The sequence below is a fragment of the Hippichthys cyanospilos genome, chromosome 19, assembly GCF_059441005.1.
Source record: "Hippichthys cyanospilos isolate Australia breed blue-spotted pipefish chromosome 19, RoL_Hcya_1.0, whole genome shotgun sequence".
Taxonomy (NCBI): domain Eukaryota; kingdom Metazoa; phylum Chordata; class Actinopteri; order Syngnathiformes; family Syngnathidae; genus Hippichthys; species Hippichthys cyanospilos.
The window spans coordinates 6,956,998-7,064,130 of record NC_142387.1 but is presented as its reverse complement, the minus strand read 5'-3'; the positions used below and the strand labels follow the sequence as shown (position 1 = coordinate 7,064,130).

The 107,133-nt window shown below is 37.7% G+C and overlaps 4 protein-coding genes across 9 annotated transcripts; 3 read left to right on the top strand and 1 right to left on the bottom strand.

Annotated features, from left to right (window-relative positions):
- Nucleotides 1–12,715: 12,715 nt before the first annotated feature.
- On the bottom strand, nucleotides 12,716–23,154 carry mtpap (mitochondrial poly(A) polymerase). Its single transcript, XM_088402481.1, has 9 exons — nucleotides 23,004–23,154; nucleotides 22,485–22,651; nucleotides 22,181–22,408; nucleotides 21,862–22,086; nucleotides 21,436–21,647; nucleotides 19,064–19,290; nucleotides 16,823–16,915; nucleotides 16,640–16,713; nucleotides 12,716–13,334 (listed from the first exon to the last, which is right to left on the bottom strand). Exons 1-9 carry the CDS (start codon nucleotides 23,152–23,154, stop codon nucleotides 13,008–13,010), a joined length of 1,704 nt encoding a protein of 567 aa, XP_088258607.1. The 3' UTR covers nucleotides 12,716–13,007.
- Nucleotides 23,155–23,578: 424 nt separating this feature from the next.
- Nucleotides 23,579–29,541, top strand: map3k8 (mitogen-activated protein kinase kinase kinase 8). Of its 2 annotated transcripts, none has more exons than XM_088402483.1 (8): nucleotides 23,579–23,671; nucleotides 24,123–24,510; nucleotides 24,638–24,808; nucleotides 26,021–26,282; nucleotides 27,480–27,586; nucleotides 28,060–28,212; nucleotides 28,551–28,797; nucleotides 28,885–29,541. In XM_088402483.1, exons 2-8 carry the CDS (start codon nucleotides 24,169–24,171, stop codon nucleotides 29,007–29,009), a joined length of 1,407 nt encoding a protein of 468 aa, XP_088258609.1. In that variant the 5' UTR covers nucleotides 23,579–23,671; nucleotides 24,123–24,168; the 3' UTR covers nucleotides 29,010–29,541. The 2 variants fall into 2 exon arrangements, with proteins under 2 accessions (XP_088258609.1, XP_088258610.1); XM_088402484.1 differs by having other exon boundaries at nucleotides 23,582–23,671; nucleotides 24,142–24,510.
- A 581-nt stretch (nucleotides 29,542–30,122) lies between these two features.
- On the top strand, nucleotides 30,123–60,624 carry arhgap29a (Rho GTPase activating protein 29a). 3 transcript variants are annotated; one of them, XM_088402446.1, is made up of 23 exons: nucleotides 30,123–30,346; nucleotides 31,134–31,517; nucleotides 43,703–43,846; nucleotides 46,921–47,017; nucleotides 47,114–47,186; nucleotides 48,157–48,217; nucleotides 48,583–48,723; nucleotides 50,260–50,324; nucleotides 50,404–50,514; nucleotides 50,614–50,694; nucleotides 51,531–51,713; nucleotides 51,800–51,937; nucleotides 52,037–52,206; nucleotides 53,145–53,269; nucleotides 53,425–53,538; nucleotides 53,784–53,876; nucleotides 53,958–54,121; nucleotides 54,667–54,855; nucleotides 55,390–55,527; nucleotides 55,666–55,901; nucleotides 56,985–57,300; nucleotides 57,398–57,515; nucleotides 59,025–60,624. In XM_088402446.1, exons 2-23 carry the CDS (start codon nucleotides 31,229–31,231, stop codon nucleotides 59,912–59,914), a joined length of 3,936 nt encoding a protein of 1,311 aa, XP_088258572.1. In that variant the 5' UTR covers nucleotides 30,123–30,346; nucleotides 31,134–31,228; the 3' UTR covers nucleotides 59,915–60,624. The 3 variants fall into 3 exon arrangements, with proteins under 3 accessions (XP_088258572.1, XP_088258571.1, XP_088258573.1); XM_088402445.1 differs by having other exon boundaries at nucleotides 48,565–48,723; XM_088402447.1 differs by lacking the exons at nucleotides 30,123–30,346; nucleotides 31,134–31,517; nucleotides 43,703–43,846 and adding an exon at nucleotides 45,880–46,144 and having other exon boundaries at nucleotides 48,565–48,723.
- Nucleotides 60,625–62,169: 1,545 nt separating this feature from the next.
- abca4a (ATP binding cassette subfamily A member 4a) lies at nucleotides 62,170–94,139 on the top strand. 3 transcript variants are annotated; one of them, XM_088402442.1, is made up of 51 exons: nucleotides 62,170–62,301; nucleotides 62,379–62,491; nucleotides 62,598–62,691; nucleotides 62,761–62,902; nucleotides 62,996–63,135; nucleotides 66,323–66,450; nucleotides 66,640–66,837; nucleotides 69,109–69,198; nucleotides 69,616–69,850; nucleotides 70,177–70,316; nucleotides 72,661–72,777; nucleotides 74,455–74,652; nucleotides 77,386–77,591; nucleotides 77,667–77,843; nucleotides 77,924–78,146; nucleotides 79,352–79,573; nucleotides 79,671–79,875; nucleotides 79,957–80,034; nucleotides 80,389–80,559; nucleotides 80,812–80,989; nucleotides 81,091–81,222; nucleotides 81,682–81,821; nucleotides 81,920–82,057; nucleotides 82,187–82,383; nucleotides 82,491–82,593; nucleotides 83,158–83,363; nucleotides 83,492–83,546; nucleotides 83,634–83,714; nucleotides 84,073–84,239; nucleotides 84,330–84,454; nucleotides 84,588–84,686; nucleotides 84,899–85,088; nucleotides 85,154–85,248; nucleotides 85,335–85,367; nucleotides 85,489–85,594; nucleotides 85,844–85,918; nucleotides 85,984–86,153; nucleotides 86,236–86,413; nucleotides 86,503–86,618; nucleotides 87,740–87,887; nucleotides 87,958–88,081; nucleotides 88,302–88,431; nucleotides 88,572–88,692; nucleotides 89,537–89,599; nucleotides 89,684–89,790; nucleotides 90,013–90,154; nucleotides 91,265–91,399; nucleotides 91,479–91,582; nucleotides 91,645–91,737; nucleotides 91,931–92,180; nucleotides 93,283–94,139. In XM_088402442.1, exons 2-51 carry the CDS (start codon nucleotides 62,426–62,428, stop codon nucleotides 93,400–93,402), a joined length of 6,951 nt encoding a protein of 2,316 aa, XP_088258568.1. In that variant the 5' UTR covers nucleotides 62,170–62,301; nucleotides 62,379–62,425; the 3' UTR covers nucleotides 93,403–94,139. The 3 variants fall into 3 exon arrangements, with proteins under 3 accessions (XP_088258568.1, XP_088258569.1, XP_088258570.1); XM_088402443.1 differs by lacking the exon at nucleotides 83,634–83,714; XM_088402444.1 differs by lacking the exons at nucleotides 62,170–62,301; nucleotides 62,379–62,491; nucleotides 62,598–62,691; nucleotides 62,761–62,902 and having other exon boundaries at nucleotides 66,729–66,837.
- Nucleotides 94,140–107,133: the final 12,994 nt, after the last annotated feature.

Genomic DNA, 107,133 nt, shown 5'->3' with positions numbered 1-107,133 from the left:
CAAACGTTTTCGAAATTAGGGGTGGAAATAGAGATAATAAACAAAGATAATTAAGATTTGCATTATTAATCTGATCTGCAGTCCATCCTCACGGTTTATAGGATTTTTCAGTTTCAGCATTTCATTATTATTGCCCATCAAGGCAAAAAAACAAAAAAAAACAAAACAGAAGTGGGCACCACATTTACCTTCCTTAAGACATCTAACAGCCTGTTATTTCAATCCCCGTAATACCCCCATCTTGTCTTTGCCTCGAGGGATCCTACCGAAGGCAAGAATGGAAAAATTCCACTGAGGTAAGATACATTTACCTCTTTTTTTAAATTGAAGGCATGTGTGGAATTTATACCAGTTCTTTGACAAAGACAGAAGTGGAAGGTATGGATGGGAATGTTGGACGGGAGTCCCAGAAAGAAACTTCCCCAGTTCCTCTCACACCTCATTTTCTCCACCTTCCCTTGATCCTTTTGAGGACAAGGTAAATAAAAGGATTGTCGAGGTTGAAGTCTGGTTGGACATACCTCAAATGCCGACTTAATCGAAAGAAAACAATCTTGGCCATATCCACATGCTGAGAGTCGGAAGAGAATTGAAACCTGCTGTTGTGAGTGTGGAGGCCCATTTGTGTTACCTTCATGAATGCTTCTGGACATTGCAAAGGAAGCCACACCCTGCTACTGACTCAGAGTAAATGGGAAAAAATTGAATGAATCTGACTACAAAAACACAAAATTCCATTACGTGAGTGTTGTAGTTATCGAGATCGGTCAAAAGACATTTTTGTTAGTCTGTGTTGGCTTAGAATCGAAGGCATTTTTGCTTGTTTCAGTTTAAGATAGGGCGAACTATGAGTTTTTGATCAAGACCGGTGCAGACCACTACTACTGCTGTTGTGATCAGTATGAAATTGCTTAATTTGTAGAGTTGAAACAAAAAATTGGCTTTGATTCCATATCTGGTTTATTGTACTTTTTCAAAAACACCATCCATTCATTTATTATCTTAAATTCCTTTCCTCACAAGTGTCATGTTTCTATCCCGCTAATTTCTGGCAGCTGACGGGGTACACCTTTGATTGCCAGCCAATTGCAGGGCACAAAAAGACAAACATTCACAGTCATAAATACACATAGCAGTTTGGTTTAGTTGAAAAAGTCATGACAAAAAAGTTCTAGCCATTTTATTCTGTTTTGGGGAGGATTTTTCTGTGACATTCGCAGTATTGGTCTTGATTTCATAAGGTTTTAGTTTTGTCTCGGACTGGACTCCTAAAAGTCTTGATCCGGTCTCGGTCTTGATCACCAAAAGTCCAAGTTTAGTCTAGGTCTTGATATTCTCCTGATGATGTCTTGGTCTCGATTGGGATGTTCTTGACTGCAACACAACCTTACGATATTTGCAGTAAGCATCTATTGTTGTTAGATTTTGTCTGTATGCTCTTTCATGTCCACCAAAACAGCTGAAACAGTGAGAACAATTTCTTTGGTTCTGTTAAAGAGATCAAAACAGAATTTACATACCTCATAGTAAGGCATGAAATTACCGTTTTAAGTCACCAAATATACCCAGAAAAATGTGGAAAATTTTGCTTGAGGTTTTGGAAGAAGTAAATATGTTCCTCTTTATGTATCCAACTTTCTCCATGCTATGAGTAACCTACTTATATTCAAGCTGCCTATCTACCTCCACATCAGCTGAACGCATACAAACCTGACACATGCACAAACGATTGGGCCTTTTGCAGAGCCACAACACAGTTCTTGTTCCATAGCATTTGAAGCTGGATATTTGCAGAGGATGGCCTCTGTCCAGGAAGGAGGTTACAACTTCATGCTGCTTTCAGCCTTCCACCACATGGCCACTGCGCACCATCATTCCAGACAGAACTATCGTGTTACCATAATGAATCCTTTTTCGAGTAAAGACCCATCTCACTCAGGCCCCTCAATCCCCTTGCACCCGTCTCATCTCTCTACTTCCTCTTGCCACTTTATCAATTTTTCTCGCAGCCTCCTGTGCTAACAAAATATCAAAACAAACCAACATTCGCAAAATAGGTAACATTACTTGTCGTTTTTATTTCAGTCTGCTGATGGTGTACCCATTCATGGGATGAGCATACAAGGCTAGAAGATTTTAGCCATGGAAACTAAACGGTGCTGAGAGCCAAGGACTGAAATGAACAATAACACGCTAGTTAATATGCTTGTTTGACACGGAATCCTCGGGGATCTTGACCATCTTAACCTTTCTTGGTGTGACCTATTGACTTTGCTCAAGGGGTTTATGCGAGGGTGACTCCAAATTGATTGCTACTATCAAAGCCCAGCAGCAGCATGAAGTGAAATGAGAATGTGGTGGCTTTACGTCTATTTAAAAGGGTTTAATGAAATTGCACTGAGCACATAAAGCATGGAGAGAGTGGCAGGATGATTCATTGCGTGATCTTGGAGCATGAGCTTGAAAAAGTGGTATTGAATGAGGTTAGCGAGATACTGTCATTCATCCTCCCAAAAGCTTGAGTGGCAGATATCTGTGCTAAGAATTATGACTTAATTCTTATGAAATTGCAGTTTTAATCTGGTTACATTAAAAACGTATCATCATAATTATCCATGGGTCATAATTTTACACATTTGTTGTCATTTTAGGTTCAATGCAAATGAATCATAAAGCGTATACAAAACTAACTACAATATACTGGCTGCAAAATATAACACACTATTGATGTCATTTGATGAAAGTTGCAGAAATACTTAACGGCGGGCTGTTTTATCTTGGATTTTCAGTTTCCTACTTGTGACTGTTGCCAAGGAATGAGCTTCCACTCAAAACCTGGCTTCTCTAATACTTTTTCCACAGGCATGAGTGGAATCTGAATGTAGGAGATGTTCTGGAGATTATTTTTTGAGCATTTAAGGTGACTCATATTTATTAGAGCCAGAGGATACAGTATATGGAATGCACCATTGGGAAGTTTTCTATTTGGGCCATTTGTATCCACCAGACAGTAACATATCAACGTTATGGCTTATTGAATAGATTATAACAAAAGAAACAAATTCTGTTAATACTTTTAATGTACATTCTATTAAAATGACTTCATCCTTGACCCATCAAACAGAAACAGACCTCAGCACATCTGATACTAAAGAGCAAAGTACCGTGCAGCGAGACGTAATGGGCCATGGAACAATGTAATATTACACAGAGAATCATTTCTCCACACAGTAACTTTTTAACAGTTTTTCATTTTTTATCTCATTAGGCCATGTTTCAAATGGTTACAAAGTGACTGTCTGGCTGGTGAGAAAAATGGTTTTGTGTACAGTGGTCTTCTCGCTTTGATGCATGGCAGAGAAAAAGTATGGCTCTTTGTAGGAACTTTTGTCTTAACGCTTCAGTGAGAAAACGGATTAGGAGGTCTTTGCATGCTGTGAATTTACTTTGCAAGTTGTTTTTCATTTGCCAAGTTCAAAGTGCTCGGGCAAGAGAAGGCTAGACTCAAAAACATATTGGTCGATTGCAAGGTGAGAGAAGCTTTTTAGGCTGCGGTTTGTTGTCTTTTATGGGGGAAATCGTTTGTGATTCAGGCGATGCAAGTGGATCATTTTACTTTGAAGTATATTGAGAATACATATCAAATCGTCGTTTATTCTAGAGTTAGATTTTTTTTTAGATAAAAAATACAATACAATATTGAACCGGATCAATGAATTCCACTTTCAAACCATGCTTGAATAGTTTGTCACCCCACGTATCAAAAACCATATTGAGTCATCCTTTGCGCAGAGTTGCAGACCCTTATTGTCTTCTCAACCAATTTCAATCACTTTAGACAGGCATCTACGAACATTATAGACTGGTTTTGATTATTACAATTCGGGGAGTGAATGGAATAAGAATTTCATTGTATGATATATAAATACTATACATATGACAATAAAACTCTTGAATCTCTTGAATCTTGAATCTCTAACATTCCAACTTTTGATCGTGCGAGATGGTCTGAAACAATAACCTGAATCAAATCAAATAGGTGAAAAACATTCAATTTAACCAAACATGCCTGTAGTTCCGCATCCATCCAAATGCCTCCACTGATAACATGTCCAGGCCAAATTGAACATTTTTACTACTAAGCTATGACCTAGAAATGTGTACATAAGAAGTAGAACTCCTAATGGTAGGATCAACTCTGATTTTCTCCACATTGATCTGGGTTACTGAAGATGAGCCAACACACAAAAAACATCACTAATGTTCTGTGGGATTAAAAAAAAGGCATATGCCATTAGAAAGATTTAAAATGCACCAGAGACCCATAAAAACACTACATGAAAGTGTTTTAATAATGGAAATAATCTTTGCTGTCTTTACAGATTTTTCACAGTCAGTCCAACTCGATGATTATGTGTGCCTGAAATTTGCTTGCATTCCTCGAGAGAAATTAAACTATACATAAAGCAGTGAAAGGAAAATAAGTTGGGTCAATCAATCTGTTGTAAACCACCGTGTGTATCACCCTATCCAGCAGTCACACTCCCATGTCAGTGGGTGGCAACAGATGCTCACTAATGAGCTGGAAGCCTCTGATCCATTGGGCCTCACCACATTCCAGCGCCTCTAATAAGACCATGTCCCGCTTTGCAAGTTGATCGCAGCTTCATTAACCACAATATGAACCGGCACAGGAAGCCGACGTGGTTGTATTTACTGGGATTTTATTGCATAAGAAGAACCCAGGACCATTTTTAATTGGAAACAACGAAGTAAGGTGCAAGGTGGTGGTGACGGGGTTAATCTTCATCTCTGCTTGAATTTGAGGAAATCAGAGATGGAAGCGAAGATGGAGATGAATAAAAATGTGCCAAAAAAAAAAAATAGAGCAACACTCAAGGGGATCAACATAGGTTTGTTCTCTTTCTCTCACTCTCACACTGCTAACCTAAATTCTGCTGTTGTAATCTGGAGGGCACTGGCTGGTTAAGGTTCAAAGTTGATTCAAACAGGATATCAGCGTTTTCAGAGTAAATTGGGTTGATATATAAAGCATCTCCATTCTTGGATTGGGGTTTCTATTTGTCCTGCATCTTTGTGTAGACCTTTTGTGCCATGGTGCAAAAAGGAGCTATGAGATCAGCACTGGCAATTTTAGCTTTAGAGATAAATAGGACTAGTAGGCCTATTTTACTGTGATCGCAGGCATTTCCCACAGCCGCTGCAATGACAGACAAGCACTACAGTGCTTTTGGCCTATTTTCTGAGCTTTCTTGAACAAACGCGTGACTCCCCTCTGGCGATGCTCCCGTATTTGGGTGAATCCATGCGACATCGTGGGGTGCGACCGAACATCCAATCGACGGTGTGTGACAGCAGAGGAGCTCGGAGCGATGAGCTCCCGACACAGAGCTGCCTTTTAGGATCCCACCCTCAGATACAAATTGTCCTCAAGCCAGCCCACCAACGTCTGCACTTTTTGTTGAAACATCGAAATGTTCTGGGAACTCAAGGGGTGGGGTTGAACAGTGTTTGATACTACCGCATCAATTCGAATCTTTGTAATGTTCTACAAAAATAAACAGGCCTCAAGACACTCGGTTGCATTAAAGTCAGTAAGAGGGTTGAGAATTCCTTCATTGTTTCTTGTCTACCACTCCTCCACAGCTGGATGCTAAGCATAAAAACAGGGAGTGGGTCTCATTTTACTTTATTGGATCTCTATATGCACAGATCTCCAATTTGTACCAATCGGAAAACAGTGTGGAGGACAAAACCCTCCAGTATTTTTGGAATTCACTCACCACCTACAAGTGACATCTGAAATTAATTGTGTGTGGAGGAGTGGAGGGTGGGGTATTTTCCAGAAATGGGAATAGTGTGGAGGTTGCAGTCTATATTGCGTGAGCAATCTCTCAGAAGGAAAACAATCTTTTACAGTTGGAGGAGAATGAATTACTTTGGCTTTGATTGGAAAAATAATGGAAAAACGAGGAGCCCTTAGTTTGTGATTATAAAAACAGAGCCCTTTGAATGGTATCTGAATGATTTCCTGGAATTGAATATCATTATGTGTGAATGGACTGGAGCCAAAAAGAACACAAACAGAAAAGAAGAAGGTGCTGGAAAGTTGTTGTAGGGTAATGGTACTTACATTAACCTACTGGCATTTGACACTGTTTGTTAATTTAATTCTTCATGCAGTAGAAAGCAGATTTTTGTTAAAAACGACATTCTGGAAGTGCAATTTTTTTTAAAATCAGGTATATTTTCAAGAAAAGGGTGGAGAATATAACATAATTCAAAAAATCCCAAATTAATCAACCTAATCTAAAAATAAGTGGGTAAAAAAATAAATATCCCAATTATTGATTCAAACTTGATTCAAATTTTTTCCTAACAGACAATTTTGGAGGTTGTCTTTTGAGGTTGTCTTGTACAAAATTATCCGTTTTTAGAAATTTGGGTCAAATGGATCCACATATTGGGTCATTCTTTTTTATTTTTTTTTTCAAACCTAACTTTTTAGACTGAAATAATAGTTTTAGCCCGACTACATTCAACTTGAAGGATTTCCAAGGGGTACTTGATATTATAAATAAAACAAACAAACATGCAAAAATCGTTTAAAAACAATTACTGATTTATTTAAATCTCTACTATGATCCCAACGGAGAACACTTTATGTTGAACATTTTTCTGTGGACAAATATATTTTTATAATTATTTCTTATTGAGAAAAGGTCCGACACTTTATGTTTATTATTGTTTGCGGACAAATATCGATTAATAATTAAGTGAATGCTTTACTTTTGTGAGCAGATCTGTACTGTAAACCCAAAAGATTACACTTAAAGGGGTATTCATCTGAAAACGTATTTCACAGGGGGTACATCACTAAAAAAAGGTTGAGAACCAATGTTCCAGCACATTGAATCACAATGGTCATTTCCATCTACACCCCCAACAAAACCAAATCTTATATGCTATTTGTTTGTGTAAGAGTGAGTGTCATCTACTCTCTACTCCATGGCATTTCTAGCAGAAAGCGCCACTGGCCACAAACATAAAAATGGTATGCTTTTAGCACTCAACTTTGGTGGCAATCTGCAGTCTATCGAGTGCTATTCTCACCTAGTTAAAATTTAATACAAGAAGTTTATTGTTCACAAACTTATACCAGCTCCTATATTGCCTGTCATGGAGATATCTCGTAATTAGGTCCACATTGTAAAATTAGCAGCTTTACGTTGGAAGCATGTAGCCGTGCATCCCCGAAACATGAAATAATGAAATCACAGAACCGGAACCCCATTCTGCAAGCTTTTTTTGGGCAATACGAGGCCAGTACAGTACTGTTTTTTATTTAATGACCTTAAAAGCATGAATCTCCAAAGAACACCTCCTTTCAGAGAGTGAGCGTGAATATGAACTAAGCTTGTGGTTGGGAATAAGCACGCCGACACAAGTGCATATCTCCTCAGCTAGGTCTGTCCAGCCAAGCGAGCCAAGCCTGGAGATGACATGTGGGCTCTCACTCAGCTGATAACTCCGAGTGCTGCTGCCTGTAGATTAGGCTCTTATAGGGAAGGGACAAGAAATCTGGCTCATGAGGATGAGGGAGGGAATGGGGGATGTTTAGTGATCACCACCACCCCTTTTCCAGCACATTATTTACCCGCCCTCCACACATATGTATGTGTGCTATCTTTGGAGGAGCCTTATCTACTGTTCTTTAATGGGGCACCTGACATTCTGGACGGGAATAACGTTTAAAGATTACCTCCACAAAAGACATCATGAAAGGCATTGAAAGGACAGGCAAATCTGACATATTCATATTATATAATACATCAGCGTACACATATACCAAGCAGCCACAGCATTATGACCACCACACAATATAACAATAAGAAAGCTCAATCAAATATTCTTCCTTTATAGAGTTAATGGTTACTTTGAATTGACAGGGTCTCATTCACTGCCATTGATGGCAATAGATGTAAAAAAAAAAAAAAAAAGATCTGATAGTGAGTTGATTCAAGAATATGTCAGCATGTCCGCCTCAAAGTGCAGAGATTGTGGGTTCGCTTCTAATTCCAGCCTTCCTGTGCATACTGTCCCCATGCCCATGTGGGTTTTCGATGGGTATTCCACTTTCCTCCCACATTTTCAAAAACATGCATGGTAGGTATATATTAAATGTATTTGGGAGTGCAAATGGTTGTTTGTGTATTTGCCCTGTGATTGGCTAGCCACCAACTCAGGAAGGAGCCCGCCTACTGCCTGAAGACAGCAGTAATAGGCTCCATCCCGCCCTCGACCCTAGCTCGGATTAGCGGCCAAGACAATAGACGGATGCGTGGTTCTTATTGGAGATGTATTGTAGAATTTACAAGTTAGAGTAAATTTGCTATTCTCTACCGGCAAGCTATTATTGGAAAACGTTAAATATAAAACATATGTTTTAGTCTTGTCTGCATTTTAAATTAGTCTATTCAACAAGTAACATTAGCTAACCGTATGAAATATTAAGCAGAAACATGGTTTGGTTCCTCTGCTATGCATAATTAACTATGACTTAATTTAATTATTAATAATGAAATATTAGTCAGATGTGTACTGATTGCAGCAAGATCTCGAGTCAGACATTTTAGAAACGGTGTCATTAAAGTTTGAACAAGCGATGTACCGAAATCACAATGGTTAGCAGAAAAATAAAACCGAAGATGACAAATGCTCAAACTTAAGTATGTATTTTATTTGGCATGCTCTTAGTCCTGGTATACAGGTGGAAGTTCAGCAAGTGCTTTTATTTTTTTTTCTCAACCCACTGAAAGGCCTTACAGTAGTTTCCTACCAAACAATGCTCCTCACCTTCTCTTGTGTGCTCGAGTGAAATTCAGACAGGCGCTTGCTGGTTTTTACATCATCACAACATTCGTTTTCAGCTAAATCTCGGTTTTAATTGTCTTTTGGCATAAAAATGAAACTGCATTTATATTCCACATTTCAGGCGAAAAATTGCAGAAAAATCGACACATCCCTGGTTTTAACACAATCTGTTCTAGCAAGCAGGGGGAACTCAGATTTCTTCAATTAACCATCAAAAATGAATCTAGCTTTACTAGGTATTATTTATTACAGGTTGTGGCCTTTGAGAAATAACAGAAATAACCTACATAGTCCAAGATTCACAGTCACAGCCATAGACTACACATGCAATTTTGACCATTCTTAACAAGTCACTAAAGAGAACAACATTCAAATGAGGTCTGCTTTTGTGAGACTTTCGAGGCATGACTTTCTTGACAGTTACTGGTGAACTCTATACAGTATAATATTGTTTCAGGATGTTATACTGACAGAAAAAGGGGTCCTGTTAATAATTTGGTGTATTCTGCATGCTGACTTTGTCTCAATTAACCAGTCAGTTTTGGTACTGAGGGTGTCACCTAAGTTATAAAAGTTATGTCAGGCTTCAATCAGCTAATCATAACATTCATCCTGCACAAAGAACAATGTTGAGAGAGTATGCATTTCCCTTCACTCAAACATTGCTGCATGTCAATTTCTCCAAGTGGGATGTCAAGTTACATACATCGAGACTTCGGGTCTAATTCAACTTTCAATAACATACAGTACATTTTTCATCCAGGACATATCAGTGCTACACTGGTTCCTAGAAGTCTGGGTCCCCATCAGGCTCTACCAGAGGAAGCTGGGCTAAGGACCTCTTACCATGTTGCTGGGACAATTAGTGGAACTGCTAGGGGAAATGCTCTAGAGATTATTTCGCTACGGCTTTGTGGAGTCAGTGGAGGCAAAGGGAAGCAGTGGCGGGGGTAGCGAGGTGATCAAATGTCTTGATAAAACAAGTTATGAAACTGCTTGTTGATAAGGTCGCCATATCAAACACCCAAACATTAGAGTCCCCCATCATACACTACAAAAAGTACTGTATGTTAAGTTCTCAATGATGGTTTTTTTTTTCCAAATTAGCTCAGATTTTTGAGATAGCCTTCAAAATTTTTTTACCCCTTTTATGTTTTGAACGAACGAGATGAACATTCCTTCTGTTCAAAGCGGAGTGTAATGTGCCCCTTTTTTTTACACGTTTACATGAGTAATTGGTTCCTCTGTGCCATGTAGAAGAAAAAAATGGTGGCTTACTAATGGCCTGCTTAGATGTTTTGAATGCACCTACTCATAAAATCTCAAATTCACCAAAAAACCCAGGGGGGTTAGTTCCATAATTATGTCCAACATCCTATTAGTGTACCTTTAGTGTAACTTTTGAAACATATCACAGAGAATGTGTTTGTTTCGGTATTATCCAGCGAAAATGTGATAGAAAAACATTTTCAGAAAAACTGTATTAACTGTTTTAAGTAATGCAATGTCACACAAATGTAAAAATATGTTAGCCACTGAGTAAAACTAATACGCAGTAGGACTACTCACCCTTTGTGACAGAGATCTACTACTGTTTGAATAAAGTAGGCTTGGCAGTCAACTTGTTGAATCACTCCTAATGTTTTAGCCTGTCATAAAAGTGGAAAGAACATTAACGAGGCTTGCGTAAAACTTAAATAAAACAAATTACAAACTCATTATAAACACTTGTGTGCCTGGGTGGGTCCACACATTAAGAATAAACATAGCACAATTATAAAGTAAATTTGAACAAACAGCCATAATTAATTTTAGTTCGAAAAATAATCATAAGAATATTTTCTTGATTGCCGCTTTGAACCATCTATGACATCGCAAAACATCAATGATGCTATATGATTGAGGCTGCTCAAATTTTGAGGTGCAGCACATTGGGTCAGAGTGTCAAAGGCCACCACAATACTAGAAAGCATTTTCTAAAACAGCCAATTCCAAAGCAGAAAATTCATAGAGTTGACATGGAGCCCCCTCCAAATGAACCCCACATCACCCAGCAGTGCCATTTCATCAAATTCTCCCGAGGTGTTGATTTTCCACATGCAATGCTTCACTAACCGCAGCATTTCATAATTGCTCTGCTGCTCTACCAGCACTGGGCCCATCAGTCAGAAAGTCACTCATGGAAATAAACAAACTCTGCAAACATCAAAGAATATTCAGAGAGGGAAGAGATGACGGAGACAGATAGCTGGGCAGACTTCTTGTGGTGAAAAAAAAAAGACGGATAGGAATAGTGAGTCAAGTTCAAAGCTGGGGGGAGGGTGGCACAAATGGGCTCGCGCCACCCGAGGGACATTGTCTGCCATCTGTGCTGTGGTCTTGTTGTGCTGTATGGCAAAGGCTGTACGGGTGGTATAGGAAGGTTGTTAAATGTCTATCCTATCACCCTGTGACCTTGCAAAGCAAATGAGTGGAAAAACAGCTGTTGGCTGCATGCACATCATCATGCCATCGGCCTAAAACATTCACAGGATGCATCCCAACACCCTTAGGCCTCCGCTTGTTCTTCTAGCTCAAATTCTAAGGTTATGCAACAAAAAATGGGACATTAACATATCTACTTTAGAATTATTGTATGTTTCGTCTAGCTTTGGGTTTATCATATTTTTATTATTTTTATTTCATTGATTTATTACAATATACACTCCTGAGACCCGGCCTATATATTTGTGTCAACTCGTGTGTTCATTTTGGCTCAGAAAGACAGCAAAGCTAATTGCATCTCACTCAATCACAAGAGACATCATTGAAAGGCCAGGATGTCCTCTACTGAGCACACTCAGGTAGCTTGAATGACTCAAAAGAGAAAAAAAAGTCCACTAAAGTGGACACAAATTAATAAACTGGGTCCTTCAGGATGATATAGTATATTGTGTTGATAAGCAGCCCTAATATACATATGAATCTAATTATGTCGTGTATATATATATATATATATATATATATATATATATATATATATATATATATATATATTCCACTTACAATGTTTGCCCCAGATAATAGTTGCAAAAATCACAGTAAAAAAACAAAAAAAAACATGACGGAAACATTTGCTAACATCATTATGTCATCGCATTAGGTCATGTGCTCTTACATAATTATATTCAAATATTTTCAGCATCTGCTGTCATTGTGTTTTTCTTCTTATGATGCTTGTTCAGACATCCAAAAATGTTCAAAACATTAATTTATATGCTTATGAAATTCAAAGTTTTTACCGTGGCACAAAGGATGGAATAACAAAATTAGATTTTCACATTTTGAAAAAAAATGTTAGGAACATTTAAAATGTTTATCTTATTGCGCAGCAATAATATGATACAAGTATTATACAGTAAGCAGTATATACTACATCTTTGCATCTTTTTTTTATGTGAGGCACTTTGATGCACTTAGTTATTTTTTTCTGTTTTAGACTAACCTGAACCTTGTATAAATGCTGTAAAAAAATAAATAGCTAACAATCGTTGAAAGTTTATTTATATTGCTTTTTCTTTTGTCAATTAAAAAAAAGTTTTAGGTATACATACCATTTTATAAATAATGATCATATTTATAGTTTGCGCGGTGAGTGGCTTTGCAAAATATAATTGAGAAGCACTGTTGCAAACACAAAGTTGTTGTATAGTGAGTGCACTATAAATCACATGTTCCTTCAGTATGATGAACAAACATCTTTGCCTGCTCCTGTTGCTGGTTGACTGACTTACAAATGCTAAATTATATACAGTAATGTATTTACCATTCCATATCATAGTTGTTCAAATTTGTAGTCCGCAGCTTTATTACAATATTTGCATGATGATTCTTGAACAAAGCTATACATTAAATGAACATTTTGAAACATTTTGCTTCTACAGAATAGTGAGTTCAGCTTATCAGACTTGCCTTGCCCATGGTTCCAGACACCTCTATGGATTTTTAAAGTCTCAGTACCACCCTCCAGTGCTCATGTCAAGAACTACATCCCACAAAAGGTATTTCTTCCTTATTGTGGCTGGGACGTGTCCTTGAGTCATATCATTATTTTCCAAGGATGTCAGGAGTCCTTAGGTCTTTGGCTGATTTTTATTTTTCAGGGATTCTAGCAAGCTCTTGATCCGCGCACTAGCAGGCTCCCTTTTCCTCTTCTTTCCATTTTTGACCCCCACAACCTGTGAGGGTAGAAGGAGGGTGGCTAGTCCCCAGGGAGTGGGGTTGCGGCCCCCTTTGGGTGAAATGGTGTCGCTCTGGTGGAGCAGCCAGGCGCTCTCCTGACATAAAGCCACAAATCGTTCGAGTTGTGTGCCGTTGACGTTCTTGCTGACATTCAGGGCTGTTTCAAACGGGTTCTGGATGTGCAGCGAGGATGCCTCGGGTTTGTTCTGCTCTTTGCCCTGGAGATAGGGAGGGAGGGAGGGAGGGAGGGAAGGGCTGGCGGGTTAAAATATGTTGGTGATCACTGCTGCATGTACTGTATGTAATGGTCCATCTATCTCATTGGTCATGCTTTTTGCCTCCTTACAGCAGTATCTGGGGCACATAGGGGCCAAATGGACCAACTCTCCCCAGGATAGCGAAAGGAAGAAATAAATATGGACATGGCTTTAGAGGACACCGACACTCAGAAGGAAATATGAAATTTGCACAACATGTGTTAGAAACTGATTCAAACATGGACTGAGGCTTTCGTCTATAGGTTCCGCCCATCAAACAAATCATCCATATGAGGTGAGGGGGAAGTCAGACAGGCATAGCCGTTTGTCAAAGGAGAGGAGCCAACCAGAAAATTGTGGCACGGTAAAGCTGATTTACAGCTGTTCCTCCAGCAGTGAAAGCCTAGAGGGGCAGGTCACGGCCATCTTCTACCTGCAAAGCTTACTCGGTTGTGTCAAAAGTCTCATTTTGTATGACCACGGGGTCCTCCTTCATCTTCATCATAAATTTATTAAAACGCAAAGCATGGGTAAAGTCCCTGTGTCTTGTACAGTGCAGTATAATGCACCGCCCGCATGACACTAATGCATGGTCATGGGTAAACGGAGAATAAATGAAAGACACAAGGTCATACAGAAACAAATCAGCGGTGATCATTTTTCACATAATGTCAATTGAAAACAGATACGCAAAGCTTTTGGATTCAATTACAAGAAGCACCATCACTGTTCAAAAAGGTTTTACACAGATATAAAATATAAAACAAGCCATATAAAAGTGGTTCATTAAATGACTGACTTTGATTGCGTTTTAAGCCCATTTTTCACTGCATGGAACCTATTTAATCAGCTAGTCATCCTTTTTCGTTGTTTGAAAACACGTATGGCAAGATAGGTGACATGAACAAGGTGTTCTTGTGTCTGATTTATTAAACTTTTGAATTATCTTTCTAGTGGTATCTCCAGGCGTATTTTATTTAATGTAGCAACTGCAGAAGATAGATCATGTAAGATCACTTGTTTTACTACTGGCTTGTTTGTTGTACGATTGTACCACTAATCACAAGGCACATCGGTATAAAACTTAACAAAATGAAATTCCAAATATTTATCTCTTAATTTGAAAAGAAACGTTAAATATTCATCTGAGCATCAAAAAGCATTACATAAGATTTGCTGATACTTGCAGAAACTGTTAAAATCTTACATCTTAAGTGCCTTCACGTACCCCCCAGGGATACGTGTACCCCCATTTGGGAATTGCTGACACAAACAACTCAGTAAGTATGATATTAAAAATGAAAACTTTTGAGGATTCATGGCTAGCCGAGCTAGCTCGCCTGCCTTGTTGCTGCGCCTGTAGTAGTGTTCAATGATTTCAACATTGATGTTTTCTTGCAATTCTTGAGCTCCTGTTTTATTTATTATTAAAAATTGCACACATGCGCAAAAAAACTCCAATTCCTCTCCATTGATGTGATTGTTTAACATTTCAAATGACAGCCAACAAGCTCCAGTATGTCCCAATAGTGAACTGTGAACCAGACACTACAGGGGCATTAAGATTTTGTACAAATGCCATAAACCAAAGAAGGCTGAGCTGAGGCAAGCAGGAATAATACACGGTTTTACAAAAAAAAAAAAAAAAGCGTCTTAGTGTACCATGGTTTTGGCTGGGTAAAGAAAGTTAAGATTGCAGGCCTAACAAAACACAAATACTTTGTCGTTGTTGTCGTTAGCATTAAAAACAGTGCTGGCTTGTTTCCAATTTACAATTTACGCTACGCCAAAACGCCAGCTATTGTCATAGTGTGACCCCGTTGACAGATGAAGCGATTCGTCAATGCCAGTAAAAACACAACCTCCTTGGTGGAGGTAAATAATGCTTTGCAGCCTGATAGAGTCCCTAAATTTGATCTCGGCTCAAGGGCATCGGATCTCGCAGGGCCAGCATCAATCAGACAAGACAAGGGCAGCTGTCATCTGGGTAGGCCTCCATGCAAGCGGGCTGCCTTCACTATCAACAGATCTCGATAGAATCGAGCACCAGGGATGTAATGAAGGGATTCCGAGTGAAGATTTCTGGGTTGAGCTAGATTCTTAACACGAGGAGAACCTATTACTTATTTAATTTATAAATACGGTGAGAGATATTTTTCATCTTGTTTTTTTTAGCACGACAGATTTTTTTTTCTTTAATTCTACAAATAAATAGCACTGCGGTTTATTGTGAGCATATTTGCCTCACAGTCGAGAGGTGCTGGCTTTGATTTTTCTCATGCGTCAAATTTGCATGCTCTCCCTGTGCTTGCATTGATATTCTTCAGGTATGGCATTTTCCCATATTCCAAAATAAGGCATGCTAGGTTAACTCCGGGATTTTTCTATTATATAACTGACAATGATAGTTTTAAATTTTCACCATCAGCCCAGTAAAAATGGATCTTTGACATCTATAGCCATCAATGGTAGTGAATGAGTTAACTGAAGACTAATTTGTCCAAAGGTGAGCGAAATTGGTTGCTTTGGAAAAAGTGATGCTCAGTTAATATAAAAGTTAATATAAAATTTAATATAAAAGTTAATATAAAAGACAAAAACTGGATAATCACGGTTCAAATTTGCGGATTTTTCATTATCATTAATTTGATGCCATCCGGTGACATCGTGATGCCAAAATAAAAAGCATTTGATTAAGGAGAGGAACTTCATTTTGGGAAAAATTTTTATAATACATTTTTACTCTTAAAAATATTATCCAGTTTTTGGCTTCAGTCTAAACAGCAACATTTGCACTGGTGTTTACACATTTTCTACTCTTCTGTGTACATTTTACTTAACAATTTTAAGTTTGTTTGGACTGGGATGTAATATAGTCTTTTACAGAAAAATGTACTCTATGAAATTTACTGTGTAGATAATCACAGTAGGGTATTTTCTTTTTTTATTTTACTTTTAATATTTTTAGGGAGGTATCAATCATTCACAGAATTTTGCGGTTTGAACGAATTGGTCACCATTCTTCACAAAGAGAAGCGATCTGCCGTATATTAAAATTTAAATGGCATTAATTCTTTACATGTTTTCCAGCTTTTGCATACTTTTTTGTCATTAAACTTGCTGCAAACCAGCATTACAGTTGTCACGTTTGTGCTCCAGGCCGTGCATATGTCACAGTTACCAAACTTTAGACTTAAGTGTTTGAGGCAGCAAATGATAATTAATATTTTGTCAAGCTTCGATGGCAGCACATAAGACATACATACCTTTCTGATATTGATGGACTTCTTCGTGAATGCAAATGAGGCATAGAACTCAAAGAATTCACATAGCAGCTTCTCTAAAACAAAGAGGAAAAAAAGTCACGTTAGCATAGGGTGCATTCTGAAAAAACTATATCAACTATCAACTATATCCATGCAACCCGGCCTTTGGGCTCACGCACTCACCGAGTGTTTCTGTGTTGCTCTGGAGTTGGATCCTGTCGAAGTCGCTGACAAATGTACAGTCGTTCCCCTCGATCACGCTCTTGTCCTCGGGACCTTGTGGGATGAAAGAGGGGACACAAGGTAAATGGCCGTCTTTAAATGCCTTTGACGGTTATAAATTAGGCACAGACGGATGGGGTTGATGCTTGTGAGGAAAAAAATATATAAGAGGGCATGGATCACACCCTTTTGGACTGTCCGGTGATGCCCTTGTTAGCAGTCACCTTCACCATGATGCGGCTGATGCTGCGTCGGTATGTGTTCATGCAAGTGTATCCAAAGGAAGCTGGGTCATCGACCTTCCCAGAGAGTGATGGGCCTTTTATTGTCCTGTAAGCACTCTGTGTGATAGAGATTCTGCTAAACGGGGTAAAGGCAGTGAAGCAGGTGGTGCTGGTGGTGGCGACAGTGGTGGTGTGGGGGCTGGGAGGGGGTGGTTTTGGTCTGATTGCTTTTGGAGGGCAATTATCAAGCAGCCAAGGTGAGAGAGAGGAAGAAATAAGAAGAAGGTTCAGTTGACACAGAGGTGGTGCAATATTAGTCAAACGTGCACGTTGGTAACAATGAAATTTTGTCGATTATGCTTACAAATACTCTGTTTCACATTGTTTTACAGTCACATTTTCAAATGGGAAAGATCATTGGTTTGAGGCATAGTTTTTGTTTGCATTGTGTATGTAATAGATAACTATCAGAATTAAAGGGGAAGTCAGATCAAACATTTTCTTTTCAATATTCTTTGCGGCGGGAGGCTCAGTGAAGGATGGTTAGCACGTCCGCTTCACCGTCCAGAGTCCCGAGATTCAGGTAATGAAAAAAATCAAGGCTCAGTTTGCAAACAACAAAAGAAAACATACAGAAAAGAGGTGAGCCATGGTTGGTTACTAGGAATCGTGGTATCAATGTAAGACTATAGGAAGTGGCCTAACCTTTTAAAGTTCACAAATGGAATAGTCATCACAACATCGTGCTTAAGAGTAATGATGCTGCATTAGACATATCATTGTCAAGAACATTTTTGACTTGACTTCCCATTTAAAAATTAAGCATTTTGAGGGGAGTTGTAGGTAATCCCAATGATAAGCATTCTACTGTATACTGCTGGAAAATTATTCATTTTATCTTTATTTTAAAGTAGATTGAGACTAATTATTTTTGGACTGTTAATCCATTTAAAAATGTGTACAAGTAACAAATATTTAAACATTTCTTACAGTGTAAAATAGTAGTAGTAGAATTCCAACCAAACAGTTAATGCACATTTAGTATAAATGGTAGTAATTATTCATTCACAAGTACTTTTTTATTTTTTTTTTTACACAAAATGTTAAGTGTGAAACAAGATGTGGAGATTTTTTGATGCGGTGATAATAAATAGGGTGATTGAGGAAACTCACAGACACAGCGCATAAGAGGGGATGCATTTGGTGAATGTGCTCTTCCTCTCAGAATGAATGAGGTTGTTAATGCTATACTGCATCTGGATTTGACAGTCTGGATAAGGTCTGTGTTTGTCTGCATTTATTATTCTGAAGATGATGTCTTAAAAATGTGTTAGGACCTTTTTTTCTCCCCTTTTCAGCACAAGGAACATTGTTTTAGAAATGTGTAAGCAATGTCATGCTAGTTTGGGATTTAAAAAAAAATCAATAATAAAGTTGGAAATGCAGAAAAAAACTAAACTAAAACACTATTATTTTTTAAATGAGTCATTGTCATTGTAGACAATGAGGACAGGGGTTGTAAGTCCATATTTTGTTCATTTCAAGGGCGCAATTATCCATTTAGTCAACTAATAGAAACGTGATCAATAAATTATATGGCGACAAGGAAAGTGAAGCCACGACAAGCATTTAAAACACACCACCTTGGAGAAATGATTTGTTTAACATTTTTGACTGTAGCAAGACAATAAATACCGATGTCAATCAACAATTAAACAATGCCACACCTCTGTCAAAGCTTAATCATTTGTCAAAAACCATAGCGGATGCCCCGCTTTTTATATGTTGCCACTTTCAAAAGAGGGGGAAAAAAAACAAACAAAAAAGAAAAAAAACAAAAAAAAAAACTGCATCTATATGAAACCTCTCTTGAGATATTTGATGACATGCGCCAGCCAACATTTCAATTTCAAAATTGAAATCCATATTTAAATGTTTCCTGCAGAAATTTTTTCTTTCAGCTAGGAAAGGAATTTACCTGCAAGGTCACGTAGGTGATCCAGGGTGGGGATGATAGAGGGGCTTCTACCTTGTAGGAAGAACAACACCATGACAGTGAGGGAAAAGTTGGTGAGCCAGGCCCCAGGGATGCTGCTGGTCACTCCGTGTGCTCGGGCCCAACATCGCACAGCGAACACTAGGTGACGCACCCGAGGGTCCAGTTGGCCATAAAGGTAAAGCAGCTCGGAGCTCTTCATCGCCACCCTGTGGACAAACGGAAGCATGACCAAATGCAATGAGAATGTAAACGTTCACTGTAAACGCTGCATTCTGAGTGAGTTTTTTGCAACAAAGCGCATTAAATACAAAGTAAGAAGTACTTTGAATGTTAAGCCAACATTCAATCCATCCATTTTCTACAACGTTTGTCCTCACATGAGTACTCTAAAATAATTTATGTAATTAAGCATAAGGAGGACCTGAGCAAAGATTTGACCTTTTGACTATAAGGAAGACATATGATAATATTAGATATGTTAAACTATACAGTTAATCAATTATTCATACCCTCCTCCGTCACAATTTGAGCTAAAAGGGAATTTGCATTCATACCATTCCTAAATAGTACAGGTATAACCAATGACCTATTGTAGTTGACATTAGAAGTCATCAGAATCTTTTGGAATAATTGAGAATACTGCACCCATATAATGAAGGACCTGAAAGTTTTGTATTTAAATAAAGTAGGAAAAATAATGACTTGTAGTTCTTCTCGTCAATGTGATACCAATTAACCATAAGATACTATTAAAAAAATACCAATAATAAAATGAAATAGTTCCTAGATATTACTTTTGGGGGACTTTTTTGTATATAAAGTGACTAGAGCTACTATTTTTACAAGCTAAGAGGCAAAGGTATCTTTAAAAAAATTAAAAGACAAGAACAAACATGAATGTGTGTTAATAAAATATGTTATTTGATGGAATCGTGATAAAATTGAAAAGGTGTGACTCCATTGCTATGTTTGAAAAGAGATTAAAAAGTATAATAATACAAAGACACATCAAACAAAATATTCAATCCTTCATTAAATGGTAAATGGACTTTCCCTTACATAGTGCTTTTCTACCTTGGGTACTCAAAGCGCTTTACACTAACTAGTCATTTACCTACTGATGACGTAGCATCAGGAGCAACTGGTGTTCAGTATCTTGCTCAAGGACACTTGGTCTTGATGGTTGGGGGATCGAACCCACAGCCTCTCAGCAGGGAGACGACCACTCGATCACCAAGCCATGCCGCTCCATTCATTCATTCATCCTTCTTTTTTCATAAACATATAAATCGTACTCAACTATTATGTACTGTTTTTTTTTCTTCTAGTTTTATTTATTCTGATGGAATTTGTGTACAAATATTCAATAAATAAATACATAAAAGTATATATCTTTTCCATAAATAATAATCTTATATAATATGATGCTCAAAAAAGGGTACCCGTATCCCTAAGTGTACAGTATGTGAAGGCACTTCAGGGGTATCTAAGATGTTAACAAGGTTTTTGTAGGTATCAGCACAATCTAATTAACTGCTTTCCAATGCCGTGATGACAACAGTACATTTTTCAAATTAAGAAAAAAATAATTGGAACCTGAAGCAACTTCTTGCTTAATTGTATCATACTTACTCCTTTGCAAAACGTTATATGCCTTTAATTTGTTATGGTTTATTTGGCTATGCATTGTCATTGGTGCCGCAATTTTCCAGAAGGTTATCTAACTTTTGAGTTGCTGAAAAAATACAACTAGCAATACCACAACAAATGTAGTTTAAAAAATGGTTGTGGGCACCTAGATATACTGTATGTACAAATAATTTGCACAGGGTACATAATTGAAAAATAATTTAGAAACACTGGTCCAAATCACTACACACCAGTCTTTTTTGGTCATAATAACTTAAATGTGTTATACCTTTCTGGAACTCTTTTCTTCCTGTTGAGACATTGACTTGCATGAGCATAGTCACCACAGCACAAACAGGAAATTGCAATGGCCCAAAATTATTTGAGCAAGAGTTGAGAAAAGTCCCACGCTCACCCCTTGCTCTTTTAATCCACCCACAGCAGGCGACTAACACGTCCCTCCTAAGAAACTACACATCCGCTTTCTCGGTTTTAGCTTACATGTACTTGTTTGCGTGGGCATTAAACATGTGTCACATAAAGAGTGTGATGTTAACGATCTAATGAGTGAATGGAAAGATAAACACAAACGTAATTTCAGTTACGTAAGCACTGGATGACCCCCCTTCACTACCTCCTTTTATGGTGGTTAGACTATCACAGAAAGATATCTAAACTATGAATGCGGGGGCTGCTTCTGAAAAATGGAAGAGGTAGAATACCTGTTGTTGGCAGTGAGGTCACATTGAAAACCAGATGGCTGATGGGCGAAACGGACCAAGGGGCATCGGGCATTCAAAATTTTCTGCACACCAACACAGCCAGGCCCGAACTGGTCCACGCATTCACCAATGACAGACAGGATGCTCTGCGTCACTCCGCGTTCTGAAGTGGACCGTTTCATTTGGTACTCCAAGACCAAACCGGATTTGGGCTACACAATAAAAGAGATGTTTCATCAGATTCAAACGGTACAAAATAGGTATACCTGGACTGACCACTTTTTTTTTTTAAATTCCACTCCCTTATAAAATATTTAAATAAAAAAGTACACTATTATTTACAGTGAAATGTAAAACATGATATAGATCAACAAATAACTTCTACTATGATAAGTGGTTTGTGATCATTGCCCTTTTTTTCCTTACCACTTTTAAATCCTTTCCACTAATGGCATCTAGGTCCAGAAACATATCCAAATCACATCCCAGCTTTCCAAAGCCATTTACTGATGATCCAAATGGTTTAATGGAGCATTCTGGAAAATAAGCGGCAGCAATGTCTTTGAGCAGAGAGCAGACAAGGAATCGCAGTCGACTGTTTTCCTCAGTTATCTGGTACGCTTCAGTCAAGGAGACTATTTGTTGGTCTATCTGAGGGGAAAGTTAGAGATGGGTAAACATATTTTCATTTTGCTAATGTTTGAGAAATGTATTACAAATAGAATCAAACAAATGTAGTACTAACACTCTCCTCTTGAGAAAGTCTCTGAACTATCTCGTTTATGGGGATGGTAGATTGCGGGTGGTGCTTTTTACTGGACTGCTGGTTGGTTACTTCTGTCAGACCTCTCAGTGTCAATAATCTTGATTTATAAGGAACCATAGACTCGTGGTTGTTAGTGGGAACACTAGCTCCATCGAGTAATGAGGAAACACTGTCTTTGGAAGCAAACTCTACCACTGCATACACACCCTAGGGGGAAAAAAAATCAAAAACAGTTAATTTTGGACCTCGGTGAGATTGTCGCAACAATGAGGATTTTACTTACATAGCTTTCATAAGTGAAGTAATTTTTAATATCACCGTGGCTTGATAAAAACTTGAGGATCTTTTTCTCGTTGGTTTTGTGAGGGCAGTTGATGAGAACAGAGCGTTCTGCCTGCTCTTGTCTTTGGGCTTGGACAGCGTAAAACGACAGACGTCCATTATTTACACCTGTCAAGAAAAAAAAGCAAGTATTCACCTAAAGCTTTGCGCCCAAAATGCATATGCACTTTTGCTTTTTGTGTGAGGCTATTCTTTCAGAAAACGAAAGCAGACGACTATAGTGAATTTTGAAAGTTTCAAAGGCGTTTGCCATTCCCATTTTAAAGATTATTTTTGGGAGCGTACATGCTTACAATTGCATCCACACAACGAGGCATGCATTATTAATGAAAAGACAATATATTCTTCCCCAACATTAGTTATGATTCGTTTATTACAGTAGCATGCTTTTACCGGGTACTGCAATTTTTTTTCCAATACAGTTCTATTTGCTAGATGATGGAACGTTAACTCTACTGACTGGTTTCCTCATTTGTTGGTACGTCGACAGGGGCTGGAAATGCTGTCGTTCCAACTCTTCTGCGTAAAAATCTGTCCACCTTTTGAAGACATTTCACAAAATTGCTCTTTCCACTCATATGTAACCTGTGCGCAGCAATGGAGGACGCCATTGCTGTTTGGTAGGACGCATGCGCTGTATTCTGCGTTGACCTACTACGGCAGACGAGAGGAACCATATTTAATTTGCCATTGGGTTTACGGAATTATGCATAATTTCTTTTATTCTATTTTCTATCGCATTATTTTTTATAGTATTAGAAGTACATGTAATTGTAAACTAATGTTTTTATTCATTAGTTGAAACTTCACTTTGTACTAGTGTGACAAAAGTAAACGTATATGTAACTCTGTACTCCCCAGTAACGTATTTAACTTTACCTGATTAGATTAAATAGTTACTATATTATAAATAAATCAAATGCTCGCTTTTCGGATTGGAAGGAAACAGAAGGAAAAAGGAAAACAAAACCCAAAGTAGGCGTACTCAAGGGCGTGCGCTGACGTACGTACTTGTTTCCACTGTGTAGTTCCTCTCTCGCTGCAGATTGGCAAACAGCAGCCGCAGCCAGTCCCTGGACTGGACGACACTGACGCACGTATGGAGAAAAGTCGCTCTTTTACCAACAGGTAATGCCACCGTCTCTTTTTTCATATTGTGTGTGATTTTACGTAATAACAATATGCTCTTGGCAATTGTTAAAACCTAAAGGTTTGTTTTGTGACGGAAGATGATATTTAAATCAAAATGAACGTACGTCAGTCACCTGCACCGTATTCGCCGACGTAACGGAATTTGCAGCGTATTTGAAACGCAAGTATGTTTTGATGCAATAATTTTTGGCATTCATTTTTCAAATACATATCAGACATTTCATGTAAATTATAATGTATTTTTTGCCATTGTTATTGGAGATATTTCATGCTTAAGTTGCTTCCTTGACTCGGTAAATTCTGAAGTGTGTGGTGATGTGACGTATTACCAAGCCGTGCAGTTCATTCGTCTTTTTTTTTACATTTTGGTGCTTTATCAAGTACTGTAATACTTTAGGTATCAATTGATCTACTGTATTTAACACAGAATGGTGTATATGTAACAGCAAGTGGGACTAATCCACGCCAACAAAATGGAGTACAACAATGACAACCACATAGAACTGTTGTTGGCGCATATGAATATTGAGGACATCATCAACGCTGCAGAGACACTCTATCAGCTTGAGGAAGAAGAAGAAGGGGGAGGTGGCTTGTTGTCTGAAGGTGAAAGTTTATCTCCAGTTACAATGGATGGGACTGAAGAGATGGGAACATTTGTGATTCGGGAGTCGCAGGAGAGCTACACTGATGGGACTGAAAGTGTCCGGCACGGGACAGTGACAGACCTCCTGTCTTTTGTAAACTTGCTTTCCAACATGAAAGCAGCATCACTCCAGCACCTGACTGAGGAGATGGGAGTCCTACTAAATAAAGTAAGTGTATTTTTGTCCTGCTATCAAATTGCAACATTGCCTGATATTACAATAAATGGCTCCAGTGATGTGTGAAGACAAACAGATACCCCCCATTTAAAAGTAATTATATATGCTTTATTTGCAGAAAGATATGGTTGTAAAGAATGGACGCTATAAGATCAACAAGGATGTGCTCCTATTTCCCTGGCAATTGACCTACAAGAATCTTGGTTCTGACCTCGTGCCTAAGGGCTCCTTTGGGAAAGTTCACTTAGCTCAGGACATTACAACCCGGAAGAGAATGGCTTGCAAACTGGTATGTCCTGTATCCCCCCCCCCCCCCCCCCCCACACACACACACACACACACACACAAAAACCTAGTGTCAACATGGTATGCATTCTCTTAAAGCAAAAGAGGAACAGATCTTTTTGAAAAATAGCAATACTGCAAAATGAGCAGTGGAAGTTGCACAAATGGAATTAATGAAATGAATTACACAAATTGTGTTGAGATTTTGTGACACAGTATGAAAATAATTGAACTTTTATTGTTATACTCACTCATGTGCCCACATGTATCCAGTCACCTCACACGGAAATATTTTTACAACCTGGGCTTTCCTATTCTGATAAACCTGTTGACTTAGTGTACTCTAATGTGAACACACACAGCCAATAAAACTGACTTCCCAGCAATCACCTGACTGTTTGTCAATACAGTCACAATTTCAGTATGATTTTTATGGCTGCTGTAGTACACATACTGTATAAACAAAACAAATATTACTGTAATTCATTACTAAATAGCTGTTTACAAATGTGGGTATGAGTAACACTGGGACTACTTGAAGGCCCTTCAGGGGCACGTGAGATTTTAGCAATTATCAGCACGTCTGATTTAATACTCTTTCTATGCAGTGACAGGAATAGTTAAGTTCCGTTTATTGTGAGGATAAAGACCCTGAGATGAACCATCTCGTTTTCAAGGAGGTCCTTTTATTTTCAATATCAAATAAACTAGAACACAAAGCAACTCATTGTTTTACTAGGTTGTAGGGACTCCTTTGCAAAATGTTCTATGTCTTTAGTTGGATCAATTTTATATGGATTGGACTACATTAGTTTGCAATTTTTTTTTTATATCAAATCATTGTTACACAAACTATCTTTTGGAGATTCTGAAAGAAATATGAACTTCAAATGTAGTTCTTTTTTTTTTTTTTTTAATCAGGCACGAGTGGAACAACACTCTGTTTGAAGTCTTATATTTTCACCCAAATATCATCTGGGCTGGTTAGGCGGTATTTGGCTGAAAATAAATAAAAATCACAAGGGCTACATCACTAAGAAAAGGTTGAGAACCACTGACATACCATAGACGACCCAAATGCCATTTTGTTTATATTCTACTCCCATGTAGTACCTGCACCTTGTTCAATTGTTTTTTTACTCTCTCTTTTGACAATTCAATTATAAATAATCAATAAAACATACAAATATGATATGATATATGATTTTTTTCGCAGATTCCCATGGAGAATTTCCAAGCGGCTGAAATAGAGTTCCAGGCTCGCTTCTGCCATGAAAACATCGCCGAACTCTACGGGGCATTGCTGTGGGAACAGAACGTGCATCTCTTCATGGAGGCTGGCGAGGGCGGGTCGGTCCTGGAGAAGATAGACAGCTGCGGACCGATGAGAGAGTTTGAGATTATCTGGGTGACCAAGCATATTCTTCGGGCCCTGGAGTATCTGCACTCACACAATGTTATCCATCACGACATCAAACGTAAGAGCAAAAAAACGGATCGGTTGCTCAATCTGCGAAATATACAATAATAATAGTTCAGGAATGGATGCAATACAAGGTTATATCAAGGAAATCTACTGATTGTGAACACCTCTGATATTAACGATATCAGTTCAAAAGGTCACAAAAATGATCGACACTTCTATTTCTATGTGATCTAAAGGCAGCAAGGTCTGACTAACTGAAATTGCCTGTTATAAACTGAGATTACTTGAATGCTGGCTTTTTCCAGGATACAGTGCTGTAGAGGTAAAAAAAAAAAAAAAAAATTGAGTTGCTTTAGCTAAAGCAACAAGCTGCAAAGTATTCCCAAATGCCTTTTTGTCTAAAAAATGTTAACTCTCCGGAACTTCCTGTTTGCAATCTCATTTCACACAAGGCATGTGAGTAACATAATTAATTTGTCTTGTTTTTGTTGCTCTGAGTATTTCTTCCCTAGAAAATGTGTAACTCATTCATTCAGTTTTATTTTTGTGCTTAAAAAAAAAAGTTCTGAGGTCAAACACCCTTAAGGCTGCACACTGTATGAAACAATAACAGTGGTTAACTTTTGTTTACACTTGTGTGAAAGGGTTAGGGTTACATTGAAAAATTCAATGCATGATTAATTGACAACGATTATCATAGTAATCGATTAATCATTTACAACTTTGAATGCCATTGACTGGAAAGATCGTGAACACGAACCCTATTTAAGATCACTAGCTTTTTGGCTTCCATCTAAAGTGTTTGACCTTACATTGCCCAAATGCTCTCGACTGGAAATATTGTCAGATTTCAGATTTTAGTCCTTTATGAAAGCAGACTAATGATCTTTGTCTTGAATCAAAATAAAACATTTGCAAACATTTGGTTATACAGTACTTCGGAAAGCAATTATCAAAATGTTTCCGGATTTTCTAATGTTAGGGACCCAACTAGTAATCAAATCGTAAACAAAATGGAGCAACACCAATTTAAAAAAATTGTACAGTTGTTTAATGTAGGAATGGGAAAAAAAGCTACATTGTGTTCTGCTCATCCTATTGTCCTTTGAAGAATCAACACAGTCATGTAGGAAGTATTACTTTTTATTTAGTTAACCATTAACACTATATAAGAAATGCACTGTGGAATGTATTGGTACTGCTGGCCTTGAGGGCACGTGTCACAAGCGTTTATCTCTTTTCTCTTTAGCAAGTAACATTGTCCTGATGTCAGACAAAGCTGTCCTGGTGGACTTTGGCCTAACCGTGCAAATGACAGAGGACCTCTATATTCCAAGGGATCTGAGAGGAACCGAGGTAAGAAAATAAGTTGGTGTAATGCAGTCATGTGACAAAATTCCAACTTTGCATTCTGTTGTCCATTGGCTTGAGCCACCTGTGATTGCATGCAAAGGTCATGTTCTCTGTGCAGCTTTTCTTGGTGGAAAGTCCCAAAGCTGGTTCCCAGTTGACATAATATGAAACAGAATGCTTGCAGACACACTTTTCTGTTCAAGCCAAAATTACACTGCCAGCTGGAATTTCCAACACAGAGAGAAAAGCTGCTACTGTGTTTACTTTCCACACACGATTACTTTGACGCACCCTGTGTGGGTTTAAAAGTTCACTCATATGTTACCACAGGAAAATACTCACTATGCACTGCAAGCTTGTTTTCCTGTTTGTTGTTTGAAAGACGAAAAATTGTTGTTGTTTTTTCTTCTTTTGTGCTCTGCAGTTTGAATCATGTGCTGGTGTCTTTTAAATGATGATAAACTTATTTTGTTCAGATGTACATGAGCCCAGAGCTGGTTTTGTGCCGTGGACACGATACCAAAACTGATGTCTACAGCCTGGGAACCACCATCATTCACATGCAGACTGGCAACCCCCCGTGGGTTCGAAGATATCCACGCACCGCCTACCCATCCTACCTCTACATTGTACGTATTTTTCAAAGACACGTCTCAAGGAATGTCTCAATGTCGTCCGAGTGGAATTTGAGGCTCACATCTGTTTTCCGTTCATCATGGTCATTTTCAAAGAAATTATCAGATCTTTAAAGTGTGACTCAGTTACTCACTTCCTCTTGAAACCAATGGCAGAAAAAAAGGAAGTCATGTGGTTCAGTGAAGTGCCTATTTATCGTATCACCTCCATTTTAACTGGTTGAGAAAATTATAAGTCACTCAGTAACAACAAAATCTGGGTCATTGCTTTGCTGTTTACGGGACCAATTGCAAGTACTGACTGTTTTTAACTACTTTTTCCCCTACACTAGATCCACAAGCAAGCACCCCCCCTAGAGGACATAGGCGAAAACTGCAGCCTGCCCATGCGGTCTTTTCTGGAACGAGCTCTGGAGAAGAACCCTAAGCTTAGGAGCTCAGCATCCGAGCTATTAAAGGAGGAGGCCATCAACCCGCCCAAAGAGGACCAACCAAGGTGCTGGAGTCTCGATTCGGCTCTGGAGGAGGCCAACCACGCCATGCTGTTCCAGCAAAACGAGCAAGACGATGCCACACAAGGTACAGTGAATGCTAGCACGTGACTTCATTCGGCAAACCAAAACAATGAAATGCTGATTTATTTGGATTTTTATCTTTTTCCGACAGACTCTTCACTCTATGCTGAAGTCTCCGCCCCCCTGAAAAGAAATGGCTCCTTATACCTCGACCTAGGGGCTTTGTCTGGATATTGCCCTCTGGTGACAGGGCCTCCCACTTCAGAATATGGCTAAAATTTCCGGCATTGGCACAGTTGGATGACATTTCGTTAAGGCCAGCTAATAATACACAAGAAATCTTCTGTAATTGTCCGGCTTCACTGTTGCGGACCAGTGCTGATTGCGGAGCAATAGACTGCTACAGGGGACACCGCTCACTGATGACCTGTTTATAAGGCTCACAATGACTAATTAGCTAATCCTTCAAGATGGAGTTTGCTTATGTGACTCGCAGCACTGCAGGGCAGTAGTTGGACGAGGCGCAGTCATATCTATGTGCATGAATTGTTGCTATCATTTAGTAAGTTTTAATTTTATGATGTGTCATTTCTTAAATGTTTATGCCTCATATTCTGCCTGTAATCTTCTCTTCAAGCTATGTGCACACTCTGGAGTTGTGACTCATTCAGTTCTTCATGAACTTCCTCATTTTAATTCCTGTGGAATATAAATAACAATCATGTGATACCCAATGTGTGTAGTGTACATCCTGAGAGATGAGCAATTCTGTGTTTTTTTGGTATATTAAATTGAAATTTTCAAGATATTCATTGGCCTTCATTTATTCTTTCATAATCATCAATTCATTTTCTCATTAAGCTTTTGATTCATTTAATAAACCAGGCAAGCGAGAGACAGGTTTATTTGGGTAGCAAATACCTCTATGAAAGTCATATAACAGCGCAGTTTTGAAAAGCATACCCAGAGAACCTACAATGAAAGAATTTGACTTGGAGAACGTGACTAAAAAACGTAATCGAGACTTTTAATATACCCGAAAACAAATGACACGACGAACTAAAACGGTGTATGAATGCTGTTGGTTTCTACTTTCACCGTTAGATGGCAGTCAAGTCAAATACATTACTTTGTTTAAGTACCTTGAAGTCTACGCGCTAATATTTTAAATTTAGGCCTTTAATTCACTGTCTGTACTACGAAAAATAATTGTAGAGCATTGCAGTGCCAAATAAATTGGGGTACAATGACAATTAATTTTCAAACTGGCCTCGTCAAAAAACGGAAAACTATAAACACTAAGTTATATTGTGAAAATCACAGCCGGATGTTGTCTTTGTTGTTACAACAATCTTGACTATTAAAACCTGAGCACCTGTTGTTAAAGGAGAAGCGCGCGCACACATAACACAGTCACATTCATAGGCGGTAAAGTTACCATCACTCGTAAAAGGAAACAAGTGACCGAAGTTTGATTCGAATAAGGGCCCGACTGGGATACACAAGAACACTTTTACTTCCTGTGGACTATATTTTGTTTTATTCATTACTAATCTTCTTGGGCCATTTTCGCGCCTGGAACTTCTCAGATGCGATTGTGGACCCTGCCTTGGGTTCGTATGCATGTTTAATAAACTTTGTGTATTTCATTCATAGACTTCTAGTATTGTTTTGCAAATGTACACTGCGCGTCGCATTGATGTTAACCCACTGCATTTACGCGCTGACAGGCTGTCTAAAAACGAGCACTTTTTCGAATTGTTTACAGGAACGATCATGTTTAATTCGAATTAGTGAAGTTTGAACCAATCAGTAGGACTAATGCAACAGAAATAATTTGGCAGTGTACCTTGCATTGTTAGTGTATGTTAGTTATTTGGCAAATCATTTAACGTTGTGAAAGTTAACTTGCAAAATGTAACTTGTAAAAAAAATTAACACGTCTTAAAGATACATTTTCAAAATTTCAAAGAGATCAAACAGTGGAGCTGCTCTTTATTAAATTATTATTAAATAATTAATTTATTAAAATATTATTTATTGTTAGAGACCTCTACTTTAACAATATTTTTATGAAGTTGGAATACAATACTTTTACTCAGTAATGTCAGAAGCACGACTGGCAGCACTTTTGTCTTTCTTGTCTTCTATTGAATTGTAAAGCCAGTACATGAGCGCTTTAAAGTCGTAGGCTCCATGTCTGCATTGTTTTGTAATTGTGTTAAATAACCAACATCACCCTTCGAGCAGCACTTTTGAACTATTGCAGATTGGATTCCTGTTGCCGAATAAAAATCTTTTTGATACCATGCAGGTTTTTTTTTAATCAGCAAAATACATTGCAAAAACAAAATCCCTATCAGTCTTTAATAGTAAGTCTTGTTGACTTTTGCTTTGCAGCCTCCTTCATCTTTATGGCAGGTCTGTGGTGTTGCATTTGAAGCCGGAGTCAAACCATAGGTACACAGGATTAAAGGCCCCAGGGCCAAGAAAGCATGCTTGCAGCAATGCTGCGCCAGAGTACCAGCGGAGGATCAGCAGGTGGAGGTGGCAGCAGCGGAGGAGGAACCAAACTTCCTCTGGGCATATCTCGATTTTCCAGCACCAGCTTGAACACTGTCGCTTTGGGCTCTGTGTCGGACAACGTCTCCAAGGGCCGTCCGATGCATTCACCCAACTTTGAAAGCCTCTCTTCAGACCCAAACTACATCATGCAAACAGTCAGCGATGTACGCAAATTTGCTGATATGTTGATCCAGTTCAGGGGAGTTTTTGTCTCCACAGGTATGTTGGGAAATAATGTCAATAATCAATGTTTCTTTTTAGTAAATTTTACTACAGGTGCTTCACAAAGTATGCCCTGCATGGATTTTTTTAAAATTCACCTTTTTACTGATATTTTACTCCGAAAGGTTGCTTTCAAATGTTGTGTCGTTTTCATCATAATGCACACACCCGTTCGACAATTTTGTCCTGTTGTGGCCTTGGCTGCATGGCCACTCAACTAGCCTTATCTCTCTTTTAGTATGAGGTTATTGCTCTCTTACTGTTGAAGTGTGTTGCTGACATAGCATAATGAATATAGTGTCACATGTTTGTGTATATATATATATATATATATATATATATATATATATATATATATATATATATATATATATATATCTGAGGTATTAAAGTACTCTCAAGGAATCGATGACTTTAGAACTAAAGTCATCGATTACTTTGGCATTAACTACATAAAGTAATTGATTACTAGGTGTTTATTTCCCAAAGTAAGTGATTACTCATACCAAATTACCTAAAGTCATCATTTACTCTAGGTACTTAAATATCAAGGTAATCAGCTACTTTATTGCTTAATTCATGTAGTACAGGGCATTTTTAGACCTACCTTTAGCTAAACACTTAATTGAAGAAAAAGAATATATGTTTATAACAACTTAACTGTGACTGAATACCTGGACTCCTAAAAACAGATTAAAAATGTATTTTGGATTAATTATCAATCAAATTAAAAACAATACAATAAAAAAAACCACACATTTTAACTGCCATGCATCTAATCAAAAACAGGTAATTATTTAAAATGGACACAAATGAACAGTTTATTCAGTTGATTTCTGTAACATGCCAGAAAATGTTCAAAAATGTCAAACATTGTTTCCCAAAAAAACAAAAGTTGTATTTTAGACAAACTGTCAGCTTTAATGGATGATTACAGAAATCTACTAACATATACAGATGAGAAGCTGAAATTCCAGGTATCCCAATTAGTAATTGATTATCAAAAATAACCATTGAATAATTTGATGTTAAATTAGAAACCGATTTGACATCGTTTTGGTTTGTTTTACGCCAAACAAAGTAACCTTTAAAAAATGGGTCAAATGAACCCAAATATTCGGTTTTAAAGTATAAAATGCAATGCCACTGCAAACTGAAAAACAAAACATAACAATATTTTCTTGTTTCTTATGCTAATATTTATGCTGAAGCGTTTGCATTGTATTTTATTTGTGTGTATGTGTGTAGAATTGTGCTTGGTGAGAAAATGTTTGGTTCGTATTATATGCTCATATTTGCAAAACCACATGCTGCATTTGCAGAATGCAAAGGTATTTGAACTTTGCAGAAATGACTCATGAGCTTTTTTGATTGAATAAAGGGTCAGAAGGCTGATGAGCTGCCCCGACGGAGTAACAGGCGCCTCTCCACTTTCAGAGACGACTTAGTCAAACAAAATGACAAAGAAACCGGTTCATGATCCTCGCTCGTGCCAAAATATACTTACCGTGAAGTAGGGGTTGCTGAACAAGTTATTTTTGGATGCGCTGTGCTCTCAATGACTCCAAATCAATCATTTTCAGTAATCAATTCTTAATTACCATAGTGCTAGAAAAAAATAAACTTTAACTTGGAAGTGCATATATGCATGTCAATCTTCGCTAATGATTTTCTAACAAATGATTGGTCACTTGGTAGTAGATGCTAACATGGGACTGAGTATTAGGGCTTCTTTTAGCTAAATGCAGGAAATGACAGATTTGAGAGCCTGATTCGTATGTTGAAAAGAAAACCCTTCGCTTTTTAGAAAAGTAGTAATTAGTGAGCCTGCAGTCCTTAAAAATTTTGAAAAAAAAAATCAGACTGTGCTGTAAATGCGTAATGTTCTAGATGTTGGTAACTGTTGAAAATAGCATATAATGCAATTTTAACTCTTATTTTTAATGCAGTCATCAAGGAACAACTTTTCATTTGGCTCTCATTGTAGTCTGATCTGTATGAAAGAGGACCAGTCAAGGGGAAAAAAGGTTGGCAGGATCCTCACTTTTGTCTCAGGGTTGTCAATTTAAAGTCTGTGAATTCTGGATTTATTCTCAGAATTCTCTCTTTAAATTCTGACTTTAGAGTCTGACTACTGTCAGAATTCTCACTCGTCACAATTCAGACTTTATTCTCAGAATTGTCACATTTCTCAAAATTCTCACTTGAGACAAAATTCTATCTTTACTCTCAGAATTCTCACTTTACAGTCAGAATTTTAACTACTCTCATAAATTCTCACTTTAAAGTCCGACTGTATTCACTGAATTGTAGCTCAAAATTCTCACTGTAAAGTACAAATTCCAACTGTATTCTAAGAATTCTCACTATATTCGGAGTGTATTCTCTGGATTCTGACTATTTTTTTTCCAGGATTCTGACTTTGTTCCAAAACTTCTCACATTAAGTCCCAAGGGTGTCAAAGGCTTTGTTTTTGTCATGTGAAGTGTAAATGCAATAATATGAATTTTCATCATTAGTTTAATTTAGTTTCAGGCACTTTGATGCACTTGGTGATTTTTTTCAGTTTTCGACTAAGCTGTAACCCGTATAAACGCTGTAAAAATAATTAACAGTAGTTCAAAGTTGATTTATATTGTGTTTTGCTTATGATAATGTTAAAAAGGTTTAGTAATCCAATTTTTTTTATAAATATTCGTATTTATTATCAGCTCATTGAGTGGTGGGGGAGGGGGGGTCACGAAAAGTGTTTCCGAGGGGGGGCTTTGCAAAATATAATCGAGGAGCACTGCTCTACAGTCAGAGTTCTGTCTCAGAATTAGCAGTTTTATTGTCAGAACTTTGTGAATAAATACGTTAATTTAAGAATAAAGTAAAAATTCTTGGGTAAAAGTGACAATCCTGCCATCTTTTTTTTTCTCTTTGTCCTCCCCCATAAATCTGTGATAGACGTCTTAAAGGTTTCATTGTTTAACATAGATACTAAGAGACATCTTAGCTGGGAATCACCAACTTGTTTTGTGTTTGGAAGTGATTTAAATCCCTCTTTAATTTATGACCATATTGTCCGCATGCTGCATCACTAAAGTTCAAACCTTTCATTGCTGTGGTCACTCACTGAAAGTGACTAAAATCAGCCCCCTCCTTTCCCCACTCTCCTTCCTCCTCTGTTTACCACACAGTGCAAAGCAATACTCAGCTTTTTGCTGTAGGTCGTCTTTGCTGCTAAATTAACAGTCAATGACGTGAGCATGACACACATTGTCCCTGGCGGCATCCCCAAACTCACACACTCGTGTAAAACAGCCTTGTTTTGCGCAAATTGATACTTTCCCAAGTCTAGAATAGCTGTGGCTTGTGAGAATGAGCCCCACGGGGTTTCCTCAGTCATGTGCACCAAATAAGACATTTTTAGGTTTGTTTTGAATAATGATGCATCCTTAGATGGTTATTATTGCACGGTGGAATTTGTGGTTATTGCCAGTGACGCATAGATGACTTAATTCTGTCTTCAGAAGTTGTTTATGTGACTCAACTTGTGTCACGTCAACGTTGCAGAATTGTCCTTTGTCTCCAAAATCTCACACATTTACATTCTTTTGTAAGGTTGTGACCTAGTCCACTGCACACTTGTGAAGGACGTGTCAGTAATTGGAGTAGATTATTATTTAGAGGTTGGTCCTCACCGGGGTCACAGAGGACATCATGAGACCATATGAGCTGTGGGGGTGGTCTCTCGCCCTTTTGTATTTGATGGTGAATAGGCTCTCCAAAACACTCAATCATATTTGAGAAGCAAACATTTGGCTCTAGCGGGGTGTCATTCAGCCAGAAGGAGATGTACGTATTTATTTATTTTCATATCCTATGGCGATTTAGGGAGTTGTAGTGGGTGTTAGGGAGTTTTCTACAAGACTGTTTGTTTTACTAAGACAGGTGTGCCCCTTTGTTTGCTGTCAAGCTCCACCAAGCGGAATCATAGCCAATTTTCATGTCAACCGCACAAGCGTAAAAACTGAACCAGCCAGCAATGACAATGGAAAGTTGAAAGTAGGGTGTTGTTTCTCCGTCCTTTTATTAAGCAACACAAAATAGAATCAAATTATTTTGATTATACTGAAATGCAGATGAGGGTCCATAAAGACAAATTCCGGGGTGCATGAGATTTTATAATTGGGTTTATTCAAGTTGCAGCAAATGTAATCTGTTGTTTCCTTATGCCAAAACAGGAGCAGTTTATTTGTTTTATTAGAATTAAGAGGAAATGAACTGACACACAAAGTAACTTAATGCAAAATTGTATAAAAGTTACTTCTTTTAGAAAATGTTATATGTCTTTGTTTTATCAAGATTCACAGGCCACTGTTTTGAGGGTTCTATTTTTGTCCAAAAAGGCTTTGTGCCGGTTTGGAGTAACTTGCCTTCAAAAAAAAAGCTTCACATTGGTACATTTGATTCTTTACTAATATCCCTAGGTTCGGTGTGCAGAGTGCTACCAGTATGCTGAAATTACGGGCCGCTGAGGACCACTAGCAAGTAGAACGCATGTTAATGAGCATTAGCAATATTATCTTACTCATTCAATGGATAGCGGGTCCAAAACATCACAGAAGGGAGGTATAATAAATTAGTAGCTCCTCTTTTGCAGTGATACCGCTAAACAAAGCTTAAAATGGACCAGGCAGGATAGACACATTTACCGGGCAGTAATAAATAGGGAGATAGGACAAAATCAGTTTTTTTTAAAACCTTATGTAACAGAAGTGCAATAAAATAAACAGGGAGGATTCACTGTCTCTCAATCCACTCCATTAAAGCCAAACAGCCAAACGTTGAGCAGATGCCAGTCAATACTTCAAAATACATTATAACATAACAAGTAATATATGACACAAATGGACTTAGGCATTTATTTTGAAGTTTCTTCCAGAATCATTATCGTGACAATGGTTAGAAGCTTTTTTATTTTCTTAATTAGTTACTTGAGGTCTTGAGAGACCTGAGTCCTGGAGTCCTTGTGTGACATTTGTGCATCTGCAGTTAGTTTTTAACCTCCTTGTTTTCGTCATGTGATCTACCACTAACACAATTGTGATTGACGCATTGATCACCCTAGTTTTATTGCATTCTTTTATGCAGTACATTCATACCAAGATGAGTTTGGGTGAGGTTAACTGGCTCTGCATCAGAGGAATCATACCAATGACTCAGCAATTTTCAACTCTGATATGCCTGAGTGTCGATACAGGATGGATGAATATTCTTTAGAAAATGTATAAAATGAACTTTTAATCATTTTACATGCCATCATCATTTGTCAAAGCTTCATTTGTTAATGTTACAGTATGTGCATGACTCATATATCTCCTTCCCCTGTCCCATGTCAACTGAACTATTTGCTCTGAGTCATGAGGAATCTTGAGTTAATTATTATCTGCTAGAATACCTTACCGCAGGTGTTGCATAATGAACATGGACACCTAGCACACCTATGATGAATAATAGCGTACTGTATATTGACTATAAGGTGCACTTCATGACGCAGTGCGCCCTAAGTAAGGACATTTCCGAAAATAGACCTGTTCATTGAGACTGTGTCTTGTAATCTCTTACGCCTTATAGTCTTTTTTTGATTGTTATATCTTGGTGTTCTATATCTTGGTGTTATATCTGTAGTAGTATTAGAATTCTGGGAAACTGATGTTGGTCCTCAGAAAGCCTAAAAATGTTTTCAGTGATTTGGATGTGAAATTAGCCCTACTTGGGCTTCCCACCAGCCATTCCAGACTTTCTTTAAATGCTCTAAGTCTCTTCTGTTTAGACAGTCTATCCCACTGGGTTTTCTGAGATCGGCTGTAAAGTACTGCAAGCAGCTTGTTGCCTCCTTTTATGGTTCTTTTACCATGCTTGTATTTTAAGCCAGCGTAAATCATCCAAATTGTCCTTTTTTAATGCGGAAAAAAAGATAATCTCAGATTGTCTTGGATGCGCACAAAATTTCTTCTTGATTTAATCATAGCATACATGTCTAGCTAACTAACCTGGCTAAAAGGATTTATTATATTACATTAATTGCTTCTTCTTAAATGCACTTCTTTTGTTGTAAACTATATGATGCGATGCTAGAACTTGATCCATCCAGATGGATTAATTCCTAATGTTTTGTGACATCCTTTTTGTCCTTTTCAAAGGAAACACGTCACACTGGACGAAGCACTACAAGTTTGATTTCAGAATCATCAGACATTGTACATTGTGTACACAATGATAGCGCCGTTGTATACAGGTGGCAATGACATGCTAACTTGTCAAGTTTAACTGCACTGCAACTGATTTGTAAACTGCTATTAGCTTGGAACCAAAGGAAATATCCTTTCTGTCTTTTTTTCCTGCCCTCCTGAGACAGATTTATACTTATGAGTACTCTTTTTTTCTTCCTAAAGTTGCTTTGTCTACTACACATTTTAATAAGTATTCCCGAACTTGTCACTTGAGGAGAAAAAAAAAAAGGGGGACTTGACACAAAAAAAAATCATCTGTGAAAGAACTGTACATGTTTAGAAACATCATATTCAAAGTTGTATCCTATTCAGTGATTTTGAATCCCTTAATATGTCCCTCTGTTGTGTGGTTTTAAAATATTCTTGTAATTTTAAGTATTAGACTGAATTTTATGACAAAAATTAAGGGTTGATATACTTAAGTGATTTTGAATGGCTCTCAACCTTGTGAAAAAAAATAAAATAAATGCAGCTACGGTTTTATTATTACATTTCCGACGACTAATACACAGTACTCTCAGAACAGATGTGAAATATGGGATTCCAAAGTTCATGTTAAAGCAAAGAGTGTTGCCCTATGGAGCAATTCCGGAGCAAAAGCTGCTTAACATTTCGATGCTCACCTGAAAGGAATTAGGGGTTTCAATAAACAAAAGAACTGGCTGAATGGAAGAGGGTGAAAAAATGTGAGTTGGACAGAAAGAAAAGTGGTACAAATGTGTAGTTTCCTGCAATATGATACAGTAAATAAAGCTAACAAGATCATGAGAAAGGCTGAAATAGAATATATTGGATTTTTTGATTAGAAACTTGACAAATGATACACAATTCTTTTAGGGATAACTTTGTGGTGCTTTACCAGAGGTACATGAAAGGTTTTAGGCATCATTTTGCAAGCAAAAATAGTTCTCTACTGGAATGAACTTTTTTGTTTTTTTGTTTTTTGTTTTTCTAATACATAAACCCGCTCACACACTGCTCATATGGCCTAAAAAGATTTTAAAAAATAGTTCACTTTGGGCGATGCTTTTCGAAAATTGAAAACTGTGAAAAATACCTCCACTTTAGTCACATTAATTAGACTCACAGGTGGCTGAATCCTGGCTCCGATTATCTCTTGAAGCTGCCGTTTGCCTCAGGGTTCATGCTTTTTCCACCCCGAACTGCAAATGTTTCCAACAAAAACATGACCTCATATAACTGTTTGTGTGGGATTGGTAATAGTAGACTGTATTTGTCTATTGCTGTTACAAAAATTCCCAATGAGGCCTAACTTCCTGCAATAATTATTTTCCATTCATTCTCATTCAGTTTACCTTGAGGAGGTTTATCAACATGCCAACATTTTGCACACTCCAAAAATTTTCACTCCTCAAAATTTCCAGTCACTCCTCTCAACATTACTTGTCCAATTCAAACTATTCAAACTTCACCATGTTCAGATCATTCAAGCCATTTCAATCACAATTCAGACTGAAAAAAATCTCTAAAGACATGAATTAAAAATGTATACTGTATATTTGCATGTCTAGTTTGCAGAATTCAAACCATTTCAACTTCAATTTATTAATGTAATTCAAATTCATTTTCTCTAGATATTGTTTCCATGGTGCAACGTCAGCCTCATACTCATTATGAGATGTTAAAGCCAGTGAAAGTGATATAGGGGAATAAAGCAAAACTATACATTCTATTTTTGTGTTACTTACTGTTTGTTACTTAGTGGGAAGACAAGAGTGTGTTTGATGTTAAGGTATACAAATTAAGTGTGAAGCATTACCAGGGCCAACCAGAGTCCATAATGTCTTGTGAGAACTAAATGAGGTCTCACTGGACTTTAAAAAGGCAACGAAGGAAATTAGGTCCATTGATGTGTGAGTGAGCTTGACAAGCCATGCAGCCTTCCCAGAATCACTTCTAATTCTTGGTCAGCAAACTTTATGGGGCAAACATGGCCATTATTAGCTTGTAGAGCCCACATATCATCCATAAACATCAAAGCTTCCTTTTAAAAAAAATCCATGCTTTATTAAGATTATGTGTAACTCAAATACTTTATTAGTCATGAGAGTAACTCAGGTAAGAAGGTATGCTTTCAAGTTCACTCAGCCCATTCAATCATGGTCAGGATGACAGCAAAGCCAAATAGCCCCTGAGTTGAGATTCGGCCCCCTCATCTCCTTGTCATACCCGTTGACAGGTGCACTATAAAGGGACCGCCTTTGCTTCCTCTTCTTCTGATGTTCTATAGCGTACAATAGACTTTGTAAGGAACAAGCATGCGCTTTTAGCACGAACGCTTGACCAGTTTAGCTGCCAGATCAAGGTTTCATGGTGGGGGGATCTGTATTTTTCTTCAAGAAAGCTAAAAGCATCGCTGGAATGCCAGCTTTCAGGGATATCTAAAAGATATCTGTCTTTCCTCACTGGGAGAGACAGGTCCTGGGAAAAACGCGGAGGAAAACAAATTCTTCACTTCACACTGAGTAAAATGCGTGTTCAGATTAGTAAAATGAGGGTACAGATTACTAAATTTAGGGTACAGATTTCTAAACTGAGAAAACAGGCTCTCGAGATATATTGGAATGTCGTATTATTATGTTGTCATTTTGATGGTGAATTATCTGACAATGTTTTCATTATGAATCCCCCCGCCCCTCGCTGCAACTCCCATCCCCACAACCAAACAAGAGGCTGGAATGTTGGGTTTCCATGACGCTAATGAAGTAAAAGCCTGGCAATGTGTTTCTGGCAGCCTACGAGGAGCTCCTGATCCGCGGCCTCCTTCTCATCAGGCTCAAGGTCTGATCCCGCCATAGCTTTCATTCACCAGGCCTTATTATGCCCTGGAATGTCTCTCACTCCTCTCATAGCGGGGATGTGCTGTGCAAGGGGTAAAGTTGGGACAAATCCCAAAGGAAGAGATCCAGCCCAAATAACACAACCCCCTTCTCCTTTCATATTTTCCCTCCCGTACTTGCTACAACTCCTCCCCTGTCATGCCTAACCATCCTCCCACCAAAAACCATCACACCATGGACAAAGACAGACACACATACTCCAATCCTCCTTTCCTGTGAAAAGCAAAAGGCTGCTGTTGCAATTTATTGTTCCATAAACGCTTCATGTGGTCGAGCCCATGAGGTGGCCCGTCCCACTGTTTGCTAGTGGCCCCAGGGACAATGCTGAGTTTTTCTGCTCTCAAACAAGTCTCTTTTCCAAGCCCTGATTTTCCCTGTGGACTGTGGACAGAAGGATCTTCCCAGAACCTCTCTTTAAACTTAACGTCCTCTCTTTAAAACAAGCTGCCCAATCTAAATTTGTGTGATATGCCTGAAACAGACCCTTCCTTCTGGGAACAAGTTATCTATGTTTTGTGTTTCTCACTGAAAAGCAGTGCTTGGGTTAAATAATCAGTCTTTTTACTTGATTTGGTGCCCTGCTGTGCTGGTCCACACAGCCATAATGTCTTGCTAATTAGCCTCAATTTAGGACGGCCACACATCTGTCATTGAAGATCGCTGCCCATGAGACCTTTTAAAGGAAACCCCTCTATCTTCTGGGCATTCATTGTTTATGGTAGTCCATAATAAACCTCAAGTTTTATGCCTCCTATTCTGGGGATTCAGTTCCATGAATGGGTTATAAAGTTTGTTTCAGGAATGAGCTATTTTGTTTAGTTTCACCACCTTAACTAAGGCTAATTAAGGCTTGAAGCAGTGTAAACTTTGACCCTATGCATATGTATTATTGCGACAGATGGTCTAATGAAACCTAACCTGCAAACACTAATCTATGCATTCTACAAATAAGAAATCCATTATTAATATCGAACCCAACATTAAGAAAAAGCCTATCTGTTTTGGTCTGTTTTATCTTAGCCACAAGCCCACTTCAAAAGATCTTTTTTTTTTTTTTTATGAGTCTACCAGTTAAAACAAAAAGAAGCTTTTGTCATCTACTAGTTTCTCAGCAGTTGAAGAAGCTGTGCATGACAAGTGATGAAGATGAATGAACGTGGTTGCTATGGGGAAGGAGTGTCTAAAGGTCCTGCAGCGAAGCTTTTGGCCAGCGCAAATCACTGGCAGCAAGCCGTACCTTTTTGTGATTATTTTCATTTGAAATTTAAAGAGTCTGGTTGTGGGAATCATGCCAGCTTTTTTATTTACACTGTTAAAGATTTTGTACCGAATTTGAAAGCATTGTTGAATATGTACTTGGGCATCAGCTATGAATTCCTTGTAAAGTTAAATACATTTAAATGTCAATTTGATGTAGCAAAGAAGTATATTGATAGGAATGCACATTTGAATGATTAAAAAAAAATGACAGCTATAAAAAGGAGGGTTTGAATTGGATTTGAATTGGGTTTGAACAAGGAATTGGGTTTGTATTGGATTTGAATTTGGTTTGAACAAGGAAAATTTGTCCACATTAAGCCTCCAGTGGCTGGACACGCCAAGTTATCACGAGAAGTTGCTTGGCTTTAAGTTTCCAGGCCCCAGTAAGAGATGGTAACTACTGGGGCCCAGTTGTTCAAATCTCAGTTATTTTTTAACCACTAAGTCGATTGAACTGACTAACTGATTTCCAACTATTATATTTTTCTTGTAAACCTGGTTTAACCTCTGTGAAGCAACAGACTGAATTCCAAATATTACATTTTTCCTGTAAACCTGGTTTACCCTCTTTGAAATGACTGACTGATTTCCAGCTATTATATTTTTCCTGTAAACCTGGTTTTCCCTCTGATAGGAACGTGTCACATACTCTTTTGTTGGGCTGATTTTCCGGGTCACCTCAGCAAGCATTGTAAATATGTCTACGCAGACCCAGCTGTATTAGCCCCGCCGGTTGCACTAGTTGTTCCACTTTAAAAAGAGAGCTAATGAATAAAAGGAAAAATGGGTGACAGCTAAAGTCGTTCTGATCCCTTTCACCATGAGGAGGTAATCCTGGGGTGATCAAATGTGGCTTTGGCTGTCAGTTGGATGTTGTTGTGTTGGCGGGGGGGTGCAGAAAATGGACTGTAAGCAACCCACACGTAATTGTGCAACTGATTTTGTAGGGTTCTGTGATTTCACAAAAATACCAAGACATGCATTTTTTCTCTGTAGCCTGCAGTACAATATGCAATAAAGGTTCCACAGGCTTTGGGAAATCGGGTTTGTAGACTGCATTACAGTACAGCATAGAGTTGTCAGCTGTTCTTTTTATACAGACATGAGCTTTGTTCCGTTATCTTGCTGACTTCATTGCAGAACATCAATTCCCACCCTTACAGGCTGTGCTGTTAGGCATCTTACCTCATCATTTCTGTTTAAAAAGGGGCTTCTGATTAACAGACTTGCAAACTTGTAATTGTAGTAAGGTCACAATAGGTCGTGGGTGTTTATGCACTTGGCTTTCAGGTATGAGTTTTCCATGTAGGTTACTGAGCGCAGTGCAATCCCACTGCCAGCTTTTCTTTATGGCCTTGTTGCCTAGACAGACCATTGACTGCTTTAGTGTTGACCACAACTGCTGTGAATGGATGGCAGTCGTCTAACATGGCTGCCATGGCCACCTTTTAAACCAGCAAAGCCGGAATGTTATGTCGTGATCCTGTTGGCAGTATGGGTACACCATTTGTTTATTGGATGGGAGATTTGTAATTATCTGGGCTCTGATCAATTTTTGGGGGGGAATCCCAGTCATCAGTTTTTTGTAATGGTTCCTGGTTCGCAAATATGTTATTAAGGCTTTTACTCGTTCTGCAGACATGGTGCACCACGGCTTGAATGAGTGAGTCCTTGTTTTGCAATGCATTACCAGCGTACCCCCACATTGCTTTTAACGCTATTTAAATCCAATGTAATTTACATGCCTTGCATTAAAATTGCCAACTTTGTGACTTCACAGAGCATCAATCGAGCCTCCACAGAGCAGTTCACGAACGTCTCGGGGAGATGCTGGCAGTCTTGACGACTGTCATCAGCAAACACCAGAGCCTCAACTCAGTTGATATCCTGAGTTCAGCTGGAACCGTCATCACTGCAGTGAAAGGTATGTGTGTTATATCTTTGTTGCACCAAGTTCTAATACTTTATTTCTGGACTATTAGTCCCCAATATGTAAGGTACAGTGTCAATAACCTGTTTTTTTAAGATTTTTTTAAAATTTAAGTATTATAATTGTTCCTTGCGGCCTAGATAAACCAATCCGACTAGGTGTTGGCCGAATTGTGGGTACGTTATGCTATAAAAATGATGAAAATTACATGACTATAACTACCTTTCATACCCCTCCATGCCATCAACGGGATAAAAAAAAAAAAAAAAAAAAAACCAGCAATGTTTACTGCTCTGTTTTGTGCTCACTATGAACTCCCAAGTGAAGCAAACCCTTTCATTCCTGTTTTCACCCAGTGCGCTCATTTGCTAGCTAACAACTAGAGTAATCAAATGTAGGGAAGGTCCAATGATGATTCAACATGTTGAATACACTGAAAATGCTCCCCCAATGTCGTGCCAATTGCCTCAACGATTGGACAGGGTTGTCTTAACAAATCAAACTGTACATATTAATGTCTAGACTCTTACCGACTTCTGACATCGGATTGGTGCGGATCTAGGCCTTTATAGTCCGAAAAATATAGTGACTTAAGCCACAAATAGGTCACTCTCCTTTTCTCTATATACTCTATATTCTCAATATATTATGTAGTTTGTGATTATTACGGTACTTTTTGCGTTCAAAAAGTGCGATAATTTGGAAACACAAGGAAATAGCACTTCCAGCTAACAATATCAAGTGAAGCTATGTTTAGCCTGAAATTGATTTGGGGTGTTATTAAGGCATTTCCCATCACCTGATGGGTTTACATGCCAACAGGAAGTTAACATGCGCCTTTGTCTTGCGGCAACCCGGTTTTGGGTTTTAACATGTTCTTCATGTTGCCACTATGATTCACATATCAGATTTACAGTTAACATACCAACTTACACCAAATTTAGTATATGTGCAAGAAGATAAAATGTGTGATAGAAGGTATCTTTCTCATTCTGGATCTGCCAGAGGGAAATCCACTGAGCGATCCTTTTTCCATCCTTTGTTCTCTCAAATATCGTCTGGCAAACTTAATTCTTCACATGACCAAAACCTTGAAATACCTGATTCCATTTGCTTAAATTAAAAAAAAAAATGTAAATAGAACTTCCTTAACGTGACTTCTTGGAAAAACTCTATTTAAATAAAGATGACATATTGAATTGAATAAAGCTTGAATTATCATAAAACTTGGACAGATGAAGGAGAAGATGGACATAAGGAACTCTATACATCTTCAATTACTCATGTTTAAGTATGAATAACCATTTGTCTTATCCGTAGTTTGCTGCAGGATACGTACATACAGTATTGCCTGCTGCAGATTCTACTCCCGGGAGGGCTAAAAAAATTGTATTAAACTGGGGTAAAATAAGATGTTAACTGAAAGTAACATACAAAATACAGACACCAATTCTAAAAATCTTGAGAGGTATCATTTAAATGATAATTTTATTTAAAATTTACAGGATATGTGTAACGTACCATTAGATAATGGCAATCCCTTTTTTTGTTTTTGTTTTCTGTAGGGTGCACTACATTTACAAATTACAAAACACGCTTAATTTTGTAATATTCAACTTATTTTTTTCCTGTTTTCCCTCTTATTTACCTCTTTCTTTTTAGAGCATAAACATTTGACATATTTTTTTCAGAATTCTGTTTTGTTTTTTTGTTTTTTACTAAGCCTGGTTTGAAAGAAGAAGGCATCATTTGGTTGCCTCGTGTTAGTGTTTATGGTAATAATAAAAAAAAAAAAAAGAATACTGCACGGATACCTGGATTCAACTGAATTGTGCGAGTGTTGTGCTTTTCCACTGAAACAATACCATTTTTTCACAATGATGTAACTTCCGCATTTGGACCAGTGGTTGGGGCCTGTGCGAGTACTGCCATTGTATTCCAACAAGGCTCAGGATGTCCTGTCGAGGGGTTAGGGGTTGGATACAAGCAGAGGCAATGTAAGAGCATAAGTGAGTTGCGTGCTTTCAATGGTGACGACGCGCTGTTCCCAGGACCCCACAGATCGTTCGTCATTCCAAGAGAATTGTCAGGCCTCATCCACAAATCAGAGCAAACTTTTTTCACCTTGAGATTTTTTTTTTTTTTTTTAAATACTGAACTATGTTGAGGATAATACGACCCGTGCAAAATGGGAAGGACGCGCAAGCTATCTAATTCAATGATCGGCGCAATTTATCAACATAGGACTGCCTATTGAACAGAATCAAAGTTGAGAACTCCAATATCGATCAGGTAGGTATTTATAGCTTTTTTGAGCACATTTGTCTTTGATAAAGCTTGCTGAGCTCCTTCTTGCGATGGTTGGGTGTCACAGTGTCTGAAGCTTCTTTGCAGGTTTCAGAAACCATTTTAATTGTCAGTTTATAAATGATTAGATTTTGGGGGGGTACGTCACTCAGTGACCATATTTTTTCTGCTTCAAATTGAGTAATTAGAGAAACCTCTAAAAAGAATATGGAAATGTACCAATCGCTTATGGGAAATTGTTTAGTTTTCGTCTTGAACGCTAGAAATATCCATTGTTCCAATGAAAGGAAAGACAGAAATTCCTCAAGCAAGAGGCAGTTACATCACTGATTTATTGGGGTTGCTTTCTGAACATCCAGTTTATTTTTTTCTCTGCACAGTCAGAACAGGAAGGTTATTGTGGTCTGATTACAACCATATTTACAGTGGTGTTTTTCCCCTATTCTGTCTTCAGTCATCAACGTGTTTTGACTTGAGCAGGAAACTACTGGATTTCCCGATTACGACCCATTTATATACAGTTGGTCTTTGCTTGCCCTTTCAGCGTCAACATACAATGTTGTTTTGGATGCTTCTGGTGGACTTCACAATTTGTTTGCTCAGAACTGTGATTTGAAACAGCAACTTACAACCTCTACTGTACACATTATTTTGTATACAATGGTGGTGACTCACGCAAGAAAATTAAAGCGGATCAGTGGAAACTATACAGGAAATCGGCAATGTGCTGAATATAATCTCACCTCATTTCTATTTTATAGAAGTGAATTTTGAGGAGGTGAACGAAGAGAACAAGGATTGTCTTCTGAGTGACGTCTACACTGCAATTGACAAATTGGCATTCACCGTTGGCAATGTGTAGGTATCATTGATGATGATTCCGCATACCAAGGTATTGTGGGTTTTTCTGCCCAAAATGTATTCACATTTTAAAACGTAACATTTTTTTCACAGAGTGTCTGACTTCCTTATGGGAGATGTAGAGAATGGATCAGCGTTAGGGCTCCCCCTAACTAAGACGAGCAGGGTAAGTGGTGTACAAAATAATCTAGTAAGTAGAAGGGCCTGACAGATTAATCAGATGGCCTATTATATCGGCCGATGATTGCCCTTCAAGCATCGGGCCAAATATAATCGACCATATGTTTTCTTAGCTGATTATTTTTACTTTTATATACCCAGCAATTATATATACAAGTAACATTGGTGTCATTTTTACACATGAAACCAAACTATCACTCTTTATCTTTTAATACATACAGTAAAATGTTTTGCTAATACAACCACTTTTTTGTTTTTTGTTTTTGTTTTTTACAAGCAATGCTTTGGTGAGCAATGTGAGGCTACCAATTGGCCTGGATGTCTCTATTTTATCCACAACCTCAAGTCACAATTCATTAAATATGAAACGTATTCAACTACTAGTAACCCAAATGCATATGACAAGAATTAATGTCCTATTGCATTGCTTTTTACTAATAGACATCAAGCCAGCCTGTCTCATTGACACCATTGAAAAGGGAGGGACGCGGTAAAACGATTAAACAGTTTTAGATTAAACAGTTAATCAGGATCTTTTTTTCTGCGAAAAAACATAACCAGCCTAAAGAAATACATATCAATCAAGCCTGTTAATGGTTAATAGTGACTGTCACCTGCAACCACATGTTTAGAATGATTGCTGTACAATAGGCATCCAATAAAATGAATGTTGGTTATCTGTACGAGGTTAGTGCATTTATAGGTCCATTACAACCAGGATGTGCCCTCCTGGCCTGAATTGTCAAGGAAAATGATTTAAATGATTGACCAGCACAGTAGAGTTTATTGGTTCATAGAGTTCACAGTGCCTGAATGTTGGTCTTTAACAACACTAAATGATATAATGATGCTATGTGTTGCCTTGCAACCCAACTGTGTATATGAATATTGTAAGTTGGTTGTTCTAAAACATTGTTTTCTTATGTTGTTGTTCTTTTTTTTTTATCTGGTGTCAGTCTTTTGACAACCTGCCTGTGGAATCTGGAGGATCCGGCTCTGAGAAAGATGATCCGCCAGGTAAGACAGCTCTCCTTAACCTAATGTATTTTGCTTTTGCACAATAACATTTAGGCTGAGAAAGCTTTTTTTTTTAAATATATTTTGATTTATTGCTTATTGTAGTTTGCACTTGAGATGCAGCTGTGTGGCTCGAATGGTGGATGACTAATTAATCCATGCATTACACAGTTAGCTGTAATTATCTTTAAATGGTTTTAGCCTGTATGCCTCTGACTCAAGGTCAGTGTGGGCTATGCCTGTTAGTTCACAGTCGACAGATATGGCTAAACGCATGTGTCTGAAGTGTTGAGAAGGAGCTTTAGCAGTCATCCATAAGTCCATCTTTTACAACCTCCCTCGTGCAGTTCCTGTGATTGTCACAGGACTGCCATTTCGTGTCGAAGAGGTGGATAGGACGCTGCAGCAGCAGGACAAAGGGGTGGAGTCAGCACTTCGCTACGCCAAGGCCTGGTCCAAGTACACCAAAGAAGTGCTGGGGTGGGTGGAGAAGCGTCTCAATATGGGTGAGTCAAGGAAGGATTGTGGTTTGGACAGGTTATTATGAGTGTTTCATGTTCCCACAGCCTCACAGAACCCCAAATGTGCCTCTGTTGAGTGATAGTTAGTATGATGGGCACTGTATATACCGTAGATAGCCAGCCCATAAACATTTTAAGGTAGTCATATGGTTGGATCTCTATCTTTATGGTGTGTCTTTATCTTTAGCTTCATCTTCCTATTTTGCAAACTGCTGGTCTTAAAATGCAAGAGTAGCTCAGAGTTCTAAGAGAATATACAGTAGGTTATACCTTTCATTATTTGATTTTAGGGTATGTTCAAAAAAATGAACTTTTAAAACCAATTTCTCCATAAAGAAAATCATGCAATCATACTGCACATAATTTCATTACAAATAAATCATGCCTATTCATAAGAGCAAAATTTAGACACATGTATATGGTTCTCTGTGAACATATACCATTATAATATGAAAAGGTGCAGTCTAAATAAACACTTGAGTTATAAGCCAAGCCAGGTTATAAGGTGCACATAGCACGTAATTTCCTTTACATGTACAAATCGTATATATTCGTAGGAGCATGTAATCTCATTGGACGGTTCTATTTTTTTAATATTTCCATATATTGTGTGGGTTACAAAGAGAATACTGCATATAATAAAGAACAAAATTTAGTCATAGGTTGACAGTTCTCTATGAATATTTACCAGTGATTTACCTTATTATCTAAATCATAAGGCACCGTTTAAATGAACAGGTCTTTTTTCCTTATTTAGAGCACACTGGATTATAAGCTACATTGGGTTTTATGGTGCATACTGCACATAGAGGGAAAGTGCAGCAAACAGTTTCATACTTTCAGACCATAAGATGAACGTAATAAGCAAATCATTTGATTTTGAGACAACAAACCTAAGAGCCCATATATAAGGTGCACCTAATCATCAGATGCCTGTTGATTCTTGAGATAATTAAAGTATTTCAAGTGTGCCTTGTTGTCCAAAAAATGTGGCACGTTGGGATTGTTCTATCATGACACCCTGCACTATATTTTTTTTCGGATTTTACAAATCGCATCCTGACAGCATGTGTTGTGATTGGACCCCCAAAAAAGGTAGAGCAATTTGTGATCATTTTTTCCCACCGTTACCTTAACTGGGCTGCATTCAGGTTTATCATTCAAGGCTGGGAATGCAGCGTGTGAACTTTTATTCTGTGAGGTAGTTAATGAATGGTTTCACTGTCATACTTAGTCATTCTTCCGGTCAGCATGGTGACACAGGGCCCTCTGTGAAGTGGTACAATGCATTTGTTATCGGAAAAAACGACAAAATGTTTATTTAACACATCCTCTGTGGCTAATGGTTTATTTGATGATGAATGACTCAAGGACATTTCTTTCCTTTATTTTAAGTAAACGTCTCCATTGTCTTTCCTGTTTGTCTGTGCCATTTTTACAAGCATTTTTAACTTTACAGTTGCCAAATAAAGAGCCAGGTGATAATCTATTATTGTCACAGTATATTGGATTTATTTACAGATATCGAGTTGGCAAAGAGCTACAACAAAATGGCTGAATCTGCAAAGACTCTTGCCAGTCAACAGGTGATTCAAGAATTTCCATCTATTTTTAGATGCATTTTGTCTGTTTTACCAACACCTCTTGTCTGTTCTTTCGATCAAGGAATTCATGCCTTTCCGTGAAATCTACATGGCTGCTTTCAAAAATGATATTGAATACAGCAAGCTTGTACTTAACACCACAGCAGTGCTCCAAAGCAACAAATTTATGCAGGTAATTTCACAAAGCCTGTTCAATATCTTGACTGTAGGTGAATAACGGACACTATACTAACATAGAGTGTTTTTATGTATTAATTTATTTTTAATCTAGCCTCTGATTACGCGAAAAAACGAATTGGACAAACTACGAAAAGAGATGAAGGAGCAGTGGCAGAGAGAACAAAAGAAAATGGTAAGTCTGTTGACGTTTATGTGGGCATTCTGGTAAATATGTGACTTCTGTGAATATTAACCCATTCAATCCCAAAGACACATTTTGACATTTTGATTTTTTTTCAAGAGTCCAGACATCCCTGTTTAAGTAAGTGATTACCTTCTTTAGGTACTTAAGTACTTAAAAGTTTTTAAGAGGCTTAAAATGTTAATTATTTAATGTATAAAGTAAGTGATTGCCGTATTTTCCACACTATAAGGCGCACCTAAAAGCCTTTTTTTTTTTTTTTTTTTAAAAAAAAGCTGATCATGCGCCTTATAATCAGGTGCGCCTTATATATGGATTAATATCGAGATTGGGATTTGTAGATGGGGAATGAACTGATAAAGTAAGCTTTACCTGTTTCTTTTGTGTGTTTACAGTTGAGCAAGGTTGGTCATATTGACACTGAGTTATTATGCTATTGAGAGTTTAGAGTTATTATTTGAGTTGTTATTGTTATCACTTTGAGTATTACTCTATTGTGATTGAAAAAGTTTTAAAATATGTCATTAATTGAGGGTGCACTTTATACTGTAATCCAGTGCGCCTTATAGTCCGGAAAATAAGGTACTTTAATGTGCAATCCATATATTACCAGCCACTTTTAGACATCCTTCAGCCAAACAATTAAAAAAAAACACACACACAAAAATAAGTAAATGGGATTGAATGGCCGGACTTCTAAAAAACATAAAAATGTGTCTTTAGGATTGAATGAGTCAAGCACACAAAATAATTAAAGTGATTTTTTTTTTAAATTAGTACTGCGACTGTTCTTTATGTTTTGACGCAAATGTTCTTTGCATTAAAAGCATGAGGCCGACAGCGCTCTGAAAAAGGCTCGGATGCTGCAGGATCAGCGTCAAGAGGAGTACGAAAAAGCCAAGGGATCTACCAGCCGCTTGGAGGGGGAGCAGATCGGAGGAGTCGCCGGACCAACGGCTGCAAAACAACTAGAAAAGCGGCGCAGGTTGGAAGAGGAGGCCTACCAAAAGGTTGGTTAAGTAGATGAATTTGTCATCACCCTCTTAAGCGTTTTTCAAATTTGAAGTGAGAATCTTTCATCTTCCTTCTTTTGCAGGCTGAGGAAGCAAAGGCACACTGCGAAGCTTGTCAGAATGATGTTGTGGAAAAAAGAGTCGATCTGGCCAAAACTAAGAGTGACATCATCACTCAGCTCCGAAAGATGGTCTTCCAATGTGACCTTACTCTTAAAGCTGTACGTGCAAATGTTTCTTTATTCAACTATGTTTATTTTGACATGTTGAAAATAGTATCGGCGCCTGATAAGTATTCTGACTGACATTCTCTGTTCAAGGTCACAGTCAATTGGTTCCAGCTTCAGCAAGCCCAGGTTGTTTCACTTCCAGTCAACCACCAGAGTCTTTGTGAAAATGCCAAACTGTATGAGCCTGGGCAACGTTATATTGAATATGTCCGGAGGTTACCTCCTGAGTACTTGGAGTCATCTTTTCCATCAAGCACAGGGTAAAATCATTGTATCATTTCAGTAACAGTTGCAAAATTTTTCATTCTTATATTCCATTTTACTGGTGTTGTTTTCATTTAAATTTCCCTCACAGCATCGATGTCAGCACTTTTTCTGTTTGAGTGTTCTTTCTGAACTTTGTAGCATTTGGTGGTAAAATGATCTTATCTAGAATAATTGCAAAAGGACTGGGCTAGCCGGTGCTTCCTGTGGAAATAACCCGCTATTTTAGGAGATGGACTGTTTTTGAGGAGAGAAAAGTAAAATATTCTTTTCAACCATCGTGCAATTTTTTTTTTAAGTTGTGGTCTTATTAAGTTTACCATTGTTGAATGTTGAAATTCAATCTAAGCGTCTATATTTATCCTTCTTTATGGTGGAATGTGCAATTAACTTAACACTGGGTTGAAAGTTTAGCCCATATTAGGATGTCTAATCTGATCAGTTACTCACTGTGACTTATTGTAATGTGTTTTTGTGTTTTTCATGTTATTTTGTTTTAAATGTAGTGACTTTTCAGGAATGCTAATTTAACATATAAATTGTAGTTATGCATTTATCAATGCATAATGGTATTTATTGTATATTTATTTTAAAATATCTGTAATGTTTTGTTACTATTTTTATGTAATTAATGGTTAAGTATTAATGTAAATCAATTTATGTACTATATTTTCTAATCTTCCTTTTTAAAATGTTCATGTATAGTAGTGTTTTTTTAACAATTAAGTATAGTAAGGTTTATTTGGGAAAAAAATTGATTCAACCCTTTGCTTTTCTTAACCCGTTTTAACTCAGTCTTCTTCCTTTATCATGGTAAAAACGATACAACTTTCAATGTTTTATGGTAAAAACAATACAACTTTCAATGTGTGGTCATTTCTACCAGAATGCCTCATAACCAGCACAAAATAATTTGCAGTCACTCTTCCCATAGTAACCTATCACAAGGATCGATGCCATCTGACCTCCTTGGTACTGACGAGAATGATGGGTCCAACGTCACTCACCAATCTAAGATTGCAGAGCGGCGTTCCAGCAGCAGTACTGCTGACAACCTAGGTATTGTACATTCTGCAGATCAGGTTTTATTGAAATTCATGGATTTAAACAGGTTAGACACGTTGAAGTTAAAAACAATTCTTAAAAATCACATGAAGTCTGCCCTTTGGGAAGTAATCAACATCACTCACGTCGGAACAATCTTTTTCATGCAGCACTTCGGATTCGTTCTTGGAATTCGAGTCAGGGTGGTGGAATGTGCAGCGACTCGGAAAGTGTAGGAGGGAGCAGCGAGTCCCGATCCATGGATTCGCCCACTGCGAGTCCAGGTGAAGCGACCCAGACATTTATTTTCCTGATGGCATCAAAAGGATGATAAATACTTATTTTTAATAAGAAGTTATTGGGATTAAAGATTATTAAACTACCCCAATAAAAGTAAAATGATAAAGGTACATTATTTAGAAATATGATCCCTAATAGGATTACTTTTGTAAGTTCAACTGTAAGTAAAAGAAAATTGGCCAGAATTGGTTTGATCTAGTTACATATGGTGTCTTGTTTTGCTATTCAGGAGATTTTAAAAGAAGATTACCCAGATCCCCCTCTACTGGCACCATGTCATCTGCCGATGACCTAGATGAGCCCCAATCTCCATCTGATAATGGTGTGTCAAGCAAAACAGTTGCAAATTTTGATTTAGTCACATTTTTATGCACAGTATTCAGTTATATTTTTCCCATTTCAGGTCTAAGTGATCTTTTAATCGAGGCCGCCAGTTCTCCACGTCCTTTCCGAAACACACAGATGTCCAAAGCTGCACAAACGCACAAGCTGAGAAAACTTCGAGCGCTCTCCAAATGTCGAGAGTGTGATGGGTTGGTGGTGTTTCAAGGAGCAGAGTGCGAGGAGGTAAACTTTTCTTTTCCATCTAATGAATAATGTAAAAGCAAATTCAAACATGAACAGCTAGCTTTTGGACTCCTGAGTGTGGATAGTGTTCCAGTTGATCTTTGCCAAAGGTTCGCAATAGCACTTCTATTGATGAAAAAAAAGAATGACCACCCTTGAACTCATTAGAATATCCAAAGAAAAAGTTAAGAATGGCCACATATCCCCACGGAGCTAGAATTAATCAACTTGACTCAATTATGGGGCATAGCCAGTGGACATTAAAGACCTTGTATCCGTCTTTAAAAAGCCCATCACCTCTGTGTGCACCCTACTGCTTTATTTGAGGTCAGATTTCTTTTGATATTTATTAGAAAACTGTATACGAACAAAGGGTTAGAAGAAAGGGTCATGGAAATGTTCTCTCCTGAAATGTGGTGTGTTATGTAATACCGCTTAGGTGCTTTGACAAGTATGTGACGGAAAAATGCAAGTGCTTGTTCTTGGAATGGCTCAGCAATTGAAACTGTTCAAATGACGTTTCAAATGTTTCAATGTGTTTCCAGTGTTCATTAGCCTGCCATAAAAAGTGCCTGGAGAGCCTGGCTATTCAGTGTGGTCATAAAAAGCTTGAGAGGAAGCTTCACCTTTTTGGTGTGGACTTCATGCAGACCGCAAAGAACAGCCAGGATGGCATCCCATTCATCATCCGCAAATGTACATCGGAGATCGAGACCAGAGCACTCAATGTGAAGGTATTTACCAAGAAAAAAAAAAAAAAGTATCTCAGACATTATTCACATTTTGTAAAAATCAGCACGATCTTAATGATTAATCATTAGGGATGGGATGAGATTTTGTACGACAAAGTCTTGCAAGATTATAACACAAAAGATTTCTCATGCATGTACAGATCTACTTTATTTTGGCTGTTTATCACATGGGATACATTGAGGAACGTATTTGATTACCGGTATTTTCAAATCCCTTGTGTGGTGATATTTTGGTTTTGCAGTAAAAGAAAAGAATCGTAAAATAAAGCAGATGAGGCAATTTTCCTCCTTTTATGATAGATTATGATTATATATGGACGCTAGCTTCTTAATTTTCTTCGTATGCTCAATATAAAGAAAACAACGGAAAACTGGAAAATTTATATTAGGAGTTTTCAAAAATCTTGTCTCAATCTCATGAAACATATCTCATGGAATTTGTGTCATCCCATACCTATTGATCATAATTTTTTCCAGTGTAATACATTAATTTAAAAATGTTTTTGGGCTACAAAGGGTATCTACCGCCTGAACGGTGCCAAGTCTCGCGTTGAAAAACTGTGCCAAGCATTTGAGAATGGCAAGGACTTGGTTGAGATGTCTGACCTTTACCCCCATGATATCAGCAATGTGCTTAAACTCTACTTGAGACAGGTAAATATTGGCCTTGACCATCTAGTTCCATTTCACATTTAATTTCTATAACCATCTGAGAGTGCAAACTATGGGGAAATTATTCCCGTTTGTTTAATATTTTACCTTCTTGATTTGCTATCCTTTTTCCATTTTTAGCTTCCAGAACCACTCATCCTTTACCGCTACTACAACGATCTTATCGGTTTGGCCAAAGAAAGCCAAAGGAAAATTGTGGAGGATTTGGAGGCATTTCGCCACAGCTCCTCTCCAGTGACCCCAGCTCAGGTTGGCGTGGAGCTCAACCGCATCCTCTTCAAGCTCAAGGACTTCTTGAGGCAGCTGCCGTCGGCTCACTACAATACACTGCAGTTTCTCATAGGGCATCTTCACCGGTAGGCTGCTCCCAGCTAGAAAGTATTTAATAGTTCAATATGTGAAAGTCACTGATTTTGTTATTTTTTTGTAAATTGGAATACAGGAAAAAGTGCTTTGTGCATTTATCCTTAGAATAATCAACTAAACTACAGGTGCTCTCTGCTTAGGACTGTCCCCACATGCATGATTTTGATCTCAATGCCACACAATCAATTTACTATCTTTGCACATTGAATTTGGTATATGTTAAATAGAATAGCATACCAGTACAGTATACCATATTTTCCGCACTATAAGGCGCACCTAAAAACCTTAATTTTTTTTAAAAAGCTGATAGTGTGCCTTATAATCCAGTGTCCCTTATATATGGATCAATATTGAGATTGGGATTCGTAGATGGGAAATGAACTGATAAAGTAAGCTTTACCTGTTTCTTTTGTGTGTTTACAGTTGAACAAGGTCAACTGAGTCATTATGGTATTGAGACTTTACAGTTATTATTTGAGTTATTATTCTTATTACTTTGAGTATTGCTATATTATGATTGAAAAAGTTTTAAAATATCTCATTAATTGAGTGTGTCCCTTATATATGGAAAAAGTTTTAAAATGTGTCATTAATTGAGGGTGCGCCTTATAGTGCGGAAAATACGGTACTTTAAATATTTTATAAATATTACACTGCAGTTACCTTGAGTCACAACATATCCAAGGCCAGTCAGTGATTACATTTTGGCTCATATCACAAAGCAAAAAAAAAATAAGGTCAGTCAACAGATCGTGTTTGCAGAATACCTTTAAAGGTTTCCTTTTACTGTATTTAGTTGGCCCCATTAAGATTAGGGGAAAAAAAAAGATTCACAGTGTTTACATATATTTTTTTGTATAGCATATTTTAATTGCTATAATTTTACTGTCATTTTCAGACAATATCCATCATGCATTATATGCTTAAAAACACGAGATTTACAGATTTACAAAATCACCAAAACACTTAAAAGCATTTACATTTGCTTTTTTACAATATTGAAGATTTGTTACTGAAGACACAAGACTTGCTATAAGAAAACGGAGGCCTTATAATATTTATCTTTCCACCAGAGTGACAGAACGATCTGAAGAAAACAAGATGCCTGCAAAAAACCTTGGTATTATCTTTGGTCCAACTCTCATCAAGCCGAGGCAGGCAGATGCCGACATGTCCCTTTCTTCGGTGGTGGATTACCCCTATCAGGCGCTCATAGTGGAGCTTCTAATCAGACACTACCAAATGATCTTTGACACCCCCCTGAGTCCCCTTGCTGGCAACTCATCCACAGAAGTTAGCGCTCAACCAATATTGGACATGCGTCCCGCTCACCAGGAAAAAGAGCAGCGCCTCAGTAGGCACTCAAAGTCTGTGGGCGACATCCAAGAGGTAAACAGGAATTTGAAGAAAGAATACAAGTTAATAGATGCTAAAGGTGACAATGATCAATCACCTTCAATCATGTTTTCTCTACCACACATTACAGTTGAGCTCCAAGGATTTTAAGAGACATTCCTCCACTCCTCCATATAACTTGATGCCTGATTATAAAGACTCAGGATTGCTCCTTCCAGACAATCAGGAGGGGAAAGCCTCTGAACCTGGTTAGTATTTCTATAATTACAAAACATTGCATCTGTATGCTTATCGTGGTAATGTGCATCTACAAGTCAATCTAGTCTTTGAATTGTTAGTTATAATTAGTTTATGGAAGGGCGGGACTGCGGAATTTGGAGTTATCCTTTTGACCTCTTTATAGGGCGCACCTAAAAGCCTTAATTTTTTTATAAAGCTGATGGTGCGCCTTATAATCAGGTGCGCCTTATATATGGATCAATATTGAGATTGAGATTCGTAGATGGGGAATGAACTGATAAAGTAAGCTTTACCTGTTTCTTTTGTGTGTTTACAGTTGAACAAGGTTGGTCATATAGACATTCAGTTATTATGCTATTGAGAGTTTAGAGTTATTTGAGTTATTATTGTTATTACTTTGAGTATTACTATATTGTGATTGAAAAAGTTTTAAAATATGTCATTAATTGAGGGTGCGCCTTATGTATGGAAAAAGTTTTAAAATATGTCATGAATTTATGGTGTGCTTTATAAACCTTTAGTGCGGAAAATAGGGTAAATTCATAATTTGTCAAAGTATTTGCAAGTTTATATTTGAAAACATGTTTAAACTTTTTGCATGTACATGTAAATGCTAAAACTACAGCCATAATTGGGTCTGTGGGGTCTGCTTATGTGCAAGTCAATACCCTCTGGGATTATGGTAAAAGAATGCTCTGTTTTTAGTATTTAGGCCTCAGAATATGTTCAAACATAATTGCAAGTATGTTTAAACATATTCGTCAAAAACATGTATGCATACTTGCAATGTTGTTTAAACAAATGTTCCAATGTACTCGGTCTTTAAATGTTCAAGCAAAATTGAAAGTATGTCTTTGGCATATATACTTATGCTTACTTGTAAATATTTCTGAACACATTTGTAAATTAAATTCTAAAAATGTAGCACAACACAGGTGTTCTTTTGAAATCGCATGTGCAAGCAAATAAAAATGCTATGTTTTTAACATGTACCCTACAAATAGTTTCAAAATTATATGCAAGTACATTTAAATATTGTTTGTGCTAAACACAATTGGACATACTTACAATCATTTAAACATATAAATGTGATGTGTTTTGACAAAACAAGGGAATTAAGTGTAGAGTTACAATATATCAATGCCTCAATTTTATATTTGAATGAACTTGCAAAGACGTTTCAATGTGTTTGCTAATTTGTTTAAAAGTATTGTATTTGCCTGTCAAAATTGTGTACTCCACATTGGTAGTCACACGTCATTGTAGTTAAATTAAAAATAAATGAAAATCAATGATGCTACCCATAATGATTTGTACAACATTTGAATTAATTTGATTTGAGAAATACTGCATAGCTTAAGCAATTCATATATGTTTTGGCCATTTTGAGTCCTGTGGAGAAGAAATACATTTCAAATTTTATTCACAGTAAAAGTTTGGCCACCCTAACCTGCAAAATCGGTTTGTTGTTTTGAGCCATATTCTTACTGTCTTACTTTGTCAATTTCTTTCTGAAGGTGACGAAATGGATTCCAAGGCCTGCAATGGGGTCAGTGATGTCCCAAAGCCTAGCGAGCGAACCCTCATCCGCTCTCCTCATGTCACACCCACCACCAGGGTTTATCTACGAACACACCGTAACAAGTTCTCCTCCCGACCCGCCAGCATGCCGGTAGAACGTAGCCAAGGCCGAGATAAAGAAGACGAGACCCCCTCCCGGACTAGCTTGCATGAAGATGATAGAAAAGGAGACCGTGGCTTCCACTCCATAGAAGAGGTGGACGAAACGGAGATGACCAAATTGCGAGCCGGCACTCACTACCGGAGCACTTGCATTGATACCCAGACCTTGCGAAGAACTTGGGACAAACAATACAAACACCACGATGTTGCGTCGAGAACTGCCCAAAATGTTTCCAAAGCAGAAAGCACGGGAGATGATGCAAGTGCCATATTGCCCCTTGAAAACTCTCAAATTTCTGCGACCCCCTACCCTAATGGACCTTACAGCATGTCTTCACGACCTGGAAGGACATTAAGAAGGGAGGAAAATGTAACCAAGTACAACATTGTTTCAACGGGTTACCGGGCTTCCAGGACCCTCCAACCGCCACCCGGAACATTCTATAAGCCTCCGTCAGAAAGTAAAGCTAAATCACTCCGTGCATTAGCTAACAGCGTTGAAAATGAAGAGGGGGAGGATGATGATGAAGAGGAGGAGTTAGAGATTGAAGTGTCGGTGGATGAACCCCTTGAGGAGGACGCTGAGGCAGAGCAGGCAACCGCCTTCCCTTCCCACAGCCCGAGTCCAGAGGACACGGGCCTAAACCAGGCCAGACCTGTATACCAGAGACTGAGATCCAGGCACCTCCAAGATGTTGAACACCGAGAAGCTCATTTTGTGTGACACTTGGGTCACCAGAGATGAGATGTCACAATGCGACATGCCTTTAAGAGACATCCGCTTTGACTCTATCGAGTACAAAACAAATGCAAACAGAACGCACTTAAAAGGGTGTATATTTTTTACGACGTCTCGATCACTACACTGGCACAAGGTTGTCCTATTTATAATTCTGAAACTGTGCAATTGTATTTTTTGTGTATATTTAGTAGTGTTCTTCTGGACTCATTGTTTATATACCAAAAAGTATGTATTTAACTAGTTACAATAGACTACATAGCCACAACGCTGAAAGGAACAAAAATGGCGCACTTCATTTGTACAGATATCAGTTAAACTGTGTTGCTATCCTTTTTTCATACTGTTACAGAGAAGAAATCATTTTGTCAATATTGCTCTATCAAGCATTAAAAAAAATCCTCCGTGCAGCACTTGTATTGAGATACTATTGCTCATGGCATGAACATTGTTTTGGAGTCCTAAGAACATAAACAAAAGGAAATATACTCTTCGTTTTACCACAGAAATAGGTTCAAACCTTACATTTTTGTAAGTAACAGGATCTACTTCAGTTGTTTAAATGCTAACATTTTTTATGGTGACTTGCAAGGTTTGAAGAACATTCAAATGGTTCAATGTAATAAAGACAGGTACAGCCGAACAAGAATACTTTGTAAGTTATTAAAATAAATATATCTTGCAACTATAAAGCACTATAATGTTTTCTTTTCATATTACCGCCACGTTGAACACCACGTTATGTTTATACTTGTTTGTCTTGAGAGCTGTCCAATTTTTTTTTTTTTCATTTTGTTGCTAGGTGGAGGTAAATATCTGGGCCAAGAAAACAAGTCTGGCGTGTGCCAGTATGTGTACGGAAAATAATTGACAGTGTCGTTCCTTCCATTAAGCTATTATTGTCAATGAGGTGATTTTTTTTTTTTTTTTTCAAATCATCAATTTAGTAATATTCAACTGTGGGGTCAAGCAATCTTAAAGGCAAGGTCCCCATTCTGCACATAAATAATGGCATTTCTGCCTCTAAAATTTGAGGCAGGTACATTTTTCATCTGCCCTTCTAAATATTTGCTCATGATGATAGCTATGAAAACTTTACAGCAGATACTGTAAACAAATGTACTACAAAGTTGTTTGTCGCATTCCAACATACTTGGTGAAATCATTTGAACACGTTTTACCCATAATTCCACATGGTACATATTGCTATATGTTTGCAGTACATTAAAGGCAAACTGATATTGTTGTTCAATTTGGTTAAAGGCTTCAGTAAAATCTATTGAACATATATATGTGAAACACTAAAACATGCATATTTTTTAATGCCACGTGGTAGACTATTATATTTGCAGGGCAATCGAATCAAACACATAAATAATGTTGTGCAAACATACTTAGAAAAGTCCTTCGAATATATTTATAAAACCATAAAATCAGTGTCTCTTTTTCCTATAATGCCACATTACAGTGTATACATTGCAGTATTTTTGCAGTACAATCCCAGTCAGAAGTGTTTACTCCACATTGGCAGTCCCACGCTTTCATAAATATGCACATCAAACACGGTACACAGTTTTGTTTTGTTTTTGCATAAGAGTAGTTATAAATGGTGACACACATACAGCAGCGAGAGACTGCCTATGTGGAGTGAGGGTTTTTTAACGATTTGTAGTCTGTGCTGCAGTCTTTCAAATGAATTAATCAAGTAATTCAAACGTACTGATAAATTAGTCCCAATGCATTTGTAAAACATAGGATAATATCTAATACGGCATTTTTGGCATTAATCCCAAAGGTATTTGCATGTGCACATCATTATCCTGTCGCGTTTTGAGAAGAAAATGCTGCTTTTAGCATTTAGCTTGTTGACAAAAACTTAGATTTAAAACATCGGAACAGCTTCACAGTACCTTCAAATAACTTTGCGGTATCTTTGAACCAATTTTGCTACCTTGTTTGAACTTCTCATATGTCACAGCTCAAACAAGTTTACTTCATATTGGTAGTTCCATGCTTCCAAAAACACCAATGCAATGTCATTCAGAATTCAAATAACCACTAAGTATACACAACAAAGAACAAATCTACCTACAGTAAATTTCCAATGTTTTCAGTTGTATATGATTTGACCAGATAGGCCCATAAGAGTGGTAGGATTAGTGAACCAGGTGGTTGGGTCATGTCAGCCTCAACACATGGATGTGAGGTGTTGGCTGTCTCTGCGCTGAGAAAGGAGATTAAATCAATCTGCTTAACGATTCACAAGGTCTACAAATTAGCTGTGTTAGCAATCTTGCGCCGCATTCGGTGGAATATGTGCTGTTATGTGGTCTTTATTAGTTACCAATCACCAAGGCAAGCATTCGTCTGAGGTAGGTGTTGCAATTATACGGTCCTCATGTATTTTATTGTGTGTGAGATGCTTTGGCGTACATTTGGTTGGATGCAGGCCTTTTTGCTATTGCGAGCCCCTTTTGGGGGTGAAACGGAGGAGTCATGGGGTCGGGAACTCAGGTCAGACTCCTGCTGTGGAAGAACTGGACCGTCCGCAGGAGGCAGAGGGTAAAACCTTTCATATTGTTCACTGGCTTTTATCTCTAAACGTGCCAGGAGCTTTTGAGTTTTGTAAATTACATTGCACTAAATCCTGGTGGTTATTTTCAACCAGGTGCGTTTCCTCATGGAAATCATGTGGCCTATTATTTTATTCATGGGGCTTGTGTGGCTACGAAGAGTGAATCCACTCTACCGCCAGCACCAGTGTAAGAAGAACACTGACCTATGTGAACCGTTCTGTCTTACATGAGTTAATTCTATCTGGTCTTCTTCAGGCCACTTTCCCAACAAAGCCATGCCCTCTGCAGGGGTCCTACCATGGATCCAAGGAATCTTCTGTAACGCCAACAATCCTTGTTTCCAGTACCCCACTCGTGGCGAATCACCTGGCTTGGTGTCCAACTACAACAACTCAATGTGAGCTTTATTTTGACCTGTGTGTTGCACTTACCATTCAATGGTTGAAAAAACATGATACATAGATGTATCTCATTACAACTTGTTTCTCAGATTGGCACGCTTCTACTTGGATGCCCAGGAGCTTCTTTTTAGTGATCCAAAGCTTCTGCCCATGGGACGACTTTGGTCGGAAGTGAGAGCCATGAGTAACTTCATGGACATATTGCGTACCCGTCCGGATAAAGTCTCAGGTCAGTTCTTCAAACTGCCACCCGCTGATTTGATTAAAACCTATGCTACTGTATGTTCACACCAACACACAAATAACCATTTCGCCACACTTCATTTGGTGGCATTTCATTGTGCAACTGAGCAGGGAATCAAGTGCTTCTTTCCCGCCCCTTTCGTTGAAAGAAAGGGGCGTTGGTTGGATGATAACTATTGTGCAGTTTACAGTGGGTCAGGAAAGGAGACCACCGCTGAGCACTTCCACTTCTTTTTGGGACTGTGGCGTAGCCAATATTTTCACCTACAGGAAGTGCTTTATTTACGTTTATGTGACAAGCTTGTTAGGCCATATTCCCTGGTGAGAGTAGCCTAGGCTAGGCTAGCTTAGCCTTCTTCATATTTCTTGATTATCTCCAGCTTCGTTTCTGTAAAAATCATGTTCTTACATCTTTCGTTAACATCGCTAGCAATCCTGGGACCCATGGCTCACCCATTCAAGTTTGAATTAAGCAGTAAAATGCACAATAAATAATTATTTTTAAGCACTTAGACGCGATCCAGTCCGTAGCATGCTGCCATTTTGACAGTGACGCTGACCAATAGCAGACCAGCCTCTGAGTGACACGTTTCAGCGCAGGCAGTTCTGGGACCAGAAAGTAACGATGACATAGCCCAACATGACACCGCACCAGATGTCAAGGAACTTAGTGATAATCGCCTGGAGCAAATACCAAGTGAACACCAGGAAAATAAATCCACAGATTCCACTAAGAGTTTGCAAGATGTGGAAACTGCAGAAGCCCGTTTGTGGGAGAAAAGGCAAACTGGTGGACTCTAACACAGTAAAAGAAGAGCAAGGAGAAGCTATCTCTGCTCCAGTCAGGGCCTGAAGAGGACTGAGAACTGAAGCAACTGCGCCTGAAATGATGCCAGAGAAAGACGTGGAGATAAAGATGACTGGAACTTCAGAAATTAACACCGTCCAAGAAGATGTCAGGACAACTAAAGAGGACTCTGCCGTGAAGCCTAGGCAGGAAAACCATACACACAACCAACCGTTGATCCACCAGAGCCATAAAAGACGATTGACTTGGAACAACCCCTTCTACCAGCACCCACTAGTAGAAATATAAGAGGCAGAAAAGTCATCTCTGAGACAGTAGAGCTCGAGGAACTTGAAGAAGTCACCTTTGAGACAAAGGATCAGTCCATACTGACAGGACTCCCTTAGTTGCAAAGTCTAGACTCCAAGAACCAACAAAAACTTCTAGGGGTACCAGGAAACATGTTCAAATTGTTGATGTAGAAAAACTTGACCCAGTTGAAGAATCACCACCACAAGTTTTGGAACTTGAGCAAGTAAGTGAAGACACTTCTGGCATTGCAAAAACAAGACGAGGAGTACGAAAACCAATATACCGTTTTTGTAGACTATAAACTGCACTGGCGTATAAGCTGCAGCAGCAACAATTATTACAATTAAACATAATTAAAATTTACTTTACAAACTGGTAGATTGTCTCTTTGTTTCTAGCAAAAACAAAAAACAAAAACTGCCTATGAGCTAGATGGGACTTTAAGCCACGGGCTCAAGTCATGAGATAAAAGTTGTGTCTTTTTGGACTATAAATCCCCAAACTATGGTAGTTTATAATATGTGCAATTTGTGCAATGTATCACACCTATTGACATTTATGTTATTTACAGATGATATTGGACTCTGGTGAGAAAATGTAGCATATTCTGGGTATATTCACTTCAGAATTTAACCCTTGTGCGGTATTTTGGGTCATTTTCTTCAACATCATTCTTGTAGTATTTTAGCTGAGGGACGGCACATTCCTCGTAGTGTGATGACGAAATTATCATGCCATGTTGAACATTGACATGTTGTCACCAAAGTAAAAACATGACTTGATGATAACAAAAGATCAATTAATCTTATAGGACAAAAATAAACTTTATTTGGAAATGTTAAAACAATAAACCATATAAGGTTACAAATAGAAGATGTAGTTATATAAAGAGTTGTAGAAACAGATTAAGTTTCTGGGGGTGATTGTGGGCAATACAATCTGCTGGAAACTACACATTAAATATGTCATATCCAAACTTTCAAAAAGCTCTTTGGCTATTTTTGGCATCCTTTTTTTTAACACCTTATCTTCAATGTTACTCACACTTTTTTTTTTTTTTACCATATGTCTGTGTATCTTAACACTGTAACTGGATTACATCACATGGGTTCAAGAAAGATACGTAATGTAAGCTGCTTACTTTCACTGGTGGCCCCAGTGTTTATTTGGTGGGAAAGCACTTCACGTACCCCAACCAGTGTCCTCATGAGGCACAATAAAACCCCATTTACCATCTCATGAGACACTCTGCCAACAGTAAAGTTTTTGTATAAACAAATACACTATGGACACTGGTGCGGTTATTTTTAGTGCAACTCTTAACGATGAGTTTGGGAAGAGAGTGAGGGCCTTTCCTTTTGCAATAGTTATGTCAGACAACTCTCATGACATAATATTAAACAGACCTAAATGAAAATATGAGGCCACATTTCACCAGAAGCGCAGTTCTCATGAGCCCCAGGGAGATAATGTTAGATCATACCAGGATGCAAGTTATGTAAATATATTGTATATATATATATCCTCCTGAGACCCAGCCTATTCAATGTAATTCATTGGTGCAATGATGTCTGAGACAAGGGATTCTGGTTAATTTGTTGAAAGCTTCACAGGGATGCACAAGCTAGCTTATCATCTAAAAAAACACTATAGCAACGTGCCTCATAGTCTTCTCATCCCTTAATATATATATATATATATATATATATATATATATATATATATATATATATATATATATATATATATATATATTGGTGTGAATGGAAGGGCCAAGTGTGAGATTAGTCGGGCGACCCGCTGTCACCTCCTGAGCCACAGCCATCCCCATGAAGGCAGCTTCTTAATCTCGGTTTGAACTTGGATTGGGAGCATACAGCACTTGGTTCAACTTGAGAACAGATGTAAGACTGGACAAGCCTTGGAGCATCACGTGGGAGAGTATTTTGAAGCAACTTGAAATTCATACCTTGCTGATAGGAGGAGAGAACATGTTTTTCTTTTTTTTCAAGCCCATTGAACACTCACGCCCACAACAGCATACAATAAATCTCACTTTTCCCCTTCCTCACAGGCCAGGGAATCCAGGTGGAGACGATCCTTAAGGATGATGAGACTCTGACATCATACCTTCTGAGAGATGTTCCACTGACTGAACATGTGGTTAATCAACTTGTCGCTGCCCAAGTCAGACCTGAACAGGTAATTACTGTATTTCATTACACAAGTGGGTTCAAATGGGCATTGGAATTCTAAACCTTTAAGATGACTTTTGCTCAAGCAAACATTCAACATGTATATTCATATGTAAATCAATATTAGGATGTCCACTGGGATGTCCTCAACTAAGAAGTATCATTTAGTTTTAATGACCTTGTGCCCTTTTCCTAGTTTGCTTTTGGGGCTCCAAACATTCATTTAAAGGACATTGCCTGCAACTTGAACCTCTTGGAACGATTCCTCATTTTCCCGAACCGCAGGGGACTTCTTGCAGTCCGCAACGCGATGTGTATCCTCAACGCTCAGCGGCTGCAGACCATCGAGGACAAGTTCTATGCCAACGTTGACTTTTTCAAACTTTTCCGAGTGGTCAGTGCAGCCTTCCACGATTTTTATGCTTATACACGTATAATATTTTTTGAATGGGTTATTATATGATATTATACCCAATATCCCACCGGTTAATTAAATAATCTAATGAAATTTTATTTTTTAAGGCGCATAACACAATATTTTTCCCGACTTGTTTATTTGCCAATTATTGTTGTTTATTCAGTATTGTATAATGAGTAAAAAATATAGTAAACAACAAGTAGTCAACAATGAAATGCTGAATTGTTGACAGAACACTGCAAAAAATGTATGACAAATGTTGTTACAATCGTTTAACAAAAAAAATCTGTCAAAAAATAAATAAACTATAGTATTTGAATAATACAAGTAGGGCTGTCAATATTATTCCATTGAATAGTCTATTGATTCAGCAAGTCAGAAAAAACCTGAGTGTATTTTTTTATTCCCAATGTGAGTTAATTTTCCAATTATTCCATTCAACTACTGGTTTTATATATATATATATATATATATATATATATATATATATATATATATATATATATATATATATATATATATATATATAGTATATTGCCTGCAAATTATAATGGGACCCAATGCAGCAGCTGTGTGGAAAAACTGCTGCTATGAATAGCCAAACTTGATACTGACAACAAAGCTTCAATCCAGCTATTGTACAACAGTTTATATAACCATCCTTATTAATCCTTTAATTTAATAAGCCAACAGCTGTGTTTGTAAAAACCTTTGAATGGAGAAAACCCTCATTAAGCTGTGCTGAAATGAAGCCCATTTGAGTTGGTAATCACTCAGCAAAACAAAAAAAAAAACAAAAAAAAAGATTTGGAAGGACGTGAGCCCGGTTGAAAAAAAGAGGATCACACCCGACCTTTTGTCCAAAGAATAACTAATTACCTGAATATTATTGTGATTCATACATCTGACATTTTGCTTTAAGGTGCAGCATACTGCCAACCTGAAGGTGTTTTAAATTTCTCATCTGGTGTTAAATAAAGTATGTTACCTTAGCTTGAAAGGTATCTTGTTACCCTCAAATAATGCAATCCATTTACTGTATCTTCTCATGGTTTTACCTCAGAAGCTAGACCCGAGTACAGAACCTGTGAAACGGGCCAGCATTAGCAGAGCTGTCAGACATCTTTTTGTAATTAGCTTAGAGACGAAACACTCCCTCCTTAATGATTTGAGGCTGTGGCTTGTAAACAAAGTCTGCATCTGCAGACTTAGGGCCGCCGGCTTCCTCTCCATTCATCCACAGTCATAATATAAGGTATACCACTAGCACATCACTTTAGTCACATCACATTCTGTTATACTGCCTTGATTTACGCATGTACAAGCACGCACGCTGAGATAGAGCGATATGGCTCAAAGGAAGGATGTCTCCTCTGGTCTTTGTCTTGGCCTCGTCCTGCTTCCTGGACTTCTTGCCTATTGTATGGAAGAGTTCAATCACGTTGTTCCGAAACTTTGGGTCAGGACCGAAAAAGGACTCGGGATCAATTTTTAGAGCAAAATGTGCTAAACCACATCACTTTTGACAGTTTTCGTATGTTGTTTTGTTACCCTAACCGAGGTTTTAATAATATAGCTGTGTTAACTTGTTAACCTATGATGGGAGGCCAAAGCATCTCACTGCCAATATATCAACTTACTAGCTCCTCTTTTTCAAAATATGAATATCAAACTTTTAACATTAAGATATCATCCATTCTATCCATCCCTGACTTGCTCAAATGTGGGGTATTCTCGAGTTTACTTTAGCAAAGAGCTTTGCTGTGGACCATCCCATTAACCTCTTTATTACTATTGTTACCTGTGTGTGAAAATGAGTGCTTTGCGTTTATGTAATGGGCTAAAATTGAGTTGCTTCTGTAGTAAGCAAGCTCTTTCCAAAAAAGAACTTTTGTCACTGTACCTTCAATAATTAAAGGTTGTTGGGGCGTTTAAGAAAGTAACATTTTCCATTCATTGAATCGACAGCCCTTACACCCCACAACAGGAGCCAATCAATGTCTATTTCAGTGTGTCATTGACCTAATTGGCCCGATGCATAAAAACAGATCCAACCAGCATTAAAGACAGTGGAAATTTAGAGATCAAAAATCAGATTAACATGATTAAAAAAACTCAATGACAGTAATTAATTAATCATAATTAATCTGTTCTTTTAAAACCTCCATATATACACTATACTGTATATGAAGTGCACACTTTACTGTTTATTTTGATGTGTAATTTTGTTTGTGTCCCTTGCTCAAGCTTCCTCGTGTTTTGGACAGTAACTCAGAAGGCATCGACATTCACTTTTGGGTCGAAGTGGTGTCTAGCGCCTCAGACAAACTGCGAGAGGTAACTGCTTTTGTGAATTCCTGTTGAGCCCTGTTCCAAAGTTCACTGTTTTCTATTTTTAGGAAGGCAGGAAAACGGTTGCTTCCGTTTGCCTCCGTTTTTACACAAACACAGATGTGGTGTTTGTGGAGGAAGCTTACGTCAATATAGGAAGGCTTCTTTTCCTCCAAAAACACTTACAATAGGTGCATCACTAGCATCATACTGTATTTACAATGAAGATAATGCTGAATAAACAATATAACACCTTTGTTCCTATAATGTTTTTATCATGTTTGTTAATCCGTAATTTGATTTTACAGTGTAAAAATATAGGCCTAGTTGATTTTGAACCTTTGGTTTTTAGCTGTTCCTCATGAACATATTTTTTTTAAATAAATGTGTGCTTTTCATTCCTTTTTCCAAATGTCCTCCCAGTTGTTTGAGAGAAGCAGCACCCAGGAGCTCTTCCAGGTCATGACTCCTCTGTTCCAAAGCGATCCTTCCTTCAGGCAGGTGATGGCCGCTGCTTCCAGCCTTGTGTGCGGCTACACCGAAGGAGCTTTCTCCAGAGTGGCCTCTTTTAACTGGTACGAGGACAACAACTACAAAGCTTTTCTTGGGATCAGCAGTGGCAGAAGGCCTGGCCAGTACACGTACGATAACAGCACCAGTGAGTAGAACATGCTCTTTCTTATGTATGTCGTGAATAGGAATAGTACTATATGTTAGAAGGAATACTCTCGTATTGTGCACCTTTCAACTACATTACATTAGTTGGGGTATATTGTGCTTGTCCATGATATATATATATTTGTAGTTTTTGCTATTTTCACGTTTACCCATGATGCTTTGCAAAACTGTCAAAATAGAAGTCTTAATGAAGTTTTAAAATATTCAACTAGGCAAGAATACTTGCTTGGCGCGAACAGAGATTGACACCTCGTTTTATAATCGGATTGGAATGCATGGCCCATATAATGCACTTTTCCCCTCCAGCTCATTTCTGCAATGATATGATGAACGAGCTGGAATCCAACCCCGCCACCAGGATTGTATGGAACTCCCTTAAGCCCATGTTGATGGGAAAGATTCTCTACGCCCCTGACTCACCTGCTGTCAGAATGATCATAAGAAATGTAAGAAGCTTCTTTGAGAAGGTCCTGCTTCGTATTGCCTCTATACTACCAGAAGCACATAAAGAAAGAGTAAACATAAAAGATTTTCCAGGTTATTTTTTCTACTCTACTACCTTCTTTGATATTTTGTAGAGCAGAGCAAGCACGCTGCAGGGTACAATGACTTCCCCCCCAAAAGGGGATCAACTTTCCTCATGTCTTGTCACAGTCTTTGTATCTAGTTGTAGATACTTGTTGGTCAAAGCGCCTCAGGGGGCGTCAGTGGTCATGGATGGCTTGGTTGCAATAGAGGAACACAAGCCCATCAGCCGCTGTGACTGTCACACAGTCGACTGGCGCCATGGCTTTTCTGGTGTTATGGAAGCACTGAAATTTGCCCCTAAAGAATGTGCAATCGCACATGCCGCCCTTTAGTGCCAATCGTTTGTTTTCGCTCCCCTCCCACATTGGGATCCTAATTGCACCAAAGTGACTAACGGTCAAGAGGGTTCCATTATTTGAACCGAAAACATGACTCAAGGCCTATTGGTTCGTTATGCATAATTAGCATATCCAAAATACACACGCACCAAATGCGTAATAAGTTATTAGTTGTTTATTGATTGGAAACCAGCCAACAGTAGAGGCATTTTTGATTCTTTCTCAACCAGTTTGCTATCAGTTTAATATTGTTACAAATATGTATGTTCTATTGTTATAACGAAACTTTTCTAAATGGAATAAAATTCGTTTTTTTAAGTCCAGGAATGTACTGCAATCGCTCATGAAAAGAAAAAAATCAATTTTTAAATTAGTTTTTGGTGGGGCTTAATAATAAAAATAGCAAAAATATAATATATAAATATAATATAATATAAAAATAACAAAAATATAAAATAAATAATATTTATTTATTTTATATTTTTGCATTTGTATGTTTGTTTATGTTTTTTGTTTATGCAAACTTTTCCCTCAAAACTGAAAGAGCCTTCATAAAATCTAAAAAAAAGAGAAAAAATGAAAAATGTATAAAAAACTAAATTTGTAAATACATGCTAAAATGATCTTACTTACTAAAATCATGTATACTGTGTATATACATAATATTTTTCAAAAAGTTACTATAGGGAAATTTAGGAACAAAAAAAAACACATTTCAAAAAAAACATTTCTTCTGTTTTGGGGGGAAAAAACATATTATTCCAAAAAAAAAAGATGTTGCGTTTAAAAAACTTTTTGAACACAAAAGTAAGTAAATGTTGTTCTTTGCCAGGACTAATAGAGTATGACTATTTTTATGGTCAGATTCAAGATGAAAAAAAAAACCCTAATCTCCAAACAGAACATAATACAAAGGACCATTTGAATAGAGGCATGAAATCCATGTCCATACTGTTATGCAACAGCTTAACAAATACAGCTGATGAATGGTTTCCTCTTACGTAAATGGTATCACAGAAGTATTTACTTTGAGTTGGATTATATCAGAGGCTTTCCCTCATTGGCTGAACCAGAACCCTCATTTGCCTAAATTTAGCAACGACATATCTGTACAATATACGCACCAACTGTAGGTGCCGAATACTGCAGCAATATTTACTCAAGCCTTTGATGTTAACAACCGCGTAAAGCTAATCATGTGTGTTTAGCACCACACCCTAGCATAAAAGCAAATATGCATTTGCTTCAAAAAAACATTCCATTTATTGTAACTCAATGCAAGTAAGTTAAGGATCATGCTGTTTGGAGAAAAAAAGTGACCTTAAGGAACCCCTCCACTGCTTATTTCTGCTGCTTTAAACTACCTCAGGAATGAGGAAGCTCACACTTGTGGGAACCTGACTAAAATTCACTAGTCTGGGTGAAAGCATTGGACCAACGGCCTCTATTGTCACCCCGGCTCCATTGTCCCCATTGTCACCCAAAATCAGACGCACAGAAGAGGAAGGCGTTTAATTGGGTGTACTCTTGAGCACGTTCACCCCCCACTGCACATGAGTGAATGCTAAAATAGCAAGCGCCTTTTGCTCTTCACACACACGCACAAAGCATTGTAGTGACACATATTCAGAATTTTCACCATAAGCTTGCGGTAAATATTTGAACTTTTTTCACAGGTTGTGTTTGTCGCGCACTCGCCGGTTTATCTGACGCTCATGGCATTCTTTGTGTGAGAACGTGTGTGTTGCCTTTGTAAAGCCTGTTTGGGGAGAGAGTTTGGTGTGGGAATGTTTTGAGGCAGAAGCTTAAGTGGATAACGTGCAAGTGTTTGGCGGTGTTTCACACATGTAGAGTATGTACTAATTTGCATACAAGCACACCTGCATTGAAAGCATACTGTCTACTTTTCACATCTGTCTTGAAGGCCAATAGTACATTCGAAGAACTGCAAAGGCTGAAGACAATGGGGAAGGCCTGGGAGGAGGTGGCTCCACAGATCTGGGCTTTTTTCCAAGATGGAGTGCAAGTCAAAATGATACGGGTACTGTATAGTGGAAATACCTGTGTAACACTCACTCACCTGACATCTTATTTCAGCCATGACCAAAAAAATCATGATTTTTCTTGATAGGCCAGGTTGAAAAATAAACACATATTTTAGCAAAATAGTGAACATAAAAACAAATTGGACAGTTTTCATAATAGATTACTGGTAAAGGTGAGCTGTGATACAACATTTATGTCAGTGTCCTTGCATTAACAGTGAAATCTCAATTTCATATTAAATGAATATTGAAATTGGAAAAGTATTTATACTTTACATATTTAAAAGCTTTACTACTGCAGTACACATATTTACTTAAATCTTAAATTATTACTGTATATCCTATACAGTAACTGTACTGTTGTTCCTTTCCGTTCCTGTCCATTTTGCTGTAGTTTCACGGAGAGTCGCAGTTATATTTGCTTGTAGCTGACCAGACATAATAACAATTCGAGTTTACACTTAAAATTCTTTTTTACTACAAAACAAATCTAAGTAAAAGATTTACAATTGCATGTGTGACTTTGAGGAAGCCCAACCCGTGATTGGCTCGATGGCACGAGGGCAGGGCAGGGGGTGTAATCTACTCCACCCCCTACTGCCATGGTCACGTGAAGTAGCGAGGGATCACTATAATCTAAGAATGTTAACATGTTACTTAAAAATACATAACAGTAAAATACGTAAGTTAAAATGTATAGTATAAATGAATATACTTGCGTAAACATTCCAACAAATAATTTGTCTGAATATACTTGCAAAGTTGGAATGTATTTTCACAAATTTTGATTGTGTGCTTTCAAAAATGCTCTAAGTACGTCTGAATGTATTCGCTGATACGGTCCAACATATCTATAAGTACTGCACAATCTGATGTATAATATGTGCATTCAAATGGATAACGCGTTCGAAAACACTTGCATATACTTCGAAACATATTTGCAGATATGTTTGAACATACTTTAAAAAAATGTTCAGTTAAATGTACTAGCAAATCCATTCCAATGTATAATACATATGTATAATATGTTGTAATGTACTTGTATATATGCCGGAATGTATTTGTAAACAATTTTGGACGTAGATTCAAATACATTCCAAACACATTCGTATGTATTTGCAGATACGGTCCAACATATTTCCAAGTTAATTTCTACGTATAATACATACGTTCAAACATATAATACAGCGTACTTGCATATACGTTAGAACGTATTTGCAGATATGCTTGAAAATACTTTCACATGCGTCTCAAATACTTTGAATGTATTTACAGGTACAGTCCAATGTATTTGTGAGTACATTCCAACGTGTAATAGTACGCATGTTTCAACATATTTGCTAATAATATTTTGCATACTCTCAAGTACGTTCCAAATACATTTGAATTTATTTGCTGATACGGTCCATACCTATACGTTGGAATGTATTTGTCAATATACAGTACAGTATTTGAATGTATTTCATTCATATAATATGTTGAATGCCCTTGTATATATGTTAGAACATATTGTGAATTTTGAAAGTACTTTGAAATACCTTCCAAATACGCTCAAATATATTCAAATAATTATTCCAACAAGCTGCCAATCAAAAATGTTTATTCCAAAATGTCAGTTCCATGTTTCCAAACTTTATAATCCTTTAGTTGTAAGGGTGCCTCTTCTTTTACAGGACACTTTCCGAAATCCGTCAGTGATGGATTTCATCGACCGGAGCCTTGAGGAGGCTCCTTTCTCCACCAAACACATCCTCAACTTTCTGCATAACGGCCCATCAGAGGAGCGGCTCGACAGCATGCCTGATTTTGACTGGCGGGATGTTTTCAATCTCACTGACCGTGTCATTCGGATGCTCAATCAATATGGAGATGTGAGTGCACTGTGAAATATTTTTGTACTGTAGCTTAGAAACCTTTGTAGCATCTGTGATTTTAGCCTTTCCGGAGGTACAAAAAAAAAAAAAACCCAGCTACTTTTGAGAAAGGGATGTGTGGGTTAAGCCAGGTTTCCAAATGAAAATAGGGTGTCAGGATCATTTGTTTTGGTACCCACCCACCTATTTGAACTCTTGACACTACAATTCACCTGAAGTGTCACATTCTTGGAACGGCCCATTCATCGAATAAACCGAGTGAATGCAGGCCCGTCACTTGTTGATTTCATTAGCCTGCATGAAGGAGCACTGTTGTGCTCCATTTTGACATGATGTGAGCATTTGGACAAGTTGTCTTTTCATTTGGCAATTTGTCCTCCATCTCCAAAACTTGGCACCCCCCAGGTGGGACCAGAGCCAAAGCAACAGACGAGCTGTCGACTCGCTTCTGTTTATGCTGATGGAGTGGAAGCCCTTCCAAAAAAAATAGAACAAAGCATCACAGAACTTTACTGGTGAGGGCCCTCCATCGCTAAGTGGGCCAATATATTTAAAACAAAGTCCAAATCAGCCGTTTTTCCCCAAAAAGAGCTTATCAGGATGAGGGGGTCTATCCCACTGGGGGGTGACAAGGGGGGCACGGTTGGGTGGATGGTTAGTGCTCTTTGTTTTTGTCCAAGTTTAAGCTTACAGCACTTGAGTGTGACAGGGAGAGTGGGAACGCCTCAGGTTGATTAGACACAGCTGTCACTTCACCCGCCATCTTTTATACAGCAACTACAATGACCGGGAGTTGGAAGGCTGAGCGGTTGGCTGTTTGCGCATTGGTGGCATGCGTGCGAATCACGTTATACACCGGACCTATAGTATTGATGTGGAATGTACTTTAGCAGCTTTAAGGATGCTGTTTGGAATGAACATTATTTTAGGGGAACTGTTTTAGGAGAAATTCCCATGTATGTGTATTCATCTCAGAAAATGAACAGAAAAAAATAGCTGGATGAATTACTCTGTGCATAGTATGTATTAATGCTCTGGTGGTTAGTTATACTGTGCATATACTTTCAACTTATCTTAATGCATATATATATATATATATATATATATATATATATATATATATATTCAATAACAGCTTGGCCTGGCCTTTGTGTGTGGAGTTTGCATGTTCTCCCTGTGCTTGTGTGGGTGTTCTCCGGGTACTCCTGTCTCCTACGACATTCCAAAAAGGAGATGGACACTTCAAATTTCCCTCAGTTGTGATTGTATCAGATGTTACTTGGACGATCATGATTTACAAAAACAATCGGAAATGTGGACTCGTCGGACCACACTGTTATGTCCCAGTCTAGGGGCCTAGGACACAACATACGTAATGGGCCCCGCCTTCCCCAACTCCCAAGCAGCCAGCCGATAAACCAGATGTTTGGAAAACAAAAGATATATTTATTTACATGACAAAAGGATTACTGAAAGATAGGAGCAATTAACTCAGGGTGAACCAAGGCCAAAACAACAAACAAAACAATCTGTCTTTGCAATAACCAAACTAACCTAGCAAACAAAACAACCAAAAGACAATAGGCTTACCTCCCTAGCTCCAAATACAGGAGGAAAGAAAATGTACAACAAAAACGGCGGTTCACCCCTACTGCTCGGTTTTCCACAAAATATCAGTACAAGTGCATGGCTGGTTGGGAGCGAAGGAGGACGAGGGAGTTGTCTGCCATCTCGGCTCAATATATAGCAGGTGTGTGACCTGCCAATCACCAGCAGCCAATCATGGGCCTTCCTGGAGCCGACCAATCCTTTCACTGCTGGGGCACACCTAAAAAAAAGATGCCAGGAAACAGGGGAAAAAGAAACAAAGCAGGCCGGTACCGGAGAGCAAGACCCCTGAGTGACCCCACCCGTAACAACACCATACTTTTTCACTTTGCATCTGTCCATTTAAAATGAGTTCAGGCCCAAAGAAGGCATTGAGGTTAATAGATGTTGCCGATAAATGGCTTTCTCATTGCATGGTTGTGTTGCAACTTTCACTTGTAGGTAAAAACTGCATTGACTGACTGAGTGTTCCTGGGACAACACAGTAATATCATTTACACATTTTTAATTAGTGCCACCTGATGGATCAAGGATCATGGGCATTCGATGTTGGTTTTTGGCCAACAGTATTTAGTTTTTGACACTTACATGTAGAAAGCTCTCCACATTCTCAATTTTTTTTGTTATTATGGACTGCAGATAATGGAATTCCTCAATTCCTCTTCAATTAAACTTGGAGAAACATTGTTCTTAAACTGTTGGACTATTTTTCTTCTTTTATACACTATGATGACATTCACTTATTTCTAATTAACCTGTTCACCAGTGGAATGCTCCAAAGAGGTGTTCTTTGAGCATTCATCAACTTTCCTCGTCTTTTGTGCCCATGTCCTAGCTTTGTTGAAACGTGTTGCAGACATCCATTTTCAAATTTGCAAATATTTGCACAAAAAACAGAAAGTTTAGCATTTTAAACAATGCATTTCTTGCCTTTGTAGTCTATTAAGTTGAATATAGGGTGAAAATCATTTGCAAATCATTTTGCTCTGTTTTTATTTCGATTTTACACAATACCCCAGTTTCATTGTATTTGGGATTGTACATTTCTGCTACCACATAAGAGTTTTGTCATGTCTCTTATCCAATTCTATGTATTTCTCTCTCACCCTGCCCCTCTTAAAGTGTGTGATCCTGGATAAATTTGTGGCCCTACCAAATGAGGACACAGTAACTTATCGGGCCTTGGACCTCCTGGAGGATGGCAAGTTTTGGGCGGGTCTCATCTTTGTTAACATGCAGCCTTGGACCACCAAAGTCCCTCCTCATGTAAAATTCAAGATCCGCATGGATATTGACACTGTGGAGCGCACCAATAAAGTGAAAGACAGGTAGGTTAGAGCAAAGATCAGAAAATATCATTTTATGTATCATTTCAGGGAATTAATAATCTGTATCCCTGTAAGGTATTGGGATCCAGGCCCCAGAGCAGATCCTATGGATGACCTGCGCTACGTTTGGGGGGGTTTTGCTTATCTTCAGGACATAATAGAACATGGGATAATAAGGACTCAGACAGGGAAAGAGTGGCCTTTGGGCGTTTACCTGCAACAGATGCCCTACCCTTGTTATGTGGATGATCTGTAAGTGGACACAAACAACACACATTCAAAACACACATTACCAAAAACCTATGGTCCATTTGTCCATCTAATTTCTCCAGCTTCATGCTCACACTGAACCGCTGCTTTCCCATCTTCATGGTCCTGGCCTGGGTCTACTCAGTTTCCATGATAGTAAAAAGTATTGTCCTAGAAAAGGAACTTCGTCTCAAGGAGACCCTCAAGGTGATGGGGGTCTCCAACAGTGTCATCTGGTCCACTTGGTTTATTGACAGCTTCCTCATGATGGGTGCTAGCACTGCGCTCCTCACAGTCATCATCATGGTGAGGAGGCCAAGTCTTTCAAGTTTCTGTTTGGTGTGATATTGTCGTTCCGTGTTCACTCCCTTAGTTTCAATGGCAGGTGACAAATGAAAACTTGCCGTACTATGACGCTGAGCTTTTCTTACTTATTAATGACTAAGAATGGCACAACCGCACTGAGATTGTGCACATGCCGTACAAATCATTAACAAAATGATAGCGAAGTCCATGACATCATGGGAATTATGTCAACAGCTATGCCAATCATTAACGTTTGTGCCAAGTTAAAGTTGGACTATTCTGAGTGACATGCACTCAAGCGGCCCCTAATGGCAATGATCTAGAAAAATAACTTTTCAAAAGAGGGTATTATGTTCTAATTTTACATTCGTAGCCCTTTCTCATCTAATAAGTCTCAGCAGCAAAAATCAAGCAAAAAAAAAAAACAAAAACTAAACTAACTATTTTTATGATGAACCACAGTTCATTACAACAGATATTTACACAGAAAGATGTTTTTTTTAAACATTTTATTTAGAATTTTTTAAATTGCTCGCTTACAGCAACATGCTATCTTCAACAGACTGAACCTGGAGTTAAATGGCAGTTCAAACTCAAAATCAATCGTTCAACAGCATCTTCTGTCCCCCTGTTTAATTTTATTTTAGCGAACATATATGCATTGTACATAATATGAACAAACATGCATATGTAGTATATACAGTCCTATTTATATCACATTTAAACATTAAACATTTATACACCATATTATTACAATCACGTACACATTTTTTTTATATTTTTGATACTATATTGTTAAAACTCTTTTTTTTAATTAAAAAAAATAGCAAAATCATTGATTCACGTCTTTTCAATTTTATCTCATGGTTGTTTCATAAATTCATCATTCCTTCAACAGATACACAAATGTGCTTTACAGGTGGATTATCTCAATAAGACGCAGGTTTCAAATCATGAGAATAAAGTGGCAGTTTATAGTTCAAAAAATACGGTATTTGTAATGGAACCTGAAGTTCAAGCCACCATTTATGGCATGTTTACAAGTGGAGGTGGCCTCTTACACTAAATTACGGCCAAAATCTTGTCAGAAGAAATTGACATCAGTTTCAAAGATTATTTTAATGGTCCCATACATATAGAAAGTGCCGTGTTTACGACACTGACGTACAAATTTGATCCCTTGCTTTTTTCTGACTGGCTTTCAGGGAGGAAGGGTACTGAACTACAGCAACCCCCTCATCCTCTTTCTCTTTCTTCTCACCTTCACCACGGCCACCATCATGCAATGCTTTCTCCTCAGCGTCTTCTTCAACCAGGCCAACCTGGCAGCAGCCTGCTGCGGAATCATTTATTTCTCTCTCTACCTGCCGCACCTCTTCTGCTTCGCTTGGCAGGATCGCATCACCAAAGACATGAAGATCCTGGTGGTAGGCGGAATATCTCAGCATCTGTAAATTCCACAGATATTTTTAAGTTTATACACTTAAATTGACACTTAAATACACTGAATATCTTCTCCCTCAGAGTCTGATTTCCCAAGTTGCCTTTGGTTTTGGGACAGAGTACTTATCTCGGTATGAGGAGCAAGGTCAGGGACTGCAATGGGACAACATCCAGACGAGTCCTTTGGAGGGGGATGAGTTCTCTTTCCTCACATCTGTCTGCATGATGGGCCTGGACACATTGCTTTATGCTGTACTTGCCTGGTACCTGGACAACATTTTCCCTGGTCTGTTTGAATGACAGAAATGTGGTTTTATACATAAATATGTGCAAACATTCACAAAATGTAATTTGTTTAAATTCACAGGCCAGTACGGGATTGGCCGACCCTTCTATTTCCCCTTCATGCCTTGTTATTGGCTCAACACTGTCACTCCAGCTTCAGGTAGGCCTTTTCCCATTCAAACATTTGTCCATAATTTCACTAGAGATGTTCCATACTCCTTTTCTCATACGGTTACCTTTATAAGTACAGTGGTACCTCTACTTTGGAACACCTCTTGTTATGAAAAATTCAGGTTATAAAAGCCTCTGTGGAAAAAACATTGTCTCTAGTTACAAAAGAAAATTCAGGATACGAAAGGCGACATTGTTGGATTATAATACTGAGACACCAGCGCTTGCTTGAACAAGCCTATAATGTAATACGTCATCACAAACCGCAATGTCAATACATTACAGTTTTTGATGCATTTTTATAACTGCATGAGGGTTAATTCATATTTCTCTTTCCTTTTAGAAAATAAACAAGAGCTTTCCAAGAATGGCGTTGACAACCTAGCATTCAAGGAACCATTACAAAAAGAGGAGTTGGAAAACCATGAGAAAGCAAAGAATGCAGAAGCAACTAGTACATGTGAACACAGAGACCAGCAAGAAGTGGCAGGACAAGAGAACCAAGAGACAAAAGGTACATTATAATATATTTCTTTGAGTTAGATCTTATTCAAGACGCTTATTAAAAATGTGCGCACATGATAGACATGCATTAGAAATGATTTTCCTTGTAGAATATTGGCACTTACAATCAAATGTGAACTGACACGTGGTTTGTCCTGTTCACAAGCAAATTAACAAATTCTCCACATTGTGATGCTTGGAAACAGTTGGTATTATACCTTCTCCTTGTCATAACAATTTCATCACTGTCAACACTATATAGAACAGGCATTCTTTGAGGCAGAACCAGCTGACCTGGTCAGGGGCGTTTGTATCCAGAACCTGGTCAAAGTGTTTGACAGTCGCTCCAACCCTGCTGTGAATGGCCTCACTCTCAGCTTCTACGAGAACCAGATCACTGCCTTTCTTGGGCACAATGGGGCTGGCAAGACCACCACTATGTACGTGTCATGTAGATATACTGTACTGGGCAATCACAATGTACACATGGGTGGGGGGTAACGGTATATCACTCAACCCTTTTTTTTCCACTATCTTCTAGGTCCATCTTGACTGGTATGTTCCCTCCCACCTCAGGCACAGCTTCCATTTACGGGAAAGACATTCGCACGGACATGGACACCATTCGGCTGTCTCTGGGAATGTGCCCACAGCACAACACTCTTTTTCAGTAGTATGTGTTTACCACCTAATTCAATTTGCGTGTGTAGTGTGTTTATATATATATGTATATATATATATATATATATATATATATATATATATATATATATATATATATATATATATATATATATATATATATATATGGATACGTGGATGTATATTTGTATATTTGTGCATATATGTGTACACGTACAATATAAAAATTTGTATATAGACATTTTAGTAAGTAGTGTATGTATATATACATATATATATATACATATATATATATATATATATATATATATATATATATATATATATATATATATATATATAAACATCGGTGTATATATGTATCTAATTTATAGACTTTTAGAAACATATGTATATAAATAGCAGTCTACAAAGTAGAGTAAAAATACAGTATAGTGCGGCAAGATTTAATATAACAATGGCTCTCTGTCTACTTTCTGTGACTCTACAGTATGACCGTCGCTGAGCATATCCTGTTCCACTCACTCCTGAAAGGCCGTCCAATAGCGGAGGCCGAGGAGGAGGTGGAGAGTATGCTCCAAGATCTTGGACTTCCACACAAGAGAGATGAACTGATACAAAATCTTTCAGGTCGGCTCTGATTACTGTGACTTTGAACCATGGTAAAATGTATTTCCTTCTGGTGCAACAGACCAAATCTGCAATGCGTATGCGTGATGCAATTTCAGGAGGCATGCAGAGGAAACTGTCAGTTGCATTGGCATTTGTTGGTGGTGCAAAAGTGGTGATCCTGGATGAACCCACTTCAGGGGTGGATCCTTACTCCAGACGCTCCATATGGGATCTTCTACTAAAATACCGTGCAGGTAACGGTAGTCCCTGGTAGGCAAATGTAGTTTAAATGTTCTGATAGTGATCGTGATGTGAATTTCTTTTTGTTCATAATTACTTAAGCTCTCTTATCAACACTTTCCTTCACTCTGTCCCTTTTTCAGGTTGCACAGTCATCATGTCCACCCACCACATGGATGAGGCTGACCTGTTGAGTGACAGGGTGGCTATTATCTCTCAGGGGCGTCTATATTGCTGCGGCTCCCCAATTTTTCTCAAAAATTGCTTTGGCGCCGGTTTCTATCTCACGCTTGTGCGAAAAATGAAATATGGCACTCCAAATATGGGCGAACCTGGAGCTGTATGTATGCAAATTGGATTTGGAGAAAATTAAATAATGCATTTTGCTCTTTCAGAATTGTTTTCCATACAAAGCAATGCTATCTCTTCTTCCTCCTTGTCCTGCAGGATGGTGATGTCTGTTCAGAAAATTGCTCCTGTAAGTGCTCCAGGTGTTCGAAGTTTAAAGTAAACCAAGAGGAGAGTAAGGCTCCAGACAGACAAATGGATGGTAATGTTTGCATTAACCTCAGGCAGCAGTATGTCGCCAACTCGTTCAACCTGTTAATTCTCTTCACCTTCCACATGACTGTACAATGGAATCTATTCTCTGGCCAAAAGTGCTATGCATGGGATTGTGGTCAGATCCCCTATACAACTATGGTTATATGACTATGGTATATATATATATATATATATATATATATATATATATATATATATATATATATATATATATATATATATATATATATATATATATATTGATTACAAAAGTAATGTAATTACTGGTAATGCATCATACATTTTTAGCCCGAAAGTGGTGTTTGTTTTTCCCCCAATTCACCCCAAAAACAGCAGAGATGAATGCGGGAGCAGCAGCTGACAGGTTGAATATAGATAATACGTACACAAGATAGACATACGCCATCTTGAAGAACAATAGAATCGTTTGGTGCACTTTGTGTGAGACACCTAAAGAGCTGTCTACTTGCTTTATATAAATAAATAAAGCATAAATAAGGATTCTTAACTGTTAAGGATTGAAGGTTTAGCCTATGTTTTGCATCTGCAGGTAACATGGAACGCATCACGGCGCTGGTGCATCATCATGTGCCGCAGGCTCGTCTGATTGAGGCCATCGGCCAAGAGATGACCTACCTTCTACCAAGTCATGACTTCCAACCGAGGGCCTACGCCAGCCTCTTCAGGGAGCTGGAGGAAACCCTGGAGGACATCGGCCTCAGTAGCTTTGGTGTGTCTGACACATCGCTGGAAGAGGTAGACAGACAAGGCAGATTTCTCAGATCTCATTTCTACGCTACACACAGCAATTCTATGAAAGATCTTGTTTGTTTTTTTTAAATGGTATTATTTTACGCATTAATGAGTAATTTGTTTTTTCGTAGATTTTCTTAAAAGTCACTGCTGATGGATATGCAAGCAACAAGAAATACATTCAAGGTAAGAAAAGTCAATTTCATCTGTGTTTTTTTTCACTGTTGTCAGCCTGGTTTTTAAATCTCGTTCTTTTACAACCCGCTGTCTCAGACAAGAAAACATTACAGGAGATTTCTCGAGCTAGCCTCTGTGGATTCAACAGAGTGGCTATTTCTATGGAGCCACCTGAAGGTGATAGTAGTAGCATTTGCCTTACAGCTCTGAACAGATGCCACTGCTTTGGGGGATAAAAGCAAACTGCGCAAATGGCTTCATACAAGGGCAGATGTCAGTCATGCTGCGCTTACGCATAAGCTGAAAATGTCATCAACATTGAAGACATACTGTACCAATATATTGCATGTTTATTTTAAAAATCTTACCTTAGGCTTTCATGCTTCTACCAGGGCGGCGCTAGTCAATGGTAGTATTAGCATTTAGCTTGACCAGATTGAGGAGAAGTCCCCCAAACTCTGCTGCTTGCAGACTGTAATCCATCACAAATGCAAGATGTGGATATATGTTGCTAAATATTAGCGCTGTGTTACAGACACAAATGAGCCTTTGGAAACCTGTCCGTTTGATGGCAAGGATGGTAACGCAGGCCGGGGTTCATATCAGGTCAAAGGTGTGTGTCTGGCAGTCAAACAATTCATTGCATTGCTGATCAAGAGATTACACCACACTACGCGTTCCTGCAAAGACTTTTTTGCTCAGGTAACCAGATTTACACGAAATGACACTACTACATGTTTTGTCCATTATTTGCCAGTATTTTGACAGTGTTGTGATCCCTCTTTTTGGTAGATTGTTTTACCTGCCAGTTTTGTTTTTCTGGCTCTGACCTTCACGTTGATCGTTCCACCATTTGGGGAGTATCCAAGTATGACATTAAGTCCTTGGATGTATGGCCGACAGTACACTTTCTTCAGGTGAGAGAGATGCTAACGCCATTGTGAAGTCACAAACATGGGAGCAGTTAATTTTAAAACACAGTAAAACAACATTTGTTTTGAATTTCAACTCAAAATTTCTAATGGTAATTTATTGTTGTCGCTTTCTTAGTAATGAACGTCCTGCGGATGCCCAGATGAGACATTTTGGTGAAGTGTTGCTAAACAGGCCGGGCTTTGGGACACGCTGCATGGCGGATGAACCACTGGAGTGAGTAAATGTCACACTTTTATAGTAGACGCATGATATTTAAAGACCTTTGGAGAACCATTGTGACATAATACCCTTCCCCCGGCCTGCCTCAGCGGTGACACAACAACAAAACCTTAATTAATTCCGTCTATAAATTCCACTTGATCTTATAAACGTCACACTCTTTACGGTTTTGTTTAACCGCGTGGGTCAATTTGTCTCCCCGGTAGAGATTTCCCATGTAACAACATCACCACAGAGTGGGAGATGCTCCTGGTTAACCCCTCTGTGATCGAAATGTTGGCTGACCCAGAGTGGAACTCCGTCAGACCGTCTCCAGACTGTCAGTGCAGCACAGACAGGAAGCTCACCATGCTGCCCACGTGCCCCGAAGGAGCCGGAGGTCTTCCACCCCCACAGGTATTCAACAAAGACAAGTCAAAATACTCAATCACTTGAAATGTCATTCTGCTTTTTTGCACCAGAGAATTCAGTCAACGGGAGATGTTCTTATGGATCTAACTGGTAAGAACATCTCAGATTACCTGGTGAAAACATACCCCAGTCTCATCCGAACAAGGTGTGTACTCCTTTGCATCTAATAAAAACTTCATCACAGCTTTGCAAAATCCTGAACCCAGATATACAAATCTGCTTTTTTTCCAGTTTAAAGAGCAAATATTGGGTGAATGAACAAAGGTAATGTACTTTATATACATAGTTCTGTTTCCATTGAGTGCTTTAGTGGATTTTGCCCTCTCCTGGTGAAAAGTGGTCAGTGCTTTTTGGAAACGCAAAAATTTCTGTCTGTGGGTTCCAGGTATGGAGGGATATCAGTCGGAGGTCAGCTTCCTGTTTTAGAACTCCAACCAAAGTTAATCCAGGATACAGCAGCGCAACTGGGTCAAATGTTCAACGTTACTGGGGTAATGTCCTTAAGATAGTGTACAGTGTACCTACCTACCTACCTACCTACCTACCTAACTAACTAACTAACTAACTAACTAACTAACTAACTAACTAACTAACTAACTTTAAGGGGCAGAAAGGTTCACTAAGACCATGGTTATATATATTTGGTTTGTTGTCATGGTTTTCAATTCGGTATAAATATGTACCGTATTGGGGTATTACGGTTGCATTTGTCATTGTTATATTTTATTAATATTTTGCAGGGAGACCACTGTAAACAAACATTGAGAGAAATTGGCACATTCCTCAGGTACATGGAGACGCAGAACAATGTTAAGGTAAGTAATCGTGATTTTCTAAAGCGTTTGTTGTGTGTGTACGGTAACAGTCAGTCTTTGTACAGGTATGGTACAACAACAAGGGCTGGCATGCTATGGTGTCTTTCATGAACGTGGCCAACAACGCCATCCTACGTGCAAACCTGCCGAGAGGAACTCACCTGGATCAATACGGAATCACGGCCATCAACCACCCACTGAACCTCACCAAGGAGCAACTTTCTGAAATCACTGTGTGAGTGGGTACTAACTGGTTACCCAGTATCCAAGGGTGTATTAGTTTTGACATTTTTCTGGGTTTTCTTTCTATCCCCTAGCTTGAACACGTCGGTGGATGCCGTGGTAGCCATTTGTGTCATCTTCGCTATGTCTTTTGTCCCAGCTAGCTTTGTCCTCTATCTCATCCAGGAAAGGGTCACCCAGGCCAAACATTTACAGTTTGTCAGTGGTGTCAGCCCGCTAATCTACTGGATGGCCAATTTCCTCTGGGACATGGTACCTCTTATAACCGAATAATGTATAAACATGGTTATTCTTGATGTTTGAAATGAAACCATTAATATAACTATATTTTGCATTTACAGGTAAACTACTCTATCAGTGCACTGATGGTGGTGCAGATTTTCATCTTTTTTGATAAAAAGTGCTACACCTCAACAACCAATCTGCAGCCACTCATTGCACTACTTATGCTTTATGGGTAGGTGTACAAAATATTCATTTAACATAACTCATTCTAACAATACATTTGAGCTGGTATATGCTAGCTGTCATAATGCTTAGTTTTAAGATGTAAATGAAATTTGAAGAGGCCGTATATTAGGAACACTCCTGAGCTGTATTGCAATTCAACACCAGTGTTAAAAATGTACAAATATGTACATTACATTGTGCTCGTTCATACAGCGTACAAACCTAACCACGTTCATACTAGGTGGCAGACATGCCGCTTTTCTTACATTTGAAATACCCCTTGAGCAGGGGTGCGCAAACCTTTTCCTTCCAGCCTAACCCTAACACTTATTACAAAGAGTTGTTAGTTAGCAGGATTGTACACAAAAAATGTTCCTGAAACTTTTGGATTACACATCACCCTGGGATGATATTACTATTGCAAAGAAACAAATGTAACACATGGGTATAAATGAAGTACTGCCTTTGTTACTTTGTGCGTAACAATCATAAAACAGAGTTATTGACACTTTTGGATAAATACTACAGATAACCCTGGGTCATACTGACCCTGAGATATTATTGCTGTTCTTGAGAAATGAACATAAATTACTTAATAAAACAAAGAATTGGATTTGGATTTTAAACATTCCAGACACGTTCGGGTGAATAAATTCACCTCGGGTCAAAGTGACCCAGGGACATTATCACTGTTCCTTGCAATCAAGCACAACCAGTTATGGTAAAAACAAATCACAAACGCAATTATAGATCATCTACAGTATAAAAAGTAGTTATTTAAAAAGAAAACTGCAATGTTTATGGTTAAAAGTGATGAGACTAAGTAGGATTTTTTCACACTTCTATTGCAGTCCACCATCAAACGTTTTCATTAATTACTTTTATTACTTTATTACTTTTCAAATAGTATTGTGGGCCACGCAGGCCGCAAAAATGTGGGTGGCAGTTTGGCATATGGCCCCCAAGCTGTAGTTTGCACATCCCTGCCAGCGTGTGTAGCTCATCAACACAACAGACATTAAATAAAGTTTCTGAGTCAGAATTGATCATTGTTGCTTAAAAATGTGTGTGTAATTGACTTTGAATTCAAATTTACTGAATCAACTCCCCCTATTTTGTTTCCCCCAGCTGGTCCGTCACCCCTATGATGTACCCAATGTCCTACATGTTCAGCGTCCCTAGCACAGCCTACGTGTCTCTGTCCTGTATCAACCTCTTTATAGGTATCAACAGCAGCGCTATCACCTTCATCCTGGACCTTTTTGAAGGCACCACGGTAAGGAGCCTCGTCGGGTAAAATCTGTCCTGAATGCTGTGTCACTTGAATGCGTTGGGCTGTTTTTAAGGCTTTGTACAAGTTCAACCAGCTTTTGAAGAGCGCGCTGCTGATCTTTCCTCATTACTGCCTGGGCAGAGGCCTCATTGACATGGCCATCAACCAGGCTGTGACTGATATCTTCACTCGTTTTGGTAATGCGGAACACACTTGCATGTATGATGGAATCAGTCGCTGTGAAACAAGCTCAATAGATCATCGCATTAAGCTTCCAGCAACTTCTATGAAAAAATTCAAATAAGGAACAACCCTGACAAGTTGGACATAACTTTTAAAGGGCAATTGATATAAAATGTTATTTTTCTTGTGTATTGCCAACAACTGGTATTTGATTGAAATTCAGTATGTTTTTAGGTGAGGATCACAGCCCAGACCCTTACGACTGGGATTTCATTGGAAAGAACCTCTTCTGCATGGCAATTGAGGGATTTGTCTATTTCACCTTCAACATTTTCTGTCAGTATCGCTTCTTCCTGGATCACTGGTATGATGACAAGACCTCAAACCATGGATTTCAGTTTTGTTTTGTTTTTTAAATCAAGAGTCATCTTATGGTCTTCAAGTTAAATGCAGATCTAGTTTTAATACACTAGATTTGACTGTGTTTTGTCTAAATTCTGTCAGGATACCAGACGGCCCACGGCCTTCTATTCTGGATGAAGACTTGGATGTAGCTGAGGAAAGAGAGAGAATCTACAAAAGTGGCAAAACCAGTGACATTTTACATGTGTGCAACCTTTCCAAGGTTAGATTCTTAAAACCTCATTTAATTGGCCAAAACGTATTTGTACGTGTTTTTTACGAATTCAGACATTCAATCTCAGGTTCTAGAGTCCCGTATTTTTCTGAGAATCAACACACACATGCCTGCATGTTTAGAAATAAAAGGAGCACCAAAATTTCTTTAACACAGATCGAACATACCTGCACATTTAGCAATTGGAGCAGAAGCAACATATTTTATTTTCAACAGAACACAGATTTAGTCAGATTGTTTGAATACTAAACAAACACAACAGTAAGATGTCTGATTGTAATTACACATGTTTACTCAAAGTAATAGATTACTACCGGTATTAAAGAGCAAAAAATCTTTACAGATATTCAGTTGCATTTGCATTTTTTTTCCAATTTTAAAAGTGTTTTGCTAACAGAGGGTCTGAAATGGACAGTACTGAATGAATTGAAATTCTAAGTACCTAAGGTAATCAACTACTTTAGGTACTAAAGTAATCAATCGCTTTGAATAATAAAGTCTTAAAGTAATGGATTACTACAGTTATACTGCAGGTCTCTTTTTTGTTTTTACTAGTTAAAGACATTGATTACTTTAGTATATAGTACCTGAAGTAAGTTGATTACCTGAAGTAATTCATTACTTTAATACTTACTTTCCGAATTGATTTATTGAACATTTGAAAAATATAAAAAGCTATTAAATATCTGGTATTGAATCTTTGGACTCTTAAAAAAATATAAAAATATGTCTTTGTGCTTGAGTTATATACAAAAATGCAATCAAAAATGGGACTTTATAAATGAAATAATCATTCCTAAAGATGTTTTTGTTCTTGTCTATGCCCCATTAGATATACACAGGGACTTATACTCCTGCAGTGGATCAGATCTGTATTGGTGTATCACCAGGAGAGGTTTGTTTTGTCAATCATACAAGTTGAATAAAGGAGACAATCAATGCAATCATTTCTTATATTTCATTCCTCTTGAATACTCAGTGTTTTGGTCTCCTGGGAGTAAATGGGGCCGGGAAGACCACCACATTTAAAATGTTAACTGGAGACATTGCTGTCACCACGGGAAACGCGTCAGTTGCTGGTCACAGGTTTGTTGTATGCACATTATAAAGAAGTATTCATTTAAATTGGTAATAATGGGCATTTTTTGTTCTCAGTTTCACTTCAAGTTGTAATGTGTATTTCAAATTATTAGTACCTTACAAAGTAGTACCCTGGATCATCTTGAGTAAAACATCAATATCAATATCATACATCAATGGTCTGATTTTAACATCTGATTTTTATTTTTGTCCTCCCTCTGCGGTCAGCATTTTGACCAACATTTTGGACGTCCACCAGAACATGGGATACTGCCCACAATTTGATGCCATTGATGAACTTCTAACAGGAAGAGAACATCTTCATCTCTATGCCCGCCTCCGTGGGGTACCAGAAACTGAAATTAGCAGGGTGAGAAGGGTTGCCAGATATAAAATCTCCATATAGCTGTGTATGGGTGTGCATCTGTATATAAGTTATTAAAAAAGCATATTAACCCCTGGAGAAATTTTTGACAGAACTTGGGCTTTTTGATGTATTTGATGTGTGATATCAAAGGAAAAGTAGACAAAAAACAAACAAACAAAAAAAAACACTAATAGGCTAAAATATTGCGTGGATCGTCAAAACATGACAACTTTCAATATGCCACTCTGCCTAAATGCTTACAAACGGTAGGTGGAGAGGTACGATCTTTATGTGTCAAATTTAGCCCATTTTGGGCTTATCACTTATTACTTCATTTTGGACGAATTGAAAACACGATATTCTACCATACATTTCCCCCGATTTTTGCATTAGCCATTGCATTTGCATTCAGACACTTCTTTGTTTTATATCTGCCCCCACATTTTAAAAATCTGATTCCCTTAATATAATTTCCGGTTATTCAGAAAATTATTGCAGTATTTTTTTGCTTCTCAAATTTTCATATTTTTCACGCTAAAAAACCTTAATTTCCAGTGAGATTAATCAAAACCAAGATTTCATTCCTCTTGGAAATTCAAAATATTCAATTCATTCAATTGCCTTTCAGCAATCAAAAAATTCACATCTAGAAAATCTTTCTTTGTAATTTTCCTATTTTTCTGGTCCAACATTTTCACAAATTCATATACTGTACGAGATTCACCACCATTATTTCTTTTTATTCATCGATTCACACAATTCCAATTCTACAATCTTAAAACAGTTTTACAGTTACTGATGCCAAATGGTAAAAAAAAAAAAAAATCAGTTTCTTGAGTGGTATCCCCTACAATTTGTACATTTCTTAATGGATTCGCACCATTCCAACTTTGACATATTCATCTCCTTCCAGGTCATTTCATTTCATTTTTCTTTTCTTTTCATGTTATTTTTCTCATCATTTTTGCTCCATATTATTCAACATCATTTCATATCATTCCGAATGATTCCACATTTTTTATTCAGGCTTCACACACAATCTCTTTCGGAATTGCATTCTCCAGTTACTCATATTGTCCTTGCATCTTGAATGATTGAAGTCTGATTGTGCAGATCGCTGAGTGGGCCATTCAAAAGCTGGGTCTGTCTGAGTATGCGGGCCAAAGTGCTGGAACTTACAGTGGAGGGAACCGCAGGAAACTCTCCACAGCCATTGCCATGATTGGCTGCCCTGCTTTAGTGTTGCTGGTGAGCCCCAAAAGAAGACGACCGCACTAGAATGAGTAGGTGTTTCTAAATGCGTGTATGTGTCTTTGTGTTCCACAAGGATGAGCCTACAACAGGGATGGACCCGCTCTCCAGACGCTTCCTTTGGAGCTCCATCGTAAGCGTGATCCGGGACAGACGAGCTGTTGTACTCACCTCGCACAGGTAAATCGTAATCATCAATTTTGGTGTGCGCAGAATTTTTCATGATAGTTGTCCCTTGGCAGCATGGAGGAATGTGAGGCGTTGTGCACACGTTTGGCCATCATGGTTAACGGATCTTTCAAATGTCTGGGAACCATTCAGCAGCTCAAATACAAGTGGGTCGTAAACATCATTACAATTATACTGACTTACATGCAGCTTAATAGTACCATAGAATACTATTTAAGACTTCTTCTGTTGGATTTCAATAGATTGTGCAAATGGTGCATGGATACAGAGAGACTTCCTTATGTCAGTGAGGAAATCAGTAAGCCATGTTTCAATAATTGGTCTCATGCTTAAATCCAGATTTGGCGATGGATATGTGGTGACCATGAAGATAAGGGCCTCCAAGGCAGGTGGCGCACCGGATCTGAATCCGGCCGAAGCCTTCATGGAGAGCACCTTCCCAGGCTGCATCCAGAGAGAAAAACACTATAACACCCTGCAGTATAAAATTGCTTCCTCCTCCCTGGCAAGGATCTTTCAGATGGTTCTTGCTAATAAAGAAAAGCTCAACATCGAGGACTACTCAGTTTCACAGACAACCCTGGATCAGGTAAAGTACTGTTGGAGAAAAAAAGAAAAATCTGCATCTATTATCCTATCAATTTTTCCTTTGAGTAATTGAAAGATCAACCCCTCTCCTAGAACCCACCTCCCAATTTTGCTATATTTGTTATCATTCATTAAATTAATAAATACTCATTGTTAATTATCCTCGACGCGCATGAATTATTAGACAGTAAAACAGACAGCAATTTGCCTATGCCAAACAATTGGCAATCACGCCTAGCATTAGTGCACTAGCGATTATATTTAAGGTCAGCGAACACAAACTAGCACACAGTTCACATATACATAACGTTTAAAGTACTTTATTCATGTAATAGTGGTTTTAAAATCAGTTGTGACATTTTTTTTTTTTTTTAGAAATGACACATTATATGTGATATCCTGTTTTTGGGAGACACGGTTCAGCAGAGCAGTGGTTAGCACATCCGTCTCACAGTTCAGGGACCCGAGTTCAAATCCACCTCACTTCCTGTGTGGGGTTTGCGTGTTCTCCCCAATCCTGCGTGGGTTCTCTCCAGGCACTTCGGCTTCCTCCCACATTCTAAAAACATGCATAGGAGGTTTATTGGACTCACTAAATTGTCCTTAGCTGTGATTGGGTGTGTGAGTGGTTGGTCATCGCTGTGTGTGAATTGACTGGCGACCAGTTTAGGGTCTCCCCTGCCTGGGATAGGCACCAGCAAGCTTCTGACCCTCGTTAGGATGAGCAGCTCTAGAAAATGGATGGATGGATGTTTTTGGGAGGATGCTATCAATGTGACTTGCCATTGCAACACTGTGTGAATTTAAACTAGAGGTGAATGTAGAAAATGGCGGCGCAGACTTCGAGCTTCGGGGTGGATATTTTTAGTCAACCTCTTTTTAAAGTTTTTCTGACCTGGTCGACTTTTTGCCCCAGCCCTATTATACAGTGTGTGTGTGCGTGTGTGAGTGTGCATGGGTATACTCACACACACACACACACACACACACACGCACACACACACACACACACACACACACACACACACGCACACACACACACACATGCACACACACACATAAGTGCGTATATAGTTTTTCAACATACTTATGTTTCCTTCTAGGTGTTTGTGAATTTTGCCAAGCAGCAGTCACGAGAGGATGACGCCATTGTCTTACATCCAAAAGCTGCGGGGGCACAGCAAGGCGGTCATGGCACTACAGTTAAGAGATTAAGGAAATGAACTTTCATGAATAACTTTGTGAAAACGCTAAGGTAATTTGTATGCTCAACAGGATATTTTCATCTTTAGAGGTTCCATTTAAACTGGTGTAGTTTACTTTCCACTGGAGGAATAATTATCATAGACTACGAGGCTTCAGTACACCAGTAAAATTGGAGACGAGTATAGAACCAGTTGTTCAAGGAGGCAAACCTTAAAATGCCTTGCATTTCTTTACATTTTCAGCTTTACTTGACTTTTTGGGTAGTTGCAATGAATCAGAGAGCGCAGCAATAACGTGCCTACAATTAGATGCGCTTTTGCTCACCTTGTAGGCCTTGCGAGCTAAAACAAAAGAAAAGCTCTCGATTCAGGATAATGACAATGAGTAATGTCATGTCAACGAGTGTAAGCTTTTTAAATGATGCATTTGTCCTTTGTGTATGATATCAACTTCAGATGCCAAGCCTGACTTTAATTTTATTTACTTTATTTTGCCTTTCTGGAATTTAGAGTATCAGAAAGTCTTAGCACTTTATTAATGCGGCAGTAAAGTATTTTTTACTAAGTGATTGTCCATATGCAGAAACGATTTGTTTCAATAATTTTGCTACTCTTCAGTGCTTCTAAACATTTTATGATCATATCAGCCTCTGATGATTTTTTTCTTTTTTTTGCGCTTTGGTAAGCACTCACTAAAAGAAAGACATTTATAAAATGTTTTGGAAAGACAAATAAAGATATTTTCTTCAAAACCATGTTTTCAAATATCTGTTTTATTTCATGTATATTAAATGGAGCAACACAACTAAGGAAGGGTCTGATCAGTGTCCATCTATCTAGCCAGCAGCTTGTGAGGAGAGGGAATCACAGTGTGACCAACATTTGATTTGAAATTCATGTCACTGGATGTTACTTTCCTCAAAAATGGTATCTGAATCAGAATACCTTTGTTTTGGAGAAAATGTGACATCTGGGATTACCTTTTTGGTCATGTTTGAGTTATTTTGATATCTAAAAAATGGAATTTGAGAGGAAAAAAAATAATTGGTTTACTATAGTGAGGACAATGTTTACCTGACCTGGTCGACTTTTTCCCCCCAGCCTTAGTATACACTGTGTGCGTAGAGGTGTGAACCCTAATTAAAGATTTTGACTAAATGATGAAAAGGTTCCTTACATAAGAAGTATGAAAGGTTCCTGTACAATGTTCGTGCTCTCTGAATGATGCCCAATCAAGTATGCTTTTCTCCTGGAATGAATTTATATGCGTGGTATAGAAAACAAATGGATGAAATACCCCACTGCAGATGGTAGAATTATCTCCAGACTTTATATAGCTATTAAATGTTATGTATTCCAGCTTGGAGCTGCTGATAATGATAACCCCATTTGGAAATGCATGAATACAAATGAAGGGCTATTTTCTTCTCTGTGGCAGCACCCCATAAACATCGATGATAGCACAGCCCCGCAGTGTCAATTCCCTCCAAACATGCTGTTAACACCAGTTTTAGTACGTGGCCACCTGAGACAATAAAAAAATATATATAAAAGGACAAAAAAGACTACACACATTTGGTTGGCTCAAGTTAATGACAATTGTGCCATTTCTATCCTTACAAACTGGATCTGCCACTGCACCCCCATGAGGACATTATAAACAAAAATATTAAGAGAAGCATCTTTCATGGTCATGAAATGCCACGTGACTAAACTTTCCAATAACTGGGGTTTTGAAAGCCAGTTTTAGGTTGTTCGGGTAAAATGTCTCCGTCGTTCTCCGTGTAGACTAATACTGCCCTCTGCTGGAAAAGAGTGTTGGTGTCGCTTAATTATATTGGTTAAACCTGCATCTATTAAGACTTGGTTCTAATTTAAAAGAGACAAATGATAGATTGAATTATTTTAAATCGGTTCCAAGGTGACATCATAGCAGCATGCTTTGTTAGTGTGAAAAAACGCTCACCAGTAGAGGTGTCCCATTACAACGTTTCACTTACAATAGTAATTGCAGTCTAGAGTACTCTTTGATACTAACATGATGTGATACAATACCAACAGGAATGATACATGCTTTTATTTATTCTTTTAGTATGAAATCTTGGAAACAAACTGGTCAAGTGACATACAGTTTTTTAAACGTGCAACAATATGTACCACACCAAGAAATATGGCCTATTAGAAAAAAAAAAGCGTGCTACATGAATCCAACGTCAAACATTAAAATGTTCTACAATAAATGAATAAAAAAATGCATTTTAAATTAGCATAATACATTATATTTCATATTTAAGCTTTAATATTTGACATCTTGAATGAAGACCATTATAATCCTACAGTCTTTAGATGTCTTTTATCAGACCATTCTGTGATATCAATACCACAACATCAGTATAATTTGTAGACTGATGTAACCCAGGAAATCAAATATATCATGCAAAGAAAATCAAAATTACAACAAATATTTTGATGAAATACACGTTGAGCTCACAAATTTAAGCATTCACTGATTATCTATCTATCTATCTATCTATCTATCTATCTATCTATCTATCTATCTATCTATCTATCTATCTATCTATCTATCTATCTATCTATCTATCTATCTATCTATCTATCTATCTATCTATCTATCTATCTATCTATCTATCTATCTATCTATCTATCTATCTATCTCTATCTAGTGTTTGGGTAAGGAAAATGGCTTACACTAAATAAGTAAAGTCACTATTGTAACCATGTCCTGTCTAAACCGCTCCTCCAGAATTCTGCCAATTGTGCAAAACATCGACTTCATGATTTAGCTAATTTTCAAAAAAAATTTTTTCAAAAGTTTTTTACCACAACAGATCAAACTAATTTGATCTATTGCCCAGCCCTATACTTTAATAAAACAAAAGTAACTAAATAAATGTAGCCCCGCACATGACAGCTAATATCAGATATTTTGGAAATAGGAATAGGAAATATAACAGGATTTTCTGGTTTGTTTTCCTATACTTTATGTGTGAGCAGGCCCTCTGATCCACTATTTGTTTAAACCATGAAAACGAATCCCACAGAGTAGCATTTGTGTAATTTTTATGGCTGTACTGCTAAATAATGAATACAGGCTTACATTGTTTAAATTGATTTGCGCACACTTGGAACAATCCATTATATGGAGATTTCAGTCGGGTTTTATTAGGTTCCCCTTCTTAGTGTAAACAACCAACACAAATAAAGTCAATCTGTAGCATAATGAATTACTATAAAAATCCCTACTGTTTAACAGCATCACTAATTAAATCCTCTAAAAGGACAATTAAGATAAACCATGTTTTTCTTTCAACGCACAAACTAGTATCAGAGGGACAATATTTAAAAGGGAAGAGAGAAATTTACTATGCTCACAAAAAAAGTGGGTGGGTTGACTTTGATCAAGTTTATTGATGAGAATGAGAAGTAATTTTGGTTGAACAAGATGTACCTTTATCTATTATATGACTTGCTCATAAAACTGCAAATTTAATAATGCTAAAAAACAAACAAAAAAAATGTTTACATGCCAGAAGTTGATTTTTTTTTGTACACTTTGTTTTATTATCTATCATCCATTTTCCTCAGTGCTTGTTGTCCTCATGTGGTTTTCTGCTTGCTGAAGCATAGCAGGTTAGACTTTAGGCAAGAACTATTTAAACTCACAAACACACCTGAGGACAATTCCAAAAGTTTTTGGGATGTGGGAGGAAGCTGGATTACCCAGAGAAAACCCACACAAGTTCAGCGGAGAACATGCAAATTCTATACTATTCAACAATTCTACCGTTATTGTTATGATTATTATTTTTTATTTTAATTTTTTCTTTTAGTTTTTTTCCCATATCTTTTGATTCATCTGAGGCACCCTACTAAGTCCTAGTGTCCTCAGTAGAGAACAACCTGGCCTTTCCAATAATGTCTCAATTATTTGGATACTTTACTGTCTTGCTGAGACAAAAAAAAAGACACAACAGTGGCCATACATGAATAAGCTGCGTCTCAGGAGGATTCATTTACTGTACAAAAAGCAATGGTGCCACGAGGACTTTATTTTTTTATGCTTTCACATGGCATTTTTAATCACAATATTACTTCATTTTCTATGTATATACAGTATTAGACTGTCACATTAAAGTGGACTTGACAAGTACTATTAAAGACACAACTCATAATAAATCATTAGAATTCTGTTTAATAGCTGAGTGATTGAGTGGGTTGTAAATGCAATAATTAAGTACAAAATTTGGATACATAGGATTTCAATTATAGGCTCACTGATAACAGAAATGTCCAACAAAATATTTCACAGTCTAAAGTATATGTTTAAGGCTAAATAAAATCCCCAAACCAGTGTGGATGAAGTGCTCTTGTGATTACTTCGTGAATTGAGCAAAATCGGGTGAAGAGGAAGCTGCAAGTCAAAAGGAGAAAATGGAAATGACCTTCAGGGCAACTGGCGCATGTTGTAAATGTCAGGGGAGGTGGAGGAGAAATAAAAGACAATTTTTCAGGAGCGAAAGCTTCTCTCTTCTGATGCTTGTAACCTCATGGAAAGGAAAGAATAAATGTCTTTGATGAAGAACATGTGAAATGTTGCACACAGCCTGGATGATAACCACAAAAAAGGACAATTTCAGAATTGAATGACTTTGAAAAAGGATGAAGGAAAAGGGAATAGTCATATTTATTAGAAAAAAGAACTCACGGGTAATTCTACAAAGAAGAGTTTAAAGTCAGCGGAATGAACAGCTGTCAAAGAAAGATGACAAGAAATCACCAAATTGAACTTCAGCATTTTTTTTAATTCTTTCTGTTCAGACGTTCAACGTCTTTCAAGTTCAGACAACTTTCAAGGCTGAAATTCATTTATTTTCAGTATTAGGTTATAACATATAAAGAAAAAATGACTGACTGCTGCAAGGAGGAACATTGAAAATACCAACTATATTGTTGCTTTACAATAAAGATTATTTTGCAAATATATAGTCCCCAACTGTTGAAAATCAGGCATTTATTAGTGAGGTGGCTAACTGGGCTTTAAATGTGACCACGAAAGAATATTTATGAACTAAATTCATTTTTTTTGTGTGTGGAGCATGAAGCATTTGCAGGGATATGCTTATAGAGGAAAGAAAAATTATGGAAATGTCTGGAATGTTTGGGATTGAACTTTATATGGAATGATATACTACAGTGTGGGATCATGTATTATGGAACTATGAAAAATCTAGATTTTTTTTCTTGTTTCATACTTTTACTCAGAAATTCTGGAGAAAAAAATGTATTATGAATGGTTGAACAATTTAATTTTGGAAAAATCAAATCTCAGAATAAAATGCAATAACGATGACGTCTATATGAGAATTGGTTTAAAATGGTAAAATTACAGCTAACAGCAAAATAAAAGTCTGAAATTTTTGCTTTTATTTTGAAATTTGGGGAAATCAAACGATCAATTTGGGGGGAAAATTTGGAAAAAAAAAAGCTGAAGAGTTTTAATAGTTTAAATTTGCTAGGATGTAAATATATTTTGATATGGAATGTTGTATTGTGAAAAGTGTGAATCTTTGAAACAAAAAATAAAATATCCCGCAAGGTGTTAATTGTTGGAATGTTTTGACAAGGGAAGGAAAATGCAGAAGGATTTAAAAAAGTGGAATAAGAAAATTTATGTTGTTAAAAAATTATAAATATTTGATGGAAAATATGTATCACAAAGTGAAGTGATTAACCTGAACATTTCAAATTCCGAATCAGAACATATTTTTAAATTCTCCATAATAAATGAATGGGGATTTTGGGAGTGAAAAATGTTGACTGGGAAAATTGTGAAAGTCAGGAACGAGAAAAATAATAGTTTGGTGGTCGTGGATTTTCTGAATATGTTGAAGTTGAAATAGTTTGAATCCATCAAGAAATGTTGAAGAAATTAAATGGCAAAATATGTTGTAATAAAAAAAAAAATACACCATATTTTTTTCCTCACAATTTGAACACTGCAGCTTTATCTGCGTTTTTTTTTTTTTTTTTTTACTAGCCACCAGGGTTAGCAAAGGGAATCAGAAGAAGGTGCTATCAAAGTTTTGATTTTGTGTTTGAACTGCTACTATACTTGCTACCAGGATGTAGCAATCAGACATGTTACTATTGTGTTGGTGGAATATTTTAACAATCTGAGTGGGTTAGTGTTATGTTGAGAATATGTCGGTGCTACTCTTATTTCTAGAAACAAAAACTTAAAAAACATCCTTGTGCTATCTTTCTGCGTAAATATCTGATGTTCCGAACTTCCATGTTATAGTCCTGTGTGGCCTATATGTGACATTTTCCCTTAACTTTTTGTTGGTGCAGCTTAATGTGAGGCCACTTGTAGTCCAAAAATACATTGTAATACTTTAAAAAAAAAAAAGTAAAGAAATAAATAAGAGCTAAAGAGAAATACTCACTTCAGTACAATTTGGTCTTAAAGGCAAAACCTTTCTCCCCCCGCAAGTTTGGACTCAAGCTGTGCTCTTTGTCTCCAGTCCCTTTTATTGATAAGGCTGACAATACCACGCACATTCACACAACAATAATTTAAGAACCATCCTGAGAGGCTTCTGTTCGAGGAAAAAAGGTGTTTTTTTTTTTTTATTTTAACGAAACATTCAGAGGTTTCATTGTGCCTCACTGATGCAATTTGTTGCAGTGTTTCAGCATCTAACTTTTGGCAATTTGGAACTCGGCTTCACTTGGATTTCTCATTGAAATGAGTTCCCTTCATTCAGTGTCCTCATTAAAATATCTTAAAACTATCTACTGCTGTGAAGGATCTTGCAAAAAAAAAAAAAGAAAAAAGAAAAAATCGTGTGCTTTTGATTACTGCGAATTTCATCACGCTGTCCCAAAGTCAGGGTGCAATAGACACTTTGAGATCATTGTAGTAGTTATTGCTTATGATTAAAAATACTATGAATGAACATATTTATATTAGTAGTCATACACAGAAACTGGGTATAGAATGTTAAACTCTAACACTTTGGTGTTAATCGCCAAGGGAACAACATCCATAAAAAATGCTGTATGATTTAAATGACTTGATTGCTGTTGTCAGCACAGGTAACTCCTTTGGGTTTGAAAGTTAGAGATCTCTGCAACATCGCCTGAGGCTGCAAGGAGTGTGTGTATGTCGTTCCTTCCTCACATTTAGAGTTCTCCATGATTTATTTAGAAAGCCACTTTGCACAGGTCCGCGCTGTTGATGAAAGGGCTACAGTGGTTCAACAGGTGTCAGAGTTCATTTGATGCTTCTCGTGTTTGACATGATATCAGGAAATTTGACATTGCTGTGACGTCAGATTCTTTCTTATGCTGACTTTTTATTTGCAGTGCCAGCACTCGGAAAGGGCTGACGATATTCCTCCGCTGCAAATTTTCCTATAAGCTAATTGAGTAGTCAGCCTGATCTCCAAGGGGTATGTAAAATAAAATGACCTCTAAACACCACATTGTGCAGGTGTGTCAAAAATGTGGACCTCAGGCCAGTTCTTGCCCTCAGGCCGGTGAGATGATTTTGTAAAGTATAAAAATGACCAGAATATTTTTCAATAAATGACAAACTTGATGTTAATGTTTTATGATTAATAGTAATGTTGTACTTGTACTATTTTGGACAGGATTATGAAAGAATAATACACTTCAATTTGTTGTTTGTTTTAAAGGTTTAAAAAAATATACTATGATTTTATCGGCGCGACCCACTGAGAAAAAGGTTTTCCTCCAATCATCTCCCTGCACCAATTGCGTCTTGCCCAGGTGTTCATCGTTGTCTCATCAGTTTTCATTATTGAGTTTCCTGTTTCCATTCTTGTCGGGTCATTGTTGTTTGTTGTTGTCACTCTGTTGTTGTTTGGGTAGTGTGTCACCCACTCGGAGTACACACAGTACAGTACTGTACAGTACATTTGTGTTTTTCTCGAGTCTCGTTTCTCACATTTTCTGGAGCAAGTTTATTTCTGGGTATTGTTTTGTTCTACTACAGTACCGTATTTTCCGCACGATAAGGTGCACCGGATTATAAGGCGCACCCTCAATTAATGACGTATTTTAAAATATTTTCAATTTCAATATAGTAATACTCAACGTAATAACAATAATAACTCAAATAACTAAACTCTCAATAGCATAATATCTCAATGTGAATATGACCAACCTGGTTCAACTGTAAAAACGCAAAATAAACAGGTAAAGCTTACTTTATCAGTTCATTCCCCATCTACGGATCCCAATCTCAATATTGATCCATATATAAGGTGCACCTGATTATAAGGCGCACCATCAGCTTTTTAAAAAAAAAAAATAGGCTTTTAGGTGCGCCTCATAGTGCGGTAAATACGGTATGTTGAAATGACGAGGTTCAATTTTACAAAGTGTTTTGCTGCAAGGTGAGAGTAATAACCACTTTTCTGGTCTGCTTTTTCTTTGTACTGGAACCTTAAAATGAGCTGACAATAAATTATCTGTTCATTTAATGAGTTGTGTGCGTGCATGTGTGATTAATCATCATTAGCAGTTCTGTAATCTTTTAATATCCCGCATGCAACTTGAATTACATTCAACGGTAGAAACTAAGAAAAAATAAAGTATGATAACATGATGGATAGTCAATTAATGTGCATCTCATCAGAAGTGTGGTTATGGGAAATAGCAGTGATTGTTTATATCATTTCTAATAGGTCATTGTTACCCTCACCTACACCCACTTGATCCTGAATTTAAAGCAATCTTAATTGAGCATATTATTGGGGCTTCAGGCTCGAGTCGTATCAGTGAAAGCTTACCTGTGAGTTCCTATAGCATTAGCTGTTCTTTATGCTGCAAATTCATCACATCAAAATTCAGATTTTGTTATAGTATTCTGGGATACATGTATTTAACATTTAAGGGCCCAGGGCAATCTTCGTAATGGTGCTCTCCACATCATTCATGCCTGTTTTGAATATTTGTCATCAGCTGAAAATGTGTATTCGAGCTAGAAAAAAGTCTTCAAATCTTTCTTGAAGATTATTATCTAACAAGCAAATCATTTCATCCCTTTAACTCTAATTAAGAAGATCATGAATCAACGTTTAGTATAATTTACCATTTTGACCGCTTCAGCACTCATATCTTTGTGATGAAGATTCAATCAATCTTCTGTACAATAATAATTGCTTTAAATGGAAGAACTTCATTAATCAGAATTCTGCTCTCTCTGAGCATTTGTGTGCAAGTTGGCAGATGGTGAACAATTCTGAAAAAAAGGAAAAAGCTGGCTCAAAGCTGTCTAAAACAAAAAGTTGCACACATTGTAAATCCGCGGTCTGCTTGTCACATGAGGGTTAGAATTTAGACTAGAAGCTGGAAAAGTAGAATGTTTTCATCCACAAGTATCCAATATAAACACAGGAAGCATCATTAAAAAACTACTTAGAAAGTAGACTCGGAAACTACACTCAGAAAGTAGACTCGAAAACTATACTCAGAAAGTACACTAAGACTCTAGACTTGGAAAAATAGACTCAAAATAAGCTTAATGCTAGCAAATAATGCAAATCTCCGTGTTTGAGTTGAGTTCACAAATTTGGCAGCAATGTTGAGGTAATTAAACTTTTAAAGACTGAATATTCAAACTGTGTTCAGCAACACATACAGACAGATCATGCAACAACACTCACAGCAATAAACTCCTCTCAATGCTGCAATCAGTTGGAATGAGACGTTTGGGGGCCCCGAGAAATGTCAAGCCCCTAGGATATCGCCTGTTGCCGATTGTTAAGTTTGTTCCTGTACACCACTTGGACTAACAGTCAAGGTGACCTGAATGATTGCGACCGAGCCTGAGGCTAAATAATTGCTATCCGCTACCATTCCCAGAAAAAAAAAAAAAAAACTTTCCTTCCTCATTCCCTCCCCAACTCGATTGCTAAAACACAGCACAAGACAGCATAAAAAATGAGCACACTTCCCCAGCGTTTTGCTGCAAATACCTGCAACTCCATGTGTGGTTAATGAGAGGAACACAGTGAGAAATGGCTTTCTGTGATCATTCTGATATTGTGTTCAAAGATGCCAACTCTGAAAAATGAACAACTGAAGGCATACTGATAATTCAATATGGGGTCGGTTTTCCTTTATGACTATATACTTTTATATTTAATAAAAAAAAATCTAGAGATAGCCTGCTGTTCTCACACTGTAGTACAATCTGAGTGTACCTGAGAGACTGAAGCATAGAAATATGCTCTCAATTTAGTTTCTGACTTTTCAAGCACACCAACCATGCAACACAGCATGGCCCAAAGGCAAAAAATGATGGAAAAAGGTTTTTTCTTATTATTCTCCTGCTCATAATGTGACAGCCTGGACATGGATGCCTTTTTGTGATTTATTAGCCAGTGAGAGAATTTTGATGTCTAAACTATTATTCATTATGAAATGTGTATTAGGATGAAGTCTACTGCCTTCTTGAGCTGTAAATCGTATGCCGATTCATGACTCAATATTCATTTATTCTCAGATTGTCATTTAAGAGATATTTATCAATCGCACATTTTTGTTAGAAGGCTTGTTTTCAGACCATGAATAAATACTATGTTACATTCAAAGAAAATCACCACGGCCTTAAAATTTGGTGAAACAAAAGTTCAATCAGGCACGTTATTGCAGCAGTTCAATTTTACAGGATTTTTGGATGACACTTGAACAGGCGGCTGTAATTCGAATTGGTGGGAAAATGCATGTTATCACATTTAAAGCACAAATGTCATCAATTATCAGTATGTACTCAGGGAGTGGTATTTTAAAGTTGGGAAGGAAGCTAGAGGCAATTTCTTATCGAAAAACCTCTGCTTAAAGAAGGCAATGTCTCAGACTAATAGTGGAAATAAGTAATTTGCTGACTCCAACAACAGTTGTAAGGCTTGTTAGAAGGGTTTGGTCTAAAAGATCAACCTTCTCCTTTTATAAAAGACATTTGGGCTCAGTTTGTTTTCTTAGCCTGTGGTCTCACTTATTGATAACTTTGACACTAGTAATCATTTGGAACTAAAGATAGCAAAAAGGACCAAAAAAAAAATACAATTGACGGATTTACTCAGACAATGAAATCTTAATTGGAGTTAATTGGCTACACATCAGCACTTTGGCCATTAAAGCAAATAAATAAACAATTACAACTACTGTATTTACCACACTATGAGGCGCACCTAAAAGCCTTAATCTTTTTTTAAAAAGCTGATGGTGCGCCTTAAAATCAGGTGCGCCTTATATATGGATCACTATTGAGATTGGGATCCGTAGATGGTTAATGAACTGACAGAGTAAGCTTTACCTTTTTCTTTTCTGTGTTTACAGTTGAACAAGTTTGGTCATATTGACATTGAGTTATTATGCTATTGAGAGTTTAGAGTTATTATTTGAGTTATTATTGGTATTACTTTGAGTATTACTATATTGTGATTGAAAAAGTTTTAAAATATGTCATTAATTGAGGGTGCGCCTTCTAATCCAGTGCCTTATACATGGAAAAAAGTTTTAAAATATGTCATTAATTGAGGGTGCGCCTTATAATTTGGTGCACATTATAGTGCGGAAAATACGATAATTTTACTTCTTCTATTTTATATTTTCTCTCCAAAAGACAGCGCCATCAGCTTTTCTCACAACAAAAGACACTAAAGATGAATGGTGTTTACAGAACTACGGCTAAACTGGTAATATCAAACAAAACTAATCACAATCATATCCCATGGATATCATTCAAAGTATTATCATTAAGAATACATGAAATAGTGGCTTTCACTTTTACCTTGTGCTCATTATCAACACTGCAGTGTTTGTCGGGCAAATCGAAGCCACCTCCCACAACATCTTCTCTCCTATGTAACATGAATACATTGCTCAACAATAAATCAAAAAGCACTCAGGGATTTTGAAAAAAGGTGCCATTCCATACCAGCATAGTGACTACTTGGAATCTTTCTGAAACCCAAGCTGCAATGATCAAATCTATGTCTAGACAGGGTGTCATTATCTTTTTAAAATTATTATTTATTTTTCAACAATATATTCACTGTTGACCACTGCTATTTGCAGGAAATTGGGACTAGGCCGGTTTTCATCGCAAAAATGTACTTTGACACCAATTGATTTCAAGTCACTGTATATACCATGATTTTACCAGTCTGAAGGTGAATCGTTAAATTACATATTAGCCGTTTTATCATGTTTTAGTCAGTGTTAAATTGGACAACAGCAATGTGATTTTTTGTGGAATTTATTAGAAAATATATTGGGTGTAATAGCATTTAAAATTTACTCCCAAAACATTACGCACTACTTGGGTGTGTGCACAGAATATCAAGTGCACTCGTATAAATATAGTCCCATTTAATTAACATATTAATTAATCAGCCTCTTGTCAAACACCATTTTTTTGTAGGCTGAAATATTCATGGGTTGAAGCATTTCAAGAAAAATGTCCTCAATAAAACACAGTTTTCAAATGTGTTGCAAAGCAAAACAGCTGAATTTGTAACACTATTAGGCCATAGTAGTACAGTATTCATGTCATTTTCATGAGGGCTCTTAATTGGTCAAAAGTGTGAACGATATGTTGTAAATATTTTTTGTTCTTAATAATGGAATATGAACATATATCTGCATACCTGTGTACAATGACAATAAAGCTATTCTATTCTATATAGTGAATATTGTCATTGATGCAATCATTGAATTCACAGGAAAGGCAAGAGAACAAATATATTCCTAGCAATATATACAGTAGAATACAATATGTATGTAGTATGTACATCAATAATTTATCATGATGTGGCTTTGACAAGGTTCAAAATGGACTTGCAAAGTTCAGAGACGTTTCTCATGTCTTCCATTAATCTTAGCAGAAATCAATGTAACAAAAACTCAGCTGAGACAGCAAATTAAGTCAAACCGCTGTCAGGACATCTGTGTATATGAAACATATTGATGTCCTGAGGCGCCGTGCCAAAAAAAAAAAAAAAAAAAAAAAGTCGGCTCCAAACTGAAAGTACATACGTGGGCACATCAATATTTGCAATGACAGGCACTTTATATATTGGATTGAAGCTTGGGGAAAAATGACTGTGATTTCAAGCTTCAGAATCTTTTCATTGAGTCTTGCTTGTACTTAGAGAAGAGTACAAACACTTCTAGGTGAGGACCTTAAGTGTTCCAAGTTTACGATAAATGTTATATTTATTTGATTATCTTCTTCGTCGCAGCTCCTTCTGATTCAACCGCTCAGCTTTTATTATGCTCTTAGATGTTAAAAACTTGAGTCTCATTTTGGCAATCAGACAGACTATTAAGGTCCTCTGCTTGAATCCAGTCTGGCAAAATCCTCCTTTTTGTCCGATGTGATTTTGGTCCCTGGCATTTTGTAGATATTTTAGCTATTGAATGACTGGACTCTGAATAGACATAAAAATCCGTCTTTGTGATTGCACGAGTTAACATCAATAAAGTTGAGGCCATAGGGGGGGATTTTGAAACTTATTTTCGCAGTTCTGAATATAATTTGACACATAGCTTGAGGCATTTGCTGTTCTTGGCACCAGAAGAAAATGAATTTACTTTTAAATAATATAGTTCATATTCATCAAAATTTTTAGTACATTTTGAAGTGATCATTTTATTATAGATCTCATTCATCGAAGAGGCAGAACTCAT

What these genes read in the sequence shown, in the direction of transcription:
- abca4a (XM_088402442.1), top strand. Translation starts at nt 62,426, where the DNA reads ATGGGGTCGGGAACTCAGGTCAGACTCCTGCTGTGGAAGAACTGGACC. An exon ending in AAATGTTCAACGTTACTGGG is followed by an intron (nt 85,595 to 85,843) that starts GTAATGTCCTTA and finishes AATATTTTGCAG; the next exon opens with GGAGACCACTGTAAACAAAC. An exon ending in TGATATCTTCACTCGTTTTG is followed by an intron (nt 88,082 to 88,301) that starts GTAATGCGGAAC and finishes GTATGTTTTTAG; the next exon opens with GTGAGGATCACAGCCCAGAC.
- arhgap29a (XM_088402445.1), top strand. Translation starts at nt 31,229, where the DNA reads ATGCTTGCAGCAATGCTGCGCCAGAGTACCAGCGGAGGATCAGCAGGT. An exon ending in TGAGAAAGATGATCCGCCAG is followed by an intron (nt 48,218 to 48,564) that starts GTAAGACAGCTC and finishes TCCCTCGTGCAG; the next exon opens with TTCCTGTGATTGTCACAGGA. An exon ending in TTCGCCCACTGCGAGTCCAG is followed by an intron (nt 53,539 to 53,783) that starts GTGAAGCGACCC and finishes TTTGCTATTCAG; the next exon opens with GAGATTTTAAAAGAAGATTA.
- mtpap (XM_088402481.1), bottom strand. Translation starts at nt 23,154, where the DNA reads ATGGCGTCCTCCATTGCTGCGCACAGGTTACATATGAGTGGAAAGAGC. An exon ending in GACCTCACTGCCAACAACAG is followed by an intron (nt 19,291 to 21,435) that starts GTATTCTACCTC and finishes GTTTGTCCACAG; the next exon opens with GGTGGCGATGAAGAGCTCCG. An exon ending in AGTCCATCAATATCAGAAAG is followed by an intron (nt 13,335 to 16,639) that starts GTATGTATGTCT and finishes CCCTATCTCCAG; the next exon opens with GGCAAAGAGCAGAACAAACC.
- map3k8 (XM_088402483.1), top strand. Translation starts at nt 24,169, where the DNA reads ATGGAGTACAACAATGACAACCACATAGAACTGTTGTTGGCGCATATG. An exon ending in TATCCATCACGACATCAAAC is followed by an intron (nt 26,283 to 27,479) that starts GTAAGAGCAAAA and finishes TTTTCTCTTTAG; the next exon opens with CAAGTAACATTGTCCTGATG. An exon ending in GGGATCTGAGAGGAACCGAG is followed by an intron (nt 27,587 to 28,059) that starts GTAAGAAAATAA and finishes TATTTTGTTCAG; the next exon opens with ATGTACATGAGCCCAGAGCT.